The following is a 144179-nucleotide window of genomic DNA, read 5'->3' as shown; positions in this document are numbered from 1 at the left end:
ACTATATATTTTCCTTCTCTCCTAAATCAGGGTTAGTAGGTGAACCTTCTACAGTTAAAATTTGACATGCATACCTTCTGCGGGCGGAGCTAGTCTCCCCGCCCTTGGTGAACCCTCTTTCTTTGGTGTTAAGGGTGTGATGCATATCCATTCTTCACCTCATATGCTTGGTTCCTTAACCTTAAGAGTTATAGTTTTGATGATAACAATGAGTATGTTTGTATGAACAATTTTGGTACTCTAATGTTTGTTATTTTGAGTATTTAACAAACAGGTTTTGAACATGATGAAAGGCGCTGCCAAAACATCAAAAGAAACCAAGTTCCGCTTCTGCGCTACATAAGTTCTACTAAACAGTAGCAAACCACTTCAAAAGGCTTTGAAGCTGTCACTCTGATACACTATCAAAGAAACCAAGTTATGAAGATATGAAGACAAAGGTTCAGAGGAATAGTCCAGATGCTAAAGACTTATGTTTCTGAAGATAAAGGGTACTAAAGACCAAGTGTTGAAGATGCTGAAGACGCAGTTTTGAAGACTCTAAAGAATTGAAGCTCTGAAGAACCTGAGCTTATTTTATTTCTTCTAACTCATGCTCATCAGAAGCCTCTGAAGTCCAAGAAGAATAGAAGATAATGTTAACATGTTACATGGTACACAGTATAAGCAAATGTTTCGCTCCACTACCATGAAAGGACAGACGCATTGTACTATCTTGTCTCCCACGTTATTTCAAGCTGCCAACTTTCTGTAACTTCCAGAAACACCCTCCAACAAATATATTATTTTATTTGGCTATAAATAGGCTTGAAGACTCAAAGAAAAGGCTGCTACTTTACACGCCCATACACTCTTGAAAGACTGTTATTCTTTTTGTCAAAACACTCAAATTACTGTTTAATATCAGCTTGTGGAAGCATTATATTGTAAACAAACTTTCTTTTCAAACTGTAGTTTGATTGTTCCTTAAGGGACCAGTTGGTCAGAATCCTTAAGAAGTCTAAGATTAGTGTATCTTAGAGTTGTAAGTGAGTCACTCGCGGTTAGCTTGTGCAAGTGTAATAATAATAAGAGTATTGGATTAAGACCTTGTTGATAAGGTGAAATCATCTTGACGAGTGTATAGATTAGCTTGATATTTTTCAAGTGAACTAGTATAAGCATAACTTGTTATTTTTCTTCGTGCATTTCTAGTCTTATTATCAATAGTGAAGTTTAAAGAGGATTTAGCTTTGAGAAAGTTTTGTGTTTTAAAAACCCTTTTCAAACCCCCCCTTTCTAGTGTTTTTCACACTTTCAGTTGGCATCAGAGCTCCGGTTCTGAGGTGATAAAAAGTTTGAATTTTTATCAGGCACTTAACAGTGTTCAATACTGATCCAGATTGTGTGAAAACTAATGGCTAGTCCCACTGTTAACATTGTTGTTATTTGTTAGAACAAGATTTGTTCTGATCAATATTCTTGTTTTGATGATAACAATGTATATGAATTTTGTATAAGACAATGTGGTACTCTAATCCTTTGCACTTTCCATTTCAGGAAATATATAAAGAGTATGCACAATTCAGCGCTCAGAAGCACTGACTCAGAAGGTTCAAGATTGCAACATCAGAACATGGTCTGGCAAGACATCAGAAGATGGTCAAGCAGAATCAGAACATGGTCTATAGAAGCATCAGAAGGACTTGAGATCAGAAGCAGAAGCACTAAAGTTCTCATGGTATCACGCTAAGAAGCACTTCAAGGTCAGAAGACAAGAAGATGCTTTGCACCAAGCTGTTTGACTCTGATGATATTCAAACGTTGTTTACACAAACATCAGATCAGAAGCAAGTACAAGATGGCAGGCTACGCTGACTGACAAAAGGAACGTTAGAAGCTACAAAAGGCAAAGTCAGTAAAAGCAGCAAAAGCAAGGCTCGAGGTAGTTGACAAAAGTGTGAAACATTAAATGCAGAGCTGTACGGAACACACAATGAATTAAATGCTCCCAACGGTCATCTTCTCAAAACGCCTATAAATATGAAGTTCTGATCAGAAGCAACTAGAATAACTCTTGCAAAATACTGAAACGCTGCTGAATCCATTACTCACGAACTTCATCTTCAACCTCACAACTATTGTAATATATTAGTGAGAGTTAAGCTTAGAACTTAAGAGAAATATCATAGTTGTGATTATAGCTTTCTAAGAAGCATTTGAATACTCTTGTAAACATTTATTTTACATTGATTTGTAAAAGGTTCCTAGAGTGATCAGTGAGATCAGTAGACTCTAGAAGACTTAGAAGTTTCTAAGTGGTGTATTCCTAGAGTGATCAAGTTGTGATCAGTATACTCTAGAAGACTTAGAGGGTATCTAAGTGGAAAACCATTGTAATCAAGATTGATTAGTGGATTAAATCCTCAGTTGAGGTAAATCACTCTAAGGGGGTGGACTGGAGTAGTTTCGTTAACAACGAACCAGGATAAAAATAATTGTGTTGATTGTTTTTATCTTAAGAGTTTTTAAAGTCACACTTATTCAAACCCCCCCCCCCTTTCTAAGTGTTTTTCTATCCTTCATTATTGATAATAAGGATAGAGATCAGTTTAGATCAAAACCTCATATTTTTGATGGAGAAAAGTTTGACTATTGGAAGGAAAGAATCGAAACGTACTTCATGGCTTTTGATTTTGATCTATGGGATCTAGTAGTTGATGGCTACAGTTATCCAGTAGATGACAAAGGTATCAAAATTGCAAGAAGTGAAATGTCTGATGATTAGAAGAAAGCTTACAAGAATCATTTCAAATCTAGGTCTATTCTTCTATCTACTATTTCCTACAATGAGTATGAGAAGATCATAAATAAAGAGACTGCAAAGTCTATCTATGATTCTCTTAAGATGTCTCATGAAGGCAATGCTCAAGTTAAAGAGACAAAGGCTCTTGCCCTAATCCAAAAATATGAAGCCTTCTGAATGGAAGATGATGAATATGTGGAAGCTATGTTTTCAAGATTTCAAATGCTTATTGCAGGACTCAAGGTTCTGAACAAAGGATATTCTACTGGAAAGATAGATTGGAAAGTTACTTCCTTGGTCTAGATGGTGACTTATGGGATCTACTTGTGGATGGTTACAGACATCCTGTAAATACTGGAGGAGTAAAGATGTCAAGACAAGAAATGAGTGATGATCAAAAGAAACAATTCAAAAATCATCACAAGTCTAGGACTATTCTGTTGAATGCTATTTCTCATGTTGAATATGAGAAGATATCAAACAGAGAAACTGCCCATGACATCTTTGAATCCTTAAAGATGACTCACGAAGGAAATGCCCAAGTCAAGGAGACTAAATCTCTTGCATTAATCCAGAAGTATGAAGCCTTCAAGATGGAGGATGATGAAAACATTGAAACAATGTTCTCAAGATTTCAAACTCTAACTGCTGGATTAAGAGTACTTGACAACGGATACACAAAGGCTGATCACGTCAAGAAGATCATCAGAAGCCTTCCGAAAAGATGGGGCCCAATGGTGACTGCATTCAAGATTGCTAAGAATTTGAATGAAGTCTCTCTTGAAGAGTTGATCAGTGCTCTGAGGAGTAATGAAATAGAGCTGGATGCTAATGAACCTCAGAAGAAAGGTAAGTCTATTGCATTAAAGTCTAATAATAAAAAATGCACTAACGCTTTTCAGGTTGAAGAAGAAGATTCTGAAGAATCAGAATCAGAAGAAGAAGAAAAAGATGAACTGTCCATGATCTCCAGAAGGGTAAACCAACTCTGGAAGAGCAAACCAAGGAAGTTCAAGAACTTCAGAAGTTCCAAAAAGCCTGAAAGAGGAGAATCTTCTGGTCTCAGAAGACCTGACAAAAAGAAGGTCATGTGCTTTGAATGTAAGGAGCCAGGTCACTACAAGAGTGAGTGTCCAAAGCTTCAGAGGGACAAGCCCAGGAAGAAGTTTCAAAAGAAGAAAGGCCTTATGGCTACTTGGGACGATTCAGATTCATCAAAATCAGAACCATACTCTGAAGATGAGCGGGCAAACATTGCGCTCATGGCCACTGTTGACGATGGATCAGAATCTACATCAGACTCAGATTCTGAAGAGGTATTTTCTGAACTATCTAGAGAAGAGTTAGTTTCTAGTCTAACTGAAATTCTGGAACTCAAGGCTCAACTTAGTATCAAATACAAAAAGCTGAAGAAGCTATTTGAATTTGAAACTAAGAAGCTTGAAGTAGAAAATTCTGAACTGAAGGAAAAAGTTTTAAAATTATCCAAAGATGTTGAATCATCTTCTGGTTCAGAAAAGTCTATTCCAAGTATGAACAATATTCTTAAAGAATATGACTTGAGTTTTAGAAAGTTTTTATCTAGAGGTATTGGAAGAAGTCAACTTGCCTTTATGATATATGCAGTTAGTGGAAATAAGAGAGTTGGCATAGGCTATGAGGGTGAAACCCCATACAAACTTGAATCTGTGAATGATATGAAAATCACATACAAGCCATTGTATGATCAATTTAAGTATGGCCACTCCCATGATATTAGGCTCACATTACACACACTAAGAAGCATGTGACACATAATAGAAAATATCATGTAACTCAAACTAAGGAATATCATGATGTACCTCCTGTTATTTATCATGCTAAACCCAAGTTCAATCAGAACTTGACGAGAACTAACAAGAAAGGACCCAAGAAATTGTGGGTACCTAAGGAAAAGATTATCCCTGTTGCAGATATCCTTGGCTGCAAAGAAGACAAAGAAAAACTGAAGGATAGAAAAACACTTAGAAAGGGGGGTTTGAATAAGTGTAGCTTTAAAACTTCTAAGATAAAAACTATTTGCACAATGATTTTTATCCTGGTTCGTTGTTAACTAAACTACTCCAGTCCACCCCCTTGGAGTGATTTACCTCACCTGAGGATTTAATCCACTAATCACACAAGATTACAATGGTTTTCCACTTAGACAACTTCTAAGTCTTCTAGAGTATACTGATCACAACCTGATCACTCTAGGAACAAACTACTTAGATACCCTCTAAGACTTTCTAAAGTATACTGATCAACAACCTGATCACTCTAGTTCTTACAAATTAATGTAAACAAATTCTTATAAGAGTTACAATGCTTCTTATAAAGCTATTATCACAACTGTGATTTTCTCTTAAGTTTAAGCTTAATCTCACTAATATATTACAACAGCAATGTAGTGAGGTTGAAGATGAAGTTTTAGAGCTTTTTGAATTTGACAGCGTTTCTGTATATTTGCGCAAGTGTTCTATTCAGAATTCGTAACATTGCTTCTCATCAGAACTTCATATTTATAGGCGTTTGAGAAGATGACCGTTGGGAGCATTTATTGCTTTGCGTGATTCGTACAGCATTGCATTTAATGTTTCACTCTTTTGTCAACTACCTCGAGCCTTGCTTTCGCTGTGTCTACTGACGTTGCCTTTAATAGCTACTAACGTTCCTTTTGTCAGTCAGCGTAGCCTGCCATCTTGTACTTGCTTATGATCTGATGTTTGTGTAAACAACGTTTGAATATCATCAGAGTCAAACAGCTTGGTGCAAAGCATCTTCTTGTCTTCTGACCTTGAAGTGCTTCTTAGCGTGATACCATGAGAACTTCAGTGCTTCTGCTTCTGATCTCAAGTCCTTCTGATGCTTCTATAGACCATGTTCTGATTCTGCTTGACCATCTTCTGATGTCTTGCCAGACCATGTTCTGATGTTATATGCTGAACCTTCTGAGTTAGTGCTTCTTGCGCTGATTTTGTGCATACTCTTTATATAATTCCTGAAATGGAAATTGCATAGTATTATAGTACCACATTATCTCATACAAAATTCATATACATTGTTATCATCAAAACTAAGAATATTGATCAGAACAAATCTTGTTCTAACAAAAACATGTCATGGTACCTGGCAAGAGAAAGAACAACATTTACAAGATTGATCTTCAAGATCTTAAGAATCAGAAGGTAACTTGTCTTATGTCTGTTAGTGAAGAGCAATGGGTCTGGCACAGAAGATTAGGCCATGCTAGTTTGAGAAATATTTCTCAGATTAACAAACTAAATCTGGTTAGAGGACTCCCTAATCTGAAATATAAATCAGATGCTCTTTGCGAAGCTTGTCAGAAAGGGAAGTTTTCTAAACCTGCATTCAAGTCTAAGAATGTTGTCTCTTCCTCTAGGAAGTTAGAACTTCTGCACATTGATCTGTTTGGCGCAGTCAAAACAACATCTGTCAGAGGGAAGAAATATGTATTAGTCATCGTAGATGATTATAGCCAATGGACATGGGTAAAGTTCTTGAAACACAAGGATGAGTCTCATACAGTGTTCTTTGACTTTTGCACTCAGATTTAATCTGAGAAAGAATGTAAAATCATAAAGGTCAGAAGTGATCATGGTGGAGAATTTGAGAACAGATTCTTTGAGATTTATTTCAAAGAAAATGGTATTTCCCATGATTTCTCTTGCCCTAGAACTCCACAGCAAAATGGAGTTGTAGAGCGAAAGAATAGGACTCTACAAGAAATGGCCAGAACCATGATCAATGAAACCAATATGGCTAAGCATTTCTGGGCAGAAGCTATAAACACTGCATGTTATATTCAGAATAGAATCTCTATAAGACCTATTCTTAATAAGACTCCGTATGAATTGTGGAAGAACAGAAAGCCCAACATTTCTTATTTCCATCCATTTGGGTGTGTTTGTTATATTCTAAATACTAAAGATCATCTGCATAAGTTTGATTCTAAGGCTCAGAAGTGTTTCCTTCTTGGATATTCTGAACGCTCAAAAGGCTACAGAATATATAATACTGAAACATTGGTTGTTGAAGAATCAATCAATATCAGATTTGATGATAAGCTTGGTCTTGAAAAGCCAAAGCAGTTTGAGAATTTTGCAGATATAGAAATATCTAATTCAGACGCTGAAGAACCCAGAAGCAAAGTGTTAGAAGATCAAGTTGTTGTTTCATTAGAGAATCTCAGAATTTCTGAAGAGCCAACTATCAGAAGATCTTCTAGACTCAACTCTGCTCACTCAGAAGATCTTATCATTGAGAAGAAAGAAAATCCTATCAGAACAAGATCATTCCTTAAGAACAATGCAGAATGTCAATTTGGTCTAGTATCTCTTATTGAGCCAACTTCTGTTGATCAAGCTCTAGAGGATGCTGACTGGATAATTGCCATGCAAGAAGAACTAAATCAGTTTACAAGGAATGATGTTTGGGATCTTGTTCCAAGGCCAAAAGGATTTAACATCATTGGAACTAAGTGGGTCTTCAGAAATAAGCTAAGCAAAAAATGAGAAGTTTTAAGAAACAAAGCCAGGCTGGTTGCTCAGGGCTATAGTCAGCAAGAAGGTATTGACTATACTGAAACCTTTGCACCAGTGGTCAGGTTAGAATCTATTCGCTTATTAATTTCTTTTGCCACTCAACATAACATCACTCTGTATCAGATGGATGTTAAGAGTGCCTTCTTAAATGGTTATATAGATGAGGAAGTTTATGTCCACCAACCTCCTGGTTTTGAAGACTCTAAGTCTCCCGAACATGTTTTTAAACTAAAGAAGTCATTATATGGATTGAAGCAAGCTCCTAGAGCTTGGTATGAAAGATTAAGTTCTTTCCTTCTAGATAATGGTTTCACTAGAGGAAAAATGGATACTACTCTCTTTTGTAAAACCTTTAAAAAGGATATTTTAATTTGCCAAATTTATGTTGATGATATTATCTTTGGAACCTCTAATGCTACACTTGGAAAGGAGTTTGCTAAGTCTATGCAGGCTGAGTTTGAAATGAGCATGATGGGAGAACTGAAGTATTTCCTTGGGATCCAAATCAATCAAACTTCTGAAGGAACTTATGTTCATCAGACCAAGTATGTGAAAGAACTTCTGAAGAAGTTTAATCTTTCAGAAAGCAAAGAAGCAAAAACTCCTATGCATCCAACGTGTGTCCTAGGTAAGGATGAGGTAAGTAAGAAGGTAGATCAGAAGCTTTACAGAGGTATGATTGGATCTCTTCTATATCTTACTGCTTCTAGACCTGATATTTTATTCAGTGTTTGTCTGTGTGCAAGATTCCAATCAGATCCTAGAGAATCTCATTTAACAGCAGTTAAGAGAATTCTGAGGTATCTGAAAGATACTACTAATGTTGGTTTAGTCTACAGAAGATCTGAAGAGTACAACTTAGTAGGATTTTGTGATGTTGATTACGCTGGAGATATAGTTGAAAGGAAAAGTACTTCATGAAGTTGTCAATTTCTTGGAAGTCACCTGATCTCCTGATACAGCAAGAAGCAAGCTACAATTTCCCTCTCTACAACAGAAGCAGAATATGTTGCTGCTGCTGGATGTAGTACACAGATGCTCTGGATGAAGAGTCAGCTAGAAGATTATCAGATATATGCGAGTAACATTCATATCTCCTGTGATAATACTTCTGCTATTTGTTTATCTAAGAATCCAATCTTACACTCCAAAGCTAAACATATTGAGATTAAACATTATTTCATTAGGGACTATGTTCAGAACGGTGTTATTTCTTTAAACTTAGTTGATACAGACCATCAATGGGTGATATCTTTACAAAACCCCTTGCTGAAGATAGGTTTAAGTTCATTCTGAAGAATATCAGTACGGGTTTATGCCCAGAATGAAAGGATGAGAAGTTCTGATATATGGATTAGATTTGAAATGATCAGTTTTATTTTTCTTATAAGAAGTTCTGATGTTGATCAGTTAGATATTCTGATTATGTTATTGCTAACGTTTCATATGTCTAAGTTGATTCAGAATCTCTTTTAAAGCAAAACAGCTGTCACTAGCTACTACAGAAGATAAATACGTGTTCACTCTATTTGGACAAGCATTCGTGCAGTTGATGAGACGCCGCCCTAGGTAACTGTGCAAATCATTTCAAATATCACGTTTTACCCTAACGTCACTCAACATTAAATGCGTTTGATTTTCTGCATTTCTGTAATCCTGTTCATTCAGAAACATATTGCATTTCATTTCAAATCCGTGCCTATATAAACTCATCTCCATAACATTTCATCTCTTTACTTTCTCTCTCTTTGTTCGTTGTCTCTTTTTGTTCATCTCTCTCTCATTTTGCATAAACCCTAGTTACTAAACCTGAATCTCAGTGTGAATCCATGGCTTCATTTCGAATGTTCAACGCAAGGTATCATCGCAACATCAAGTTCAACAAAAGAGATTTGCATTTACTCCTTTGAAGTCTAGTTCGATTCCTTTTAATGAACTGGAAGTTCTCTGCGAAACAATGGTGGATTTTGAAAATCTTATGGCACATGATTTCAAAACCAAAGCTGCAATGGTAGTACAAGGATGGACAAATTACTTTGAAAGATTGGTTGGCCCAGTTTACCCTTTATTGGTTAAGCAATTCTGGACACATGCAACGGTTACGTCAACTGCCATCATCTCCTTCGTGCTAGGGCATGAAGTTGTTGTGACTGAGAAGCTGATAAGGAAACTGTATGGTCTTGATGGTTTAGATGGAATCACTGGTGCTCTTCATAGAAGAACTGATTGGGATAAAGTTGATCGAGAGTTGTTTTCTTCTGGTATTGCCTCTCCTTTCACTATTGCCTTGAAGCCTTCCTATAGAGTATGGGCTGAGATCATTCTGGGATCTCTCTATCATAGGAAACCATCAAACTCTACCTATGTCAATCAGGATCAGAAGTATATATTATTCTACATTGAAAAAGGAATGAGAGTTAATCTACCACACATTCTTTTTCAACATCTGAAGACTAATATTGAAGAATCAAGCGATGAAGAAAATCAGAAGAATCCCAAACTCAAGAAGAATACTATCCCTCTTGGAAGAATGATTTTAGATATTCTGATTGAGAGTGGTTTGATAGAAGTTCTGAGAGCAACTGGCTCATCTAAGAACTTGACTGTTATCCAAGGAGTCATTCTGAATGCTCATTCTCTAAAAAGGATGCAGCTGATTGAAGAAGTGACTACTCCTTCAAAGATGTTTCTACATATTCTGACTAGAAGAACTCCTGTTGTGAGTTTCTCTCACATGTTCAAAGAGGAGCTAGACAAATCTGTCAAACGCCATCTGAAGTCATGTGTTAAAGCACAAACTTCTGTTGATCCTGCTTGGATTCGAGAAAGAACTCTTCCATCTCTGGATGAGTTAAGAAAGAAGGAAAAGAAGAAGAAAGAAAAGAAATTGAAGAGAAAGGCCACAGAAGAAGGACCTGATGCTAAGCAAGCAAAGAAGCAGAAGAAACCTCAAGAATCTCTCAAAGTTAAAAGAACTGATGAACAGCTTGAGAAGCTCATTCATAAAATTTACCATTCTTCTGACCGCCCCCCTCAGAAAAAGTCTCATCCTTCTGTTATTCCATCCTCTTCCACCACCACAAACAGAAACCAACCACTTCTTTCTACACCTGTTCTAAACCCTCAACAACAAAATGCTACCTCTCCCCATTTTCCTTCTGAAAATATTCTCTCAACCACCTCCACCACATATTCTTCATTCTCTTTAACCTCTTCTACCACTCCTGCTTTGTTCTCAAGAGAATCAAAACCCTATAGTCTTCTTTACCCTGACTATTGTTTCACTTTCAATCATCCTGAACCCTCTATTAATGCTTGCTATGACTTGTTGATGTATAAGGTCAGAACTGGATTGGAGACTCTGAAAGCTGCTCATGTGTCCAAGATGGATCATGTTGTTCTTCGCAAGTTGTGGAAAGTCTTTAAGAAGAATATTCATACTGATTTTCTGAACATCCAAAAGAGATGCTTGGCTGAAAGTACTGGATCTTCTGGCTACTTTTTGGATTTAGATGATGGTAAGTACTATCATTCCATCAGGAGCTGGAAATCCCTTGAAGAGAAGGAATTCGTTGATGAGCTCGAGGAAGTGCATCCACTTGCTATGGTTGTGTGGAAGTCTCATTACAACGTTCTGACTGGAGACTTTCAGTCTATATTCAACTGGCTTAGGGAGAATCCCTCTGAGAAAGTGTCAAATATGGTATATCCAGAAGTTGAATACCCATCAAAACCTTATGCTCCTACACCTCCAAAGAATTTGGCTGAAATTCTCCTGGCTTTAGAGACTTCAGAAGCTGAAATCCCTTCTCCTGTGTTTGCTGAAGATATTTCTGAATCAGAAGCTGATGTTGGAAATCAAGGTGCTGAAACTCAAGATGTTGAGAATCATCCTGCTATACAACCTCCTCTTAAGGAAAATCAAGCTGATGTTCTCATGGTCGATGCTGCTGTTGAGAATCCTCTTATGGACAATAGCTTTGATGCTTCTTCTGTTGGACCTTCTGTTCTGATGAACACCATGAAGGCTCTTCAACAGAATCAAGCTGATCTTGCTTCTCGTCTTGACAAGCATGAGGATACTCACAAAGAGCTCAGAACTTTTATGAAGACGCAGACAGAAAGCACTGCTGAGATTCAAAACCTTCTGGCCAAGATAGCTTCTAAGCTAGGCTAGTCGTAGTGTGTCTTGGTCTTAGATGTTTTCTTATTTATTGCATCTGTTTCTTGCATCTGCTTCTATCCCTCTCGTACTTCTGATATATTTTGTTAATCAATGAAATATTATCTTCTTCACTTTATGTTGTTTTATCATCTGAATCTTTTTAATGCTTTTTGATGTTATGACAAAAAGGGGGAGAAACATGATAATTGATTTGGTTTATTATATCAGTTACTTGGATTAAGTCTCAACATTCCTAACATTATTTGCAAGTTCTACGTCTTTGAGATTTTTTGCAGGATTGAAGATATTCTGAAAAAGCTCAACATGAGAAGCAAATACATGGGAAAAGCAATTCTATAAAGAAGCATGTTCTTGGAAAATTGAAGCAAGCTTAGTGCTGTGAAGCTTCAAGATCAAAAGCAAGAAGAATGTTCTGATATTCTCGTGGCAGAATACGCTCTGATACATTTTCTTCTCTCATATGCTCTGACACATGCTACTTATTAAGAATCTATCAAGAATGCTCTGATACATGCTACTTATTAAGAATCTATCAAGAATGCTCTGATACATGCTATTCATTAAGAATGCTCTGATACATTCTTGATTCTGATATTTTTGTCTAGTATGTTCTGAAACATTTCAGGATGTAAAGATGCTCTGATGATGCTCTGATACATTCAAGAATGTTCTAATTCAATCAAGCATGCTATGACAACAAAGAAGAAATTCAAAGCTCTGAAGCTGTCATATGGAAGCAAGAAGCAGAAGCTTTGAATGTTCTGAAGTTCTAGGCAAAGTGAACGTCTCTGCTGAAATGAAAAATACTCAAGGAAGTCTTTTATTTAGAAATTCCTCTAGTATTTATTTCAGGGGGAGATTGTTAATCTCAGGGGGAGACATATTCACACACTCTAGTTATATGCTTATGCTATATCTGTGTAATTGTCTTTTGTCATCTGATATTCTGATTGCAAATTCATATCAATTATATATGTTTTTGTCATCATCAAAAAGGGGGAGATTGTTAGAATAAGATTTGTTCTGATCAATATTCTTGTTTTGATGATAACAATGTATATGAATTTTGTATAAGACAATGTGGTACTCTAATCCTTTGCACTTTCCATTTTAGGAAATATATAAAGAGTATGCACAATTCAGCGCTTAGAAGCACTGACTCAGAAGGTTCAAGATTGCAACATCAAAACATGCTCTCGCAAGACATCAGAAGATGGTCAAGCAGAATCAGAACATGGTCTATGAAGCATCAGAAGAACATGATATCAGAAGCAGAAGCACTGAAGTTCTTATGGTATCACGTTTAAGCACTTCAAAGTCAGAAGACAAGAAGATGCTCTGCACCAAGCTGTTTGACTCTGATAATTCAAACGTTGTATCTACAAACATCAGATCAGAAGCAAGTACAAGATGACAGGCTACGCTGACTGACAAAAGGAACATTAGAAGCTACAAAAGGCAAAGTCAGTAAAAGCAGCAAAAGCAAGGCTCGAGGTAGTTGACAAAAGTGTGAAACATTAAACGCAGAGTTGTACAGAACACGCAATGCATTAAATGCTCCCAACAGTCATCTTCTCAAAACGCCTATAAATATGAAGTTCTGATCAGAAGCAACTAGAATAACTCTTGCAAAATACTGAAACACTGCTGAATTCATTACTCACGAACTTCATCTTCAACCTCAAACTATTGTAATATCTTAGTGAGAGTTAAGCTTAGAACTTAAGAGAAATATCACAGTTGTGATTATAGCTTTCTAAGAAGCATTTGAATACTCTTGTAAACATTTATTTTACTTTGATTTGTAAAAGGTTCCTAGAGTGATCAGTGAGATCAGTAGACTTTAGAAGACTTAGAAGTTTCTAAGTGGTGTATTCCTAGAGTGATCAAGTTGTGATCAGTATACTCTAGAAGACTTAGAGGGTATCTAAGTGGAAAACCATTGTAATCAAGATTGATTAGTGGATTGAATCCTCAGTTGAGGTAAATCACTCTAAGGGGGTGGACTGGAGTAGTTTCGTTAACAACGAACCAGGATAAAAATAATTGTGTTAATTGTTTTTATCTTAAGAGTTTTTAAAGTCACACTTATTCAAACCCCCCCTTTCTAAGTGTTTTTCTATCCTTCATTATTGATAATAAGGATAGAGATCAGTTTAGATCAAAACCTCATATTTTTGATGGAGAAAAGTTTGACTATTGGAAGGAAAGAATCGAAACGTACTTCATGGCTTTTGATTTTGATCTATAGGATCTAGTAGTTGATGGCTACAGTTATCCAGTAGATGAAAAAGGTATCAAAATTGCAAGAAGTGAAATGTCTGATGATTAGAAGAAAGCTTACAAGAATCATTTCAAAGCTAGGTCTATTCTTCTATCTACTATTTCCTACAATGAGTATGAGAAGATCACAGATAAAGAGACTGCAAAGTCTATCAATGATTCTCTTAAGATGACTCGTGAAGGCAATGCTCAAGTTAAAGAGACAAAGGCTCTTGCCCTAATCCAGAAATATGAAGCCTTCTGAATGGAAGATAATGAATATGTGGAAGCTATGTTTTCAAGATTTCAAATGCTTATTGCAGGACTCAAGGTTCTGAAAAAAGGATATTCTACTGCAGATCATGTCAAGAAAATTATCAGAAGTCTGCCTTAGAAATGGAGACCAATGGTAACTGCCTTGAAGTTGTCCAAGGATCTGAACAATACTAGTCTTCAGGTATTGATAAGTTCTTTAAGAAGTCATGAGATTGAACTTCAAGAAGATGAACCTAATAGAAAAGGTAAATTTGTGGCTCTGAAGTCTAGGTCTAAAAAGACAAAAACTTTTCAAGATGAAGAAGAAGAATTAGAAAGATCTAAAGAAGACTCAAGTGAAGATGAACTATCTCTCGTATCTAAAAGGATAAGTCAGATATGGAAGCACAGACCGAGCAAGTTCATAGGACCAAGAAAAACAAAAGGTAGATCTAAATCTACATCTGGTTAGAAGAAAGCTTTTGGAGAAGAAGTTACTTGTTACGAGTGCAAAGAACCTGGACACTACAAGAACGAATGTCCTGAGCTCAAAAAGGACAAGAAACCTAAGAAAGTGTTTAAAGCTAAAAAGGGTCTCATGGCAACATGGGATAATTCAGAGTCCAAAGAAGAAGATTCTGATGAAGAACATGCAAATGTGGAACTCATGGTTAAAAATTTCACAAATGAAGTCATCTCAGAATGTGAACCAACAAGAGATGATGAGTCAGACTCTGACGATGAAAAAGAGGTATTGTCTTCTATCTCACACACTAAACTTGAATCTTGTTTATCTTAAATGATGAAAAGACATCATCTTCTTCTTGGTAAATACAAAACTCTGAAAAAGAAGTTTGTAGTTACCTCTGATAACTATACTAAGAATGGGCAAGAGAGTCGTGATTTAAACCAAAAGTTATTTGCCTTAGAAAAATTAAATCTTGCTCTTAAAAGTAAAGTCTCAAAGTTAGAAGAAGAGATTACTTCTATATCATCTGTTACTGGTGAGGTAATCAGATACAATAGAGATTTTCAGCATTTCTTAGCTAAAAGTATAAATAAAAGCAAGATGGCTTCAATGATCTATGGTGTTAGCAGAAATGGAAGTAGAGGCTTGGGATATTCAGGACCATCAAATAAAATTTATGAGACACTATTTGTCATACCAAAACCTCTCTCTGAATATTTCATGCTTGCAGGCACTGAACTGAAATGTTATGAACAAGAAGGTTTTGATTCTATTACATCACAACCACAGACACAGAAGGAAACTTCTAAACCTAAATATTATGTGTCATACCCCAAAATTTACCCGATGCGATTCCCGTTTCAATTTATTAAGGGCGTTAAAAATTAGGAGCCATATGGTTTAATATACCTATTATTAAACTCGCTCTCCTATAAAATTCCCGTATAAATTGGTTTAAAATAAAATAAGGGCATGAATAGCAAATCTTTCTTAATAACACTAGGCCCATTCACATTTAACCTTTTATAAATATTGATTTTTTCTCTCTTCTAAAAAAAAGAAAATTAATATTTATTTAAAGTTTTTTAAAAAATTAATACGCTAATATTAATCGTTTTTAAGGTTATCATGTTGATTTTAACATTTTACTATCCTTTTTAATATTATTACTATTAATCTTGTTGTTATTAGTGTTAGTATTATTAATTGTTATTATTAATATTAGATAAGTATTAGCAATTATTATTATTATTATTATTATTATTATTATTATTATTATTATTATTATTATTATTATTATTATTATTATTATTATCTTTAATATAAGTGTATTAGGTGATTAATCAATTAAGGGGATAATGGAGTAATTTGCGTTTGGGCCAAAAATGAGTCAACAGCAAAGTGGGCCGGATTTGGATCACACAGGTGCCAGGTTGGATCAGGTTTGGACCGGGTCATAACCGACCTGGATCCTGTTCACCTTCTCCCTCCCTCACGCGTAAACTCCATCTCCCACCTCCAGCGGCGCCGCCCCACACAAACCCTAATCTAATCAAGATCCAGGCCCAAGATCAATCAAATTTTCAGTAAAACATAATCAAATCTTCATAATGAATCAAAGACGAAATCAAATCCAAATTAAACATAAACGAAATGGGAAAGATTTTATTGAATCAATTACAATTACAAATTGAATCAATTATAATCTGAATCAATACAAATCAAACTAATTGAATCTTAATCTATAATTTCCAAAAACGAATCTAACCTAGCCTATAAGAACTAAACGAAGAAACAGAAGAAATGGTCGAAGAATTTTTGGGAAGCCGCCGCGAACGAACTCTGAGATAGATCTTCACCAAGTTCTTCTTCATACCTGCAAAGACACAAAGAAGGAGGGATTAGGGCGCGGAGCTTACACGTTCCTACCTTCAAGACAAAAAAGGTAAACACCAGTTCACTTAGCTTTCACGTCTATGCCTTGAATCGCGTCTGTATATGAATTTCGGGGCTGATTTGAGTAAGTTAGGATTAGGGTTCATCTACCTAAGGGTTAGGGTTCGTAGGGTTAGGGTTCGTATTGTTGGATTTCTGGGTTTTATATGAACGAGGGGGTTGGAGGGGATGAAGATCGTAAAGATCTTCATCGATTTGGGGAATTCTGGGTTGGGGTGTATGAATGTTTGAGTTTGCCGGTTGAATATTCAACCGGAAACTGGGTTTTGGTGGTGGTTGAGGGGTGTTTTGTGGCGGCTCACGGTGGGCTTCTAGGGTTTGGTTTAAGAAAGGTGAGAGAGCGAGAGAGCGAGAGAAGGAAGAGAGAGAAAAAGAAACGAAAAAAGGGAAGGGAACTAGAGGGGCGTCGTTTTGTATTACGTGAGGTGTCATCAGATGATGACAAGTGGCCCTCCCATGGCCACTTGTCTGCAACACTGGACATGATCCAGTATGCCATCTATGCCATGCGCCCTCAATACCAACGCATGCAGACCGTCCGATCAATCTAAGCTCAGATCCAACGTTCCACATTCTATAGCCTATCTTAACACCATGCGCCTGCGCGATACCGGATCTAACGGGTCCCTTGCCATATTGGGCCTAAGCCTTTGCTGTTAACACACTCCAAGTTACTACCCCTTAGAAAATCTACACACCCCCTTGCGTAAATAAAAAAACCTCATGGGCCTAAAGCCTTTACTATTCGCACACCCCAGTTTTACTATCCTTCAATAAACCACACCCCCCCTGCGCCTAATAAAAATAATTAATAAAAACTAAATAATTTCTACATGATAATTTTAATAATTGATTAATTAATTTTTTTGGATGATTCAATATAATTTTCTCCCCGAACCAACCCTACCTATTGGTCGCATTAGGCGAGAAATAATCTGGATCAAATTTAATTTAATTTACTTATTAATAATGATTTAATTAATATGTTTGTTAATAATTCTATTAATTCTAAATCAATTCTCTCCTCGACACGACTGAAGCTATCAGTCGCTTTAGACGAGAGATAAAAATATACAAATTAAAATACATTTTAATTTGCTGCCCGCGATGATCAATCTATCGATCTGAGCAATAAGCAAAGCCCGTAATCCGTTAGCTATACTGACCAAACCTATTGGTCGCCGCATCTGTGCCAAATCAAATCAGGGTTGTACGCCAACTTCAAAACATTTTCCCACATTCAAATCAATTTCAAAACTACGATAGGTCATTCAAAAAGCCTTTAAAACAACTTCCAACCATATCAAATCAAACTCAAAGGCGTACAACCCTGTGCCCGAACTACGTTGACTCTGATTCTCCATAAGGAGGTACGTAGGCACTTGGTAACAAGGCGAGTCTCCCCCCTTAAAATTTCAATTCATTCTTAAATTGTATTTTTTTACCCTTTTCAATTCATTAGCTATAAACCTCATACTGCCATAAACCTTATCTTTACAATGTTAGCCTTTAGGAAAGGGTTGAGGGTGCCTAACACCTTCCCTCAACCTGATTATAATAACTTACCCTGAATCTCATATCTGCGTAGGGTTTCCTATTCGCCCTTCAGAATAGGTGGCGACTCTAAACCTTCAATTTTAAGGCAGGTTGCTACAGCTGGCGACTCTGCTGGGAACTAACACTATAGGTTAATTATTATGCTCCTAGGGTTTGAGAGGGTTTAGGTTTGTGGTTTATGGTTTAGGTTTTGGGCGCATTTTAGGGTTTGGCAAACTTGCCATTTTTAGGGTTTGGGGGAAGGTTTATCTTTTAATAATAAATTTTTAATTATTTATTTATTATTTTTTTATTAATTATTTATTTGCCATATTTGCATTAAATGTTTAATTGTTATATAATTTGCACTGTTGGGTTATATATTACTGTTGTTAAGCCTAAGTGTGGGAATTATAATAATGACCAGAGGGGAATTATATCGCCTACGAGTCTTATTATAATTCCACTCAGAGTGGGTTAAATATTCGGAAAGGTCTGATACGAGGCTCAACCTTGTTGAGGGCTGGACTGGGTATTCAGCTGATCTCTCTGAGAACCAACCCCTAAAATTCGAACCTCATGGACCAATGAGTTGTTCTAAAATCCAAAGAGACAAAAAGTCTCGGCGACTACGAATGATCCCATGAGACCTTCTAGAACATTCCCATGGGAAGGGTAGGCTCCCGAGCCGTTACGTCAAACCTATGAACTTAGGGCCTATGTGATTATATGCTGAATATGTGCTTATTACTATTATAATATTGTGTTTTTTGTATAATTATTTGCATGCATCATACATCATATGCATATCTTTATCATGTCTTATCCACAGGTGAAAAAAAAAGGGAGAAAAAAAGAAGAATAAAAAATAATAATAATTCTTTTTGGTGAAAATTCAGGAAAAATGAATGCTAAGAAGCCTATTGTCCACCTCACCGTCTCAGTGCCTGACATCAAGAAATTGAGAAATATTAGAGATAAAATGTCATCAACTGCTTTGAACAGGTTTGAAGGCCGTTATGGTGGTATTTTGGATTTGCTCAAGGTCAAGGTTCAAGAAGAAGCAATCACCGCTTTGACCCAGTTTTATGATCCGCCGCTTAGATGTTTCACTTTTCAGGATTTTCAGTTGGCTCCTACTTTGGAGGAGATGGATGTTATGCTTGGGTTTTCAAGGATAAAAAAGGTATTCTATACAGGTGCTGGAAAAAGGGTTGAGATGTCTGATTTGGCCAAAGCTTTGGAAGTGCCCGTTGCGGATTTAGAAGCTAATCACAAAACTGATGGAGGAATACAAGGAATTAAAAGAACTTATTTAGAAGCTCAAGCTATGTCTTATGCTCAAGAGAATGATAAACAAAGGAATAAAAGAAAGCGAGCAACCGAAGGAGTGCTAAGTGCCAACTTTGATTTAATTGCACATAATGAAAGTTTGGAACAAGCAAATATAGAAATTGCAAGGTGGAGGAGGCGTTATGAAAAGGCTTCCCATGACAAATCAGAATCCGAGAAAAATCTAGAAGCTGTGGTCTTTGAATTAACGGATAGGACTAAATATCAAGAGGTAGAAATAAGGGATCTCAAATTTGATCTTCAAGAGGCCCGCAATTCTGGACAAGAAGAACGCACAAGGAGGTTGACCGCGGAAGAAGCCCTTTTACAGCGCACTGATGAGCGTCATAGAGCACTTCAGGCTATGGCTTTGCTTAGGCAATTACTTATAAGGCAAAAGGAGATGTGTGAGGCTGCAAGGGATGAAGGGGATTATTGGAAGAGGCAATACACAATTGTTTCTACGGCATATGAGCATGTGAGCATGGTTCCCAAGATGCTTGAAGAATATGAGAAATGTCGTGACAATTATGACAAGTTGGTCTATTTGTGCAATGATTTAATCCTAGACATTCCAAAGAGCTTGGCAAAGGCGGAATCATCTCCTATTATCCTTCCTGAAGAAGTCAAAGAATTCATGGAGCTTTGTAGGGACATGGTGGACAAATTCAAGGAGGACATTCATAGGCGTTCTTAGATATTTATTAGTTTTTTACTTTAAATTTAAAAGTCTTATTTCTATTGGTGTTTTTTTTCTTTTCACAAAGTTGAACAATTTTAATTTGTACTTTCTTTAAAGTATTTTAAATTAATAAAGTGTGTTTATTTCCGCATTATTCAATTTCTTTGCAATTTTTCACCAAAAAGGATTATTAAAAAAAAACAAAAAAAGGAATAATATATATATATATATATATATATATATATATATATATACATATATATATATATATATATGTAGACATATATGCTTATATAAATATATATATATATATATATATATATATAAATATATTATAATAACAATGTGGATAAGACATGAGCATAGCATTTGCATACCATTCATAGCACGCATATCATTGCATTTTTTTTAAACATTAAAAGGAAAACTATCTTCATCTCCAGTCACGCCATTGCAACCCGATCGCTCATCCAAACAAAAGCTCAGAAGAAGAAGTTAATGGAACAATTGGAACAAAATCAAGCCGCCCTCCGTGAGGAAGTGACTCAACTGAAAGGGACTGTGGGTGAGATTAAGGGAGGGATGACACAAGTGATAAGCCTCATGAAGGATCTCTTGGAAAAACAAGAAAGAACCATTGAGATCTTGGCCAAAGAACTTCAGGCTCGAATTAACGATTGGCCAAATGATGACAACCCTCTACAAGGATATCTCCTTGGTTTTGGCCCACCTAAAAACACGCCTTTTTGTTTAGGGGCATATGTACCACCTCCTGATAAAGCCACACAATCCTCCAATGAAGGGGAAGCTCCACAGAAGGATGGGGCACCCAGTACAATACCTATCCCAGGCATTAATCCTCCTAAAAAGGAAGTGCAACCTCCACTAAAAGGACTTATGGATATGTTCGTGGATGCTTTACACGAGCAACACCGCAACCAAAGGACGGATGACACTGTTCTAGGATTCTCCGACTCAAGGATCATAGGAGAAGGGGCTGAGGTCAGTATCGAAAATGCCAAGGTCCAAGGAGCACATGATAACTCCTTTAATTCAAGGGAATCTACTCCTAATTTCCCAAGTAGGAAAAAAGGAGAAATCAATACTGGGGTGCACCGAAGGGTTAGGCAACCGGTGGCGAAACTGCAAGGGTTAAATAGAGGATCTACAAGGAAATTTGACCCACTTCCCACGACACGCCATCAGCTATTGCAATATCTAGTTAGCATGTCGCTTGTGGAAATTAAGCCACTCCTTCCTCCTCCCAAAGGAAAAGTGCTATCCAAATACAACGCCAATGAAAGGTGCGAGTACCATGCTAATTCCCCTGGACACACGTTGGAAAAATGTTGGGCCTTTGGACAAAAGGTCCAGGATTTGATAGAGTCAGGGGCAATCGCCTTTGACAAACCCAATGTGAAAACAAATCCTATACCACACCATGATGGTGCAGTCAATGCAATAGAAGTCGTCAATGAGCAAGAGTTGGTTCGACAAAGGAACTCCCCTATAGATGCACTTAAGAGGTATCTTCTTATAAAGGGGTTTACCCTAGAACATAACGAGGCTTTTAAAGACACTTTGAAGAGACTCATGAACCAAGGGTTAATCCAGTTAAGGGAACACCTCGCGGAGGAAATAAAGAGGGCGATAACATCCTGGAGAGATCTACAAGACCTGAATGTAGAAGGCTGGGGCAAAGTACCGGAGATTTTAGAGAAAAGGGATCGCCTAGGGCTGGGATACCAACCATCAAAGGTCACAAGCACTGTGAAAGAGGAGCGACAATTCCCCTCGATTACACAGACTTTCGTAACAGGAGGATATGAACATGTGGCTATGGTATCCAACAAGGATTCTAAGGAAGGAACGTCCAACTTCATCCGAGAGGTCAGACCAGGAGAACAGCTTCAGAATTGGACAAGCCTGGAGATACCGGAGATAGTTTTATTTCAAAGTAATTTGCTTTTGTGTGTTTTATTTCCCTTTCCAATAAAGAAAAACAATAACGCTCATGCCTCGCCCGAAGCATAGAGTTGGTTTGTAAGGGCCCCATTTATTTCCAAGTTAAAAGTTTATTAATAAAATTGTCTTTGCATTTGGTATTGAAAACATTGTCTTTTCCCGCATTTATTTCTTCTCCTTTTCAAAATGACAAATAAATTTCTTGCATAAAAAGCACGTTCATATCTGCATACTAGAAACAAAACATAAAACGTGTGCATATCACCTTCTAACACTATCGATAATAATACTGCTGAAACTCTATACAAACTCGAGGCTCTCGCTAATCAGTCCGAAGAAGGGGATGAGGAAGACGACGAACTTCCGAAGGAGTTGTCAAGGTTAATGGATAAGGAATCCAAAAGCATGCTCCCTCCTCAAGAGGTCATTGAAACTATAAATTTGGGTACAGACGAAGAACCCAAGAACATCAAGATTGGGGCAACACTAAACGAGGAAGTGAAAGCGACGCTAATCAAGCTCCTCCGCGAATATGCAGAGATATTTGCTTGGTCATACCGTGACATGCCGGGGTTAGACACTGATATTGTCGTACATAGGTTACCGCTCAAAGAAGGGTGTGCACCCGTCAGGCAAAAGCGCAGAAGAGTTCGGCCGGATATGGATAGTAAAATCAGGGAAGAAGTGCTCAAACAGTTCGACGCCGGGTTTCTTACTGTAGTTGACTATCCACCATGGATTGCCAATATAGTGCTAGTTCCTAAGAAAGATGGGAAGGTACGCATGTGTGTGGATTACAGGGACCTGAACAAAGCAAGTCCAAAAGACGATTTTCCACTACCACACATAGATGTCTTCGTGGACAATACAGCACAAGCTTCGGTGTTTTCCTTTATGGATGGGTTCTCCGGGTATAATCAGATCAAAATGGATCCCGAGGATATGGAGAAGACAACCTTCATGACATCCTGGGGTACCTTCTGCTACAAGGTAATGCCTTTCGGATTGCAAAATGCAGGGGCAACATACCAAAGAGCCATGGTCACACTGTTCCATGACATGATTCACAAGGAGGTCGAAGTATATGTAGACGATATGATTGCCAAATCTTGCACAGAAGAAGAGCATATCACACATCTACATAAGTTGTTCGAGCGTTTAAAGAAGTTCAAGCTGAGGTTGAACCCGAACAAGTGTACATTTGGCGTGAGGTCGGGAAAGCTAGTGGGATTCATTGTGAGCCAACGAGGCATAGAGGTTGATCCCGACAAAGTAAAATCAATACAAGCAATGCCTGTTCCAAAGACAGAAAAAGAGGTTCGTGGGTTCTTGGGTCGATTGAATTACATCTCAAGGTTTATTTCACATCTAACGGCTACATGTGAGCCTATATTCAAACTGCTCAGGAAAGATCAACCTATCAAGTGGAATGACGATTGTCAAGTAGCATTCGAAACTATAAAGAACTACTTGCAAGAACCACCGATACTCTTGCCTCTTGTACCAGGGAGACCACTAATCATGTACCTCACGGTTCTCGAAAGATCTATGGGGTGTTACTGGGGCAACAGGATGAAACAGGCAGAAAAGAACACGCTATTTATTACCTTAGTAAGAAATTCACGAATTGAGAATCTCGATATTCACCATTGGAAAAGACATGTTGTGCCCTAGCATGGGCCTCCAAACGTCTAAGGCAATATATGCTGAACCATTCCACATGGCTGATATCGAGAATGGATCCTTTGAAATACGTGTTCGAAAAGCAGGCTCTCACGGGTAGAATTGCAAGATGGCAAATGTTGCTGTCAGAATACGACATACAATACGTTACCCAAAAGGCGATAAAAGGGAGTGTACTAGCCAAACCACGAACCACGGATAACGGTTAGACACTTTGATGAGCCTGCTTACTGCCTCACAATCGAGGAGCAGTCTGACAACAAACCATGGTACCACGATATCAAAAGGTACTTGGAGAAACAAGAATACCCGGAGAACGCCTCTAAGATTGATAAAAAGACACTAAGGAGGTTGGCAGCTAAGTTCTTCCTGAGCGGAAATGTCCTATACAAAAGAAATTACGACTCGGTGTTACTAAGGTGTGTGGATAGAAATGAGGCTAAGGAGATTATCAGAGAAGTACACGTAGGAACCTTCGGAACTCATGCAAATGGACACTCAATGGCTAGAAAAATACTACGAGCAGGGTATTACTGGTTAACAAAGGAAGCTGACTGTTTCCAATATGCAAGAACATGTCACAAATGCCAGATTTACGCTGACAAAGTACATGTACCGCCAAATCCATTGAGCGTTCTGAGTTCACCGTGGCCGTTTGCAATGTGGGGAATTGACATGATAGGGATGATCAAACCGAAAGCTTCAAATGGACACCGATTCATATTGGTTGCCATAAACTATTTCACCAAATGGGTTGAAGCTGCTTCTTACACCAACGTGACAAGACAAGTAGTCACTCGGTTCATCAAGCATAACATCATATGTCAGCATGGGGTTCCAAACAGGATTATCACCGACAATGGGTCGAATCTAAACAACAACATGATGAGGGAGTTGTGCGAGGAGTTCAAGATTGAACACCACAATTCTTCACCATACAGGCCTAAAATGAATGGCGCTGTCGAAGCTGCAAATAAAAATATCAAAAAGATAATACAAAAGATGGTGAAAACATACAAGGATTGACACGAAATGCTTCACTTCGCCCTACACGGTTACAGAACCTCGGTGCGTACATCCACAAGAGCAACACCATTCTCCCTGGTTTATGGTATGGAAGCAGTCCTCCCTATCGAAGTGGAGATTCCTTCATTAAGAGTTCTGGCTGACACAAAGTTAGAAGAATCGTAATGGGTAAAAACTCGTTTCGATCAGCTTAATCTCGTTGAAGAAAAGCGACTGATGGCTTTGTGTCACGGGCAACTCTATCAGAAAAGGATGAAAAAGGCGTTCGATAAGAAGGTTCGTCCTCGAACTTACAAAGAAGGTGATATTGTTCTCAAGAAAATACTATTACCTCGACTTGACGCCCGTGGAAAATGGACACCTAACTACGAAGGTCCATATGTGGTAAAAACGGTGTTCTCAGGAGGAGCGTTGGTCCTCACTACAATGGATGGGGATGAGCTACCGCACCCAATCAACTCTGATGCGGTAAAAAAGTATTACGCCTAGCAAAGGCAGGATTACCGGCTATAAGCCAAAGGCAAACTACGAAGGATAAGGATTCGTGCAATCATCTACTTCTAAGGTCGAAGGATTACTGGGACCCTCGATAACAAAAGAGCAACGACAGTATTAATATCATTCCTATTTGTCATTTTCTTTTCTTGCATTTTTGTACACTCGCCAATTCAAGGCAATATCAATAAAAGTTTCTTTTCTTGCATACTACGCTTTTTCTCTTATTTCAATACCATGTGCAAATGATAAACTATTTTCATAAGCTTTAACTTGGATTTACTATGAGAAACTTACAAACTTTCAATACAAAAGCAATAGGATAAAACTACGAAAATCTCCGGAAGGCTACGCACGCCCTACGCTGCGATCATTCTGATCTAATATAACTTTTTCACAAAGGATAATATCAATGGATCATTCAAATACAATCCGAACTAGGGTTCATGAACGTTTCAAAAGGAGTTAAACAAAAGGAATAGGTGATGAGGAGATAAGGCGTTGGGGATTATCATACATACTCAATTGCATACATGCAACATTTGCATGTGTAAACATTCATACACATATATTATACAAACAACAGGGGCATATGCATGCACATGATGCATACACATAGTGCATACACATTCGCTAAACAAATTTCTATGCAAGCGAAACTTGTTCGAACAAGGACAAAACAATACTATTGGTGCAGGTGAACTCGTCAGAACTATGGCGAGCTATCCTAAATGGTGCAGGTGAAGTTGCTATAAGCATAGCAAATTAGCCTAATGGTGCAGGTGAATTTGCTATAAGCATAGCAAATGACCCTAATGGTGCAGGTGAATTTGCTATAAGCATAGCAAATTACCCTAAATGGTGCAGGTGAATTTGCTATAAGCATAGCAAATTATCCTAAATGGTGCAGGTGAGTTTGCTATAAGCATAGCAAATTATCCTAAATGGTGCAGGTGAGTTTGCTATAAGCATAGCAAATTACCCTAAATGGTGCAGGTGAATTTGCTATAAGCATAGCAAATGACCCTAATGGTGTAGGTGAATTTGCTATAAGCATAGCAAATTATCCTAAATGGTGCAGGTGAGTTTGCTATAAGCATAGCAAATTATCCTAAATGGTGCAGGTGAGTTTGCTATAAGCATAGCAAATTATCCTAAATGGTGCAAGTGAGTTTGCTATAAGCATAGCAAATAATCCTATTGGTGCGGGTGAATTTGCCATACCCATAGCAAATGACTCCCATCTCGGTACAGGTAAGCTTGCTAGAACTATAACAAGTGATCCCTCCTACAAGTCCTCGCTATGTAAGACTCAGGCTTTAGCAGGATGGTTCTTTCCCTCACACTCAAGCACAAGGTAAATTTAGGGGTCTTCCATTATTTAATAACTCTTCGATCTGAAAAGCGTGAGACCTGCGTATTCTCACGCCATTCAATTCAAGGTAATTAAATAGGGGCAGCTGTCATACCCCAAAATTTACCCGATGCGATTCCCGTTTCAATTTATTAAGGGCGTTAAAAATTAGGAGCCATAGGGTTTAATATACCTATTATTAAACTCGCTCTCCTATAAAATTCCCGTATAAATTGGTTTAAAATAAAATAAGGGCATGAATAGCAAATCTTTCTTAATAACACTAGGCCCATTCACATTTAACCTTTTATAAATATTGATTTTTTCTCTCTTCTAAAAAAAAGAAAATTAATATTTATTTAAAGTTTTTTTTTTAAAATTAATATGTTAATATTAATCGTTTTTAAGGTTATCATGTTGATTTTAACATTTTACTATCCTTTTTAATATTATTACTATTAATCTTGTTGTTATTAGTGTTAGTATTATTAATTGTTATTATTAATATTAGATAAGTATTAGCAATTATTATTATTATTATTATCTTTAATATAAGTGTATTAGGTGATTAATCAATTAAGGGGATAATGGAGTAATTTGCGTTTGGGCCAAAAATGAGTCAACAGCAAAGTGGGCCGGATTTGGATCACACAGGTGCCAGGTTGGATCAGGTTTGGACCGGGTCATAACCGACCTGGATCCTGTTCACCTTCTCCCTCCCTCACGCGTAAACTCCAGCTCCCACCTCCAGCGGCGCCGCCCCACACAAACCCTAATCTAATCAAGATCCAGGCCCAAGATCAATCAAATTTTCAGTAAAACATAATCAAATCTTCAGAATGAATCAAAGACGAAATCAAATCCAAATTAAACATAAACGAAATGGGAAAGATTTTATTGAATCAATTACAATTACAAATTGAATCAATTATAATCTGAATCAATACAAATCAAACTAATTGAATCTTAATCTATAATTTCCTAAAACGAATCTAACCTAGCCTATAAGAACTAAACGAAGAAACAGAAGAAATGGTCGAAGAATTTTTGGGAAGCCGCCGCGAACGAACTCTGAGATAGATATTCACCAAGTTCTTCTTCATACCTGCAAAGACACAAAGAAGGAGGGATTAGGGCGCGGAGCTTACACGTTCCTACCTTCAAGACAAAAAAGGTAAACACCAGTTCACTTAGCTTTCACGTCTATGCCTTGAATCGCGTCTGTATATGAATTTCGGGGCTGATTTGAGTAAGTTAGGGTTAGGGTTCATCTACCTAAGGGTTAGGGTTCGTAGGGTTAGGGTTCGTATTGTTGGATTTCTGGGTTTTATATGAACGAGGGGGTTGGAGGGGATGAAGATCGTAAAGATCTTCATCGATTTGGGGAATTCTGGGTTGGGGTGTATGAATGTTTGAGTTTGCCGGTTGAATATTCAACCGGAAACTGGGTTTTGGTGATGGTTGAGGGGTGTTTTGTGGCGGCTCACGGTGGGCTTCTGGGGTTTGGTTTAAGAAAGGTGAGAGAGCGAGAGAGCGAGAGAAGGAAGAGAGAGAAAAAGAAACGAAAAAGGGAAGGGAACTAGAGGGGCGTCGTTTTGTATTACGTGAGGTGTCATCAGATGATGACAAGTGGCCCTCCCATGGCCACTTGTCTGCAACACTGGACATGATCCAGTATGCCATCTATGCCATGCGCCCTCAATACCAACGCATGCAGACCGTCCGATCAATCTAAGCTCAGATCCAATGTTCCACATTCTATAGCCTATCTTAACACCATGCGCCTGCGCGATACCGGATCTAACGGGTCCCTTGCCATATTGGGCCTAAGCCTTTGCTGTTAACACACTCCAAGTTACTACCCCTTAGAATATCTACACACCCCCTTGCGTAAATAAAAAAAACCTCATGGGCCTAAAGCCTTTACTATTCGCACACCCCGGTTTTACTATCCTTCAATAAACCACACCCCCCTGCGCCTAATAAAAATAATTAATAAAAACTAAATAATTTCTACATGATAATTTTAATAATTGATTAATTATTTTTTTTGGATGATTCAATATAATTTTCTCTCCGATTCAACCCTACCTATTAGTCGCATTAGGCGAGAAATAATTTGGATCAAATTTAATTTAATTTACTTATTAATAATGATTTAATTAATATGTTTGTTAATAATTCTATTAATTCTAAATCAATTCTCTCCTCGACCCGACTGAAGCTATCAGTCGCTTTAGACGAGAGATAAAAATATACAAATTAAAATACATTTTAATTTGCTGCCCGCGATGATCAATCTATCGATCTGAGCAATCAGCAATGCCCGTAATCCGTTAGCTATACTGACCAAACCTATTGGTCGCCGCATCTAACGGTGCCAAATCAAATCAGGGTTGTACGCCAACTTCAAAACATTTTCCCACATTCAAATCATTTTCAAAACTACGATAGGCCATTCAAAAAGCCTTTAAAACAACTTCCAACCATATCAAATCAAACTCAAAGGCGTACAACCCTGTGCCCGAACTACGTTGACTCTGATCCTCCATAAGGAGGTACGTAGGCACTTGGTAACAAGGCGAGTCTCCCCCCTTAAAATTTCAATTCATTCTTAAATTGTATTTTTTTTACCCTTTTCAATTCATTAGCTATAAACCTCATACTGCCATAAACCTTATCTTTACAATGTTAGCCTTTAGGAAAGGGTTGAGGGTGCCTAACACCTTCCCTCAACCTGATTATAATAACTTACCCTGAATCTCATATCTGCGTAGGGTTTCCTATTCGCCCTTCAAAATAGGTGGCGACTCTAAACCTTCAATTTTAAGGCAGGTTGCTACATTATGCATAAATTCCACTTGATTATCCTGTTGCACAAGAGTCCAAAGGTGTCAGAACCTTTGGAACTACTAACAAGAAAGGACCCAGAAAGTGGGTACCTAAGGATGAGATAATATATGTTACAGATATTCGTGATGGCTCCACTGAAACACCAGTCATGGTACCTGGACAGTGGCTGCTCACGACACATGACAGGCGAAAGACGTATGTTCCAAAATTTGGAACTTAAGTCTAGAGGCGTCGTTGGTTTCAGAGGAAATTAGAAAGGAAAAATTATTGGCTCTGAAACCGTAGGTAATGGTAAGCTCCCTTCTATTAATAATGTTCTTTTAGTTTAGGGTTTGATGCATAACTTATTGTCAATCAGTCAACTTAGTGACAATGTTTATGACGTTATTTTCAATCAAACGTCCTGTAAAATTGTTAGTCAAAAGGATGACTCAGTCCTGTTCAATGGTAAGAGAAAGAACAACATTTACAAAATAAAGTTATTTGATTTGAAAAATCATGATGTAAAACGTCTTCTGTTTGTTAATGAAGAGCAATGAGTCTGGCATAGACGTCTGGGTCATATTTGTATAAGAAAGATATCTCAACTAAATAAACTTGGATTAGTCAGAAGCTTGCCCAACTTGAAGTATTCTTCAGATGCTCTTTGTGAAGCATGTCAAAAAGGAAAGTTTACATAAACCTCCTTTAAAGTTAAAAAGGTTGTTTCTACCTCTAGGCCATTAGAACTTATTCACATTGATTTGTTTGGACCAGTGAAAATTGCTTCTATCAATGGAAAGAAATATGAACTACTCATCGCTGATGACTACATCAGTTGGACACGGGTAAAATTTATTAAGACACGAGGACGAGTCACATTCTGTATCTGCCACCTTATATTCTCAAGTGCAAAACTAAAAGAGCTGCAAAATAGTCAAACTCAAAAGTGGTCATGGTGGAGAATTTGAGAATAAGGATTTTGAGAGTCTTTTTTATGCGAATGTGATATCACATGATTTCTCTTGTCCCAGAACTCCACAACAGAATGGTGTTGTAGAGAGGAAGAATAGAACCTTGCAAGAGATGGCTCACACCATGATCCAAGAGACTGATATGGCTAAGCACTTTTGCGAAAAAGAAGTGATACAACTTTTTATGTTCATAATAGGACTTCTATAAGACCTATTTTAGGCAAGACTCCATATGAATTGTGGAAGAATAGAAAACCCAACATTTCTTATTTCCATCCATTTGGATGTGTATGTTTTATGTTGAATACTAAAGAGAATCTGAGTAAATTCGATTCTAAAGCACATAAGTGTCTGTTTTTAGGATATTCTGAATACTCAAAAGGCTACATAATCTATAACACAGAATCACATATTATGGAAGAATCAATTCACATCAGATTCGATGATAAGCTTGGCTTTGAAAAGTCAAAGCTGGTTGAAAAGTTTGCAAATTTGGAGATAGCCTTTTCAGAATCTAAAGATAATGAACTAGAAGTCAAAGAATCAGAAGCTCTAATTATCGATGTTGTTGTTGTTCCTTCTGATCCCCCACAACAGAAGAAAAGCAAAATTACAACTTCTCATCCTAAAGAATTGATTCTGGGAAACAAAAATACTTCAGTTAGAACCAGATCAACTTTCAAACCTACTGAAGAAACTCTTCTGGGTTTATTGTATCTGATTGAGCCAAAATATATTGAAGAAGCTCTTCTAGACAAGGACTGGATTCTAGCAATGGAAGAAGAACTGGACCAATTCTCAAAGAACGATGTATGGGATCTTGTTCAAAAACCTAAAGGTGTCCACATCATTGGAACTAGATAGGTGTTTAGAAACAAGCTCAACGAGAAAGGTGAAGTTGTCACAAACAAGGCACGACTAATTACACAAGGTTATAGTCAACAAAAAGGAATAAACTATACAAAAACCTTTTCCCCAGTCGCCAGGTTAGAAGCAATTTGTTTATTAATTTCTTTTTATGTTAATCATAACATCATCCTTTATCAGATGGATGTTAATAGTGAATTTCTTAATGGTTATATCTCTGAAGAAGTATATGTCAAACAACCTCCTGGATTTGAATGCTCTGAGAAATCAGATGTTGTTTACAAACTCAAGAAATATCTCTATGATCTAAAGCAAGCTCCTAGAGCTTGGTATGACATATTGAGTAGTTTTCTTTTAGAAAACAAATTCACTTGAGGAAAGGTTGATACTACACTTTTTTTGTAAAAAATTCAAAAATGATATTTTAATAGTTCAAATTTATGTTTATGATATTATTTTTTATCATGCTAATTCCTCTCTTTGCGAGGAATTTTCTACGATGATGCAAGCTGAGTTTGAAATGAGTATGATGGGAGAATTAAAGTTCTTTTTGGGAATTCAGATTGATCAGAAACTAGAAGCTACTTAAATTCATCAGAGTGAGTATACAAAAGAACTTCTAAAGAAATTCAACATGATGGATAGAAAAACAACAAAGACTCTGATGCGTCCAACATGTATTCTAGAGAAAGATGAGGTACGTGGTAAGGTATGTCAAAAGATGTATCGTGTTATGACAGGCTCTCTTCTGTATCTAACTGCTTCTATACCTGATATTTTATTCAATGTTCATTTGTGTGCTAGATTCCAATATGATCTTAGAGAATCTCACTTAACTGTTGTTAAGAGAATGCTAAGGTATTTGAAAGGAACGACTAACCTTGGCTTGATGTATGAGAAAATATCATAGTACACTCTTTCTGGTTTTTGTGATGCAAATTACGCTGGAGACAGACTAGAGAGAAAAAGTACTTCTAGAAATTGTCAGTTTCTTGACAAGAATCTAATTTCATGGTCAAGCAAGAGGCAATCTACAATTGCTCTTTCAACATCAAAGGCTGAATACATCTCAGCATCTCTATTCAGTATTCAGATGCTCTGGATGAAGAATCAACTGGAAGATTATCAGATTTATGAGAGTAACATTCCTATCCTCTATGATAATACTGCTGCTATTTGTTTAAGTAAAAATCTCATTCTACATTATAGGGCTAAACATATTGAAATAAAACATTATTTCATTAGAGACTATGCTGAGAAAGGGATCTTATCTTTAAAATTAATAGATACATACTATCAATGGGCTGATATCTTTACAAAACCCTTAACTAAAGATAGATTTCTATTCATTCTAAGGCATCTGAAAATGGACTATTGTAAAGAGTAAGATTTCATCAGATTTGGATGTGTTTAGTTATAAGTTTGAAGAAATGAGATTCTGATTTAAACAAAAAGTGTTTTCTTTTTCAGAACCTCAGTCATCAGAATATGTTTCGGTCATAAATGTCTCTGATCAGATGGAATTCGTTTGATTTTCCAGATTCTAAGGATATCAAAATGTGTCACTTAATTAGAGGCATGATTAATGCGTGTAACTCTTGGTTATACTTAATCATTACACTCTATTTAGGTTTCACTCGAGTAGTGTGTTTTAGTTTATTGGAATTGACGAAATCAAAATTGTGGCTAACATTTATTACTCCTAATAATTATGTTTTGTTTCTCTCTCTTCTAAAAACGTATATACACAAACACACACACACCATTTCTCATTACCACACTTTTGCGTTATAAACCCTAAACCTCTCCTCTCTCAAGTGTTCTTGGTGTTCTTCGAGCTGCTCAACAATCTTCATCAAGATCTTCATCATCTTCAACAACATCTTCATTATGAATACTCGACAACAAGAAGTTGTCAAGTTTTCTCAAGAGTATGAACAAGGATTGAATCCTTCTGGGTATGCAACCTCAACTGTTCTATCTTCATCAACTTTTCAACCCAGTTCTTCAACTGCTCCGATTATCAACAAAAATCATATCACAATGAGATCTTCCCAGGTTCATTTCATCACTCCTCCTCAAGAACTGAAATTTTTGTGTGAGCACTTGGTTGATTTCGACAACCTTGCTGCAAATGAGTATAATATGAGTGAAAAGTTAAATGCTCAAGGATGGAAACATTATTTTGAAAGGCTTCATGCTCTTGTGTATGAAGCTCTTGTGAAGGATTTCTAGAAACATATGAAATGTGAAAATCTTCATATTGTATCTCATGTCCTAGGGCACAAGATCATCATTACAGATAAGTCTATCTCAAATCTTCTGGGAATGAAGTTTCTGGAAGGGAAACATGTTTATGAAAAGGATAATAAATTGAAGTTTATGAAGGAGACCATCAACAGAGCAATTTTCAAGAATTACTCTCCTGACAAGACTAAATATAAAGGAGTTGATCTTTATGCCAATCTGAGGATCTAGCATAAGATCATTTTGAGCTGCATAAATCCAAGGCCTTCTTCAAGTTCATTTGACTACTTCAACACCAATCAAAAGTACCTGTTGTACTTTATGAAGACTCACAAGAAGATGTGTCTTCCCTCCATATTGTTCTACTATGTGAGGGACACTATCAGGAAGACGATAATAACAAACATTAAGAGCAAGAAGATTCCACCTTATGTTCCCTTTGGAAGGCTTGTGACAAACATCTTCGTGGAGAGTGGACTGGTCAGATACCTGGTTGAGGAAGCCAAATGCATAGAGTATTTGACTCCATGCATTGGAGAGTTCATCAATGCCAAAAACTGAGGTATATGGGTATGCTAAAGAAGATAACTGTTAACCCTCTGACGGTTTCCTCCACCAGCATCACTAGCAGAAGACTTCCGGATGGCATCTACCCTCTGTTTACTCAAGGAGAAAATCTAGAAGGAGTTGCTCATTATGTGATAATGATGATGGAAGAAGGACATGATATGTCTAGTTTCAGATATGACGATCTGGATCCTTCGCTAACTCCTGTTGATCCTACCAGAGGCAAGAGGAAGAAAGATTCAGAAGTTGTTGAACCAAAGAAGAAGAAGAAGAAGAAAGATAAAGCTCATGCTTCTAGGAACATCTCATTAGCTTCCTATCCAGAACCTTCAGCTGGTGGTTTTAAGTCTGCTGCTTCTACAGGTAAGTTTACTGCTCCATCTTTTTCTAAGTCTTTAACTAATATTATCAATTTTATTTCATCCTCCACCATCTCTCTCCCTAAAACCCCTTCTTTCGCATATTTTTCCGTCCCACCATTTGACATCATAGTATCTGAACCAACAAAAACAATTCAAATAACAACAACAATCCCCACATTTGTCTCTGATCCTAAAAAAATAATAATCTCAATTGTTCCCACAACAAATAATCCAGTTTCTAATCCTTTTCCCTCTCTAACTATTCCAATTCTATCAGCACCGTTTCAAACATTCACTTCACCCACAAACACTCCATCTATTGAAAACATTCCCCCACTTGAATCTGAAACATTTCACTCTGCCACCTCACAATCTCTTTTTGATTTTGCTTTCACCAACTCAGAAGCAATCAATCTTGATTCACCATAATCTCATCACTATAATCCACACTCACCAGACTCTGAAGGAACCTTTGAGATCCTTACCACTGAACCCTTTAAAACAATCCTTTTTCAACCAGTTAATTCAACTACTTCTACACTGTTTGAGATTTCCACATTTGAATCCTTCACCATTTCTGATCTTTTTTATCTGACCGAGCAATCTGCTGAAACCCAAATCCCTGAAAGAAACCTACCCTTAGTCATCTATCAAGAGTTTGTTCCCATTATTCCTAAAACCTTGGATGAATTCATTTATATTTTTAGGGACAAGGCTAAGAATCAAGTTGCAAAGATTAGAGCAAAAGCTAGTACGAGTTATGATCCTCAGGCTCTAGATGATTCCTGGAAGAATCTTCAGAAGTGGATGTACTCTGAATTTGAAAGGCTTATGAGCTTTTCAGATGCATCCAGGATTGCTAATGTTCAAATGGTAATTGAACGTGAAGAAGCTAGAAAGTAAAGAATCAGACTTTTCAATCTCATTGTTGTTAAGCAAAGAGAAGTTGAAGCTAAGGCACTTCAAGAAGCTGAAGAAGCAAAGCTCAAAGCTGCTGAAGAAGCTAAAACTACTAAAGAGGCTAAAGAGAATGAAAGTCAAGCTGCTTTGGTTGCCTCATCCTCTGATCCAATCATCTTGCATCTGCAGCAAGCTATTGGAGAAATCAGAGAAGAGCAACAAGTCTTCAAAGAGAGTATCAATCACCAGAAGAATGTCAACAAGAATGTTCAGAATATGCTTTAACTGATCCTGGCCAAGCGGTCAGCACATTCTTCATTTGCACCTTAGGCCTTTAGGATTTGTTTTTACCCTTTGCTTCTGAACCTTAGGATTTTTGTGTGTTGTTTTCGTTGTTTTTTATTTCAATGTTAATTGCTTTTGTTCTTCAATAATGTTATTATTTCTTTTTGTTATTCTCTTCCTTCCTCTATTCTCTATGTTTTTATATTTTTCACACATAATTATCTTTTTTACTATGACAAAAGGGGAGAGTAATAAATGAAGTTAATATATTTTGATTCTAATAGTCATATTCCTGAAATAAATTGCTTACATTCTATCCCATATAAACTTTTGTTCCTATTAGATCTGTTTTCTTTCTCAGGTATCATGAACTGAATCAGGATTTGAAAGTAATGAACAAAGTTTGTGTCTAACTTTTGGAATCAGACTTTGAGAAGTTTTTATCCATAATCTGGCTTTGAGTATTCAAGATTTGATTTGGAAAATCAGGCTCTAAAAATTCATTCATGCTCTAAGTATTCAAGATCTTTTTTGGCAATCAGATTATGAGTAAATCAAGTCACAAATCAGGCTCTGAGAAGACTGAAATCAGATTTCTATCAGGCTCTGAGATTTCAAGATCTCGTTTGGCGGTATTGGTATCAAGAATCAAGACTCTCAAAATCTCAAAATCAGATATACTGCAACCAGGGGGAATTACCCAAATGGTTCATAATTAGGATATCTGATCATCACCAAGTCTTTGATTCAAGGGGAGTTTCTCATTTAAAGGATAAGTATTCCTTAACCTTCTTTTCTGAAACTTTTTTCTGATTATGTGCAAAATTGTGTCATCAAAATACATAGTTTTGTCATCATCAAAAAGGGGAGATTGTTAGGACAAGATTTGGTTCTACAATAACACCTCTAAGTTTTGATGATAACAATGAGTGTGTTTGAATGAACAATTTTGGTACTCTAATGTTTGTTATTTTGAGTATTTAACAAACAGGTTCTGAATCTGATGAAAGGCACTGCAAAAACATCAAAAGAAACCAAGTTGCGCTACACAAGTTCAGCTGAACAGTAGCAAACCACTTCAGAAGGCTCTAAAGTTATCACTCTGATATGCTATTAAAGAAACCAAGTTCTGAAGATCTGAAGACAAAGGTTCTGAGGAACAATCCAGATGCTGAAGACTCGTGTTTCTTAAGATAAAGGGTACTGAAGACCAAGTGTTGAAGATTCTTAAGACGCAATTCTGAAGACTATGAAGACTTAAAGCTCTGAATAACCCATGCTTATTTTCTTTCTTCTAACTCATTCTCATCAAAAACCTTTGAAATCCAAGAAGAATAGAAGATAACGTTAACATGGTACATGGTACACAGTACAAGCGAATGTTTCGCTCCACCACCATGAATGGACGGGCGCGTTGTACTATCTTGTATCCCACGTTATTTCAAGCTGCCAATTTTCTGGAAATTCCAAAAACACCCTCCAACAGATGTATGATTTTATTTAGCTATAAATAGGCTTGAAGACTCAAAGAAAAGGCTGTTACTTTACATGCTCATACACTCTTGAAAGACTGTTCATAAGCTCCTTATTCTTTTTGTCAAAACACTCATATTATTGTTTACTATCAGCTTGTGTCGAAGCTTTATATTGTAAGCAAACTTTATTTTCAAATTGTAGTTTGATTGTTCCTTAAGGGACCAGTTGGTTAGAATGCTTAAGAAGTCAAAGATTAGTGTGTCTAAGAGTTGTAAGTGAGTCACTCATGGTTAGCTTGTGCAAGTGTAATAATATTGAGATTATATGATTAAGACCTTGTTGATAAGGCAAAATCATCTTGGCGGGTGGACTAGATTAGCTTGATATTTTTCAAGTAAATTAGTATAAATATACCCTGCTATTTCCTTCCTACATTTCTAGTCTTATTATCAATAGTGAAGTTTAAAGAGGATTTAGCTTCGAGAAATTTTGTGTTTTAAAAACCCTATTCAACCCCCCCCCCCCCCTTTCTAGTGTTTTTCACACCTTCAACCCATACCTCAAATCTATCTTACTAAATACACATGCACCAACCAAATGATCCATCTAATCATCAATCATTGGAAGTGGATACTTGTTCTTGATAGTCACCTTGTTCAGTTGTCTATAATCCACACAAAGTCTCATAGTACCTTATTTCTTCTTAACCAACAAAACGGGTGCACCCCAAGGTGACACACTCGGACGAATAAACCTCTTCTCAAGCAAATCTTCAAGTTGACTCTTCAACTCTTTCAACTCAGATGTTGACATCCGATACAGAGCCATCGATACTGGACTAGTTCTAGGAACTAAGTCGGTCGTAAACTCCACCTCACACTATGGCGGTAAATCACTTACATCTTCAGAAAATACCTCTGAAAATCACGAACGATTGGTAAATCACCAATTGCTTTCTTCTCATGGATATCCAATGTTGCCAACAAAGCAAACAACACAACACCATTCTGCAAAAACTTATTCACTTGTTTGGCAGATATAAACAAATCTCTCTCAACACCAGTTTCAGGAAAGATAACATTTCATCAAAATAGTTGATATAAACATGATTGTACTCCAACCGGTTCCTAAGAATAACATCAAGTTGATCCAATGGAAAATATAACGCCTATTTATTTTATTTGATTATTTAATTATTTGTTTGTGAATTGTTTGGTGAAATTATGATTTAATTGTGAATTTGTGAAAGTGTCTTAGTTGGAGGCAGTGTTTTAAAAACCGGACCGAACTGGCTGGTCGGATTGGGAAACCGAAAGGGTTACTGGTTTGGTCTGATTGTTGGACCGGATATGCTGTTGAACCGGTAAGAACCGCCAAAAACCGATCAAAACCGGTAAAAACCAATGAACCAGCGGTTTTAGAAAACCGGCGGTTCAAATGCATGCTACTTTTTTTCAACACAAAACGACGCCGTTTTCATAATTTTTCTTAAAAAAATAAAAAAAAATATTATTAGACTTTATTCAAATTGTATTTGGAACAACTTTTTCCCTATTTGCAATTAGACCTAGTTCAAAATTTTGTTAAATTTATATTTTGTATTATTTTATGGTGAGTGATGATTATATTTAGAATTTGAATGTAAAGAATAAACATGTGAAATCATGATATTTTTAAATTTTAAAATTTTGTAGGTGTAATGATATTTTTTAGAGACTGGGTCATCCGGTTCGACCGATTTAATAAATATATAGTTTTACAATAGAGACCGATTTATTCAATCGGGTTATCCAATTTATTCCAACTTAGTCATGTGATTTGACCAATGACCTAGTGGTTCGACCAATGAACCGTTGATCCAGTATACTCACCGGTTTGATGACATTAGAGGTTATGATATTTTAGTTGGAGGGATGTATGTCTAAAAGTGTAGGAACATGTGGGTGTGGCTAGACATTAGAGGTTATGATATTTTATTAGAAATTAAATAATAATAATAACAGAATAAATAATTATATAAATAGTTGGGCATGTGTTGTGTTAGCATAAGAAATAGTGGGGGTGTTGTTGTTAAGCCCATTAGTGATTAAAAGTTAGTAAGGGGTTAACTAAAAATAAGAGCAAAAAGGAATTGGGAGAAAAAGTTAGAGAACGTGAAATAGAGATGTTGTACCCCAATTTTTACCCTAAGATTCCGTCTTATTTTTATCATTGGATTTCATTAGATTATGCTTTATATTTACTAACCCTTAAATCAAAATTGCAAAAACATGTCTTGTTTCTCTTTTTATTATGTAAGACAGGGGCTGAATCCAGAAATATCAAGATTTGCGAGATGATTTGAAGCAGTTTGACCTAAAAGCACTCTGGTTCTTAGGGGAATTGGGCCATAGTAATCCAGAGTTCGTGCTGAGAGATCATGACACTGGCCAAGTATTATTCCCAATAGAAATCGAACTCGGTATTCCTCGAACTTCGTCCTTAATAGGATCTCGTTTACCACTCGAGTTCAATTTCTTAGTTTGCTTCAAGGATCGATTTTAGATTATGCTTAGATAACCATGAAATAAAGTGAAACATTATAAGTCATTTATATGGCTTAGAAGTTTCGCAATTTGTCCGATTCAAGTACAAAGTTTCAAGGTTAAAAGTTCCTTTTAGAGATGTCAACTTGCCTCCGTTAGCGGGGATCCCTGTGGGGATTTCTCGTTTGAAGCCCCAAAGACGGGGAAATTTCCCCTTGCGGGGACGGGGATGGGGAACAAAGTCTCCCCGAAGGCACTTCGGGGACGGGGGTGGCGTAAATATCTCCCGCCCCCGAGGAGTCCTCGCCCTGCCTAAAATAGCATAATGTCCTTAATTTATATATAATTTTAAATTATTATGTAAGTTTATTTGTCATTTCATATAATGAATCATATACACAAATTTAAAATATATATGTATTGTTAGTAAAAGAGTGAGATCTAAATGATTATTTCAATTTTTTCTTAGTTTGAAGTTTTGGTGGTCATGACACTCAATATTATAGATTAAATATTGTTAAAACAATATGTTTATCATAAATGGATAATTTCTAAATTTATTGTGGTTAGTTTTTGAAGCTTTTACTATTAATTTGGTTTAAAATAAAAAATAAAAAATCATGTTTAGGGATGACCGCATGAACCTTGGGGATCCGTGGGGATCCGCGGGGACGGGGATGAGGGACAAAATCTCTCCGTAGCGAGGACCCGAAGCAGGCATAAGAATAGATTCGAGAGCGGGGATTGTGATGAGAATGCATTCGCCTCCCCCGCCCCGCCCCATTGACATCCCTAGTTCCTTTCTTCTTTATTTTGAATCAAGTTCTTAGTCTATTTGTTTTCATTTCTTTTAAATATTAATTTTGATTTTTGATTTTTAATTCAAATTCAAGTTGAAATAACCTTTTAAGTTGAATTATCATTAAAAATTGAAAACTTCTTTTTATATTACTTTTTATTTTTATTTTGATTATTAGTAGTATTATTATTTACCTTATTAAGTCAATTTCTCTTTTATTATTATTATTATTATTATTATTATTATTATTATTATTATTATTATTATTATTATTATTATTATTATTATTATTATTATTATTATTATTATTATTATTATTATTATTATTATTATTATTATTATTATTATTATTATTATTATTATTATTATTATTATTATTATTATTATTATTATTATTATTATTATTATTATTATTATTATTATTATTATTATTATTATTATTATTATTATTATTATTATTATTATTATTATTATTATTATTATTATTATTATTATTATTATTATTATTATTATTATTATTATTATTATTATTATTATTATTATTATTATTATTATTATTATTATTATTATTATTATTATTATTATTATTATTATTATTATTATTATTATTATTATTATTATTATTATTATTATTATTATTATTATTATTATTATTATTATTATTATTATTATTATTATTATTATTATTATTATTATTATTATTATTATTATTATTATTATTATTATTATTATTATTATTATTATTATTATTATTATTATTATTATTATTATTATTATTATTATTATTATTATTATTATTATTATTATTATTATTATTATTATTATTATTATTATTATTATTATTATTATTATTATTATTATTATTATTATTATTATTATTATTATTATTATTATTATTATTATTATTATTATTATTATTATTATTATTATTATTATTATTATTATTATTATTATTATTATTATTATTATTATTATTATTATTATTATTATTATTATTATTATTATTATTATTATTATTATTATTATTATTATTATTATTATTATTATTATTATTATTATTATTATTATTACTAGTTTTATGTCCAATGATAGTCAAAAGAAAGATGGAATTGCAAGGACCCCACTAAAGTATTACACGATTTTTCTTTCTTTCACAAGGCAGTCACGTTTTCCTCCAAAATTACACCAAAGTTCCCACTTCCAAATTCAAACAAAGTTTCTGCAGAAATCACACTTCTCATGCTTGCTCCAACAAACACAAATCAGTATTGATCTCACCATTCAATCCCACTGCTATCTAAGGCTAAAAATTGATCTCACTCATTCACAAGAAATCATCTTTCAAGCTTCACACTATAAACACACACGCTTGAATGAGGGGAAGGAATATGCGATTTATAGACACAGAGATCGATGGCAAGAGAAAACTTGTTGTACCATTTTGAGAATAAGAACATGAACATACGCTTGAATGAGAAACCGATTGAGGTGAGATTGATGTTGATGTTCATTGGAGAAACAGATGGAAGATTTTCGATTTCGTTGAGTATTGTTACAAAAATGCAGAGGAAAGGTAGAGAGATTTTACGACGAAGAAGGAATCAGTGTGAAAGAAAATTGAAAGTAGAATTTTAACGGTTTGTTTCTTAGAAGCGGCTGCACTTTAGAGTCTTTTAGGGTCTGTTTGAATTGATGGAGAGGGATAGAATGAAATGGAATGGAGCAGAATGGAGGAGTGTTCCATTGTTTGGATTTAAAAAAAAAATGAAAGGTATGGAATGAAGTGTGATGGAACCCATTCCATCCAATACCACTATTTTAGCTCAATTTTCATTCCCCAAATTGGGGTGTATCCAATGGAATGAAATCAATTCCAAATATAATTACAATTTTATCCTCCAAATTTTTCAATTTAACCGTTTCTATTCCTTATTTTAGTTAACATGATATTCTTCTTTTCTTCCATTGTTACTCTTCTCTCTCACAAGCATTCTTCTTGCAAAGAGTCTATTTTTCTTCTACCCTAACAAGGTATGTCATTTTTCCTCTAATTTTTCTACATATATTTATATATGTGTTCTATTAAATCAAAAATCTTGATTTATTTTCATGTTCATATCACACTTTATTTTTTAATTTTCAGAAATTAGGTATACTTTTGTTTTATCTTTATTTATATATTTTCTTGATTGTGTGCTGCAAGATAGTTTTTTTTATTATTTTATGTTACATGATGAATTATATATTTTAAGATTCTTTGTTGTACGATATGTTTTCGAAAATTTTCATATACTGAAAGGAAGCAATGCAACGTACTGTGACAAGAGTCTTCTATTGTTTTGTATCTCGTTTTCAAATATTTTGTTACCTTTACAAAAATATGTATATGTAGTAAGATTGTTTATTCTATTAAATATGATTTTTTTTAACTGAAGTAAATACTGATAGCAGTATCAAATTTTTCAATTTCTAGATCTTATATTTTAATATAGATAACAGTAGTCCAATAATTATATATTTTTATGTTATAATAATCATGTAGTTTTCTAATAATTTATATTTGATAGTTAAAATTTGAGGATTCCTCTTATTTGTATAGAAATTAAATATATAATTAATAATATTTTTAAAATAAAGGGTAAAAATGGAATAAAAAAGTTATAATGCATTCCGCTCCGTCCAATATCCAAACAGTGGAATGAGATATTAGTTCCGCTCCATTGTAAAATATCCAAACAATGGAATGAAACTTATGTTCCCTTCCGTTCCATTCCGCTCATTATATTCCATTCCGCTCCGTACCATTCCGTTTGTTTTAAACTATCCAAACATAGCCTTAGGGTTTCTCAGCTTCTTTGTTTCTATTTGGGCTTAATGTGATTTTATTTTCCTACAACCCAGCTATTTCTAACATCTAATTGGCAACCCCATGTGTTAGTGTTTTATCAAGCCTATTTAGTTTTTTTTTTTTTGTGTTTTTTTCTTTATTCATAAAAATACAATATTTTCTTTATTAAAATTACAAAAAAAAAAGGAATTAGATTTTTTTTTCTTATTAAAAACTCAAAAACATTAGTTAGGATTTTATTCCTTTTATTTGATTTTTGTTTGTATATACTTTTAAGTTTTTAATCAATTAATTAAACAATGCTTTAATTAGTTGATTTTTGTTAATTAAAATTGATTAGTCTTACTAATCGATTTTTCTTAACTTGATTAATTAATTTAATCAATTTTTAATTAATTGATTAAATGTTTATTTTCACTTGTTACTTATCGTAGTTCAGTCTTCCCCTTTTACATTCTTCTTTTTTCTTTCCAACCCTTTCAAAACACTTAAATAACAATTAGAACCATACTACCACGAGCCTTAAGAAATGAAAAAGAATGAGAGGGTGCATTCCCTAAACTTGTTCTTCTTTCGTTCATAGTCTTTTGTGTGGTTCTAATCACAAATTCTTCCCTTAAAAAACACACAACATAAATCTTCTTAAAATACTTAATAAATATTGATGAGAATCATACTAACACGAGCCTTAAGAAACGGAAAAGAATGAGCGGGTGCATTCTCTAAACTTGTTCTTCTTTTGTTCATAGACTTTTGTGTGATTCAAATCTCAAACTTTAAAAAGTAGAGAAAGGTGACATCCCTGCTTTGGGATCAATTCATTATTATCTACACCAAAAACACCAATCAATTCCATTTTCTTTTCTCTTTTAAGAACATGTTAATTTCTTTCTATGATAATTGCGTGAGTCTCCAAAGGTCGAGCGATAGTAAAATGCAACGTTTAACATTGTTCATTTAAAAAATACAAACCAACCCGAACTTTTGAGTCAAACTACGTCGCTCTGATTCCTAAAAAAGGATACGTAGGCATTAGGTCGCGGGGCCTAAGCGAGCACCACTTTGTAAATATTTCTTTCTTTTCCCTTTTTTTTCTTTTGCTTTCCCTTTTAGCATTTAGATTTAGACTTTTAGATAACACCCTTAGATTAGACGAACAAGAGTGAATCCCGTCAAGTACGACAGACGTTTGATGCATAATTGTGATGTTTGGAAATCTTGTTAGTTCACCAGGATTAACTATGATTTCTATTGTTAATAGTTGCTAAAAATAAGACTTCATGCTTGTATTGTTGGTTAGATGTGAAACTACGCGGAAATTAGGATTTCTGAAACTACCCATAGATTTCTGGTGTTAGCCACGAACTAGCCGTGGGTAACTCCCCAAATTTGCAAAAACCTCATTTTTGCTAGGCAAAACATGACCCGTGTTGCTAGACACAGATTTTCTGTGTTGTTCTCTAAATTTTCTTTGGGGGACTTGCCATGGGCTCAACACGTCCGTGTTGATGAAAACGGGTGGCCCGTGTTGGACCCATGATATTTCTAGAACACCATATTCGCTAAAAATTGAAATTTGCGTATCTTGAGTTTTGTAAACCTGAATGAGATGAATTCGAATGAGTTGGAAAGCTAATGCATAGAAATATCTTATGGTAATATCTCATGATGTTTTAAATGTGAACGATGTCATGAAATGATAATGCCTCGTGATGTTTATAGGGGCGGATGATTTGTGAATATGGAAATTGTTCTTATGATGTTTCTATGCGTGAATGATATTAAAAAAGATTAATTGTGTAAGTGAAGTAATTTTATAGGATGAAAGTCCAATGCTTCGATAAATACTTGTGTGAACTAAGTTGTAAATGTTTTAGGATATGCGTTCAATGTCTTGATGAAATGTTTATGTGAATCAAGTTGTCAATGTTTTAGGATATTAGTCCAATATTTTGATAAGATGTTTATGTGAATTAAGTTATTAATGTTTTAGGTCACAAGTCCAATGTTGATGAGATACAATTTGTGAACTATGAATGACTGTGTGAATACCCTTAGGTTTGATAAGAACCAGTGTTGATTATGTTGAAGGTTCGATAAGAACTAGTGTTTGATTATGATGAAGGTTCGATAAGAATCAGTGTTTTCTTATGTTTAGGTTCGAAAAAACCAACGTTTTAGCCTAATCAGTAATGTTATTAGGTTCGAAAGAACCAATGTTAGCCTTAATTGGAAGTTTTTAATTATGATTTAGAAGTTCAGATGGAAGATTTGATTTGTTTGAATCATCATGCATCATATATTTTAAAGTTAGGTTAGGACTTTGGTCCAGTATTTTAGGAATTTAGCAAAATAACTTTGAGTCCAGTGATGGTACCATATGCGTCAGAGTAGCGGAGATTATTAGAACAAGATTTGTTTATGCAATAAGTCTCTATGTTTTGACGATGGAAATACATATATTTTGTGTGAATAATTTAGTTTCTAATAGTTTCTTGAGTGTGCAGATATTGTGTTCTAAGAGATTATGGATTGTTGCCCAAGAAGAATCATTAGAAACAAGCAAGGCGCCTCAAAAATACTATTTGCATCTGATTCTGAAGAAACAAGAAAGTGGAGTTACGGTGTGCTTCTCAAATAAGTTGTTGCATCATAAGTCACAAATGATCAGAAGAAATGATTTTGTTAGAGCTTTTGCTCCAAGATCAAAAATCAACGTACAAGAGTGAGCCTTCAAATTAAGTTAAGAAGCCGAGATTTGTTCATCATAAAAGTTGTTACTTCTAATTCTGAAGACAAAGTCAAAGATTCTGAATACATTTAAGGTCAAGCCTGGAATACAAGATTAGACTCAAGGATGTACTTAAGATCAGAATTAATCAAGCAAAGGATCAATATCAAGATCCAAGAATCAGAAGTGCTTTCAACAATGAAAGAACTTGTTTTCAGATTGGTTGTTACCTATATATCTAGAAAACAATGTTCCAATTCTTAAAGGATTATAAAACTAAATCTGGAAAAATACAACATTACAAGACTAATTCAGATCAAAATTCGATTATCGCACTTCAGATGAGTGGTTGTTGCCTGACGAGATTCTGACTCATATGAGTTAATGATTGCATACTAAGTAGTCTCTGAACTACACATCATAATCATTATTAGAAATATGAAGACAAGTTGATCTCTTCCAGGCTTACTACTTCAGAACCAGAAGTATATTAATTAAAGATAACATCAAGAAACTTAGTCAAGAAGAAAATATTACAACAGCATATTACAAATTCCACTATAATCAAATGGGTGTACTATTCTACACAAGCTATTTCCCACCAATTCATAACCATGTATCAAGCTACAAGATAAAGACGTACTGCACCATTCACATCTATGCTTGATTCTGTCCATTGGGAACTAGCCGTTGGAAATCAAAAGGACCTAATTATCCTCCAATGTCTCTTTTGAGGAACTATAAAAAAGAAAACCAAATCATCCAACAATGTTGATGACAACTAGTAACATTGTTGTTGCAATCACCACAATGCTAATATTCATATTGCCATAATGGCAGTTATCGATGCAGTTATTAATTGTCGTTCGGCTTAAATGTAATTCAACCAACACAGATTGACAAGAATCAACACATGAAGAAAGAAGGCAAATGCTTAGAAGCTGATGTTGTAATCAGTTTGGGTATAGTGGATTAAGACCTTGGACAAGGCGAAATCACCTTGAAGGGTGAACTGAGTTAGCTTGAGGGTTTCTCAAGTGAACCAGGATACATCGTGTATTATTTACTTCTGCTTATTTTCAAATTATATGAAGCTACAAGAAGACTCAAGTTTCAAAGAAGGCTAAATGCTTTTGAGAAACGTTAAGCTTCTGATAAATAATTATTGAAAGCTTCTAATAAACTCAAGCTTCCTAAGATTTCGCATAAGAACCTAAGAGACAAAAAATAAGTCAAGATTGAAAACCCAATTCATATCCCCCTTTCTTGTGTTTTTCCCCACCTTTAATTGGTATTAGAGATCCGACTCTATATTGATTTTTTAATCAAACAGTTAACTATGTAGAAAGATTCAGGAAGAGAAAAACTATGGTTGTTACAAACTCTATTGAAGACAATGCTTTCTAGTCCAAGCTGTTAGATGCTATCTTATGGAGATAGATTCTATGAAGATCACAGACTCTAACTCAACTATCAGAAGATATGAAGTTCATAATCACTCAAATGGCATCATCATCATCATCATCATCAAAAGCTTACAAAGAAATTGTCAGACTTTGAAAGAATATCTGTGATAAAGAGTCAACAAGTGAGAGAAAGACTTGATCAGCTTCTGAAGATGAAACTGCATTTATGTTTATGAATCGAAAATGCAGAAATTCGAAACTCTCTGAAAAAAAGATAAAAAGAATCAAAGGCAAGCTTTGACATGTTAGAATCTCTAACCCTATCTCTCATAATGCATTCATTATATGATTCCTTGATAATTTTACGAATTAGGATATATCTTGATCATAAATATCTTAAGTCTAAAACCCTACGGTCCTCCTGACAATAAGAACAGTTAAACACCATCATTATCATATGGTCAAAACCCTTGCTAAAACTCATGCATAACATACATTCATTTTGGTAGATTATTTTGTTCTCGAAATGAAAAGTTTTAGCACGCTTTATCCAATTTTGGGTCGTATCTCTTTAACATTCATCTTGGAACTATTCAATTACTTTGTATCATAAAATTTTCAGTTATTACGATGTCAGTTTCAAAATTTCTTAGCAAGTCACTTATGTCTTCATTCCTCTACTTAAGTTCCTGTCTGATTTTTATTCATTCCACTATATTATACTCTTTAAACATTTTCTTTCCTTCTCTCTGTCATGTCTCCGAAAACCTTCCTTTGAAATGAAGAACTTCTTGAAGTTCTTTATGAACAAAGGCCTATTTTTTCTAGGCTAACTCTTGGTGATCTTATCTTCAAACAAAGTATCATCTGTCAAGGATGGTCGAAATATATGGAGATACTGCATGGACCAATTTACCTTATTTTGGTCAAATATTTTTGGAAGTACGCCACTGTTAACACAAAAGGTGCTTCTATCTCCTTAACTATTTTTTAGAATTCCATTCATCATCAATCCAAAAATCATTTATGCAGCCCCTTATTGTAGCTCAACTGGTGCTATTGTTAAAGACTTCCGTGTCAAATACTCTCGAGATGAAAAGCTCAATACCATTCATGACACTTCTAGTGGTTATGCACCAACCAATCCTGAAACACTTCTTCCCACTACTGCTGTCTGGTTTCAGTCTGTGCTGAACAACATCAGACGTAGAAGGTTCAACATGAACATTCTATAATTTGATGATGGAATCCTCATCTACTTTCTTGTGCATCATGTCAAAGTTAATCTACCTCAAACTATCTTCAATTATCTCAAGGGCTCGATTGTTGTCTCTAGAAATCATCACCAGTCTTGTATACCTTTTGGAAGAGTCATTTCCTCTCTCTTCTCCGAAGTTGGGATTGTTGGAGCAATTCACTACGCTGGGCTCAATAATGCTCTTGAAGATGAAAAGTATGAAGTTCTGTCTGTGTAGCTCAGTCTAGTTTTGTCATAGAGTGTCTGTGGTTATGAGTTATTATGTGGTTTACTTGTGATTGTACTTTATGCCCTTCAATGAATGAATTATAAATTCAAAATTAATGTTTATGTTCAGAAATAATTCAAGCTCTTTATTTATGTTTAGATATAAAATGTTCTTATTTCTAACATATCTAAGCATTAGAATTTTTAGAAGAAATAATGTTTATCCTTCGTGTCCTCTGTACTCTCTTCTGACACTAGCATTAACTGCATGTGCTATGTTCTGCCATTGCTTTCTGAGCATATATCTTGAGTGATACGCTCCTTATGTTACGCCACTTCTTCAGTTTGTTTCATCTCTTACTTTGTATATGTATCAATTTTGTTATCCTTTTATTGTGCCTATACTTACTCTTAGCTTGTTCATTCTTTTCTCCATCATGTCTTTAATCACATTCAATAGGAGATAAAAGCCTTCTTAAAGTCACTTCTGAGTCCGTTGTGAGTTTGTTGTTTCTCTTTTGTATTTATTCGTGTCATGTATGTCTCTCGTATCTAAAACAAATGAATATTTGTGTGCTAATATCCATCATTTGCATTTCCAGAAGTAGTTTATTTTTAAATATACAACCTCTTTGCTACTAAATCATCATAAACAGACGTAGGTATAAGAAAGCAACTAAAAACTCTGAAAGATTAATAAATATCATGATTATGAAAATAACTATTATTTGAAAGATCTTCTGAAAGAATGGTAAATCTGGATACTAATTTCAACACTGTTTCAGAAGCTGTGAACTGTCTGAAGGGGTATTCTCTTGTGTCAGAAGCATGTTAGTTTTCCTATCCATAGCAACATTAATTCTAACATTAACTCTAAGCAATAAAAGTTTATTGAGAATAGATAAAATTATACTCTACTCCTATCCCTTGTTATCAAAAGAAGATACATTCAATTGATTTCTTTCATAAATCAATCTCTGATTCCTGTGAAAATATTTTCTTGATTTCTATGCATAACAGTTACATCTCTAATCACTATCGTGGCCTAATCCATTTATCACACATGTCTAAAATGATCACAAAATCTTTTCATCAGACTTATTTGATGAGACATTAAAAATGGTGATAATCTCGAGTCATATTTTCTAGTCTCTTACTGTTCTTAATAGTTACTCTTTTTCTTTAAATACCTGTTTGTTCACAATTGGGTCTTTTCTTCATGGCAAATACATAGAATTCTGCATCCATGGATATCACGAACTCTGATTGCTAATCAAGTTCTGAAAGTTATGAGCAACATTTGTGTCTAACCTTTGGAATCAAACTTTGAGAAAATGTTTTGACAATGAGAATCTAAAAAGATGTTATCCATAATCAGACGCTGAGTCCTTCAAAGATCTCATTTAAATAACCAGGCTCTTAATTTGAAAATTAGGCTCTGAATTCAATATCCAGGTTTTGAAAGACCTCATTCAGGCTCTGAGTTTTCAAGAATGGAAGTCATGTTTATGTCCTGAGTTTGTGTTTTTTTAGAACATCATGTTTCTGATTCTTCTTTAACTATCAATGTTTATATTCTTTTTTATTATGACAAAAAGGGGGGAGAAGAAGATAATAATTTTGATATACGTATACCTAATTCTCAAATAAACCATTGCTTACATTCTAACATACTTGAAAAGGTTTAGAATATGTTTTTTTTAGAATTACTGCAGGTACCCTCTGACAAAGCACCTCTGATAAGTATATTCCAAATGCTTTGTTCAGTTTCTGAGGATACTATTTTCCTTCGAAGGACATCACGAGTCTTAGACTCAGGGGGAGTCTCCATCCCATGAGGAGTATTGTTTATAACATAAATATTTATATGATATTACCCTGTGAAATTGTTCCACTAAAATACATGGTTTTGTTATCATCAAAAAGGGGGAGATTGTCAGAACAAGATTTGTTTCTACAATAACTCTCTATGTTTTGACGATAACAATACATATATTTTGTGTGAAAAATTTAGTTTCCAATAGTTTCTTGAGTGTGCAGATATTCTGTTTTAAGAGATTCTGGATTGTCGCCCAAGAAGAATTAACAGAAACAAGCAAGGCGCCTTAAAAATACTATTTGCATCTGATTCTGTAGAAACAAGAAAGTGGAGTTACGGTGTGCTTCTCAAATAAGTTGTTGCTTCAGTAGTCACATGTTTTCAGAAGAAATCATTTTGTTAGAGCTTCTGCTCCAAGATCAGAAATCAACGTACAAGAGTGATCCTTCAAGTTAAGTTCAGAAGCCGAGATTTATTCATCAGAAAAGCTGTTGCTTCTAATTTTGAAGAAAAAGTCAAAGATTTTGAATACATCAAAGGTCAAGCCTTGAATACAAGATCAAACTCAAGGATGTACTGAAGATCATAATTAATCAAGCAAAAGATCAGATACCAAGATCCAAGAATCAGAAGTGCTTTCAACAATGAAAGAACTTATTTTCAGATTGGTTGTTGCCTATATATTTGGAAAGCAATGTTGCAATTCTTAAAGGATTCTTAAACGAAATCTAGAAAAAAATACAACATTACAAGACTAGTTCAGATTAGAATTCGAGTATCGCACTTCACATGAGTGGTTGCTGACAAACGAGATTCTGACTCCTACGAGTTAATGATTCCATACTGAGTAGTCTATGAACTACACATCAGAATCATTATTAGAAATATGAAGACAAGTTGATCCCTTCCAAGGTTACTACTTCAGAACCAGAAGTACATTAATCAAAGATAAGATCAAGAAACTTAGTCAAGAAGAAAATAGTACAACATCATATTACAAATTCCATTATAATCAAATGGGTGTACTATTCTACAGAAGCTATTCTCCATAAATTCATAACAACGTATCAAACTACAAGACAAAGACGTACTGCACAATTCACATCTATGCTTGATTCTATCCATTGGGAACTAGCCGTTGGAAATCAAAAGGATCTAATTACCCTCCAACGTCTCTTTTAAGAAACTATAAAAATAAGATCGAATCATCCAACAACATTGACGACAACTAGTAACTCTGTTGTTGCAATCATCACAATGCTAATATTCATATTGCCATAACGACTGTTGCCGATGTATTTGTTAATTGTTGTTCGGCTTGAATGTAATTCAACCAACATAGATTGACAAGAATCAACACATGAAGAAAGAAGACAAACGCTTAGAAGCTGATGTTGAGAAGCATATGTCAAAAGGAGGGCTAAAGCTCATGCTAATTCATAATGCTACTAGGATAATTAGTTGATACTAAATGCCTAAGTTGATATGCAGAAGCCAATCATATTGAAGAAGAGAAGAAAGAAAGATTCTACAAGATGCTACTCAACTACAATCATATACATCTTGTTAGAGATTAGAAGAAGCAAGAAGTTGTTGCTCGTGACTTGCTCAACAAAGAAGATGAAGAAGAAGAACACTATAATATGCTACCCAACATACAATCATATACATCTCTGTAGAACAATATAATGAACACAAGAGTTGTTGCTCGTATTGTGTTATAGTTCTAAGATTCTTCATGTAAATTGTTTTAACACAAGATATGTTTTTTAGAATTTTGTTAAACAATACTTGCTTAATCATGTGTGTAATCTGCTTAGAAGAAGCAATCATGTAAACACAAATATTATCAACTGTATATTGATGGTACCTTGAGAGACCGAGTGAAGGTCAGAAGCTCAAGAAGACAATGGGAGTGAGTCATTGTGGAAATCCTCTTAGAAGACCGAGTGAAGGTCAGAACTCTGATTGGATAAATGAACGTTATACCCGTTGAGATCACTGAACGTATCATTTCTTGGTGGTTAGTCACTTGCGGTTGCTTGTGCATTGTATTGTTAGTCACCGGTGGTTGCCTGTGAAATTGTAATCAGTTTGGTTATAATGGATTAAGACCTTGGAAAATCACCTTGAAGGGTGGACTGGATTAGCTTGAGGGTTTCTCAAGTGAACCAGAATATATCGTGTGTTATTTACTTTTGTTTATTTTCAAATTATCAGAAGCTATAAGAAGACTCAAGTTTCGAAGAAGGATGAATGCTTCTGATAAACGTTAAGCTTCTGATAAATAAGCATTGAAAGCTTCTAATGAACTCAAGCTTCCTAAGCTTCCACGTAAGAACTTAAGAGACGAAAAATAAGTCAAGATTGAAAACCCAATTCAAGCCCCCCTTTCTTGTGTTTTTCTCCACCTTCAGACATGAGCATTGCATATTATTCTTGCATATGTTTAAAATATTGTGTGATTGATGTACTTGTAGCGATAAATGTCATCCTTGTTGTTATTATACCATGTAATTTTATGGAATGTATTCTCACCTTCATTTTCCCTTCTTTTGCAAATGTGACCTTATATGCAGAGAATGCTCATGATAAGAATGAGGAGTAGTTGCTTCGTAGTTCCTTATAAGAGATAGTGTAGAAGACCTCTTATTTTGTTTTCATTGTATTTCGCTGAACGCTTAAATCAACTTGTTGGATGATTATTATTAAGGCTCTAATATTGTAACATTAGGGTTGAGATTATTTCCTAGATACTTCTTGTGTTTCTAGTATGTTAGAACAAAAAAATCTTACAACATTGTTAGGTTTGTAATTCAAGTACTTTTCATAATAAATTTTAAGTAATTATGTGTGATGTGACACCCTTGTTCTATATTTTTACATTCTACAATGTTATGTATCTTAAACACAACGAAATTTTTTTATTGGGGTTTAAGGTGTTACACCCGTATCATTTCCTGATACATCTTTGTTGACCCCACAATATCTACTTTTAAATTTCCTTTTCTGGCCAAGAACATTATTGTTGGCTCTACTCCTATAGCCTTTTCCAAATCCCCACACCTTTTTTATGTCACGTCTCCATCATATTTTCCTTGGTCTCATCCAAGAAAAACCAAGGTTTTATTTGAATTTTCTAACATCCTTGCTCCACCTTTTCTGTTGTCGTTTCCAAAACAACCATCATTATCTTTGTCATCGATTTCTTGCATATCATATTCACCATTCTAGTCATCGGAGTAGTCCTCTGGATCCGATGAGTTCTCCAATTTCTCAATATTCAAAGAGGTGCTAATTCTCAACGCGCCATATGATTTTTCCATAAATTATCTTGAACATTTCTCTGTTAATTTGAACGTTGAAAGCTTTGCTCATTATCCATGTAGAACTTATTTTGATCATTATGCATGTGTCATCCATATTGATTTGCTTACTGGTGTTACCATCTGAGCATATATACACGCTAAGGAGAGATGAAACAAAGAAATCTAGGATTCCATGCATGACACAACATCCCATAGTAGCGTAACCATGTTACCCTTTTCCCGTCTACATTGGAAGGTTCTCATTTTCTTATCAACTTGAACCGGTTTTTCAGTCATTCACATCCATCATTAATTAAAGCTTTAAGTTCTCCTTCTTCCCATTCTTCTAACAGACAAAAGTTTGCTTCAGAGGAGTAACAAGAATAGCAAAATAACCCTCATAGTTGAAAATAACTTGGATATTATACATCATGTCCGCATTCTTCGATTTTCACTACAGTGATGGTTTTGTTTCCTACCTCTAGAGTCTTCTTTGGTTAGGTTTCTAGATCTTCTAAAGCCTTCCTCTGTTGGTATTCACACTTGAATCTTGGAATGTTCATAAATATTTTCTGATTTCCAAAAAAGATGTTATTTAGTTTCATTGCCAACTGGTTCTCTTGATAATGGTTAAAAAAGGTTGGATACAATTAGGTTTAGGGTTCAAAAGCTTATAGAGAAGTTGAAGATTCTCTCTCATCGTGATGAATGAAAAGAACATGTGACATTTTCTTTTTTATCTTGTTGATTTTTATTTATATCCTAGTAATTTTAGGCACTTCTTATACTTTAAGATTAAGATTATTTGTATGTTGATGTTTTTTATTTGTACTATTTTTATATATTATTATGCCATTAAAAAATTTAATTTCAATCTGACACTACTATATAAAGAACATTTTATCATGGTTGGGAGAAAGATATTACTGCAGTTGGAGGTCTATGGTCACAAATGATGTGGTAGTGTGTGCCCTCTTTACCTCAACAGGCTGGTAGTCGTGGTAAAAACACAATAATGCATAACATATCGCTACATTCGAAGAAACCAACCGTAGTAACAGGTGGATTAGTTATGACTTTAATACCCAGCTCCAATATTTTGGGAGACTTTAACATGTTACCACGATTGTCTATTTCAACCGTAGTGAAAGAGTTGGTGCACAACATTTCACCACAGTTATAGCTTACAACCGTGTTGATATTTTGTTCATTTGAGTTTAGGATAACTTATGTGGGATACTTATTTCACCTATTGATCACTAAACATATAACTTTTCAATCTTATTTAGAAATTATTACTATGACAAATTAAATTATATTAGAAGAACAAGTTACACTAATAAATACTTTTTGAGCTTTCGGCAATCCATTATCTGTATATCACTCTTTAATAGTTAAAATTTGTTTCAATGCTTCTAATTCTTCGACCAACACTTCCTTCTCTACTAGTTCATTCTGTAAAGTATTAACTTTATAGACAAAAATAGTAAAGAATGAAGTGATGGCTGAAGAACTAGAAGTATTGAACCAAATTCTAACCGCCAAGGAGCGAGATAGTGATAATGGGTTGCAAAATGCTTGAAAAACATTGATCAATGTAAGTTATTTTCTAATATACCTTAAGTTTTCATATTATTATTTTTTAACTCAATTTAAAAGGTTATATATTTACTGAGGGGTTGGTAAAACACTCAAACCAAATATGATATAATAAACTCATCTTCCATGACATGTTGTCTGAACGAAATGAAAGTTTCATTGTACAAGGAATAACATAAACAATAACATAAATAATGACATACATATACAAACACATCATAAATAACACAAACATGTATCAACAAAAACAACAACTTACCTCAACAAAAACATCAACATACCTCAACAAAAACATCTACAATAACTTAAACAACAACATTTATCAACAAAAACAATAACTTACATTAACAAAACAACAACATACCTCAACAAAAACGTTAACATACCTAGACAATAACATCCGCAATAACACAAGCAACAACATACGACATATACCAAAACATACCTTAACAAAAACATTAACATAACCCAACAAAAACATAAAAAATAACACAAACACCAACATATAGCCTTAACAAAAACTACGAAATAACTAAACAAAAAATGAACAACATACAACCTATTATGGTTTATCGTCTCAACAACAAGAAAAAAAACCATAAAGAACGAATATTTTGAACAACGACAACAACATCACTCAGAACATGAATCGTGAAAATGTCTCATGTACCTGAAATGTGAAGAGGAAGTCAAAAAAATGAGTTTGGTGTTTCCGTCATGCATGTTTTGTGACACCTTTCCTTGGCCCATATGAGTTGGATAAGATATGTTGGAATTTTGTGAAGAAATGGTGTGCAAACTTTAATGTAGATTGGGATAAGGCGTGAGAGAGATGTTAGGGTTATGCATTAGGAGAGCTACAGTCATTCTGTACAAAAATATATTTTTTTGCTTATATATTGTTCTAGGCCGGTCATACCTCTCTCTATCTGATCACTATGGGACGAAACACTCTGGGCCAAAAATGTATTAATTGTCTGCTCAATCGCACTTCTAGAATCTTCTCTTGGCCACTCGATAATCATGCACCTCACTGCAGGAGATTCATGCCTCAGACACATCCAACGACCTTCTGCATTCCACGCTTGAAAGATAGCTAGGCCATTATTCCTCTTCCCTTTATATAGGGAATGACGCCATTCCGGATAACAAATTTCAAACACAATTTGAATACTCAATACCTTTTCACATACTAACTTCAATGTCAAAGTGCTAACTTTGTAGGTACACCCTGCTCCACCACATCAAAAGCTCTACTCCGCCGCATCTCACTCAATTTTTGGTTCTAGAACGGAACATATATAGGTAATACTTTTCATCACGGTTGAAGTATCAACCGTGATAAAATGTCTATAATTAACACGTTTTAAGCGTATTATTGAAGTACATTTCATAACGGTTGCTTTTATAGACCGTAGTGAAAAGTAATTTAATTTTAATATAAATATAAAAAATAGTGGACACGTTTTTTTTTTAAAGAAAAAAAATGAAAAATGGCTGGTGCTTGAATTTGAAACTTGTCATTCTTTAACCTATCACTACAATTGTTTGATTGGACCATGATAAAAAATATTTCAATAAATAACAAAAAATAAAGACGTCTAAAGATAAATTATTACTTCGACTGAATAAATTGCCATAATAAAAAAGATTTTGAAAAATATATATTTCATAATATTGTGAATTTGTGATACCTTTCGAAATAAAATAATCTCAAACTGGTATTTATTAGCTCCCGTTAAAACATTATAGACTAAACAACCAAAATAAGCAGCTAGATTGTCAAATTTCTTACCTTAATAAGATAGGAAAACTTAGTGGAATTTAATGTAGACTATGATGCCATTGGGTTCCTTCTAGATCCACTATGGAATAGTATAATAAGTGCATGCACATGCATTATACTCTTAGCTGATGTTTTGTGTTTTGGTTTAAAAAGACACGATTTATGATAAAGAATAAGTTCAGTAGAACATCCAAAAGTAATCTAAATTTTGAACTGTTTCTACCATAAAAACCACTAGGTTGCCATATCCGGCCGAATTAAAATTGATATGATTGATGGAGATGACTCAGACCGGATATGGCCGAATTAAAATTGATATGATTGATGGAGATGACTCAGACCGAATTAGAGGAGCATATAACCTAACTTATTTAAAGTCAGGTCAGGTCAATTTAATAAAAAAATTAAATTTAAATTTTTCAAAAAATTTATTTAATTAAATAAAATATATTTAAATTATTAAAATAGATTATAAAACTTTATAGATCAACTTATATTTTTATATATATTAAAATAATCTAAATATGTTAGCCTATATACGTGTGTATATATATATATATATATATATATATATATATATATATATATATATATATATATATATATATATATATATATATATATATGCCGATCTATAAGACTTTTTAATTAAATAATATGAATTAATGTGTGTGTGAGTTTAATGGTGAAACGCTTGGTAATATGAGTTATGCGTGCCTGATAATCTTAACTCTCCATCATTTAATTGTGATTGTAATAATTTCACACTATTTAAAAATTATAATTAAATTCAAATTATGAGTTGTTTTATAAAAGTATAATTTATTAATAATATGAAAAAAATTAGAGAAAATAAATAAAAAATGACATGATATAAAAAAATTCAAATTTCATTGTTTTTATTATTATATTATAATTATTATAATTATTATTAAATAATAAATAATTTATAACAAATATATTATACTATACTATAATATATAATTTAGAACGAACAAAGTATTAAACTCTTTTCAAAGGTGTATATTTATTACAACTTTCTTTACGAAAAATTCTATTTAATTTACAATTGAATGGTGCAAATTTATTTATAATTTTCTTGCTTTCAAATCTTCTCATTTTTGAATGATTTATAATTTTTAAATTAATTTAAGTGAATCAATCTCACTATTTTTAACTGTTTATTTCTGAAAATTTCGTTGAAAACCAGAACAAAATTTATATAAATTTTAATGTTTAAAAAGACTCGAATATGAGATTTAAATAAAAAAAATCATATTCTTTGCATCCAAACCTTTATTATTAGGCTAATCTTTGAAGGTTAGATATAACAAATGTTTAAGTGTGACAAATTTCCAACTAATGTGTTTTATTTCACCGATTGCTCAATTTGAATTAAACCAGACAACTCAAATTGTTTGGTCCAAAAAACACGAGAAAATAAATAGTTTGGCACTATCTTAAAGACAGCCATGTTGTTTATTTCTCCCTTGCTTCAATGATTATGGTTGGGAGTTAAATGGTTACTATATTTAGTCGGTGATATTGCAGGGAGGTGTGAGTAGTAGTTATCAGCCGCTACTCCTCCATTGAATGAGTGGAAAGTTACCACAGGTGAATGCAGTTGGTTATGATGTTTGCGGTTCAAAAATAAAAGAGAGAATAAATGTTGAATAGAGGTTGAAAATTAAGGGAATTGAAACCTCTCAACAAAATATCTGACATATGTTATGAATCTCTCTTTAGAAACTTTTTAAATATTTTTATACTATTTTTTTAAATATTAAAATTCTATCTCTAGTTTTTCTATTCAATGATAAAATTAAAGGTTAAATATGTTCTTGGTCCCTATAAATATTGCAGTTTTATTTTTAATCTTTTCGCTGGCTTTAGGCAACAGTTTTAGGTGGTTTTGGCAATACTTTTTTTTTGTAAAAACCACTAAAGGCAGGGAGGGACTAAAAATGAAAACTGCAATATTTATAGGGACAAAAACTTATTTAACCCTAAAATTGATAACACTATCATAGACTGAATATGAGAGAACTCATTCTTGAAAGTGTGATAATTTAAAGGCTAAATTACCTTCAGAGTACTTTAAGTTATTTAATTGTAACAAGTCAGTCCTTTATATATTTTTTTGTTACATGTGGGTACGTTATGTTAATTAATGCATTCAACGTTCACTTATTTCTACTTTATTTTGTTCTATTAATTTTATTTTAACTTCTAAAATTCATATTAAATTCGTTTTTGGTCCAAAATTTATGAAAAAATTCTTAAAAATATTTCTTCTCATTTTACACTCCGTGTAATTTTATGAGAATTTTATTTTCTGTTTTATTATTTTTCTTTAATTTCTTCTTTTACGTGCATTTTAATTAGTTTAAAAATACTTTTATGCACTAAAAAATTCTGAAAATTTTGTTATATTGATCCAATGATACTCTTTGACCTATGTTATGTGACATATCAGTACCATTAATGTTACTTCAGCTTTTTTGAAAGGATTTTGAGAAAAATGTCAATGGTGCAGGCGTTAGTTAATATAAAGGGCCAACATGTAGCGAAAAAGGACCAACTTATTACAATTAAAACATAAAGGACTAACTTGTTAAAATTAAATAACATAATGGACCCATAAAGTAATTTAGCCTAATTTATATATAGCTGTTCTTAAAAATTATAACTTATAAAATATTAATGAATAAATCAAAAGGTGAAATTTATAAATAAAAAGTCAATTTGTTTTTTTTTCCATTATTTCTTTTTCTTCTGGTTGGAATTTAACTGGTTAGAACAATAACTAACTGTTAGTTATGAATCGGTTAGTTAATTGGGTATAGTAGTTACTTGCTATACAAGTAACTCATGAATTGTATATAAACTTTAGTAGCAGTAATGCAGATCAAGGTCTTTTTATTTACAACAAGTGGTATCTAGAGCATTGGTTGCTGATCCTTGTGTGTATTCAATCTCAATCAAGAAGTACATTTCTTGTCCCGTGGTGAGAAAAGCACTAAAGTTGATCATCGTCTTCACTTATTATCTTCTTCCTCTTTGAGTCATGTCCAACTCTATCTCTTTCTAGCTTTTTCCATGGCAGATTCATCAAAGATCTTGACCCATACAATTCCAAAATTCGATGGCTTTTATGATCATTGGGTCATGCTCATGGAGAATCTCCTTCGTTCCAAAGAGTATTGGGAGCTAATCGAGCATGGTGTGACAGTTGCATCACCTGATGCAACGCATGAGCAGAAAAAACTCGCAGATGGAAGTACACTTAAGGATCTTAAAGTCAAGAATTATTTGTTTTAAGCAATTGATCAAACAATTCTTGAAAATATCAAGGCTCTACGAAGGTGAAGAGGGCTCAGTTGCAGGCTCTACGTTGCGAATTTGAGGTCTTATGCACGAAGGACAATGAAACAATTGATGATTACTTTGTAATAACCCTAGCTATTGCTAACAAGATGACTGCTCAAGGTGAAAAACTTGCGCAAACCATAATTGTTGAGAAAGTTTTGAGATCTATGACCACAAAATTCAATTATGTGGTGTGCTCTATTAAGGAATCAAATGATGTTACATCCCTCTCCGTTGATGAGCTTCAGAGTAGCCTTCTTGTTCATGAATAAAGGATGAAGATCAATAAAGATATCGATTTAGACAATCACATGTGGGAATGAAAGAATGGTTGTTCAACTTTGATGAAGGATTTAGATAATTTGTTAAGCTGGGAGATTACTCTAAGATGTGGGTGATGAGGAAAGGTAACTTGAAACTTCAATTAAAGGGCATCATCACTCAAGTTATCACTGAAGTATACTAATTTCTAGGATTTAAAAACAACCTCTTCAGTGTTGGACAATTTATGCAAAAGAACCTGATAATAGTGTTCAAGAATGGAGGTTGCAAAGTGTATCATGATGACAAAAGAGTAATCATGACCACAAGAATTTCATCCAACTGAATGTTTGTAGTTTCTGCACTAGTGATCCTTCCACTGTGCACGAATGTCATTACATACAATGTCACACAACTATGGAATTGCAGATTTGGCCATTTGAGCTTCAAAGGTCTTGACACACTTATAAAAAAGCGTATGGTTAAAGGGATGCCCAATTTGAAGAATCAAGATGAAATCTACTCAGATTAATTGATGGCGAAGCAACACAGATAAGCCATTCCTAAACAGGCCACATGGAGAGCTAAGGAGAAACTTGAGCTAGTTCACTCAAATGTGTGTGGTCCTATCAATCCTACATCAAATAGTGGAAGCATGTACTTTTAACTTTCATACATGACTTTAGAAGGAAAACTTGAATTTATTTTCTTCATAAGAAAGCTCGTGTATTTGATATCTTCAAACAGTTCAAAGCAATAATTGAAAAGGAGTCATGTCAATACATCAAGTGCCTTAGAACAGATAGAGGGGTGAGTTTACATCCAATACTTTTTCTAATTTTTGCAGTCTCCATGGCATTAAAAGACAGTTAACTACTGCATATACTCCCCAACAAAATTGAGTATCTGAAAGAAAGAATATAACCTTGATGAATGTGATCAGAAGCATGATGTTAAGCATAAACATACCTAAGAGATTTTGGCCTGAAGCAGCTAAATGGGCAGCATACATAATCAATAGAAGCCATACCCTATTTGCGAAGAACATCACTCTAGAAGAAGCATGGAGTGATGTGAAACCCTCGGTCCATCATTTTAAGGTATTTGGGTGGGTTGCTTTTGTGCACATCTCTAATGTGCATAAAAAAACTAGATGTATAGAGTATAAAGTATGTTCGCCTAGGATTAAGTGAACAATCCAAAACCTACAAGTTCTATGAACCCATCAACAATAAGATCTTGATAAGTAGGGTTGTTTTCTTTGAGGAGACTAAAGGCTGGGAATGGAAGCATGCCATGTAAGTTCAAGAGTGCGCCTAAGAGGGGAGTGAATTAGGTTCTTTAAAATTTTCTAGTTTTATGTAATGAAGGTGATTATTTTTCTGGTTTATGGTGAGGTTATGAAAGCAATAACGTGCAGAAAAATAAATGACACAAGGATATATCCTGGTTCCCCTCACGATTCGAGAGTACTCCAGTCCCCTTATACAGTAAGAGATTTCACTAATTGCTAGATATTTGTACAAGCCTAATCCCAAGACTTATCCTACAATCTTCTAACACCCAAACCACCAAGAAAAATCCTCTTGGATTTATCAAGTTGAAATGAGAATAATCCTCTCATTTTCAACTTCTTGTTTCCAACAATCCTGAAAATAAGGAATACACTTCACACAATCTTAATTCCAACAATCCTGAAAAAATAAGATGTGATACAAACAAGAATTTTTTAATAAATAAATTTGTAGTATATAAATCCTATGAAAGACTTCTTCTCTTTCAATATGAAATTTAATAACAAAATACTCTCTTAAGTGCTCATGATGCTTTTGGAATGATATGAAATTTTTCTAAAAAAACATCAAAATATGAAAGTTCGGTTGAAAATAATGCAGAGAGAATTTATGAGAATTTTGAAATAGGTTATTGTACAATATATTTTTGAAATTAATTTATAGAGTGGAAGCAACCATTCAAAAATCATGGCAATGGTTGGAAATTATTACGTGAAAATAATTTAGTTTAAAATGAAATGGTGCTATGAAATGATTTGGTGAACAGGTATTTACGTTACAATATTTTTCAAAATAACTCAGGTGCAATGGATTACATGGAATAAATAACACGTGAAAAACAGCCTGATGCAATCAATTGCACATATATTGCAATTGATTACACTGCTTTGAAAAAAGATTATTGCAATCGATTAAGCCACTACTTTAATTCCTTAACACATGTCTTTCAACCAATTGTACTAATTCACAATTCATTGAAAGTATGCATAAGATATGTATAATGGCAAAACAATATTTTCCAATATTTATAAAAATATTTGAAAATAATTTTACCAAGGTTTAAATAAAATTTATAAATACATGATAAATTTATAAATGCATGATTTTAAAAGATTGAACACTAAGATTATATTTGTTAAAGATTTCATATACCTTGAAACTTGATCACAAAGCTTGAATAAAGTTGTGCATCTTTTTCCTTCTTCTTTGATATATGTACATGGTCTTGAGATTTTTAAAATTGTCTTCATCAAAACATAATATTGGAGAAGTTTGACTTCACAATCTCCCCCTTTTTAATGATGACAACCATTGAAAGTTGAAATGCTTGAATCTCTTAGAATAAATGAGAAGTTCGATCTTATGTGAATGCTCCCCTTAACTTTGATAACTTCCCCTTGATTCATAGAGAATTTAATTTCTTTATGGCTGCAAAATAAAAAGACAAGCATACACATACACATATATCTTCTCCCTCTTTGTCATTAGCAAAAAGGATAGGAAAAAGATAAATTATCTAAATTGAAGGATAGAAAAACACTTAGAAAGGGGGGGTTTGAATAAGTGTAGCTTTAAAAACTTGACAGATAAAAATAAATTGCACAGTTATTTTTATCCTGGTTCGTTGTTAACTAAACTACTCCAGTCCACCCCCGCAGAGATGATTTACCTCAACTGAGGATTTAATTCACTAATCGCACGGATTACAATGGTTCTCCACTTAGTCAGCAACTAAGTCTTCCAGAGTCTTCTGATCACACACTGATCACTCCAGGAACAACTGCTTAGATACCCTCTAAGACTTTCTAGAGTATTCTGATCCACACGATCACTCTAGTTACAACCTGCTTAGATGACCTCTAAGACTTCCTAGAGTATTCTGATCCACACGATCACTCTAGTTCCTTACAACTTAATGTAATCAATTCTAAGAGTATTACAATTGCTTCTTAAAAGCTATAATCACAAACTGTGATATTTCTCTTAATGTTTAAGCTTAATCTCACTAATATATTACAACAGCAATGTAGTGAGCTTTGATGAAGATGAAGATTCTGAGCTTTGAGTAGAACAGAGTTTCAGCAAGTTAATATGAGTTGTTTTGTTCAGAATCGTTTTTATTGCTTCTCATCAGAACTTCATATTTATAGGCGTTGGAGAAGATGACCGTTGAGTGCATTTAATGCTTTGCGTGTTCCGTACAGCATCGCATTTAATGTTATACGCTTTTGTCAACTACCTCGAGCCTTGTTCACGCTGTGTCTACTGACGTTGCCTTTAATAGCTTTTAACGTTCCTTTTGTCAGTCAGCGTAGCTTGCCACTTGTACTTCCTTCTGATCTGATGTTTGTGAATACAACGTTTGAATATCATCAGAGTCAAACAGCTTGGTGCAAAGCATCTTCTGATCTTCTGACCTTGAAGTGCTTCTGTGCGTGATACCATCAGAACTTCAGTGCTTCTGATCTCATGTTCTTCTGATGCTTCCATAGACCCATGTTCTGATTCTGCTTCGACCATCTTCTGATGTCTTGCCAGACCATGTTCTGATGTTGCATGTTGAACCCTTTGAGACAAAGCTTCTGAGCGCTGAATTATGCGTACTCTTTATATATTTCCTGAAAAGGAAATTGCATTGGATTAGAGTACCATATTATCTTAAGCAAAATTCATATTATTGTTATCATCAAAACTAAGATAATTGATCAGAACAAATCTTGTTCTAACAATCTCCCCCTTTTTGATGATGACAAAAACATATATAAATGATATGAATTTGCGATCAGAAAGAGCAGACGGCAAAAGACAAATTTCACAGCTATAGCATAAGCATATGAATATGTCTCCCCCTGAGATTAACAATCTCCCCCTGAAATAAATACTCGAAGAACTTTAATAAAAGACTTCCCTGATTATTTCGGTAGAGACGATCACATAGGCTTCTGTCTTCAGAGAATTCATAGCTTCTGACTTCTGCTTCCATTGGACAGCTTCAGAACTAGAATTTCTTTAGATCCCTAGAACACTCACAGCTTCTGATTCCTGCTTCCATCTAGGACAGCTTCAGAACTTGAATTTCTTTGATCTTCAGAACATTCACAGCTTCTGATTTCTGCTTCCATTTAGGACAGCTTCAGAACTTGAATTTCTTTGATCTTCAGAACATTCACAGCTTCTGATTTCTGCTTCCATTTAGGACAGCTTCAGAACTTGAGTTTTCTGGATCTTTAGAACATTCACAGCTTCTGATTTCTGCTTCCCTCGGATAGCTTCAGAGCTTTGAATTTCTATCACTTCATGCTAGATTTGTATCAGAACATTGTTGAATGTACCAGAGCATCATCAGAGCATCTCTACATCCTGAAATGTTATAGAACAAAAACTAAACGACAAAAGTCAGCATGAACGAGTCAGAACATAAAATGTATATTAGAACACATGATATGTATCAGAGCCATATAGGCTAAAATAATGTATCAGAGCAAATAGAATTTTGTCAGCGCAAATAGACAAATATGGATCAAATTCTATTATCAGTGCTTCTGATTATTCTACTTTCTTGCTTCTGATTCTGAAGCTTGACAGCACTTAGCTTGCTTCAGTTTCCATGAGCTTATTCTTTTTACAGAATAACACTTCTTATGGTTTTGCTTCTTGTGTTTGCTTTGAAGATTCTCTTCACTTCTTTATACCTGCAAAACACTTAAACCATATAGAACTTGCAGTTCTTGTTAGTAAATGTGTGGGAGCTTTACCCAGCAACTGATAGATTAATCAATTCATTTATCATTTATCTTCTCCCCCTTTTTGTCAAATCATCAAAAAACAGAAAAGATTCAGAGAAAAACGAAACACACGGAGGAAGAAGATGATTTCATTGAAGTTAAAACAGCAGGTACAGAAGTTCATGAAGATAAGTAAGATCAGATGCACAAAAACAGATGCAACGAAAAAGAAACAACACAGACTCAATCTAAGATGGCCCTAGCCTTGACAAGATCTTGGCCAGCATCTCTTGAACCTCATTGTTGTGTCCATCTTGCCTAACCATGAAAGCTCTATACTCAGCATTGAGTAAGCTTTGCTCATCCTGTCTCTTCTGAATTTCTTCCAGAGTCCTTGCAAGACGAGAAGATTCATCAGAAGAAGCTTCACCGCTTTCAACCACAGGAATAACAACTTGATCTGTAGCTTCCATGGATAGATCATTTGCAGGGATTTCCTCAACAGGATCTGATTCAGCAACATGATCTTCAGCATCTGCTTCTTGCATAGAAGCATCTCCATATTCTGCAGCAGGAATTTCCGAGTCTCCATTCTCAAGTGCTTGAAGAATGGCAGCTAGATTCCTGGGAGCAGAAGGACCTTCAACTTCTGGTGGGTCAACAACTTCTGGAATGACCAAGCTTGGGTCTTTCTCAGAAGGGTTTTCCCTCAGATAGTTAAAGAGAGTCTTGAAGTCTCCGAGCAGAACAGGATAATCAGGAATAAAGATAACAATATCCCTGCATGGATTTGCTTCCATTTCAGCAGCCAGTCTTAATTGTTCCAATTCATCCACAAAGGGCTTCTCTTCCAAAAGATGTCTTCCTCTGAGACGAACAAACCAGAAGTCTTCATAGCTTCTCAGAATTCCACGAGGCCGTGGGGAAGCTTCTATACAGGCTTCCTGAAGTTCTAAAAACAGAGCATCTGATTCTCTGCGTAGGATCCTCCAGAAGTTCCGCATAGCAACATCATTCAAACCAGAACTTTCAGCAATTCTGAGAGTATCAAAGATACTTCTGAGATTCCTCTTTATGTTTTCAAAAACTACACCAATAGGGTATACAGGGCGGAATTTTATTTGGGTTTTTGAAAAGGCAGGGTTGGAAGTGAAGTACGGATGAGGTTCTCTATCTAACCTATAAGAAGATTCTGCTTCAGTATCAGAATCTAACACTACCACTTCAGCTTCAGGACGAGGCTTGGGAGTGTAGTTGCAATCACGGAGCAGCTGCTCATGTGATGCAGAGGTTGGAAGAGGAGAATTACAAAGATTGTTTTGAGAGGTGGAGGGAGTATGTTCAAAGGTGGCATTGGGAGAAGGTTGAGATGGAAAGAGAGTTTGAAGGGGTGGTATATCCAGAACAGGATTTATGGTAGGTGGAGAGGAAGGAATGGTTATAGGAGAAGATGGAGGTGTAAGAACATGGACAAAGACAGGTGATTCTGATGTGGCTTTTTCTGGTTCAGGTGTAGGGACAACCTCTATTGGTGCAACTTTTGAACGAACAGCAGGAACAGAATCAGGTTCAGAAATGCATATACCTTTGGAACTTCTCAGAAAAGCTTTGGCCACATCCTCAGTCTTCTTCTGCTTCTTACTCTTCGGCTCTTCAATAATCTTTGCTTTGCCGCTAGAGATTTCTTTCCTTCTGACATATGCCAGAACTTCTGGTTGATTCTCAGCCTCTTGAACAACATTTTCTTCATCAGATTCTTGAAGAATCATCTTTCTTATTCTGGTTTTCTTCTTCTCAACAACTTCAACAATCTCAGCATTGTTATTTGACTTCTTCTTCTTTTTCTCAGCTTCCTTCTTTTTCTTCTCAAAATCAGCAGAGACAGCCTTAACAACCTTTGCAATGACTTCTTCTGGGACCACTTCTTTCTTGGTGGTAGCAGCAGGATGATCAAACTTTCTTTTGGTCCTTTCTTCCTTCTTGCGATTCACTATAATTGGAGCACCTTTCTCTTGATCTTTAAGACTTTTATCCTCTTTTTGTGACTTCAGATACCTAGTTCTGACTTCTGGTACCTCACTATTGAAGAAGGTTTTGAATTCAGCTAGAACTGGTTCTCTTCTGATTCTTGTTCCAGCAAGAGGTTGAGGAGTCTTAATGATAGCCTTAATCACGTTCATCCTCTTTAAAGTGAAGGCATTCAGACAGGCCCCAGTTGTGACAGCAAGGTCTTTGATAACACCTTCAGATTCCAGGTTCTCAACAATCTTGGAATGAACCAGAAGATTTGAGATAATTCTACCAAACGGAATGATGGTACAACTTTTTTCTCGGAAGGCATTTATGGACTCCTTTACAGCCTTCCACATATGGTTGAAGATAATGTAGATAGCATCAACCTTCTTCTTAGTGGCAATGCAGTACAGAATGTATTTTTGCTCATTGTTGATGAAGTCAGAAGCATGTGTCCCTTTCCTGTGATAGAAACACCCAAGAAGAATTTTGGTCCAGATTTTGTAGAGATCTCTCAAATCCTTGACATTCTTTGTTTCATTTATGTCTGGGTAGAGAGTAGATAAAACATCTTCCCAATTTTCCCTTTTATCGATTTCAAAAACTCCTTCAGCGTTTCTCAGATCAAACATCACCCTTAAGATGTTCTCAGTCACTACCACAAACTTTCCATGGACGAAAGACAGTATTGATTTTGGAGCAACCACAGCATGTGCCCAGAATTCCTTGACAAGATCCGGATAAACTGGGCCAACGAACTCAGCAAACAACGAGGTCCATCCTTGAAAGATGATGTCTTCTTTAAGATGAAATCCATGTTCTTCAAGGTTGTCAAAATCAACAATAAGTTCACATAGAACTTCTAATTTGTCCTTGGGAATAGAGCATGCAACAACAGGAGTAAGTTGCAAAATTTCTTCTTGGAGATGGTGAGGAACAGATGTATCAACATTTTGAGATGAAGAAGCAGCCATTGAAACAGAATGAACAGCTAGGAAGAACAAAATTCTGGGTTTTCGGTTAGGGTTTTAGAAGCGACTAAGAAGATTTCGAAAGAAAGTATGCAAGAAGAAAGAGAGACTTGGAGCGAAAAAGATATATGAGATGATTTGAAAAGAATATATAGAGATGGATTAAAAAAAATTCAATAAGATTAGAAAATGAACAGTTACAGAATCAAAAGAAATCAATTTTCATTTATTGATGAGTGACGTTAAGTGAGAGAACGTGGTAAATGAAATGATTTAACACAGTTACCTAGGTCGGCGTCTTTTCAACTGCACGCTTTGTACTAACCGCACAGACACGTGTTCACCATCAGATAATGGATGACAGCTGTAAAATATGAATAGGCTTTACGCCTTTTGATTCTGATCACTGCTTCTGATAGTCATTCTTAAGAAATGATCTGGTTCTGATAGGATCATCTTTCTTCCCAAGAATCACATCTTCTGGATAAGCTGAAGCAAGTCTAAGTGATCTTCTGTTAGTTGATTCTTCAGAAATTCTCAGATTCTCTAAAGATGCAGCAACTTGATCTTCTGATCCATTGCTTCTGAGACTGCCAACTTCTGGAGATTCACTTCTTTGTTCTGCAGCTTCTGATAAGACAAAACTGTATCTGCAGAAATTCTTAAGCTGCTTTGTTTCATCAGAAACAAGTTTATCATCAAACCAGATATTTATTGATTCGTCCACAATCAATGTTTCAATATTGTATATTCTGTAGCATTTAGAGCATTCAGAATAATCAAGAACGAAACACCATTGCTATAGACACAAACAAAACAGATGGTTCCAAGACTAATAAACTTTCTTTTCTGATCTCCTACGAACATAGTTTCTTCAACAGATTTAAGTACCAGAACTTGGAAGACAGACCTTCTTCCCTTCAAGTGTTGAGACCAACTTGAGTCCAGGTGACATGACATGTTGACTTTTATCTTCTTTGTCGCCAAGAGAATCTGCAAAAGAAATAGTCTTTTTCTTTGGTACCCACATCTTCTTGGGTCCTTTCTTGTTAGATTTTCTCAAGTTCTGATTGAGCTTGGGTTTAACATTGTAAGCAATAGGAGGAACAGCATGATAATTTTTAACGTGAGTTTCATGATATTTCCTAGGTTGTGTCACATGCTTTTTGGTGTGTGTTATGTGAAAACTTTGAGCATGTGAAGTGTGCCTAATATCATGGGAGTGGCCATACTTGAACTGATCATACAATGGCGTGTATGTGAATTTCATTTCATCAACTGGTTCAAGTTTGTATGGGGTTTCACCTTCAAAACCAATGCCGACTCTTTTGTTTCCAGACACAGCATATATCATAGAAGCTAGCTGACTTCTGCCAATACTTCTAGATAAGAACTTCCTGAAACTTAAATCATATTCTTTCAGAATATGGTTTAGACTAGGAGTGGATTTTTCTGAATCAGAAGGAGATCCAACATTATTGGATAATTTTAAAAGTTTTTCTTTTAATTCAGAATTTTCCAACTCAAGCTTCTTTGTTTCAAATTCAAATAGCTTTTTCAGCTTTTTGTATTTGAGACTAATCTGAGACTTGAATTCCAGAAGTTCAGTTAGACCGGAAACTAACTCATCTCTAGTAAGTTCAGAAAATACCTCTTCAGAATCTGATTCTGATGTAGATTCTGATCCGTCATCTCCTGTCGCCATCAGCGCACAGTTAGCCTGCTCATCTTCAGAGTCTGAATCATCTTCTGACTCATCCCAGGTTGCCATAAGACCTTTCTTCTTATGAAACTTCTTCTTGGGATTTTCCTTCTGAAGTTTTGGACATTCATTCTTGAAGTGTCCAGGCTCATTGCATTCATAGCACATGACCTTCTTCTTGTCAAATCTTCTGTCATCAGAAGATTCTCCACGTTCAAATTTCTTTGAACTTCTGACGCCTCTGAACTTCCTTTGCTTGTTCTTCCAGAGTTGATTTAGCCTTCTGGAGATCAAGGACAGTTCATCTTCTTCTTCAGATTCTGATTCTTCAGGATCTTCTTCTCTAGCCTGAAAAGCGTTAGTGCATTTCTTGATATTGGATTTTAATGCAATAGACTTACCTTTCTTTTGAGGCTCATTTGCGTCCAGCTCTATTTCATGGCTTCTCAAGGCACTGATAAGCTCTTCCAGAGAAACTTCATTCAGATTCTTTGCAATCTTGAATGCAGTCACCATAGGACCCCATCTTCTGGGTAAGCTTCTGATGATCTTCTTTACGTGATCAGCCTTGGTGTATCCCTTGTCAAGAACTCTCAATCCAGCAGTAAGAGTTTGAAATCTTGAAAATATCTTTTCAATGTCTTCATCATCCTCCATCTTGAAGGCTTCATACTTCTGGATTAAAGCGAGAGCTTTAGTCTCCTTGACTTGAGCATTTCCTTCATGAGTCATTTTCAAGGACTCATATATGTCATAGGCCGTTTCCCTGTTAGATATCTTCTCATACTCAGCATGAGAGATAGCATTCAGCAAAACAGTTCTGCATTTATGATGATTCCTGAAAAGCTTCTTCTGATCATCGTTCATTTCTTGCCTTGTCAGCTTTACGCCACTGGCATTTACTGGATGTTTGTAACCATCCATCAGAAGATCCCATAGATCACCATCTAGACCAAGAAAATAACTTTACAGTTTATCTTTCCAGTATTCAAAGTTTTCACCATCAAATACCGGCGGTCTAGTATAACCATTGTTACCGTTGTGTTGCTCAGTAGAGCCAGATGTAGATGTAGACTTTGCAGTTTCATCAGCCATCTTTTACTGAAGCGTTTTTCTCTTCCTGAATCTTTTCTAAACACGGTTAAGTGCTTGCACCTTAGAACCGGCGCTCTGATGCCAATTGAAGGATAGAAAAACACTTAGAAAGGGGGGGTTTGAATAAGTGTAGCTTTAAAAACTTGACAGATAAAAATAAATTGCACAGTTATTTTTATCCTGGTTCGTTGTTAACTAAACTACTCCAGTCCACCCCCGCAGAGATGATTTACCTCAACTGAGGATTTAATCCACTAATCGCACGGATTACAATGGTTCTCCACTTAGTCAGCAACTAAGTCTTCCAGAGTCTTCTGATCACACACTGATCACTCCAGGAACAACTGCTTAGATACCCTCTAAGACTTTCTAGAGTATTCTGATCCACACGATCACTCTAGTTACAACCTGCTTAGATGACCTCTAAGACTTCCTAGAGTATTCTGATCCACACGATCACTCTAGTTCCTTACAACTTAATGTAATCAATTCTAAGAGTATTACAATTGCTTCTTAAAAGCTATAATCACAAACTGTGATATTTCTCTTAATGTTTAAGCTTAATCTCACTAATATATTACAACAGCAATGTAGTGAGCTTTGATGAAGATGAAGATTCTGAGCTTTGAGTAGAACAGAGTTTCAGCAAGTTAATATGAGTTGTTTTGTTCAGAATCGTTTTTATTGCTTCTCATCAGAACTTCATATTTATAGGCGTTGGAGAAGATGACCGTTGAGTGCATTTAATGCTTTGCGTGTTCCGTACAGCATCGCATTTAATGTTATACGCTTTTGTCAACTACCTCGAGCCTTGTTCACGCTGTGTCTACTGACGTTGCCTTTAATAGCTTTTAACGTTCCTTTTGTCAGTCAGCGTAGCTTGCCACTTGTACTTCCTTCTGATCTGATGTTTGTGAATACAACGTTTGAATATCATCAGAGTCAAACAGCTTGGTGCAAAGCATCTTCTGATCTTCTGACCTTGAAGTGCTTCTGTGCGTGATACCATCAGAACTTCAGTGCTTCTGATCTCATGTTCTTCTGATGCTTCCATAGACCCATGTTCTGATTCTGCTTCGACCATCTTCTGATGTCTTGCCAGACCATGTTCTGATGTTGCATGCTGAACCCTTTGAGACAAAGCTTCTGAGCGCTGAATTATGCGTACTCTTTATATATTTCCTGAAAAGGAAATTGCATTGGATTAGAGTACCATATTATCTTAAGCAAAATTCATATTATTGTTATCATCAAAACTAAGATAATTGATCAGAACAAATCTTGTTCTAACATAAATAAATCATGAAAAATATTACTTCTTTACCTATGAGTTTTACCTCATGAATGACTTCATCAAATATTCATCTTTGGTGAATATGATTTTGAAGCCTTTGTCACAAAGTTGAATTTTGCTTAGAAGATTTTGCTTTAGTATTTCAACATAAAGTACATCTTCAATTGGTTGTGAAATTTAATGCTTCAACTTTGCCAATTCCAAGAATTATTCCTTTAAGGTATTCCCCATATGTGAAATCACTCTTGGACTTTAGAACTAGATTTGAAAATTAGTTTATGTCTCCCATCAAATGCTTAGAACCACCATTTATCAAAATATCATAGATTTAAAGTGGTCCTTAAGCAAACCTACAAAATAAATTAATTTTGATTTGGTACCCAATGTGCTTTGGGTCCATCATAGTTAGTTCCCTTCTTAACCCACACATAATTTCCACTTGCTACAATAAAGTTTCTAACATAGCAAGCATTAGGTGTGTGGCCAATAATACCACAATAAAAGCAAGTAAGTACAAAATTGCTTATATATCTAGGAGTATAGGATTTCTTCTCAAAAAAACTTTTTCTTTTATGATAATAATGAACCTTTTGTGCTTTATTCACTTTTTCCTTGTTGGATGGGTCACTTACCTTAATAAAGATAGTTTTACTAGTACTTGGTTTGTTAAAATTTGAATAACCAAGACCACTTTTATCATTAGAAAATCTTTGTTGGCTAAGGACCCCTTCCAACCCAATTTGTCCTTTTCCATACCTTTCAAGAACTCTTTTTAATTGAATAATTTGGAATGAAAGTGATTCACAATTATTACATGCAATATTCTGTTTTTCATCACTAATTATCTTTTGTTTTTCATCTCTAAATTCTTTTTCCATTGTCTCGACTTTTTCTTCTAGAGAAGAAATTTGCTTCTTTTGAGATGCTATTGTTTTGTATAGAATTTTGCATTCATTCAAGAGTTCATTTATGCCCCCTTGTGCATCATTATGAAGAGAAAATTCATTACTAACCTCGTCGTCTTCATCATAGGAATGGTGTGTTGCTACCAATGCAAGATTCACATGTTCTTTATCTGAAGATGAACTTATTTCATTGCCCTCCCATGCTACATATGCTTTATTAGGCCTTTTGTCCTTATTTCTCTTGAAATTTTTATTCTTCTTTTCAAGTGTAGGGCATTCACTTTTGACATGTCCTTTTTCTCCATATTCAAAGCATTTAACCTTCCTTATTAGTGCTTCCCTTTTAATGACCTCCTTTTTCCTTTCTTTTCTTAGAAATTTTTTAAACTTATTGATAAACTCATTATCTTCTTCACTAGTGGATTCATCCTATTGATTTCCATCATGATATTTTACTCTTGTCTTTAAGGCAATGTCTTTTGAATCTTTTACTTGAATTTCATGCGTTTCAAGTCTTCCGAGTTTTGTTTCATATTGTTGAAGTTTACCGAACAAAATTGCGGAAGTCATTCTAGATAGATTCTTCTTCTCGGATATCGTCGTTACTTTCGGTTGCCATTCTCTTGTTAAGTATCTAAGCACTTTTACTAAGTGAACGAATCTTTTTTGTAAGTCGAGAATGGATTCTCTAGGTTGCATTCTAAATAACTTGTATTCTTGACTCAATGTATTTAATCGAGATCTCTTAACTTCAACGGTTCCTTCATGAGTTTCTACTAATGGATCTCATATTTCTTTTGCCATTGTGCATGCCGAAACACGAAAAAATTCATCCATGCTAAGTGCAACTTGAATAAGATTGATTGCATTTTTTTTAGTAAGAACTTTTCTCTTATCGTTGCCATCCCATGAAATTTTAGGTTTTGTCAATTCAACACCGTCGACGATGGTTGTAGGAGCAAAGGGACCATCTTGAACAGCCTCCCATACTTCTTCTCCTTGTGCTTCTAAGTGAGCTTTCATCTGAATTTTCCAAAATTCGAAATATTCTATACAAAATAATGGAGGTTTGTTGTTGCTACCACTGTCTCTAAAAACTGGATTTTGATTTGCGGAACATGTTACCTATAACTTGCTCTGAAATTTATTGCTTTCATAACCTCACCATAAACCAGAAAAATAATCACCTTCATTACATAAAACCAAAAAATTTTAAAGAAACTAATTCACCCCCTCTTAGGCGCACTCTTGAACTTACATGGCAAAGAGGAAAATGACCAATCAACTAGAAATGTTGATGTTTAGGTGATATTGATGATGATAAAGCCATAGCACTTGGAGATGACGTACGTGTTGAGAACAACAGTGACTTTCAAGGGGAATAAAACAATGTAGAAAGCACCAGTGAAGACAGTGAAACTGAAGGAGAAGAAGACATTACTCAGACACATGAGCATGGAGAGTCTGCATTAAGAACAAAAAAAGACCAAGTTATCTAGATGACTATGTAACAAACACAGAAACTGAATAGGAAGAGCAGCTTCACAACCTCGCAGTCTTCTGCAACAACAATGATCCACTTGACTATGAAGAAGAAATTAGGCATCGAATGTGGAGAAAGACCATGGATGTTGAAATACAAGGTATTGAGAAGAATGTAACATGGAGTCTTGTCAATCTTCCAATAGGTGCCAAGAAGATTGGAACCAAGTGGATCTACAAAACCAAATGCAATAAAATGGAGAGGTAGAGAAGTATGAGGAAAAGCTTATGGATAAAGGGTACTCTCTATAATATGACATAGATTACATTGAAGCCTTTGATCCTATGTGTGGTTTCGTTTTCTTTACCTCCCCGTTTCACTTGGGAGGACTGCACACTAGACCCTTCACGCGAAATTTGGAAGGAGAATGCGCCCGTGGCGGGATGAATTTTGTTTCAGTTCTTCCTACGATATCACACGATCTTTTTAATTATCCTACGAGTAGGAGAGGGGAAAAAGATCTCAAATAAACCCTAGGAGTTTGCTAAGTGTGGGGATTCACCTAGACTAGAAATTCTGGAGTCCGGGAAGTCGGTTATACATAGGGAAGAGTTTAAGCACCCTACATATCCGTAGTACTCTACGGGAACCTTCTCTGTGTCTATGTGTTTGTGTTTGTTGCTGAATGATTGGGAAAGTTTCTCCTTTGTATTAGGAGAAGGAATTAAATTGAATTAAAAGGAAGATAGACAGACTATTTTTGGTATTTTATTAGCTCGCTGAGATTCCTTGTGAACCTCGTGCCTACATATCCCTAATGGAACTCAGAGCTTAATGTAGTTCGGAGAACTAACTAGAGAAATTAATTGTTTTTTGTGCCTTGCTTGAAGCTCAAGGTTGAAGCTTGAATTAAATCGCTGTTTACAGTAAAGAGACATGAAATCATCTTTACAGAGAGGTATTTCTACTATTCCACCACAAACATTAAAAGAGTGACAGAATAACTGAATTCATTTCATTCAAGAGGGGGACCTTACTTGTGTATATGCAAGTATACCAATCAACTGCGTCTTGAATGAAAGAAATATGCTCATCCAAATTAGGGAAAGTTACCACATGCCTGGGTTTTACTGCCAGAGCATGCCTTTCAAAATCCTAAATGGGAGACTTGATAAAAATGAAAATGTAATGTAATGTTTGTTTGTTTGAATATGGTGAGATAGGAGAAAGATCTCTCTATAGAGATAAGCTATATCCATCTACTGTATAAAAGATTTGATTTTTTAGCTGGCTTGTATGAGGCCCAAGCGTGGCTTTTGATTGATTTATTATTTTATTGACTCTGGGAGATAACTCTACTAGGGATTGACTTAAACTAAGAAATTTTTGTGTTCTGTACAAAGCCCAGAATTGAGGATGACTCTAGCTGGAGAGCAATTATTTGATGGATTTTTATTTGGTGTTCTGTACAAAGCCCAGAATTGTGGCTGACTCTTAACTGGGGAAGACACTGACCAAGGATAAACAAATATGGATCCTAGACTCCGCTAAGGAAGATTAATGAAGATAAGGGTGACAGAGACTGTCCATGTCTCTCATTCCAAAAGGTGTACTCAATGTGAGATTGAGACAAATCTTAGCTTGTTTAAAGTTTGGTTTAAAGAATGTAAGAAACTCACCAGGATAGGCTAAAAGGTAACTAAAGACCTGTTCCTATGTTTATAAGAAACCTGATGGGTCCTTGTATACAAGATCAAGAGGAAGCTGGGAATGCTTTTAAGAAGCATGTGGGTCCTTGTACAAAGCCCAAGAGGAGGCTAATCGAGGGTCATCGAGGGTCCTTGTTATAGCACAAGAGAAAGCTATGTGGTTTTGAACTTATTTTGGCTCTAAGCAAATGGGTAAGAGGTTTCACCGGGAATAATTCCTCTTTGGGTGGATGTATCCTATTTTGGGTTCTAAGGCTTTTTCAAGATGTTTCATCGGGAATAATTCATCTTGAGGGTTTGAACTAAAGATCTCTAATTAGGAAAGAGCCTTCACCGGGAAGACATTCTCAATCCTAGGCCATAGTCCTATAATATATATATATATATATATATATATATATATATATATATATATAATTTAACTGTCCTAAAGTTTACACTCAAACATAGTTCTAAACAATATATAAACAGTTCTATATTTGACAGTAATTTAAATAAAGACTGTAAATTGAAAAGCTTGTAAAGCCTAACCTGGGTGGAGTGGAGGCCTTTGAAGGAGTATGTACAAAGCCTTACCAGCAATTTTATTGATAACAGTGGGATATTTATAATAAACAGTTAAAGATTTTTGAAAACAGAAGAAGTGAAGATGGATAAAGGTCACATAGGTATATGAAGAGTTTCACCGGGAATAATGCCCTTCAAATACCAGAAGAATATTTTGAAAACAGAAAGAAGATTTTGTAAAATACAGTTTTTGAAAACAAACTAAGAAAAGAAAAAGGTGCTGGGAAACAGTTGAAATTCTTTGACAATAGTCAACTTAATTAGGGTAATGACAAAGTTTATACCTTACTAAGACCTAAATGAATAGGGTTTTAACTCAAAAATATTTACAAGAGGTTAGGTTTTGAAAATCAAGTGAAATTTAAATTTTTTTAAAGTATTAAAACATACCTAAAATACATGATTTAAACCTAATTAAAACATATTAAAATAATATATTTTTTTTTTGGTATATCCTAAAAAATAGATATATTAATTGAGAAGTGTGTAAAAAATGAAGCAAAAATAATTTAATTTGATAGGTGAAATGATTATATGAAGTTGTAAATAAAAATGGAAGAAAAATAGTGGTAAAAATATGGTTTGGTCTTGCCAAGGGTTGAACTCACGCCCTCTTGGTTACCAAACAAAATAAATACCAACTGGGCCACGCGTGTGGCCTGTTTAGCAAAGGTGCCCATGTGATTATATGTGAAGGCAAAGCATTAAAATGAATTGGAAAATAAAATGAACAAAAGGTCTGAGGGGGGATCGAACCCCATACCTAAGGCATGGCAAGAGTTTGGACGCGCGCTGTAACCATTGGGACACTACGACGAATTCGTAGGTTAAACACAAACCATTCAAAATATAATAAACTAAAACCTGGGAAATTTGAAAAATGGCGCCACCATCTTCATCTTCAACCTCAAGCTTCCTAATTTCTGGAAATCCTATCTCTCTCAATTCTCAACCAAATCCAAAGATGTAAAGATGGATTTCGCTCATTTTTGGACGAGGATTATGATAGTACCCTTTAATTTCATTTATTCTGAGTGTAACTTAAAATTCGCAAGCATGAACACTAAGAACCCTAAAACTGAAATTTAAAATGAAATACTCTATATGCAAGATATGATGCAATTGACTGAGGGTTAATGATCCTCTTAGGTGCAGAAACTTGTTGGTATAACAAGTTTTGATTTATGAGATAGGAATTATAGAGTTTGAAGTTGATGAAACTTACCTCTGAAATGAAGATCGAGCTCTGATCAAAGGGTGCTACAGAGTTGTTGTAACGATCCCAAAAGCTTCAATGATCCCCAGGGAGGTGTTGAAATGCTTAGTTTGGGTTAGAACTCCCCAGAACTTCTTGCTCGACCTCAACTGATATGGCTCCAAGTGAGAGGTGAAGATGATGATCCTCCACGTACAGAGCTGTTCCAGATGCTTGGATCACCTCTAAACACCTCCTTTGATATGTATGAATACTTACTTTCAAAGGAAGAGCTTTGGTTTGAAGAATCCGAGTCTTCTTGCCAAAGAACCTTTGAAAAACCTAAGTATGAAAGGAGAAGAGAGAAAGCAAGAATTCTGTTGCTTTGGTGTGTCTAATTACTGAGGTATGCTCTCTTATTTATAGGCAAAGAGTTCAGTGTGTTTGCAGAGAGTGAGCTTTGCTTAATGAGGTTAACTTGGTTTCTTGGCTATGAAGAAATGTGAGAAAGATCCATATGCAATGATGAGTTCTTTGATACCACTCCCTAGCCATCAGTTTTGCTTGATCTTAGGGGACAAATTTGATGCAGAAATGAGCTCTAATTGGTTGGGAGAAGATTCCTTTGATGAATCACCACTTGGCCATAAATTCTCAAAATGTAATCATTATATAATCACATGTTTTTGTTTTGGAATATTCCCTTCAAATATTTGTGCAATGATGCAAACGAATCTCTCCTATCCTTGCAATGTTTCTGAAGTTTAGAGGCATCATTTAGTGTAAGCACTTGCATAAAATTGCAAATTTCACACTTAGGCATGACCTATAATTTCACTTCAAATGCCTAACTTTGATCAATCATATCTCTTAGCTCAAAATGAATTTGGAGAAGGTTGAACACAATTTGTAAAGCCCTTAATATGTACTTCAATTAATTAGTTTGGAGTTTCTTCAAAATCAATTGGGAAATTTGTGAAAAATGAGTTTGAAGTTTGAAGAAAACTAGGGTTTTTTGCTTGTTTTCATGAAGGCAGCAACTTTGGAGCTCCATATCTCTTCAATGGTTGATTTCTAGCCAAAAAATCATATGTGACAAAGTTGTTTATTGGATCAAAATTTACAACTTTGATGTTGGAAGATTTTTTCAGTTTGTACTTGAAATTTTGAGATATTCCCTTCCAAAGTTTTGAAAAAAAGACTCTTAAACACTTAGAAAAATTTCTAAGTATGAAAAGTCAATCTTTGACTTTTTGATTCTTGATTGATTTTCTTGATTTTCTTCGGTCAAATGACTTCATTAATCATATATTGATGAGATTGATCCTTAAAAGTCATGTTTTGACTCAAAACCCTAAAAGTCTAAGGTGACCTTGTATAGTTGACTTTTCCAAATGAAGTGAAATCTTGGACTTTTGTGATGAACCAAACTCTCCTCAAATGAATGATATGAATGGATTATATTGAGGTAATAGAAGTTCTTGAGCCATGTTTTGAGTTTTGGATCCATGTCCTGATTAAAAGTCAACTGTCCAGGTGAATTAGGTCAAAAACCCTAATAGTCGACCAGATGAAATTGATGACTGTAGATCTTGAATTGAAGTGAAATGCCTTATGGATATTGTCATATGGATCATTTGAAGATATTTGAACCATTTGATAGATGTCCTGGAGCTTTTTAGGGTTTCCCAAATGTGATCCCTGATTATAGTCCTTGATGGGCTCAAAACCCTAGATTGGTGAATTAAGCAAACCTGAGCCCAGATGATTGGTGTCTAATCAATCATAGGTGAATAGAATGAAGCTTTTTGAGTCCTATGATTGCATTGGAGACTAATCCTTTCATTGATTGATCCTTTGCCTGAGCTCTTTTGTCTTTGAACATCCTCGATTAAGTACCAGGTGAATAAGTGACTGTTCTGAGTGTCTGCTTTGAACTTGATGCAAAGTATGGAGATGTGACATCTCAGGGGGGTTCAAAATTAGGGTATGACACTATGGTAAGATGGGACACTATGAGAACTGTTCTAGCACTTGCAGCATGTAGAAACTGGCAGGTATACCAACTTGATGTTAAAAACTGTTTCTTGCATGATGAACTAATGGAAGATGTCTATGTTGAGAAAGCTTTAGGTTATGAGAAAGAAGGCAAAGAAAAGGTGTACAAAATGAAGAAGGCCCTCTATGGCCTAAGGCAGACACCAAAGGCCTGATACAACAAGATTAAGACTTGCTTCAATTAAGACAAAATTGATAAATGTCCCCATGAACATACATTATTCATGAAGCATAGTGAGGGTAAGATTCTAATAATTAGTCTATATGTAGATGATCACATCTACATGGGTAACAATGAGCAAATGTTTGAACAGTTCAAAGAGTTTACGAGAAAGAAGTTTTCCATGACAGGCATGGGAAAATTGAGGTACTCCCTTGGAGTAGAAGAAAAGCAAGACAATACAAGAATATTCATATGTCCACAGAAGTATGCTAATGAAAATCTCACAGGATTTGGGATGGATCAGTGTAACAAAGTGTTTAATCCCATTGTTCCAGGCTGCAGATTGACAAGGGATGAAAATGGGAAACCAGTCGATGCCATAAAATTCAAGCAGTTGGTGGGAAGTTTGATGTATACGCTAGCCACTAGACCTGACCTTTCTTATTCAATGTGTTTGGTAGAAAGATACACATTAAGATCAACTGAAATTCATCTAGCTGCATCCAAGTAGTAGTAACTTATAGACTACGTTACTACTTACTTCTTAAATAGTTAATAAACTATTTAAGAAGTATGTGTGTGTGTGTGTGTGTGCATGTGTGTGTTGCGCGTGTGTGTTGTGTGTGTGTGTGTGTGTGTTGTGTGTGTGTGTGTGTGTGTGTGGTAGAGGACATATCATAAGATAATGACATTTTCATGTGAGAACATGAGAATGAATTCGAACCATTAAATTTTAAAATAAATGGTGGAGATTATGTGTCATTCTTTTTTACTCTCTCTTCCATTATTAAAAAAAATGATGGAGGAGAAAGAAAAAACAGGAATGACACATAATCTCAACCATTTATTTTAAAATCTAATGGTTCAGATTCATTCTCATGTTCTCACATAAAAATGACATTCTCATTGTGTATATATATATATATATATATATATATATATATATATATATATATATATATATATATATATATATAAACAAAAATTATCATATTTTATTTTTGGGTTAAATGGCTTTCACCCCCTGCAATAGTAGCGAGATTTGATTTTCCCCCCTATTAAATTTTTTTTTATCTTGACCCCTTAACAAAAAAGATTCTGTCTTGACCCCTTACTACTTGACAATTAAAATCAACAAAACAAGCATGGTTTAGTGGTAAGCTTGCAGCAATGTATCATTAGTGACCTGGGTTCGAATCCCAGGTTTTGCAACTTATTAATTTGCAATTTTTCCAAGCTTTTCAAAGGCAGCCACGTCATACGCCCAGTCAGCCAAACAAGGATTATGGCGCCCAGTCAGCAAGATTCTTCCAGCCCAGTCAGCCAAACATGGAATAGGGGGTGTCTGAAAATAGAATCTTTTTTTCTAAGGGGCGAAGACTATTTTTTTTTAATCGGGGGAAAATCAACTCTCGCTACTATTGCAGAGGGGTGAAAGCCATTTAACCCTTTATTTTTTGTTTCTTGGTCAATAAGTTACTACTGACTTTTTAAATAGTTTATTAACTATTTTTGTTTAGAAGTAAAAACATGATTTTTTTTACTAAAGAGTCTAGAAAAAATGTAAATCAGACATATTAAGACGTTGTGAGTAAGATATATTTTTTTAACTTATAATTTATAATTTATATCTTATAAACTTATATGACAATTTAGACCTATTTGATAATGGTCTTTTCATCCCAAGTTTATTCCTTATTTTATTAGTTTATAGCTTATCTTTCAGATGCTATTTCAAATAATATTTTAAGTTATAGCTTATAACTTATCATTTTTTCTTTCACTTTTATCCTTATTATTTTATTTAAAACTCACTTTTATCTTTATGATTTATTTTAAGTTAAAATAAAATAATTAAGTATTAAATAACTTTTTATTCTTTTACAGTTATAAGTTAGTTGAACCGTTAATTTTACACTTCAATTAATTTATCAGCTATCAATCATCAACTATCAGTTATAAATTAGAAAGTTATTAGTCATCAGCCAGCAACCATAATCTATATGTTATTAACTAGCTTAAGTATTTATTTAAGTATTTAGGAATGAGAATAGGTCTGACCGATCTACAGGGGCATATAATCTAACATATTTAAGGTCAGATTAGGTCATACTTATTTAATAAAAAAGTTAGACTTAAGATTTTTTAAAAGCCTATTTAATTAAATAGGTCAGACTTAGGCTATTAAAAAAAACTTACGAAACCTTATAGACCGATCTATATTTTCATATATATTAAAAAAGTCTAAATAGGTTGGCGTATATATGCATTTATATTAGAAAAAAAAGGCTATATAGGTTGACCTATATATACATAAATATTAGAAAAAACGCTAAATAGGTTGGCATATATATGCATATATAGACCGACCTATAAGGCTTCTTGCGTAATAATAAGGACTAATTGAAAACCTTAATGATAAACAGGCTTTTTAATAGGCTTTCAGGTCAGACCAGACTTTTAAAAAGGTCAGGCTAAAAAATAGAGCCTATAGTAGGCCATAGGCCAAGCTCAGGCCTTATAAGTTTATCTTAGGCCAAACTCTTGTCTTTTAAAGCCTTGCCTAGCCTATATCCACACCTAATCCTAATTTATTATTTTCTACTTTATATTTATGATGAATTCATCAATAATCAATAATGCTAAGAGTTTATTAATCAAAATACTATTTGAACTTATATAAATCCAAAAATCAGGAGTCCACCTCACACATCAAATCAAATCATGAATCTAGTATTGATAATTCACTTCATTAATCGATATTAAGCTCAATACAAAGTCATACCAACAGGGGAATGTGAAATTATTCAGAGAAATCAACCTCATACCTCTATAACTATATCTGACACTTCTACAATTTGTATAAAAAATATTATTATGACCTTTAATCCTTTAACGGTAAATGCATTGAGTGACTCACCAAACTCTTAAATGAAATTATGAGGTAAAAAATTATCGAATGAATGGAGAAGAAACACTTTAGTTCCAATTTATAAGAATAAGGAGGTATACAAATTTATGAAAATATTAGGGGGTTAAACTTATGAGTCGTACCATGAAGTTATGGAAATGATTGATTGAACGAAGACTAAGAAAAGACTCAAGTCAGTGAAAATCAAATTGATTTTATGCTTAAGAGGTTAACCATGGAAACAATCAATCTACCACGACGTGTGATAGATAAGTATCAAAAGGACTAATAAGACTTGCACATAATTTTTATTGACTTGGAGAAGGCGTATGATAAAGTTCTTTGAAAGATTTTATGGAAAGTCCTAGGGAAGAAAAAGTTTAGAATTGCATATATTCGAGTTATCCAAAATATGCATGAAGGGGTATCAATTAGTGTGCACACATTGGACGGGGAGACAGACGATTTCCCCTATTACATTAGGTTTGTAATAAGGTTCAACCCTAAGTCCTCACATTTTTATTTTTATTTTAGATGTACTCACAGAAAATATATGTAGATATATTTGTAAGGGCCCACAAATAAGAGGCACATGTCTTGCCTTCACAAAGCCCCCACCCCAAAATGTGTCTCCTGAAGCATAACCCTCACGTAGCAGGGGTTTTTCCTAAGGGGAAACATGGACAAGGAAGTTTACTTAGTCCATAACTGCATGTGCGAGAAGTCATGCCATGACTCCTTAAGAAGTAAGCAATCAACATCTCCTATAGTCAAGGTGGAGTGATTACCACTTCTTCGGAGTTCTTAGAATCTATGCTCTTAAGCCTTTATAAATACCTCATCCCTAACACGAGAAAGGGATAACTCAGAAAACACATGAAATACCCAAAAGATACAGAGCTTCTCACTTCACGTGTGCTTTCTCTCTCCATAGTTAAAAACACCACCGAACAAGGTTTCTCACCACTGTGAGCATGCCATAAATCACAAAAAAATCCTAAAATCGCTGGCCACTCCTACCACCACAGGGGTGCCACACATTTGTACTTTTTGACAAGTACAGTGGTGCCCACCGTGGGGCCTCGATAAAACTATCTTCAATCAATGGTGCACACCTTCCATTATCATCACCGTTCATGCATTCACTCAAGCTTCCACCTCTAGCCTTAATTATCTTCAATCATGGTTGCCAATAGGGAACAATCTGCCATACATGAGGATACCGGGGATAGTAGTGATCCTAATGTCAAAGCAGAAATGCGCATCACCATGGACAAATTGCACCACAAAAATTGAAGTCAAGGGGACAGTGTCCTTAAGGCTGCGTAGAGGATATGGATGAAATATGGGAAGCACGTGTTCCTGAAGGCTTTAAGCCTCCCTCCTTGGTAACGTTCGATGGCGATTGGAACCCCTACAAGCATGTCGCCTTCATCAATATGCAAATGGCCATCATCAGAGAACCTAACTCTCCAAACTGCAAGCTATTGTCTTGAAATTTTAAAAATACAGCCTTGTGTAGGTACATGGGCATATCTCAAGCTTCTATCACTAACTATAAGGAGTCGGTGAAAAATCCCGTTCACTAGTTTGTAGCCAGTCGACATAAGAGGATTTCCATCACTAACCTATTTAACATTTGACAAGGCCCTTCAAAGTTGCTGAGGAATACCTCACCCATTTTAATGAAGCCACTATAACGGTCGTCCACTTGAACCAAGAAATGGTCGTTGGATCATTTTAGAATGGTCTCAAAGCAAGGCACTTCAACGAGTATCTCGCCCAAAGGTCATCATCTTCGTTGACAGAGGTGGTCACAAGGGTGGAATGCTACATAAAGGGTGAAGAGAGTAACACCGAGAAGAAGGACATAGACATAAAAGAGCGGGTTCTTAGAGCCAAAGGCTCAGAACACTCGCAGAAGAACAACTACACCTTGCACATCAGAGACAAAACTACATTCAAGCGAGGTGGAAAGGCTATGGAGAGCTTTACGCCCCAAAACACTCTCTGTGAAGAGATATGGCAGGAGGTTCTCCACATGCATGATATTCTCACGCCTCCATCTCCAAAAGTCAATGTTATGGGACCTGAGATTGAAAGATGGTGTATGTTTCATAAATTTAAAGGACATTGTAAACAACTCCGATGTTACAAAGAAGAGAAATGCCCTCTTTATTGAAATAAGGAAACTAAAAAACTCTATAAAGCTATCCATCGAGCTTCTATGTCTATTCCAACAGAAAAGGTGAGAAATCACAATCATTATAAAAGATGCAAGGAATAAGTATAGTAAGTACAACGATATTCTCATGTGATTCACATAGCATCACATATCGCATATCATACCAATATCAACTCAATTACCTCGTCATTATATTATTAGATTATTTACCTAAATTTAAAACAACATTCAATTCAGAACGCAAACGCCAACGTCACTTGAAACCACAACTTCATCAATCCATCACTTATATCATCAAATATGCAATATCACATAGGATTAAATGTATCAACATAGACTCATGCATGTGGTACCAAAACTTCGATGATGACTTAGTCATCTTCCTCTAAAGATCCCCACCAATAGGATTGATTTCCGCTTGAAACCAGAGCACTTCACAAAATACACTCAATCCACACTATAGGATTGAGCCATCACTAGACCAACGTCCTATAAACATCACTGAACAAATGTCCTATCAACACATGCTATGAATGCATGATGCTCAACTACACAAGAAAACATGACCCCGATTAGTCAAAATGCATCATCATTCATATACACACCATAACATCATCACATACTTCACAATACCTCATATTCTATTTTAACAAAATCGAACACTTCCTACAACATCAAACATAGCATAATACAACATAATATCATCATAGTAACATCAAACACTTCATAGCACAATGCAATACAAACGTACAACACTAATTACATACAAAAGACATAATCCTCCACAAAACAATCATAAATCTGTTAAAAATTATTTTATATTATAGAAAATGTTTTTAGCTTTGTGTAGGTTCAAACGGCGCGTCAAACAAACACCCGAGTCAAAAGTTATGAATTTTCAAAGTTTACAAAAAATGTTGTCAAACAGCAAGCAATCGATTGCACTCAGACAACAATTGATTACACCCTATACCAGAGGCCAAATTTTACAATTTTCACACAGTGCAATCGATTTCACCCTCAATCGATTGCTTACTAAAATAGAAGCAAATATTCACCAAAATTTGACTGTGCAATCGATTGCACCCTATGAAAAACAGTTTTACGAATTTTGAAAACTAGCAGTACGAAAACCTCTTTGTCCCAATTTCAAAAACCCAAACTTCATGAAATATTGTAAAATCAAACCTCAAACTATTATTGCTATTAAAATACATCAATATCATCATGTTCATAACATCAAATTCACCATATTCATCATATTATCATCAACAATCACAAACCTCAAACGCTAAACCCACAATTTCCTAAACCTCATACCAATTAGAATAACCATCATAACCTCCTTACCTTAGATTTTCAACAACTGCTTCTTCTTCATAGCGTTCTATCGGGTTCTCTTATTACTCCGTGCCCTATCCTCTTCTCTCTTCTTCAAATTTCTACGACCATACATAATGAAACCCTCAACCTCAACTTTTCCTTTTGTCAATCTTACCCCTTAGACCCCTAATATGGGCTTTCCACCCTCACCCTCACTTAACCTCTTACAATTTACCATTATGCCTTTGGCATCTCTACCACTAATATTACTCTATTTTACTAATAAAATTAATTCTAACTAATTATTTTAATTATCTAAAAATTATTAAAAATACTCAATATCTCTTCAATTCTCGCTCTACCACATATAGCCCCACATCACACATCATATTCATCAAAACATCACGTAATTTCACAAATAAATCACAATATTCACACTCAAATAATTAAATAAATAATCTAATTATTTTGTGGCGTTAACATACACTACATGGAAGACTGGTATTAGCTCAATAAGGAGTTCGAGCGCCTGATCTAGGAGGAGCACCTTAAGAGGTATGTCAAAGGAAATTCCTATCAAGGGTCTAGCAGGTACAAATCCCGTGGGCGGGATGAATCAGAAAACCCCATACCCAAAAAGGGAAAGGAACCATCCAAAAAAGAAGGTGACAAGGTCATACGCCATACGCACAATACTATTGTAGTAGGATTTGTTAGGGGCAGAGAGACTAGCTCCGCCCGGAAAAAATATGCCCGTGAAATATTAAACATAGAGCATCTCCACAAGGATCCCAAGGACATGAGACCAATACGCCAGAGGTTGAGATCGCTTCTTTTATAAAAAAATGCAATAAGTATCCACCCCTATAACGACGACCTCATGGTCATCACCGAAAGGTTTGATGATTGGGAAATCATAAAATTTTGGTAGACCAAGGGAGATCTATAGATATCCTTTACTGGTATGCATTTGAAAGGCTCCACCTCAACCCATACGACCTAAAATATTTTAAGGAATCACTAGTGAGGTTCTCCGTGAAGGGAAATTGCGATATAATATGCAGCGGAAAACAACAATTTCCCTTAATTTGATCCTTATGAATAAGCATGACTAGTAATACAAACAATTACTTCTCATGACAACTAAAACATTTAATGTAGAATCAGATGAATGATTACAAGCGATAAAAAATGATCAACGCCTATACTCAATTCACACGAATAAAGTGTCTTCAATATCAGTATTAGATGCTAAGAATGAAGACTTATATATATATATATATATATATATATATATATATATATATATATATATATATATATATATATATATATATATATATATATATATATATATATATATATATATATATATATATATATATATATATATATATATATATATATATATCTGTGTGTGTGTGTGTGTGAGGATTCACAATAACAGTGTCCTTATGCTTAATGGAATCTCATGATTAAGTCACACTTAACATTTCATTAAGCGAACTACCTATTCTAGAGACTTTATTATTTTTGAAAAACAAACATAATAAAGAAATGTATTTTAATTATTAATAAATAATTTGATACAAGTTGTCATACCCCAATTTTTGACCCTAAGATCCTATATCATTCATATCCCAATCACTAATCAAGAGCTTCACTTGGAAGTTTGTTTATGGTGTTGCACTTACCTCATCAATGAGAGGGACCATCAAGCACCAATGATTGTTTATCTTGTATGCATATTATACTAACCCAAATACCAAAAATATTGCTTTGTTTCTTTGTAGGCTTTTGTTTTGTAGGTACCAAGCCAAGACATGCAATAAACAAGGCATTTTTCACTTTTCTGACTGATGAAATCGATTTCCCTACTGGGTAAATCGATTTCCCTGCAGCAATCTTCACCAAAATCACATTCTGGACAGCATGAAATCGATTTCCCTCCTGGGTAAATCGATTTCCCTAGTGTATTTTGCGCCAAATTCTCTTCTGGAACAGAGTGAAATCGATTTCACTCCTGGGGAAATCGATTTCCTTCAGGCGAAATTCAAAAAAAAATAGAGAGGGAAGCTTGACATCATTTTGGCACCTTTTTCTTTGATCATTTTACCAATTTTCCACCTCATCAAAATTAACCCCTTCATTAAACCCACTTAAACCTCATTTTACCATTTCTTACCATTTAATTGCCACTTTAATCACCAATTAAACACAAGCTAATTACCAAATGCAAAAAGACCAAATTACCACTACTCTTGCTCTCATCCTATAAATAGAGCCCACTACTCTCTCATTTCTCAAGCTTTGAGAGCCAAAAAACCTCTTGCAATTTCTCTCCTCATTCCTACCAAACTCACCAAAGCTCTTCATTCTTTCATAAAGTTTGTGAGTTACATCTTGAACCTCACAAACTTTGAGCTAAACCACCATCCATTTCATTTTTTTCTTCAATTGTTGAGAGATCAAGATTTGTGTTGGTGATTCTTGAAGTAGATCCAAGTTTTGTTCAAGATTTGGTAAATTTTCTTCATCCTTTTTGTATATCATGATGTAGATCTTTGTTGCTTGTGTGTGATGCATCTTTGATGCTATATTGGTGCTATTTGATGGTGATTTGATGGAAAATTCGTGCTCCAATTGATGTTTGATCATAAGGTGTTTGCACATTTGTTCAAGTCAAGTTTTATGCCTCTAAATGCTGTTTTTGCTGGATTTTACACTGAGGAAATCGATTTCCTTAAGGCTGAAATCGATTTCCTGCTGAGCGTGACTTATTTTTTTTGAAAACTGCACTATGGAAATCGATTTCCCTCTGCATGAAATCGATTTCCTGCTGGCAGAATGTGGATTTTGGCCTTTTTTATGCTTGTTTTGGTTTCCTACTTCCTCCACTTCATTAATATCATTGGATCTAGGATGTTGATAGGTTTGAAATGACCTAATCCATAATATTAGATGAATGATATTAATGATAGTGTGAGTTGATTATCTTTTGTGAATTTTATTCTTCTTCCTCCATTTCATTAATATCATTGGATCTAGGATGTTGATAGGTTTGAAAGAACCAAATCCATAATATTAGATGAATGATATTAATGATAGTGTGAGTTGATTTTACTTTATGCATTTTATCTTCTTCTTCTCCTTTATTTTCTTTTGATCGATGAAAGTCTTAATATCATGAGAATTCTATGGATTCTTGATAAAGACTAGATCAATTTGTTTTCATTCTTATCTTTTTTCATCTTATTTTTCTCTTGATCGATGAAAGTCTTAATATCTTGAGAATTCTATGGATTCTTGATGAAGACTAGATCAATTTGTTTTCATTCTTATCTTTTCATCTTACTTTCTTTTGATCGATGAAAGTCTTAATATCATGAGAATTCTATGGATTTTTGATAAAGACTAGATCAATTTGTTTTCATTCTTATCTTTTTTCATCTTATTTTCATTTGATCGATGAAAGTCTTGATATCTTGAGAATTCTATGGATTCTTGATAAAGGCTAGATCATTTCTTCTTCTCCTTCTTATTTCTTTTGATTGATGATCTTGATACATGGAGAGTTCTCCTACATTTGTCCCGACTCGATAAAAAGATCAAATATGGAAGAGAATTGTATGCGGTGATTTAAGACTTGTGGAGGTTTTTATCGTGTAGTCGCTATGATTTTATCAAGCTTCTGATAAGCCCCATTGACTTTAAATCCGAGTACATCATTCACTCACCATAGATCTTCCTACTAACTTTGATAACATACTTGACAAGTTTCAAGATGGTTATCTTTAACACTTAACAACTAACTTTAATTTCCGCACCTTTATTATACCGCTCTTTATATTTCTCGCTTTATCGCTTTATTTTATCATTACATCATATTTACATTCCGCCATTTTCTTTTTGTCCATTTGGACGTTTATAATTCCGCTATTTTCCCTTTGTCCACTTGGACATATGTTTATGCTTCCGTTATTTTTCTTTTGTCCACTTGGACCATACTTTACTTTTCTTGCTAAAACACTAATAAACAACCAAAATCTAAAAAAACACATAAGGATCTCTTTGGACTATCGGTTACTATCCCTAGCACTTTGGAGATTCGGACTTATGGACCTAGTACCTCTGGACTCATTCTATTACTATCCTGTGATCGTTCTGTGTGTCTGGCATTGTTCTGTTGTATGTTTATGTGTGCAGGTATTTCCTTGAAAGCCCTTGATGGTTAATTCCAAGGCATTGACATAAGGATTTTACCCGAATACAGCCGTTACTCTGCCCGATTTTTGTCAGAATTTCAATGTGCTTAATGCAAAGTGGTGCTAAGACAATAAGTTCATCTGGATCCCCAAGTGATAATGTTGGTTTAGTATTGATATTCCAAAGGATGGGAAATCTACCTTGACTCATAATGTCAAGTTTTGGCTTCTTATTTCGGTTAGACCGTTTCTTTCCTTAGCTTTTATTTTATGCATTAGGTTAGCCTCTTCATCTCCTCCCATTCTTAAATTTTCAAAATCTTCTCCCTTTTTCCAAAATCTTCTTATGTTTGCAACCTTTTCAAAACCTTTTCTCAAAAAATATCTTTTGCCCTTAGTGGCCCTTTTCTTCAAAAGTTTAGACACCGTTAATTGTCGAAACGAGTGGTTATACCCCACGATTTTGAAATTGATTGATAATAACGAGATCTTTTCCGCGTGAGAGAGCTAGTGGCATACTCGTTGATTTTATCCGAGTTGGCGCCCTTCTTTCATTTGCGATGCAAAGAACTTGTTTGTTCTCATGCTCAAGATCAATGGCTGAGTATTTCTCTCTAACGACAACAAAGTGTTTATTCGTTTTTTAAAAATGTTTTTTCCCAAAAGCGGAACTACATTAGCTCTGACTTCTCCATTGCACCGAGGAGGTATGTAGGCCCAAGGCTTAACGTCTTGCCGAGCTTATTTTATAAATAAAACAAACTCTTTTTTAGCACACACACACAGATTTTCAAAAAGGTTCCTGTGGAGTACCACAGATATGAGGGGTGCTTAAAACCTTCCCCTTGTATAAACAACACCCGTACCTAAGATCTCTTCTTTTTGTTTTTAAAACAAACTTTGGGTTTTCTTCGTTCTTTTCCCTTTTCCTTTGGAAATAATAAAGCGCGGTGGCGACTTTCACTGAAATATTGAGTCGAGTCAATTCCATGGCTTCGATATCAGATTTTCCCCGCTACAGAAAAATGGCGACTTCACTGGGGATCCAGTTTTAAGTGTGTTAAGCCTATTTTTGTTTATCTGTGTGTTTTTATCTGTATATATTGTTGTGTGCTTTGTTTGTTTATCTTCTTTTTTTTCTTTTTGGTGCTCGATGGTTCCTCTGTGATGAGATAAAGTTCTAACCCGAACTTTGGTGAGTAACTTGAGATAGGAGGTGGTAAGACCAATAGTCGCATGTCAGGAGCAATCCTTACCATGAGCGTCATATGGTGGAACCCCAATCAGTGGAGGCCTCATGGAAGGTAGTAGAGGTTGTTACGAACCATCGTGATAACGCTATTACTTTCAATAGTGAGTGTCCGTAGAAGCTGAATGACCTAGAACCCTTTTAACCAATCTAAGCCTTTTTAGGATGTAGTGCAGAAACAAGATCAAGTACCAATTTGAGCTTGTTGTCATGCGATACTACGCTCAGACGAGGTCTTTTTAGGCATATTATTGGCGCCCATGAGCAATTGTGCGTGCCGGTAATATCCGATAGAAGATTGAAAACTCTGGGAACCTTTGTAGAACCCGACTGGAAGGTACAAAACTCCTTAGATCACGCCTTGTGGGATGGGTAGACCCATGGCTCCATGCTCGTGACGTCGAACCTTTGAACCTGGACTGTTTGATCTTTGTGTGATTTGGTGTGATCTTGTGTGCTCTTGATTGTGATTGATGCATAAACCATGCATTCATGCATTCATAAAAATGACATTCACAAATGGTTTTCAAGGAACTTAGAGACATTTTCTGTAAACATAACAGGTACCATGGATCAAAAGAGAAGCATCAAGAAGTACACTTTCAGAAATTCAAGTGCAAAAGAATTGAAAGAGCTAGCAACTTTGGTTCCTAATCTTGACAACTTCAAAAGCCGTTATGGGAAATTGATCTCTATCTTGAAGACTAAAGTGGAGAAAGGAATTCTTGAGACTCTTGTGCAGTTTTACGACCCGGTTTATCATTGTTTCACCTTTCCTGATTATCAGCTTATGCCTACTTTGGAGGAGTATTCTTATTGGATTGGCTTGCCAGTTACGAATGACATACCGTTTAGTGGTTTGGAGAAAGAGCCTCAGGTTGATGAGATAGCAGAGCTCCTTCATTTGAAAATATCAGATGTGAAAGCAAATATGACCAAAAAAGGAGGAATTTGGGGGTTGACTTCTAAGTTCTTGATTGGAAAGGCTTCTATGTTGGCTAGTAAAGGGAGTATGATTGCTTTTGAGACATTTTTGGCCTTGCTCATCTATGGTTTGATACTCTTTCCCAACATTGACAACTTTGTCGATGTTAATGCTATTCGGATTTTCATGATTGGGAATCCCGTGCCTACTTTGCTTGGGGATACTTATCATTCCATTCACCATAGGAATGATAAGAAAGGTGGACTTATCAATTGTTGCACTCCGTTGCTCTATAAGTGGTTTATTTCGCACTTACCTCAAGCTAAGAGTTTCTTGAACAATCCTGATGGTCTCTCATGGTCTCAGAAGATCATGCCTCTTACTAATGGGAATATCCATTGGTACAATCCTGCTTATGACATTGGTGAGATTATTGATAGTTGTGGAGAATTCCCTAATGTACCTCTTCTTGGTATACAAGGAGGAATTACCTACAACCCCATTCTTGCAAGGCGTCAATTTTGCTATCCCATGAAGGAGCGACCCGCTAATATTCTTGTGTCAGGAATCTTTTATCTTAATCAAGATGGAAATTCGGATATGAGAAATCGGTTTGTGCGTGCTTGGCACCATGTTGATAGGAAGAGACATTTGGGAACGAAACAATGTGTTGCTCTCAAAGACTACACTGATTGGGTTCAAGCTAGAGCTCATACTTTTCAGATGCCTTATTTACTCGAGGAGCCTTCTCTACTCGTTACTCCGCCATTGTCTTCCACTACTCCTGTTGAAAGTAGTGAAGAACATCTAGAGCTCGTGACTAAGTTGAGAGCGGAAAGAGATGCTTTGGAGTTTGAGAACAAAGAGTTGAAGATACATTTGAAAGAAAAGGATGAAATGCTTGATATCCAAGATGGTTGGTTGATGGAAAAGGAAGATCAGATTCGTCATCAAGAAGAGTTGCTTCGACAACATGGTGAAAAGCGAAAGAGACAACAAGAAGATTCAGTTGCATGGAAAGAAGTTGCTGATAAGCTGATGGTCGAGAATTCTCATTTGAAGGCCTTTTATGAAGATGAATTGGAGAAGCTCCGTAGGAAGCTGCAGAGAGGAGTTGGATCTTCATCAGAAGTGTTCCCTTCTAGTTTTTAGCTTTTTCCTTTGTTTTGTAATTTTGGATCTTTGAATCCTTTTGTATGCTTTTCCATGACTAATGAAAGAATATTGTTATGTTTTATGATGTTTTTGCTAATGTTTACAATTAATGTCTTAAAAGTTCCTTGAAAACCAAAATAAAATCATTTGCATTGCATTTCATGCATCATTCTGCATTTTGGTCTTGCTTCCGAGAGTATTCCCGAGGTCTTATTCAGTGCTCTTCATACAGAATCAAGCTGTCTCACCGGTATAACACTCGAGCTAACTGCAAGAAGAAGATGGAAGGTCTTGAACAAGAGAATCGTGAGCTACGTGAAGAGGTTGTTACTTTGAGATCTGGTGTGGATCGTCTCACTGCTCTGGTTGAGACATTGATGGCTGCTCGGAATCAGAATCAGAATCAAGTTCCTCCTCCTAATGCCCAAGCTCAGGGTCAAACCACTGTGATTTCTGAAATTGCTGCTACAACCATTCCTGCTATTCCTGTTGGTGCTACTCAGCAACGGATGCCTAATGGATGTCCCTGGGGCATGCCTGAAGGTTATTTGTCTGTTCCTGAGATGACTCGCCCGTTGACTCCTGTTATGATCAACACATCTCCTATTGTTCATACTGGTCCTTTTGTCTCAGAGCCCATTTATGATGCTGCTCCAAGTGAAATTCATGACAGAATGGATGGTTTCCAAGATCAGTTTGAAGAACTGCAGAAAGAAATGAAAGCCTTGCGTGGGAAAGAACTGTTTGGAAAGAATGTGCATGATCTTTGCCTTGTTCCCAATGTGAAAGTACCTGCTAAGTTCAAGCTGCCTGAATTTGAGAAGTACAAAGGAAATTCCTGTCCTCAGGCACATTTGGTGATGTATGTGAGAAAGATGTCCACTCACACTGATGATCAACGTCTGTTGATTCACTATTTCCAAGATAGTTTGACTGGAGCTGCTTCTAAGTGGTATATGGGCCTTGATAGCACCCATATTCGCACTTTCAATGACTTAGCTGAGGCGTTTGTGAAGCAATACAAGTATAATGTGGACATGGCTCCTGATAGAGATCAATTGCGAGCTATGATGCAGAAAGAGAAAGAATCCTTCAAGGAATATGCTCAGAGATGGCGTGAGGTTGCCGCCCAAGTGATTCCTCCGATGGAAGAAAAGGAGATGACTAAGATTTTTCTGAAGACTCTTGGTCCGTTTTACTATGAAAAGATGATTGCTAGTGCTCCTGTAGACTTCACTGAAATGGTGGGTATGGGTGTCAGATTGGAAGAAGCTGTGCGAGAAGGTCGTTTGGTTCGAAATGACAATTCATCTGGTGGTGCGAAGAAGTATGGTTCTTCATTCCAGAAGAAGAAAGAATCAGATGCCAATGCTGTTTCTCATGGGAGGAATAGTCGATTCAGAAATCAATCTCAACAAGTAGCGTCAGTAACTCCTGTCGTGAATTCAGTGCCTGTATCTCCTGTTAATCAACAACCAGCAAGGCGGAATCCGTATCCTCGAGTTAATGTTGATCCTATCCCTATGACATACACTGAACTGTATCCTGCTCTAATTCATAAGAAGTTGGTTCAACCGAGGTCACCACCCCCTGTTCCAGAGAAACTCCCTTGGTGGTACAAGGCTGATGCCACTTGTGCTTTTCATCAGAATGCTCCTGGGCATGATTTGGAAAATTGTTGGCCCCTGAAGAATGAAGTCCAGAGATTGGTTCGTTCTGGAGTGCTCTCTTTCCGTGATATTGGCCCAAATGTGAAGAACAATCCGTTGCCCACTCATGAAGCGTCTGCTGTGAATATGGTATATGGATGCCCTGGGAAGTATAAGATTTATCGTGTGGAACACATCAGAGGATCATTGGTAGAGATGCATGCCACTCTGTGTGAGTACAGTCATTATGAACATAATCATGCTGCTTGTAGGATTTGTTCAGTTAATCCTCGAGGATGTTACATTGTGAGAAGAGATTTGCAAGAGATGATAGATCAAAGGCTTATTGAGATTCTGAGGGATAGAGATGAAGATGATGTCAATGTGATTGAACCATACTTTGAAATCCCAGAATGTGTAGAGATTGGTTATTATGGCAAAGCTGCTGTGGAACCTCTTGTGATATGTTTGCCTGGATCTGTACCTTATAGTTCTGATAAAGCTGTACCTTACAGATACAATGCCACCATGCTGGAAGCTGGAAAAGAAGTTGAGATTAAGCCTCTGTCTTCTGTTGAGAATATAGCAGATGTTAGTAGAGTGACTAGAAGCGGACGAGTTTTTACTCAGCCCCAAACAGTTGTGGATGTCCAGAGGAATTCTACTCAAGTGCCTGTGAACAACAATGACGCGACAAAAGTAAATGCTGGGTCATCTTCAGGAAAGGAGATGGATGAGATTTTGAAGCTTATCAAGATGAGTGATTATAAGATTGTGGATCAGTTGCATCGCACTCCGTACAAGATCTCTATAATGGAGTTGCTGGCGAATTCTCCTGCTCATAGGGATTCTTTGATGAAGATACTTGATCAAGCCTTTGTGGATCATGATGTGACGCTGGATCAGTTTAATGGGGTTGTGAGTAATATCACTGCATGTAACAATCTGAGCTTCAGTGATGAAGATTTGCCTGAGGAAGGAAGAAATCATAATTTGGCTTTGCACATCTCTGTCAGTTGCAAAGATGACTCAATGTCTAATGTGTTGATTGACACTGGATCATCTCTGAATGTCATGCCAAAATCCACTCTTGCCAAGCTGTCTTATGGTGGCACACCAATGAGATTTAGCAACGTGATCGTCAAGGCTTTTGATGGATCGAAGAAATCAGTGGTTGGAGAAGTTGATTTACCCATTGGTATTGGACCATTTGTCTTCAAGATTACTTTTCAAGTGATGGATATTTTCCCTGCATACAGTTGCTTATTAGGACACCCGTGGATCCATGAGGCTGGAGCAGTTACTTCAACTCTTCACCAAAAGTTGAAATTTGTGAAAGATGGAAAGATGGTTGTTGTGAATGGAGAACAAGCTTTGCTGATTAGTCATCTGTCTTCGTTCCGTACCATAGAAGCTGAAGAAGTGGTCATTGGAACTGCATTCCAAGCCCTGTCTGTTAATGATGAAATCAAAAAGGATGAAGCTTCCATTGCCTCCTTCAAAGACGCTCAGCTGGTGGTTCAGAATGGATATTCAGGAGTCTGGGGATAAGTGGTGAGTCTTCAAGAGAACAGGAATAGAGCTGGTCTGGGATTTTCTGCCTCAGACAAGTCTGTGATGAAGTCTGAATCTGCTTTTCGTCCTTATCAAGAGATGTTTCATAGTGCTGGGTTTCTACATCCGACTCTTCCAGAGGTGAACGCTATTGTTGAAGATGAACCAGAGCCAGAAGTGCCAAGCTTTGTGACCCATGGAAAGATGATTAAGAACTGGATCACCATTGACATTCCTGAGTGTACTCATGTCTCAAAGTAATTTGCTTTTATGTTTTTCAAAATCCTTTCATTCTGCCCAAGATGAAAGTGAAGTTGTTGGGGCTGTTTTCTGTTTGTTTTAAACATTAAAATCATCAATAAAAGTCATTTTGTTTCTGCATATACATGCTTTTTATCTTTTTGCTTTTTTTGGAAAGTGGTAACACAAAAAACCTTAAAAAATGTTTTGATTCCTTTCCATAATCTGCACGATTACATGTTTGCATATATCTTTCCTTTTCCTGAAATAATAATCATTTGTGCAGATTAATCAATAAAACCGTTGAAAGTAATGACCCTGCGCCCTCTCCTAACTTCGAGTGTCCTGTGTATGAGGCGGAAGAAGAGAGTGATGAATGTATTCCCGATGAGATTTCCCGACTGCTTGAGCACGAGGAAGACACTATTCAGCCATATAAAGAGTCATTGGAAGTCATCAACTTGGGTTCTGAAGAGGATAAAAAGGAAGTCAAGATTGGGGCACTGCTTGGTCAAGATTTTAAGAAGAGGATGGTAGAGCTTCTTAAAGAGTATGTTGACATTTTTGCGTGGTCCTATCAAGATATGCCTGGGTTAGACACAGATATTGTGGAGCATCGCTTGCCGTTGAAACCAGAATGTCCTCCTGTCAAGCAAAAGTTAAGAAGGAGTCATCCTGATATGGCAGAAAAGATTAAGAATGAGGTCTTGAAACAGATAGATGCAGGTTTCCTTGTCACTTCTGTATATCCTCAATGGATTGCCAATATCGTGCCCGTTCCGAAGAAAGACGGAAAAGTTCGCATGTGTGTGGATTATAGAGATTTGAACAAAGCCAGTCCGAAAGATGATTTTCCTTTACCTCACATTGATATGTTGGTAGATAGCACTGCAAAGTTTGAAGTTTTCTCCTTTATGGATGGTTTTTCAGGATATAACCAGATTAAGATGGCACCTGAAGACATGGAAAAGACAACCTTTATTACACCATGGGGGACATTCTGTTACAAAGTGATGCCTTTTGGGTTGAAGAATGCTGGTGCGACATATCAGAGGGCCATGACTACTCTTTTCCATGATATGATGCACAAAGAAATTGAGGTTTATGCGGATGACATGATTGCCAAGTCCCAATCAGAAGAGGGGCACATGGAAGATCTGTTAAAGTTGTTTCAGCGTTTGAGAAAGTATCGTCTCCGCTTAAATCCGAACAAATGTACTTTTGGTGTCCGTTCCGGAAAATTATTGGGTTTCGTTGTCAGTCAGAAAGGAATTGAAGTAGATCCTGATAAAGTCAAAGCAATTCAGGAAATGCCAGCACCAAAGACTGAGAAACAAGTGAGAGGTTTCCTCGGACGTCTGAATTATATCTCCAGGTTCATTTCCAATATGACTGCTACCTGTGAGCCAATCTTCAAGTTGTTAAAGAAAAATCAGGGATGTGTGTGGAATGAAGATTGTCAGAAAGCTTTTGACAACATCAAAGAATATCTGCTTGAACCTCCCATTCTGCTCCCTCCAGTTGAGGGAAGACCTTTGATTATGTACCTCAAAGTGCTTGAAAATTCAATGGGATGTGTGTTGGGTCAGCATGACGAGTCTGGTCGAAAAGAGTATGCAATATACTACCTTAGCAAAAAGTTTACCGAGTGCGAAACAAGATACTCGCTGCTTGAGAAAACTTGCTGTGCTTTGGTGTGGGCTGCTCGCCGACTGGGACAGTATATGTTGAACCACACCACCCTATTGATCTCCAAAATGGATCCAATTAAGTATGTATTTGAGAAACCTGCATTAACTGGAAGGATTGCTCGCTGGCAAATGTTGCTATCAGAATATGATATTGAATACCGAGCTCAAAAAGCTGTGAAAGGAAGTGTGTTGGCAGAGTACCTCGCTCACCAACCAATTGATGATCATCAGTCTATCAGAATAGACTTCCCAGATGAAGATATAATGTATTTGAGATCTCAAGATTGGGATGAACCATTGCCAGAAGAAGGGCCAGATCCTGAATCCAAATGGGGTTTGATTTTTGATGGAGCTTCTAATGTTCATGGCCATGGAATTGGCGCCATTATCATCACTCCACATGGATCACATGTTCCTTTTACTGCAAGGATATGTTTTGATTGTACAAATAATATTGCTGAGTATGAAGCTTGCATCATGGGACTTGAAGAGGCCATTAATCTGAGAATTAAGATTCTTGATGTTTATGGAGATTCTGCGCTTGTGATTAATCAGATTAAAGGAGAATGGGAAACTCGTCATCCTGGCTTGATCCCTTACAAAGATTACGCCAGAAGGTTATTGACATTCTTCAACAAAGTTGAATTCCACCACATCCCTCGAGATGAGAATCAGATGGCCGATGCTTTAGCCACATTGTCTTCCATGTACAAAGTGAATTTCCATAATGAGGAACCTCGGATTACAATCAGGCGTCTTGATAGACCTGCTCATGTATTTGCAGTTGAGGAAGCAACAGATGAGAAGCCTTGGTATTTCGATATTAAGCACTTCCTTCAGACTCAAGAGTACCCACTTGGGGCATCAAATAAAGACAAGAAAACTTTGAGGAGATTGGCTGGCAGTTTCTTCATCAATACTGATGTTTTGTATAAAAGGAATTATGACATGGTCTTGCTCAGATGCGTGGATAGACACGAAGCAGACATGTTGATGCATGAAATTCATGAAGGTTCTTTTGGTACCCATGCCAATGGACATTCGATGGCTAAAAAGATGCTTAGAGCATGTTACTATTGGTTGACAATGGAATTTGATTGCTACAAGTTTGTAAAGAAGTGTCACAAGTGTCAAGTGTATGCTGACAAGATTCATGTGCCTATGACACTTCTCAATGTTATTTCCTCTCCATGGCCTTTCTCTATGTGGGGTATTGATATGATTGGCATGATTGAACCCAAGGCTTCGAATGGACATCGATTCATCCTGGTAGCAATCGATTACTTCACCAAGTGGGTAGAAGCTGCTTCATATGCTAAAGTGACAAAGCAAGTTGTGGTCAGATTTATCAAGAACAACATCATCTGCAGATATGGTGTACCGAGCAAGATCATCACTGACAATGGCTCGAATCTGAACAATAGCATGATGAGAGAATTGTGTGAAAGCTTCAAGATTGAACATCACAACTCTTCGCCTTATAGGCCAAAGATGAATGGAGCTGTTGAAGCAGCAAATAAGAATATTAAGAAGATTGTGCAAAAGATGGTTGTTACGTACAAGGACTGGCATGAGATGCTCCCATTTGCTTTGCATGGGTACCGTACATCTGTTCGTACTTCAACAGGGGCAACCCCCTTTTCTTTGGTTTATGGTATGGATGCAGTGCTCCCTATTGAGGTTGAGATTCCATCATTGAGAATTTTAATGGAAACCAAGTTGTCTGAGGCTGAATGGTGTCAGAGCAGGTTTGATCAATTGAATTTGATAGAAGAGAAAGGAATGACGGCTTTATGCCATGGTCAGTTATACCAGAAAAGAATTAAGAAAGCATTTGATAAGAAGGTTCGACCTCGTGTATTCAGAGAAGGCGACCTCGTGCTCAAAAGGATCTTGTCTTTCACCTCCGATTCAAGGGGCAAGTGGACTCCTAATTTTGAAGGACCATATGTTGTTAAGAAAGCCTTCTCTGGCGGTGCATTAATTCTTGCAACTATGGATGGAGAAGAGCTCCCACGTCCCGTGAATGCTGATGTAGTCAAGAAATACTTCGCCTAAATAATAAAAGAACAGCTCGCTAAGTCGAAAACCCGAAAGGGCGGCTTAGGCAAAAAAGAGCGTCTCGGTGGATTGAAAACCCGAAAGGGCGGTCCAGGCAAAAATTAGAGACATAAACAGAATAAAATACCCGGTGGACTGAAAACCCGAAAGGGCGGTCCAGGCAAAAGTTAGGGATTCATGGCAAGTAACTACATCAGACAAGACTTGATCATCAGCAGTCATCTGTTATCATGAAGAAGTTCAACACTTTTCAACGGAAGCCTTTGCTCAGGAATTCCCAGTTGAGAGAGAGGATGGGGTCATTACATTTCAATGTACCTTTTCCACAAAATTACCACTTTCCAAACTTTGTAATAATCCATGGGGTCTTGCCTTTTGCAGGCTACCATTCCATTAAAAAAGTTTGAGCCTTTATCTTTTTATTGGCAATCTTATTTCTTTCATATCTCTCAAAATGTCATTTATTGTTGATAGTAATTTTTAAAACAAAAAGAAAATTGATTTCAACAAAATCCTTTTGAAAATTATAAAAGAATTTTTTTACTTTGATTTATGAGTGCATTACAAGGAATGAATATGTTGATATGCAGAAGAACTTATTCCACTCAATGCACCTTTGGCCTGGTTTGAATATGGTTTAGAACTCAACTACTGTGTTCTCTCAACTTCAATGTTCCCTAGCCATCAAGAGATTGTTATAGCAGTTTCTGCTCTGGTGTTCAGCTTGAGACATGCTTGATTATGTCATCTTCGTGCACCATATCTTCATCGTCAGTGGTACGTCGATGTATTTCTCCTTCTACCTCCAGTGGGACGTTGGTAGTTCACCTTCAGTGGAACGTTGGTGTATTTTGTTATCTTCATCGTCAGTGGTACGTCGATGTATTTCTCCTTCTACCTCCAGTGGGACGTTGGTAGTTCACCTTCAGTGGAACGTTGGTGTATTTTGTTATCTTCATCGTCAGTGGTACGTCGATGTATTTCTCTTTCTACCTCCAGTGGGACGTTGGTAGTTCACCTTCAGTGGAACGTTGGTGTATTTTGTTATCTTCATCGTCGGTGGTACGTCGATGTATTTCTCTTCATGCCTTCAGTGGAACGTGGGTATGTGTTATCGTTAGTGGTACGGCGATACATCTCTTTCTACCTCCAGTGGGACGTTGGTAGTTCACCTTCAGTGGAACGTTGGTGTATTTTGTTATCTTCATCGTCAGTGGTACGTCGATGTATTTCTCTTCATGCCTTCAGTGGAACGTGGGTATGTGTTATCGTTAGTGGTACGGCGATACATCTCTTTCTACCTCCAGTGGGACGTTGGTAGTTCACCTTCAGTGGAACGTTGGTGTATTTTGTCATCTTCATCATCAGTGGTACGTCGATGTATTTCTCTTCAATACCTTCAGTGGAACGTGGGTATGTGTTATCGTTAGTGGTACGGCGATACATCTCTTTCTACCTCCAGTGGGACGTTGGTAGTTCACCTTCAGTGGAACGTTGGTGCATTTTGTTATCTTCATCGTCAGTGGTACGTCGATGAATCATCTCTTTCTATGTCATCAGTGGTACGGTGGTATATTTCTCCTTCATGCCTTCAGTGGAACGTTGGTATGTGTTATCGTCAGTGGTACGTCGATGGATTATCTCTTCTATGTCATCAGTGGTACGGTGGTATATCTCTCTTCATGCCTTCAGTGGGACGTTGGTATGTGCTATCATCAGTGGTACGGCGGTACATCTCTTCAATCATCAGTGGTACGATGGTGTGATTTCTGTTAACGGAAGATTGGCGTTCTGATTCAGGATGCATACTCCCTCATCCCCAGTGAAAGAGGATGATCCCCTTTTCTCATCCCCAGTGAAAGAGGATACTATAATCTCTCTGACGCGAAGTGTTTTTCCAGAGAAGTTTCTTTTCCCACCAAAGTTATGTCTCTCCAACAAAGTCCTGCTTTCCCCAGTGGAGTTTCTACTTGCAAGACATTTGTTTCCCCAGCGGAGTTATGGCAAGACATTTGTTTTCCCCAGTGGATCACCCGTTACTCCCCAGTATTGTCATGCTTTATTATCACCACATGCATTCATTAACATTGCATTGCATCTTAGGATCAAAAATTGTGTTTTATATATTTAAGTCTCTTCGATTTTGTCAAAACGAAGATTTCCAATCATCGTATTTCCAAATCGAAGAAACTTAAATAGGGGCATCTGTCATACCCCAATTTTTGACCCTAAGATCCTATATCATTCATATCCCAATCACTAATCAAGAGCTTCACTTGGAAGTTTGTTTATGGTGTTGCACTTACCTCATCAATGAGAGGGACCATCAAGCACCAATGATTGTTTATCTTGTATGCATATTATACTAACCCAAATACCAAAAATATTGCTTTGTTTCTTTGTAGGCTTTTGTTTTGTAGGTACCAAGCCAAGACATGCAATAAACAAGGCATTTTTCACTTTTCTGACTGATGAAATCGATTTCCCTACTGGGTAAATCGATTTCCCTGCAGCAATCTTCACCAAAATCACATTCTGGACAGCATGAAATCGATTTCCCTCCTGGGTAAATCGATTTCCCTAGTGTATTTTGCGCCAAATTCTCTTCTGGAACAGAGTGAAATCGATTTCACTCCTGGGGAAATCGATTTCCTTCAGGCGAAATTCAAAAAAAAATAGAGAGGGAAGCTTGACATCATTTTGGCACCTTTTTCTTTGATCATTTTACCAATTTTCCACCTCATCAAAATTAACCCCTTCATTAAACCCACTTAAACCTCATTTTACCATTTCTTACCATTTAATTGCCACTTTAATCACCAATTAAACACAAGCTAATTACCAAATGCAAAAAGACCAAATTACCACTACTCTTGCTCTCATCCTATAAATAGAGCCCACTACTCTCTCATTTCTCAAGCTTTGAGAGCCAAAAAACCTCTTGCAATTTCTCTCCTCATTCCTACCAAACTCACCAAAGCTCTTCATTCTTTCATAAAGTTTGTGAGTTACATCTTGAACCTCACAAACTTTGAGCTAAACCACCATCCATTTCATTTTTTTCTTCAATTGTTGAGAGATCAAGATTTGTGTTGGTGATTCTTGAAGTAGATCCAAGTTTTGTTCAAGATTTGGTAAATTTTCTTCATCCTTTTTGTATATCATGATGTAGATCTTTGTTGCTTGTGTGTGATGCATCTTTGATGCTATATTGGTGCTATTTGATGGTGATTTGATGGAAAATTCGTGCTCCAATTGATGTTTGATCATAAGGTGTTTGCACATTTGTTCAAGTCAAGTTTTATGCCTCTAAATGCTGTTTTTGCTGGATTTTACACTGAGGAAATCGATTTCCTTAAGGCTGAAATCGATTTCCTGCTGAGCGTGACTTATTTTTTTTGAAAACTGCACTATGGAAATCGATTTCCCTCTGCATGAAATCGATTTCCTGCTGGCAGAATGTGGTTTTTGGCCTTTTTTATGCTTGTTTTGGTTTCCTACTTCCTCCACTTCATTAATATCATTGGATCTAGGATGTTGATAGGTTTGAAATGACCTAATCCATAATATTAGATGAATGATATTAATGATAGTGTGAGTTGATTATCTTTTGTGAATTTTATTCTTCTTCCTCCATTTCATTAATATCATTGGATCTAGGATGTTGATAGGTTTGAAAGAACCAAATCCATAATATTAGATGAATGATATTAATGATAGTGTGAGTTGATTTTACTTTATGCATTTTATCTTCTTCTTCTCCTTTATTTTCTTTTGATCGATGAAAGTCTTAATATCATGAGAATTCTATGGATTCTTGATAAAGACTAGATCAATTTGTTTTCATTCTTATCTTTTTTCATCTTATTTTTCTCTTGATCGATGAAAGTCTTAATATCTTGAGAATTCTATGGATTCTTGATGAAGACTAGATCAATTTGTTTTCATTCTTATCTTTTCATCTTACTTTCTTTTGATCGATGAAAGTCTTAATATCATGAGAATTCTATGGATTTTTGATAAAGACTAGATCAATTTGTTTTCATTCTTATCTTTTTTCATCTTATTTTCTCTTGATCGATGAAAGTCTTGATATCTTGAGAATTATATGGATTCTTGATAAAGGCTAGATCATTTCTTCTTCTCCTTCTTATTTCTTTTGATTGATGATCTTGATACATGGAGAGTTCTCCTACATTTGTCCCGACTCGATAAAAAGATCAAATATGGAAGAGAATTGTATGCGGTGATTTAAGACTTGTGGAGGTTTTTATCGTGTAGTCGCTATGATTTTATCAAGCTTCTGATAAGCCCCATTGACTTTAAATCCGAGTACATCATTCACTCACCATAGATCTTCCTACTAACTTTGATAACATACTTGACAAGTTTCAAGATGGTTATCTTTAACACTTAACAACTAACTTTAATTTCCGCACCTTTATTATACCGCTCTTTATATTTCTCGCTTTATCGCTTTATTTTATCATTACATCATATTTACATTCTGCCATTTTCTTTTTGTCCATTTGGACGTTTATAATTCCGCTATTTTCCCTTTGTCCACTTGGACATATGTTTATGCTTCCGTTATTTTTCTTTTGTCCACTTGGACCATACTTTACTTTTCTTGCTAAAACACTAATAAACAACCAAAATCTAAAAAAACACATAAGGCTCTCTTTGGACTATCGGTTACTATCCCTAGCACTTTGGAGATTCGGACTTATGGACCTAGTACCTCTGGACTCATTCTATTACTATCCTGTGATCGTTCTGTTTGTCTGGCATTGTTCTGTTGTATGTTTATGTGTGCAGGTATTTCCTTGAAAGCCCTTGATGGTTAATTCCAAGGCATTGACATAAGGATTTTACCCGAATACAGCCGTTACTCTGCCCGATTTTTGTCAGAATTTCAATGTGCTTAATGCAAAGTGGTGCTAAGACAATAAGTTCATCTGGATCCCCAAGTGATAATGTTGGTTTAGTATTGATATTCCAAAGGATGGGAAATCTACCTTGACTCATAATGTCAAGTTTTGGCTTCTTATTTCGGTTAGACCGTTTCTTTCCTTAGCTTTTATTTTATGCATTAGGTTAGCCTCTTCATCTCCTCCCATTCTTAAATTTTCAAAATCTTCTCCCTTTTTCCAAAATCTTCTTATGTTTGCAACCTTTTCAAAACCTTTTCTCAAAAAATATCTTTTGCCCTTAGTGGCCCTTTTCTTCAAAAGTTTAGACACCGTTAATTGTCGAAACGAGTGGTTATACCCCACGATTTTGAAATTGATTGATAATAACGAGATCTTTTCCGCGTGAGAGAGCTAGTGGCATACTCGTTGATTTTATCCGAGTTGGCGCCCTTCTTTCATTTGCGATGCAAAGAACTTGTTTGTTCTCATGCTCAAGATCAATGGCTGAGTATTTCTCTCTAACGACAACAAAGTGTTTATTCGTTTTTTAAAAATGTTTTTTCCCAAAAGCGGAACTACATTAGCTCTGACTTCTTCATTGCACCGAGGAGGTATGTAGGCCCAAGGCTTAACGTCTTGCCGAGCTTATTTTATAAATAAAACAAACTCTTTTTTAGCACACACACACAGATTTTCAAAAAGGTTCCTGTGGAGTACCACAGATATGAGGGGTGCTTAAAACCTTCCCCTTGTATAAACAACACCCGTACCTAAGATCTCTTCTTTTTGTTTTTAAAACAAACTTTGGGTTTTCTTCGTTCTTTTCCCTTTTCCTTTGGAAATAATAAAGCGCGGTGGCGACTTTCACTGAAATATTGAGTCGAGTCAATTCCATGGCTTCGATATCAGATTTTCCCCGCTACACAAGTACCAAGTTCTAATAAACATATTGGCCTTTATGGCTTATACCAACAATCTCCCACTAGCATTAAAGTTTAGGAACACTTCTTATACCCATAGATATACCATGCCCATCATGTTTCTGCTACGTAAGAAGCTTTGTTAGTGGGTCAGCAACATTGTCAAGTGTTGGCACTGTATATATCTTCACATTGAAGGTTGAGAAAACACTTAAAAGGGGGGTTGAATAAGTGGGTTTTAAAAGAAAACTTTATGAATGAAAGATAATCAGAACACAGTTATTTTTATCCTGGTTCATCTTCTCAATAAGGATACCTCCAGTCCACCCTCAACAAGGTGATTTGCCTCTCTCAACAGAGGTCTTAATCCACTATAATCAGAACCTGATTACACTTGCACAACCAACTGCCGTGACTCACAATACAGTACACAAGCCAAACTACTGGTGACTAACGATCCCGCACAAGCCAACTTCTTGTGACTAACCAATCTTCTATGACTCAACTAGTCCTAGACTTCTTGAGATTTCTGACCTAACTGGTCTCTCAAGGACTTAGTTACCACGTAACTTCTGTTGATAGTGTATAGTTTTGCTTCTAGAAAGCTGTAATCACCACTGTGATATTTCACTAAGATTAAGTACAGAATAATGAACTCAGAATATGAATAAGAGAATTTAGCTTCCGAGATTTTTTCTTCACACTTGATGATTTCTTAGAGTTGTAGCGTTCTTGTGTGTTCTTTCTTGTTTCTTTCTTTTTAGCTCGTTGTCTTATTGTTCTTCAAACGATCATGAGTATATATAGCTTCAGAATTTTTTGACCGTTATCTCCAAAGCTTGCATTCGGCATTAAATGGTTTGCGTGTTGTCTTTGCTTTTGCTTTCTTCAAGAATTTGCATGTTGATAGCTTCTTCAATCAACCTTGGAAATTACGCTTTTGGAGTGTTGCATCCGTTTTGCTAATGATTATGTCTTCAACGGTTTAATTTGAATCAATTTGCTTAAACTTTTGTTCTGTCTTTGTTCTTCAACTTCTGTTGTGAATATGTTTTTAGCGTGCGGTATCAGAAGTTTCTCTAGCTTTAAGTTCTGATTCTTCAAGTTCTGATTGCTGGTATTGGTACATCTTCTGAAATTAAAACCATATGATTAGAGTACCATGTTTGCTTTATACAAAATTTGTTTGCTTGTTATCATCAAAACACTAAAATATAATTAGAACCAAGCTATGTTCTAACAATCTCCCCTTTTTTATGATGACAAAACATTTACGTTCTAAAGCAAAATTTTGTATAAGAAAATTGATCTCCCCCTGAAATAAATATTTAGAGAGAAATATGATTGATAACTTCCCTGAATATTTTTCTTCTGGACTTGATCTTTCAGAAGACTGATGGATGTGGCTGTGTGTACGTGGATCTTCATAGAAGTTCTAAAAATATTCTTGCATTCCTTTTAATAACAGAAACTTCTTAGAGCACAAGTTAAAAGATTTTTTCTTTGATTTGTAGACCTTAACTTGTTCTGTTCGAGTTACTTAAAATTTGTAGGAGATGTCTATAATTTTCTTTTTACACATATGATTTTCCCCCTTTTTTTCATAATAAAAAATAAATGAGGCTAAATGAAAATGTATGAGTTTAGTCAGGTAGGACTATTATAGGCATTAGATTTTCATGTTATCCCAGGCAATAAGCAAATGATAAAGAGAAAATATTCATTGATTAGAAAAACTTGACAGAATACAGACTCAAGATACATAGACTCCTAGTAGATGGGTTTATAATATCCTCCATGAAAGAAGAAACGGTCACAGCGCTCAGCATGCAGTGCTTCCCTCTTGTTCGGAATTTCTGACGTATGGAGAGTGTTCATGATTTCTGCAGATTTAAAACATGCTGACAGGACTCTTCCATAGGGAATGAAGAATTCTTGTCCATATTTGAAGGCTATTAGAGACTCTCTAATGTGTCCAAAGATAATCGCAGCAAGATTTATCAATTTACCCAATTCCAGGCGATTGATCAAGAACCTGTCTCTGGCACACAGGAGTTTATGGAATTTTCCTCTAGGAATGAGATTTGAAAGAATCATCCTGAACCAGACTTGTTTGGATGATGAGAGGTAGTAGGGATTGTTTTTGATACGACGAGCGATTCTGCTCAAATCGTTTGGAATGACAAATGCATTGGCATAGTCGAAGACTGAGATACATGCAGCATCATGCGTGACTGGACAACTAATAACTACAGCAATGGATGCTTCAGATATTGCAAAGTGAATTTCATAAATAGAGGAAGTGATACTGAGGTTATCTTCACTAACAGATGCATTGACCCAGAAGTTTTTGGCAAGGTTTGAAAGGACAAAACCGTTTAGAATAGAAATGTAGGATTCCCATCCTTGCTTATGGCAGAGGTTTATGTAGTAGTTGTCTCTTTTAGCTAGCCATAGATTTTGTTCTTTTATGACAGTGAGGGCTGTTTGGGACGACATGCTGGAAGGAAGTATTAATGAGAGAACAGAAAACTGATACTAATTGAATGAATGGATGTTAGAAAAGGAAGGCTTTTTATAGAGGTTGATGAGAAGAGAAAACGTTTGAACTAGGTAATCAATGTATGAACTCGCATGCATTATGGAATGAAGAGAAGGAGAGAAATATTGCAATGACCAAGGAAATAGTAGCATTATGATTAAAAACATGTTAGGGATAACGTAGAGAATTAATGCAACAGTTACCAAGACTTATTACTTATTTTTCTTTACACGCGCGACCTTTCAGATTTTGAACATGTGCTCAACAATCTCAGGTTTACGTGAATTTGTAGTTTTATATGCTGAACTTCTGATTCATCTTAGAAAATAAACTTCTGATCCAAGGGGTCAGATATTTCTATATGATAACCTTGTAGATAGTTCAACTTTCACTTCAGAATTTAACCATGATTTCATTCAGGACACAAATCCATACTAATGTTCTTTAGAATGAACTTGAATCTATCTTTAGAAAGAGGTTTTGTGAAAATATCAGCCCATTGATGGTCTGTATCAGTAAATTTTAAACTTAATATCCCTTTCTGAATATAGTCTCTGATGAAATGATGCTTAATTTCTATGTGTTTAGCTTTTGAGTGAAGAATAAGATTTTTGGAAAGGCATATTGCAGAAGTGTTATCACAAAAAATGTGGATCTTACGCTCATAGATGTGATAATCTTCTAACTGACTCTTTATCCAAAGCATTTGAGTGCTACATCTTGCAGCATCAACATATTCTGCTTCTGTAGTTGATAGTGCAATGGTGGCTTGCTTTTTGCTATACCAGGAGATCAAATTATTTCCAAGAAACTGACAACTTCCAGATGTAATTTTACGTTCAATTCTATCTCCAGCAAAATCAGCATCACAATAACCTACCAAGTTAAACTCTCTGGATTTTATGTAACATAATCCAACATTAGTAGTACCTTTCAGATACCTTAGAATTCTCTTGATAGCTATCAAGTGTGATTCTCTAGGATCTGATTGGAATCTTGCACATAAACACACACTAAACAGAATATCAGGTCTAGATGCAGTTAGGTAGAGTAATGATCCAATCATACCTCTATAGAGCTTCTGATCTACCTTCTTACTTACTTCTTCTTTGCCTAAAATGCAATTAGGATGCATTGGGGTTTTTGCTTCTTTACTTTCTGATAGTTTGAATTTCTTCAGAAGTTCTTTGACATGTTTTGCTTGATGAATGTAAGTGCCTTCAGAAGTTTGGTTTATTTGAATTCCCAGAAAGAATTTTAGTTCACCCATCATGCTCATTTCAAATTCTTCCTGCATAGACTTAGCAAATTCTTTTCCAAAAGAGATATTAGAAGTTCCAAAGATAATATCATCCATATATATTTGACAGATTAAGATATCATTTTTGAATGATTTTCGAAAGAGTGTTGTATCAACTTTCCCTCTTGTGAAACCTTTCTCTAGAAGAAATAAACTAAGTCGTTCATACCAAGCTCTAGGAGCCTGTTTTAAACCATATAGAGATTTCTTTAATTTAAAAACATGTTCAGGATAGATAGAATCTTCAAAACAAAGAAGGTTGATGAACATACACCTCTTCTTCGATGTAACCATTTAAAAATGCACTTTTAACATTTATTTGATATAGAGTTATGTTAAATTGAGCAACATAAGCAATTAATAGTCTCATTGACTCTAACCTGGCGACTGGAGCAAAGGTTTCATTATAGTCAATACCTTCTTGCTGACTATACCCTTGAGCAACCAGTCGTGCCTTGTTTCTGATGACTTCTCCTTGCTTATTCATTTTGTTTCTGAACACCCACTTTGTTCCGATAATGTTGAATCCTTCAAGTCTTGGAACTAGATCCCATACATCGTTCCTGGTGAATTGATTTAGCTCTTCTTGCATAGCAATGATCCAATCTGTGTCTTGAAGTGCTTCATCTACTGAAGTTGGCTCTATCATTGATACTAATCCAAATAATGAATTTTCATTATTTCTTAGGTATGCTCTACTTCTGATAGGATCATCTTTCTTGCTCGGGATAACATCTTCTGAACGATGTGTAGTTAGTCTTGGAAATCTTATCTGAGAGTTTTCTTCAGAAGTTCTCATGTTCTCCATGGTTGATGTGATTTTTTATGTATCTTTGTCTTCTGAGTCATCAGGATTTAAAGGTTGTTCTTCAGTATCTGCAAAATTTTCAGTCTGCTTTGGCTTTTGATGGCAAAGCTTTTCATCAAATCTGATATTGATTGATTCTTCAACTATTAATGTCTCTGTGTTATATACTCTGTAACCTTTCGAGCGTTCAGAATATCCTAGCAGAAAACACTTTTGAGCCTTAGAATAAAACTTAGAAAAAAAGGAGAGACAACCACGAATAGAAAAGATGTAATCATTAGGGTTTGTTAAAGTGAACCTCCCGGGTTGTGGGAAGGTCACAGTAGTCCTCGAAACCTGTAGGTAAGAGGAGTATGTATTGCAACCTAGAAAAAAAGAGACAACCACGAATAGAAAAGATGTAATCATTAGGGTTTGTTAAAGTGAACCTCCCGGGTTGTGGGAAGGTCACTATAGTCCTTGAAACCTGTAGGTAAGAGGAGTATGTATTGTTCTTGGGGGAAGCTTTAAAGTAACTCCAAGGTAGTGTTCATAGTCGAGAGTCTTGGATAGGGATTGTCATGAAAGTGTGTCTTCCAAACTGTTTGTCTGTGTGATTAAAATGCGTTGGGTATTAGGTCATTGCTACAGCTCCTGGGACTGGAGAACTGTACAACATCACTGCGGTGATTGGAAGTGGGATGGGGATATTCTATATCTAGAGAGGATCTAGGTAGAAGGGTCATTGGGTAGGGATGAAGTAAGGTGTTGTAAACGGGATGTTTAGCTCTGAATTAATACTACTGATTGTGGACTTCATTCCTGGCTTGGTATTCCCCTAGAATAGGTGTGTTTGTCACCGAACTGGGTCAACATTTTCTGGTGTCATTTATCTTTCCGTTTGGCATAAATCTGTGTATATACCTTGCTAATGTTTCTTGATAGATTACATGTCTCGACATCTCTCAAGACATCTGGATCTGTTACACCAGAATTTCAATTGGTATCAGAGCAGGCATCCTGTTCTGTCTCTGGATGAGATCATGGGAGGATACTTTCTGGTTTGGCAAGGAAGGGTTGTAGTGAAAAGATGTTTGAATGTTGATGTATACATGGTCCCTTGAAGTGGAGGATGGACTATGTTGAGCATCGAAAGCTGTGGTATGTTTTGGTGTTGGTTTGATTTATTTTTAAACCTAAGGCCGTGTTGCCGGTTCGTGGGATGTGGTGATTAGGTATAATTCATTGTGCATAAAGTATAATGAGAAGCTGTTAAAGTAATTCCGCTGCATGGTAACTCTTTCAAACCTGGTTCTCGTATCATTAGGGTTTGATCTCCTCAGAAACTGCACTCATGGTGGGGTATGAACAAAGCTGGTTCAGTCAACTGATAAAAGTAGCCAACGATACTTGAGTTATGGGTCTCAAGTCCACTCATAAAGGCACTTTAGCATGGCTGACCGGTTGCTTCTTCAAGTAACATGAAGAAAGATTGAAATGATTCAGTCTAGTTTCAATTAAAAGTCTTCATATCTCTTGACTCTTTTTAGGAAGTAACTCTGAATCTGGATATTCAAGATATAGCTGGACCGTCTAAGGATGATGTCATATCCTCAACACCAAGTTCAGTTGTATAGAAGGAACGGATGTTCTATGGTATGTTAGAACATCACTTCAGCAATTATGCAGCTACCGGTTGAAGAACAAATGTTTTGGGTGCTAAAAAAATGTTGTGAATATTTTTGTTTGGAACCTACTCCTGACCTGGAAGAGGAGACATCTGATGTGTGCAAGTTGATGGGACTCTTGATCTATTGGTAAAGTCTAACAAATAATTCTAAGCATTAGAGACACATTAACCAATTATATGTGTGTTTGAACTTCTGAATGTCATTCGAATCTTCTAGGATAGACTTTTCAGGTGAAACAATGAGAATATTCACCTCTGGAATCAAAATATTGGGAAGGTTATCTCTATTGCTTGGATTCAGTTATGTGGTGTCCTCACATAATAAATCAGTAGTAGTACAAGGAATATAGTTGATCCTTGTGCTGAGAAGAAGTAGACTAAGCCTAAACATCCTACTATTATTCAGAGAAGATGGCTTGGGGTTGTGAGCGTCTTGGCTCAGTCTACTGAAGGTCTCTGAAGAGGTGTGAGTCATAGTGTCCTAACATTATGGCTTTGAGGATTCATTTTCCTCAAAGGTCTGTTGCGGATGATGGTTTGTTAACATAATAGAGGTTGCCTACTCAAACTTGATTCCTTGGTCAAGTCTATGAGAGCATTGAACTCTTGTTATGTTGACGAATGTTGATCGTCCCAAAGAATCATATGTTGTATCTTAGTGTCAATCTGAGATAAGTATATGAAGGGTGTCTGCAAATCTGAAGTGTTATCTAGGATGAGTATTTTAGTCCTTCTCGAAGGAGGAGTGTACAACTATCTTGTAGAAGGAATATCTTCTATAGGTACAGAAGACAGGTAGGTAATAAAGATCACAAAGTGAGACTTGATATTTGAAGATCCTTGAGATATTATGGAACTCCTGAAGGATATGCTTGATGGCGGTCTCTATGTTGCAACATCATCTGAATATGATCTGTTTCGCAGTCAAGGAAGTTAAATATCTCTGATGAATTATGAGAGCCTTGCTCTGATTCAGCCTGAGTAGTATGTGATATAGTTAGCAATCATGTTTGTTCAGCAAAGTTGTTGCACACAGATGAACAAGGTCAGACGAGAGGTTCTACTTTGTGAAAGAACCAATTTGAATCTGATGAGGTGTAAGGATAAAAGTTGATCAAGATGTATGGAAATTCTTGAGGGAGCTCTGTGTTAAATGGTACATTGAAAGAGTTGTGGCAAGCTTTTATGTGAGGTTGCTCATGTCCTAAAGGATGTTATGACATCCTGTTGGGATGGTGTGTTTGAAGATTCAAGTTAATAGTATAATGATCCGACAATTCATGATTACTATGTTAAAAACGTACCTTATCTTAACTTTGACTAAGGGATATACAAGCAGAGGGAAGAAGGTCTAAGTTGACTTACCATGGAAGGTGGGTGTTATCAAGTGCTTACTCATTCTGGATAAATCTGATGTCACTCTTCATATGGTGATCATTTACAGGGGGAGTGAAGCTCAAATCCATTGACTCTACCTGTGCAGTGCAGTTTTATGAAGCATGTGTTCAGGTCATGAATTGGGTATCTTGTGGGACCAAAGTTTTTAAATTTTTACTAGTGTATCTTGCTACTATTGTCTTGTGTCTTTTGCTGCAATCTTAGACTTACGCTTAGATTCTTTGGGTTCCTTTCTTTGGGAAGAAACTTGGACTTACTCTTTGTTTCTTAGGGTTGACTTTGGATTTTGTTCAAAGCACATGCTTTCTAAGAACCGCACGATGAATAGGCTTGGTCCTCTTGGAGAATTCTCTTACACAAGTTGTTGGTTGTTAGAAAGAGAAGGCAATGACTTACACAATGTCAGGACATCATATTAGACATGTTTTCTGAGTAACAAAAGAGTGTATTTGATAGTGTGCTCTCACACGTGTCAAACAAGTACAGAGAAGTACGTTAATTGGCCATATGCACACATCAAGACTTATTTCTTCTCAGCAGAAACATTCAAGGTTCAGAAAAGGTATTCAAAGTATACATTGTTTGGATGAGAGTTTTCCTTGAATAGCGTTTTTTTACCAAGAACGTTGAAACTCTCAAAGATCGTTATCTTCGAGGCGCATGTTCAACTATTTATAGAAGTCTCTTCTTACCTCTATTTTCATGTGAGTTTCGGGTTCATATCAAACATGGGGTTTGTTTGAGTATGGGTAAGTTGCTCTCATCTTTGGGTCTGTGAGGGCTTTCTTTGTAAATTTTTGGCCAAAAAGGGGGAGAAGGGTCTGGGCTTAATTCGATTAAGTCTGAAGCTTAATATTCATTTGCATAATCATGTCAAAGAGAAAGTCGTGTCACATGTCTAGTATGCACTTGTGACCTGTGATCTGAGTTATGAACACAATTGTGACCCGTGTTCTGAGTTACAAAGGGTGAAGGGTGATATTCCTCTTAAGAGGTCTGTCATTGTCCATGGTCCTAGTTCTCCACCACCACGAGGGTATATCATCTCTTTGTAACATAAAACGGTTCTAACGTTAAGGGGGGGTATTCATCAAATAAACACAAAACCTTCTTAGCGTGGAGAACTAGGTTGTAGGTTTTAAGGCCTGTACTGCATTGAAACACTGGTAGAAGGCTGAAGGAAGAGATCAATCTGAAGATGGTGTTATTGATCTGAAGCTGGATCGAAGGTGAAGATGCTGAACGAGATGTCTTGACATAGTAACTGAAGACTAATTTCATCCACAGTTGCTGCAGCCCACTGCCCAGCTGGTGAGGTCTACTAACCATCAAAAGTTCTGTTCTACCTGTTTAGATGTAATCTGTAGTTTACTTGTTTTAGCCAAAAATTTGCCAAAGGGGTAGATTGTTAGTTATGTGATTTGTGGGTTGGCTTAATTTTTATAAAACAAATAAGTGTATTAGTTATGAACTGTATAAGAACAACAGGTCCAACAGAGAAGTCCCACTGAAATGATAAAGCATGTTATGTTGAAGTATTTCAACATCTGGAATAACATGTCACATGGGATGTTACGACATCAAGCTTGAGCTGAAGTGAAGAGTTTTAATTAAATTTGTGTGATTTAATTATTACAGAAGAATGCAGAATATTCAGGGATATTATGCAAATCAAGTAAACGCATATATACGTAACAGGTCTGAAGAATCAATAAGAAGATTTCAGGAATCAACCAAAAGAATCAAATTAGAATATTTGAAGATTATATAGTTTCTAAATATGGAGATATTCTCGGAAACTAAAAGATTGAAGACCTTGTTTGTAGCAGAAGTTATTGCTTGATTTGTAACAACCAATATGCTGCGATTAGAAGCCGAAATCTAGTTAGGTATAGGTTATAAACAGAAGTGTTTGTAACCTAGAAAAAAGGGAGACAACCAAAAATAGAAAATATGTAATCATTAGGGTTTGTCAAAGTGAACCTCCCAGATTGTGGGAAGGTCACTGTAGTCCTCAAAACTTGTAGGTAAGAGGAGTATGCATTGTTCTTGGGGGAAGCTTTGGAGTAACTCTAAGGTAGTGTTCATAGTCAAGAGTCTTGGATAGGGATTGTCATGGAAGTGTGTCTTCCAAATTGTTTGTCTGTGTGATCATAATGTGTTGGGTATCAGGTCGTTGCTATAGCCCTTGGGATTGGAGAACTATACAACATCACCGCGGTGATTGGAAGTGGGATGGGGATATTCCATATCTAGAGAGGATCTAGGTAGAAGGGTCATTGGTTAAGGATTAAGTGAGGGGTTGTAAACGGGGATGTTTAGCTCTTAATTAATTCTGTTGATGGTGGACTTCATTATTTGCTTGGTATGCCCCCATAGTAGGTGTGTTTGTCACCGAACTGGGTCAACAATTTCTGGTGTCATTTATCTTTCAGTTTGGTATAAATCTGTGTATATACCTGGCTAATGTTTCATGATAGATCACATGTCTCCATATCTCTCAAGACATCTGGATCTGTTACACCAGAATTTCAGTTATAAATTTGCATTTCAAGATTTAGGACATACAATCCATTATTCATTTGTACAGTAACATATAATACATCATTCAAATAAATAGAGCAACAATTATTCTTTATTATGAATGAAAAGTCAAACTTGTGCAAACAAGAAACAGAAATGATATTCCTGTTAATTACTGGTACATAATAATAGTTCTCTAACTAAATTATTAAACCACGAGGTAAAGTCAATACATAAGTTCCTATGACTAAAGTAGCAACATTTGCTCCATTCCCAACTCGTAGATCAGCTTCATCTTTTTCCAATTCTCTACTCTTTTTTAGTCCTTGCACATTAGTACAAATGTAAGAAAGAGATCCAGTATCCAATACCCATGATGAAGAAATAGATAAATTAATTTCTATAACAAAATACCTAAAGTTGAAGTCTCCTTTCGATTCTTCTTATCTTCCAGGTACTTTGGGCAGTTTCTATTCCATTGTCTAGTCTTACCACAATGGAAGCAAGTGCCTTCCTATGTTATACCTCTACTAGGTTTTAAAGCATGAGCAGTAGGTTTAGGTCTGGAAACTTCCTTACCTTTCCCTTTACCACCCTGCTTGGTGGGCTTTATATTATGTTTAAGGACAATCCTTAAGTTACGGTGTCGATCCAAAAAATGTATCCCAAATAATTTTTATTTGTCAAGGATTGATTGTAAAATGTTATCAAATATGTTTATTGACATGGTAATCTACATAAAAGGATTGTGAAGATATCAATATCATTAAAACATATTTAATTAGGCCCTTAAATAAATATGGTCTCACTATTTTACTCAAACCAAATGAACCTTACCATTTAATTCAGAAAATCCCGTTGGAAAATTTTCTAAGGGATCGAGATCCATATTTCACTTTATTTTAAGTCAGCGTTAGACTAATTACACCAAACTCGATTATTTAGGTAGGAACTCCTTCCAATTGTATCTAATACAATTCTCGAATATTACCAGTTGGATGAATAACTCCTTATTCTAAACCATCGTATGGAGTGTTCCCAAGTCTTGCTTCTAAATATATATAATCTTATTATAATAATGTTTTAGAAATTGGATATAACATTTATCCCATCACACCTTACTAATATAGAACGTGTGACTCGCATTAGGCAAAACCTCCATTATTTTATACTAGTCATAATGAGTGTTAAAGTTTAGAAATCATAAATTTAATATTCATTTTGAGAGAATTTATAATTAGTTTGATCTCGCCAACTTATTTATCATATAAATCGTCCCTCGCATGTATCAACATACACGCACAGGCATCAACAAACATAAACAAAATGAAACAGTTATGGACCCTAGCGCAATTGTTCTCTTAAGCCAATGAGAGAATCAAAGCTAAACTTATAACGATCTTCGTTTCTCCAAGCTAGATCTCCAAGGTTGTCATCATTTGATCTTGTCTGCTTATTTTCTTCATTACATTAAATTACATCAAAGAATACTCGTTTTATATACGAGGGAGTGAGATGAGAAAAGAAATTACATAAAGATATAGAGAAAGACACTGCACGTAGGTCTTATTTAAAATTCCCAAAACAAAATAAAAGAAAACTAAGGTTATAACTGCTCACCACAAGGAAACAATTATAAACATAATTTATTATTATTATTATTAATTTAAATTATGTTAATTAAATAAATTAAATTAAATTTTAGCCATTAATCATATTATGTAGAGTTAGTCAGGGTTTCCGCTGCCGATTATAGACGTATATAAATTATTTAAATAAATAAAATAATAAATTATTAATAAGATAATTAAATAATAACATGAAAAATAATTAGGGTTAAATATTTAAAAAAAACCTGTAATATAGGCGAAATTCGTTTTTTTTCTCTGTAATTTTTTTTCAAACACGCACCTCCCTGAAACATAAAAATACTATGTCTTTTGCCGCTAAGTGTAAAGTTTACCCCCTTGTAATATTTGTTTGTTTGATTTTTCCCCAGATTTGGTGTTAAATTTGCACGCTTAAGGGAGTAATCCAAACAAAAAAATATTACAAGGGGAAACTAAAAAATATATATTACCAAAAAATAAAATAAATTTCGCATATATTACAGGGGTAAAGAGTAATATTAACCCAAATAATTATCATACAAAGTAACAATAACTTTCATTCCGCACAATAGCTACCACGTTACTAATTTTTATCAATTTGCATTGCGGTCAGCCGGTAACAGTAACGTATCACTGACAATAATTGAATTTAATGTTACAGTAACATATCACTAACAATAAATAATTTGGCATTACTAGCATTGAGGTAACAATGTATACTTACGAAAATAAGTTATTTTCTTTTAAATTAATAATTATTGTTATTATTATTATTATTATTATTATTATTATTTTATAAAAAAAATTAATCCTAAAAGTACTACTCTTGTGCCGTTATAAACTCTTGACAACACAATTTTTGTGCCGTTATAAACTCTTGACAACACAATTTTTGTGCCGTTATTAACTCTAATACTACACATTCACCTTACAAAAACGTAATGATCGATTATTCAATTCGAATGATCGAAATATCATTGCATCACTATACAAACGTTGAATTCTAAAGTAGAATAAACATTGATCATTCATATGAAACACAATCATCACACTAACTGAATTGATGAAATAAAAGGCATATTAAATATACCACCGTTGCATCCATATTATTCATATCTTATATGAAGTTGATCGATCACTTTTGTGTAACTTATGGATGATCAATGTAAACCTGCTTCATCATACAGAAGCTGGATTCCAAAGCATAACCAACATCGATTCATCCAGATGCGGAGCTAGAAAAATTATGAAGCCTGAGCAAAAAATTTAAAGAACGCAAATTCAATATTGTATATAATATAAAGATTGCAAAATTTATATTGTCAACAAAATTTAAAGGACACAAATTCACATTGTCAACAAAATTATTGTTTAAAAGAAAAGAGATAAAACATAACCTTACAATAGCGTGTTAAATAAAATAAGGAGTTAAATATTCTTTACAAGACTTCTTTGCGGTGAATGTTCGAATAATATCGACATCATCAAATAACTTGAATATCTCCCGCTCGGTGTAACATATCATTAAGTCATTGAACTACACATCCTTGATCTTATTGCACAATTTAGACTTAATAATCTTCATTGCTGAAAATGTTCTTTCAACGGATATTGTCGACACCAGCAATATCAAAGCTAACTCAATAAATTTATAAACCAATGGAAACACCAAATATTTCTTAGTTTGAACCATCTTCATATAAAAAAAAATTTAAGTCAATTGGAAATTAATGGTAAAGTCCAACACAAACTCAATTAAATTTAAATACAAACAAAAAAATTAAGTATAATAACATAACATAATAAAAAAATAGTAGTAAAAAAAACAAGACAAGAAAACTTGCAGCGGTGTGTAGAAACCGTGGAGTACCATAATTCTTTTCATTCTACAGTAAAAACGCTTGTGTTTTATGAGAGAGTAATTTTCAAATAATAAGAACAACAAAATAATTAATAAATAAAGAGAAGAGCACACTGACTTTTCAACATAATATAAACACGTGACTCAAACATTAGAACAACAAAACTCTTCTTTCTCAATATCACCACAAAACACACAACAAAGGTTTCACAAATAGGAAAATGATAAGTCAAAAGGCCATGAGATTCAAACCTGACCGAAAAAAGCAAAGAAGAAGGAAGTGGCACTGTATTTTATTGTTCTGTTATTTTTTCCCTTTTATCTTGTTTTCTCCCTTTCAACTTTTTATCTTTTTTTACTTAAAAAAATATTGGGCCTGATAAAGAGCTCGGGCAGTTGCCCAGGGTGGCCATATGGTGAAACCACCCATGGATTCATGCAAATCATACACAATATGATGCCAGAATTTAATTACTCAGTTATCACATAATACATTCTGTGTTTTAATCGTATTAAATCAGAAAGTACATACAATAAACACCTATCTGATTCTTGGTTTCATAAGTGGCTCTGATACCGTTGGAGGGAAATTGTGATATAACGTGCAGTAGAAAACAAAAATTTCTCTTAAGTCGATCATTACAAATGAGCATGATCATTGATTGAAACAGTTACCTCTCATGGCGGTTAAAACCTTTGATGTAGAATCAGATGAATGATCACAAGCAATGAACGATGATCAAGGCCTCTACTCAGTCCACACGAATAGAGTGCCTTTAATCTCACTGCTAGTTGTTACGAATGAAGACTTAGAGAGAGAGAGATAGAGAGAGAGAGAGAGAGAGAGAGAGAGAGAGAGAGATATTTCACATACAAAATTTCATTAAATATCAAAGCTTCTACACAATGGTCTTATTCATAGAACCACATGTGTAGGCCTGTGGGCAATAAACTGAAAAATCCCAACTTAAGTGCACCTTAGGTATAAACACTTTTATTATTATTATTATTATTATTATTATTATTACTATTGTTTTAATAATAATTATTATTAATATTATGTAATAATTATTATTATTATTATTATATTATACGGTGTTCCATATTCCACTTAAGTACATCGTACCTTACGATGTTTCATAATTCTCACAAGTACATTGTACCTTACACTGTTCCTTATTTATTCTATCTCATCAATTTGTCCTTATGTGTGTGACCCTATAGGTTCTCGTGACGTTGGAAATTATATTAAATCAGACATTTAATATAATAAATAGTGAACAGTATCTAGCAACACATCACAGCTACAGAAGTAACGAAAATGTCATGTGATCTGACAAGACCTTTTAGTAATAATGTTTGTGAATACAATTACCTTTTTGTCCTGATGTTTATATTGAACACAAGGCATAGACTGTGTCACACTTATCCAGTTTAATATTTGGCCCTTAGTGTAGCGGGGAAAATCTGAGATCGAAGCCATAGGATTGACTCGACTCAATATTTCAGTGAAAGTCGCCACCGCGCTTTATTGTTTCCAAAGGAAAAGGGAAAAGAACGAAAAAACCCAAAGTTTGTTTTTAAAACAAAAAGAAGAGATCTTAGGTACGGGTGTTGTTTATATAAGGGGAAGGTTTTAAGCACCCCTCATATCTGTGGTACTCCACAGGAACCTTTTTGAAAATCTGTGTCGTGTGTGCTAAAAAAAGAGTTTGTTTTATTATTTAAAATAAGCTCGGCAAAGCGTTAAGCCTTGTGCCTACATACCTCCTCGGTGCAATGGAGAAGTCAGAGCTAATGTAGTTCCGCTTAAAAGGGAAAACATTTTTTAAAAAAACGAATAAACACTTTATCGTCGTCGGAGAGAAATACTCAGCCATTGATCTTGAGCATGAGAACAAATGAGTTCTTTGCATCACAAATGAAAGAAGGGCTCCAACTCGGATAAAATCAACGAGTATGCCACTAGCTCTCTCACGCGGAAAAGATCTCATTATATCAATCAATTTCAAAATCGTGGGGTATAACCACTCGTTTCGACAATTAACAGTGTCTAAACTTTTGGAGAAAAAGGCCACTAAGGGCAAAAGATTTTTTTTAAAAAAAGGTTTTGAAAAGGTTTGCAAACATAAGAATGTTTTGGAAAAAGAGAGAAGATTTTGAAAATTAAAGAAGGGGAGGAGATGAAGAGGCTATCCTATTGCGTAAAATAAAAGCTAAGGAAAAGAACGGTCTAACCAATCTAAGAAGCCAACACTTGACATTGTGAGTCAAGGTAGATTTCCCATCCTTTGGACTTATCAATACCAAACCAATCACATTACCACTTGGGGATCCAGATGAAACTCATTATCTTAGCACCACTTTGCATTAAGCACATTAAAATTCTGACGGAAATCGGGCAAAGTAACGGCTGTTTCCGGGTAAAATCCTTATATCAATGCCTTGGAATTAACCATCAAGGGCTTTCAAGGAAATACCTGCACATACAAACAGACAACAATCCAATGCCAGACAGACAGAATAACAGCAGAGTAACAATATCATAAGAGTCCAGAGGTACTAAGTCCATAAGTCCGAATCTCCAAAGTGCTAGGGATAGTAACCAATAGTCCAAAAGAGAGCCTTATGTGTTTTTTAGATTTTTCGTTATTTATTAGTGTTTTAGCATAAAAGTAAAGTATGGTCCAAGTGGATAAAGAGAAAATGGCGGAAACATAAACATATGTCCAAATGGACAAAGAGAAAATAGCGGAATATAAACGTCCAAATGGACAAAGGAAAAATAGCGGAATGTAAATATGATGAAATGATAAGATAAACCGATAAAGCGAGAAATATAAAGAGCGGTATAATAAAGTACGGAAATTAAAGTTAGTTGTTAGATGTTAAAGATAACCATCTTGAAACTTGTCAAGTATGTTACCAAAGTTAGTAAGAAAGATCGATGGTGAGTGAAGGATGTTCTCGGATTTAAATTCAATGGAACTTTATCAGAAGCTTGATAAAATCATAGCTACTACACAATAAATTTCCATAAGTCATAAATCAACCGCCTACAATTCTCTTCCATATTTGATCTTTTTGATTCGGGACACGAAATATTGCGCTATGTTAAGCATCGCCAAGTGATTTATGTAGAAATCACCCTACAAAGAGGCCGGTCAAAACTTTATGTGCTAATGCATGCGAGAGAAATGATATGTAGATCATTCTCCGAAAGCAATACTGCACGAAAAGAAAATAGGTAACGATCTAGTCTTTACCAAGAATCCATAAGAATTCTCAAGGTGTTAAGACTTTCATCGATCAAAAGAAAAAAGGAGAAGAAGAATAAAATCATAAAAGATAATCAACTCACACTATCATTAATATCATTCATCTAATATTATGGATTTGGTCATTTCAAACCTATCAACATCCTAGATCCAATGATATTAATGAAGTAGAGGAAGAAGGAGTAAAATGCATAAAAGATGATCAACTCACACTATCATTAATATCATTCATCTAATATTATGGATTTGGTCCTTTCAAACCTATCAACATCCTAGATCCAATGATATTAATGAAGTGGAGGAAGTAGGAAGCCAAAACAAGCATAAAAAAGGCAAAAAACCACATTCTGCCAGCAGGAAATCGATTTACCTCTATAGGAAATCGATTTCCTGAGTGCAGAGTTCAAATTTTGAAAAAAAAAAAAAGATGGAAATCGATTTCCTACAGAGGGAAATCGATTTCCTGCACGCAGCATTCAAAAAATCAGCATTAGGAGGCATAAAACTTGACTTAAGCAAACATACAAACACCTTATGATCACACATCAATTGGAGCACGAATTTTCCATCAATTCACCATCAAATAGGACCAATATAGCATCAAATATGCATCATACACAAGCACAAAAGAATCACATTATGATAGATGAAAAAGGATGAAGAAAATTACCAAATCTTGAACAAAACTTAGATCTACTTCAAGAATCACCAACACAAATCTTGATCTCTCAACAATTGAAGAAAAAGAGTGAAATGGATGGTGGCTTAGCTCAAAGTTTGTGAGGTTCAAGATGTGACTCACAAACTTTATGAAAGAAAAAGAGCTTTGGTGAATTTGGTAAGGATGAGGAGAGAAATTGCAAGGGGTTTTTTGGCTCTCAAAGCTTGAGAAATGAGAGAGTGGAGGTATCTATTTATAGAATTGGAGCAAGAGTAGTGGCAATTTGGTATTTTTGCATTTGGTAATTAGCTTATGTTTAAATGGTGTTTAAATGGTATTTAAATGGTAAAAATGGTAAAATGAGGTTTAAGTGGGTTTAATGAAGGGGTTAATTTTGATGAGGTGGAAAATTGGTAAAATGACAAAAAATGATCAAATAAAATGTGATTGGTGCCAAAATGGTGTCATGCTTCCCTCTTTTTTTTCAAATTTCGTCCAGGGAAATCGATTTCCTATATGGGTAAATCGATTTCCATAGTGAAATTTTCAAAAATTCCTTTTCTTGCACTGTTTTGATTTTGCCCGATCTTTTTCCTGCAAAACACAAACAAAGGAAACAAAATGCATATTTTTGGATTTTGGTTAGTATAAAACAAATTAAAGAATATTAGGTGCTTGATAGTTCCCCTCAAAGACGAAGCGAAGATAACACCGAAAAATGAAATCTCAAGATTGTGATCTTGATTAATGATTGAGATGCAAATGATGTATGATCTTAGGGTCAAAAATTGGGGTATGACAGATGCCCCTATTTAAGTTTCTTCTATTCGGAGATGTGAGGGTTAAAATCCTCAGCTCGACGTAATTGAAGAGACTTAAATATAAAACACACAATTTTTGAACCTAAGGTATGATGTGATGCTAATGGATGCATCAAATATGATTATAGAATAGAGAGGAGTATAACACCACTGGGGAGATAAGAAAGGATTCCACTGGGGGAAAAGGTATACGTCATCTAGGAATAGAATCGGACTTCACAAAAGAAAGAAACAGTCGACAGAAGCTTTCAAGGTAAAACATGATTGATCTTCGAGAAGAGAATATCTGAGGCCTACATGAATGTGGCTACATCAAGTGAATATCAAGGTAAAACATGATTGGACAACATCAAATGACAATCAAGGTAAAACGTGATTGGGCATCGTCAAAGGATGATCAAGGTAAAACATGATTGGATAATCATCAACGGATAATCAAGGTAAAACATGATTAGATAATCATCACAGGTCCATCAAGGTAAAACATGATTGGATGTCATTAAGGGATAATCAAGGTAAAACATGATCGGATAACATCAAATGACAATCAAGGTAAAACATGATTGAAAAATACCAAATGACAATCAAGGTAAAACATGATTAGGTAACCAAGATAAAACATGGTCGAAAGCGATCAGGATAAAGCATGATTAGAGACAATCAAGATAAAACATGATTGAAGGGAAACAAGATAAAGCATGGTGTAAGCGATCAGGATAAAGCATGATCAGAGACAATCAAGATAGAACATGATTGAAGGGAACCAAGATAAAACATGGTGGCGATCAGGATAAAGCATGATCAGAGACAATCAAGATAAAACATGATTGAAGGGAACCAAGATAAAACATGGTAGCGATCGGGATAAAGCATGATCAGAGACAATCAAGATAAAACATGATTGAAGGGAAACAAGATAAAACATGGTGTAAGTGATCAGGATAAAGCATGATCAGAGACAATCAAGATAAAACATGATTGAAGGGAAACCAAGATAAAACATGGTTAAAATCTTTCAGGAATGACACTGAAAGAAGAGAGAGAGAAATCATAACATCCAGGAATGGCACTGAATGAAGAAAGGATACATCAAGGAACAACAATAGACGGACAAGACGAACAAGTATCTGTTTTGGATAGGTGCCAAGTAAGTTGGACTTTGATCTCAAGGTGAAGATGTTGATAGCAACAGGACCTCGGAAAATGCAAATGAGTATGAAATTTGTTTCAATGCATGATGTTGAATTTTTCTATGCATGATATATGATCAATGCAATGCAATTGTTTGTGACAACTGAGGGAGACTCTTTTGTGAGGCAAGATTAAAACCCTGATTCCTCAACACGAGAACTCTGCCAACTCTGCTTGGGAAGAAGATGCTTAAACACACTTCTATTACACCGGTAACTGTATCAAAATGACGATCCTTTGAGAAGGACTGATAAAGTTGCTTGGGGATTACTGAAGAAGATTGCTCCTTATTGACTAATTGTTGCAAGTTAACTGATCATGGCTTCAGCTGAACTGTATTTGGGATGAACTGATCATGGCTTCAATTCTTGAAATGCATGTTGGGATGGCTTGCCTCAGTATAAGTCTTGAAAGGATATTCTGATCAACAAATCTTGAATGAGCATCTGAACAACAGGATCTTGAAGTAACGTGCCCCTGATAGGATCACTGATCAAGTTTCTCAACTGTTTGAACTTCCTAAAATATGAGTGCTTACTTGCAAATAAAATGTTCATTCAAGAATGGTAATTTTAATGCAATGCTCAAAGCATATTTTTGAAATCAAAATCATTTTTAGAATGATGTTATTGATGTAAAGCAAGTGGAATCACTGGTCAAAACATAAAGGTTGAGACATTCAAAGTGAAAGATAAAGCAAAGGCATGATATCAAAACAAATGATTGGAAAATCTCATGGGAGTCAGCTTACGCAACCTTGTTGTAGTATGCTTTCAAACAAACCTTGCTTCAATTAGGTCTTTTAAAGGTTGTAACGTGTCTAAGTTCACGGTTTAAGAAACAAAGGATATAAGGCTCAAAATTTGATTGTACCCACCCCCTTCGTGATGATCTTCAGTCCTAAGCTCAGTTAATTCAACTTATGCATTCAGGTTCCAAGAGGCTTCTGGAATTGCACCTTTGTAATGATGATAGCTCACAAGCAAAGAGAATTTTTGAGATGGCAGTCACTTCTTCCTTTTTGTAGTCACAACATTTTGTTGCTTGAGGAATTTATTGACTTCTCTTTTTTTCATCTTTTTCTTTTGATATCCCTAACTTTTGCCTGAACTGTTTATTTTTGTACTTACAGTCAGCGGGATGCCTTTATTTTTGCCCAAGTCATTTTTGGTTTTGACTTAGCAGGCTTTTCTTTGTATATATGTTTTTTCATTTTTTTTTGAAAGATAGTGACTGCCTTGCTTAATGATTGATGAACTATCATTGGATTTTGATTGGCATCTCCAACATTTCTTTGATGTATGCGGAGGAAAGCTTGTGATTGAAACCTTTGTTGAAAGGTGTACTGAATGATTCTCTTAAAATAGAATGCACAACCAAATTAATTGAGAACTACCCTGCCCCAGGTTAAATGCGGGTTTTTTTTTGTACAGAAAGAAACACCAACTTCGAAGGCTCAGAGGGGTTGACAAGGGATTAACTTCCTTATTTCTCCAGTGTTTGGGAATTGAAACAATGCCTGTACATCATCAGCAAAGTTTTATTTGAAAGCATACAGTTCAACAACTTGGGTATTTCGTTGTCATCATCCTCCCTCCAATCTTTGCATAAAACACAAGTTTGATAGAGAAAGAAAATGGAAGAAAAAGTTTTTGTAAAAGAAGGTATAAACATAAACACAGTGGATGTGAATGAATTCAAAATATGCAATGCTCATTTCATTAAAATCACCATTCAGAAACAAATAAAGTCTAGAAGTAAACAACACAATAAAGGAAATACGAACAGTACAGAAACAAGGCCTAGTGACTAATCAGCAACAAAGATGAGCTATCTCGTCTGAAACACTTGGCTTTAGAAAAATTGGGCTTTGACTTGTTTTCAGCCATTCTGATCTGGCAAAGGATTAGTGACAACATTAGGACTCATATCTCTGAAAGAGAGCATCTTTGATCTTACCAACTCTTGAACTCTATTCTTCAAAGCATAACAACCTTCTAAATCATGGCCAGCTGCACCCTGATGGAATTCACAATGAAGATCAGGTCGGAATCCTTTTGAGGGAGGATTTCGAGGAGGAGGCATAGCTCTTGTTGTGATCAACTCTTTATGGACCAATGTAGGATACAATTCAGTGTATGACATAGGAATATGATCAAAATGAGTCCTATCGCGATTCTGATCCTGTTTCTGCTTTTTGTTACCTTGAGAAGGAACAGACAATGGATGTTGATGCAGAGTCCTATGAAGCACTGATTGAGAAAAGCAAACAGGTGTTTCCTTCTCTACTTCAAAATATGAATCACATGACATAACATATGGTTTCCCCTGAGTTGGAGTAGCAACGGAAAAGGCTAAAGGAGTATTCACTTTCTTTGTGATAATCGGAGGAATGTTGCATTCTTTCTTCAACAAGACTTGCAGGATTTCCATAATTTGATTCATCTGAATTTTCAACTCGCTGACCTCTGCTCTTAGAAACTATTGGTCTTGTTGAAGTTCTTCCATACTTTTCAGATACATGCTTCTAGTTCAATGTGTCGAGGAATCAGCTTGACAGTAGACAGGCAAACTCTGAAGATGAAGACAGACAAGGATAAGTTTTCTGGACAACCTGGATGTATGTATGCAAATGATGCAATTGCTGTTTTTTGTTTTTTATTTATTTATTTGATTTTCAAGGAATTCAAGTTATTAATTTGTAAACATCAAAACATGAAGGAGGTAAATCCTATATTGGACCAAAGCTTTGATCAAGTTATCATCAAGATCAATCATCCATTTTGGTGGATTAGAGTTTTCACCCCATCAACACCCAAGATCCATTGAGTTTGATGAAACTTAAGATGTTTACAAAGAAAGACCTATGATTTCCTTGGAAATCAAATGAATGCATGGATGAATGGTTTATGCATCAATCACAATCAAGATCACACATGGCCACACGGACAAAGTTCAAAGGTTCGACATCACGAGCATGGAGTCAAGGTTAAGAACCACCCACAAAGGTATGTACTAGGGAATTTTGTACCTGCCGAACGGGTTCTACAAAGGTTCCCAGAGTTTTCAATCTTCTATCGGATACTACCGGCATGCACAATTGCTCGTGGGCGCCAATAATATGCCTAAAATGACCTCGTCTGAGCGTAGCATCGCATGACAACAAGCTCGAATTGGTACTCGAACTTGTTTCTGCGCTACATCCTAAAAAGCTTAGATGGATTAAAAGGGTTCTAGGTCATTCAGCTTCTACGGACACTCACTATTGAAAGTAATAGCGTTCTTACGATAGTTCGTAACAACATCTACTACCTTCCACGAGGCCTCCACTGATTGGGGTTCCACCATATGATGCTCATGTTAAGGATTGCTCCTGACATGCAACTATTGGTCTTACCACCTCCTATCTCAAGTTACTCACCAAAGTCCGGGTTAGAACTTTATCTCATCACAGAGGAACCATCGAGCACCAAAAAGAAAAAAGAAAATAAACAAACAAAGCACACAATAATATATACAAACAAAACACACAGATAAACAAAAATAGGCTTAACACACTTAAAACTGGATCCCCAGTGAAGTCGCCATTTTTTCTGTAGCGGGGAAAATCTGAGATCGAAGCCATAGGATTGACTCGACTCAATATTTCAGTGAAAGTCGCCACCGCGCTTTATTGTTTCCAAAGGAAAAGGGAAAAGAACGAAAAAACCCAAAGTTTGTTTTTAAAACAAAAAGAAGAGATCTTAGGTACGAATGTTGTTTATATAAGGGGAAGGTTTTAAGCACCCCTCATATCTGTGGTACTCCACAGGAACCTTTTTGAAAATCTGTGTCGTGTGTGCTAAAAAAAGAGTTTGTTTTATTATTTAAAATAAGCTCGGCAAAGCGTTAAGCCTTGTGCCTACATACCTCCTCGGTGCAATGGAGAAGTCAGAGCTAATGTAGTTCCGCTTAAAAGGGAAAACATTTTTTAAAAAAACGAATAAACACTTTATCGTCGTCGGAGAGAAATACTCAGCCATTGATCTTGAGCATGAGAACAAATGAGTTCTTTGCATCACAAATGAAAGAAGGGCTCCAACTCGGATAAAATCAACGAGTATGCCACTAGCTCTCTCACGCGGAAAAGATCTCATTATATCAATCAATTTCAAAATCGTGGGGTATAACCACTCGTTTCGACAATTAACAGTGTCTAAACTTTTGGAGAAAAAGGCCACTAAGGGCAAAAGATTTTTTTAAAAAAAAGGTTTTGAAAAGGTTTGCAAACATAAGAATGTTTTGGAAAAAGAGAGAAGATTTTGAAAATTAAAGAAGGGGAGGAGATGAAGAGGCTATCCTATTGCGTAAAATAAAAGCTAAGAAAAAGAACGGTCTAACCGAAATAAGAAGCCAACACTTGACATTGTGAGTCAAGGTAGATTTCCCATCCTTTGGACTTATCAATACCAAATCAATCACATTACCACTTGGGGATCCAGATGAAACTCATTATCTTAGCACCACTTTGCATTAAGCACATTAAAATTCTGACGGAAATCGGGCAAAGTAACGGCTGTTTTCGGGTAAAATCCTTATATCAATGCCTTGGAATTAACCATCAAGGGCTTTCAAGGAAATACCTGCACATACAAACAGACAACAATCCAATGCCAGACAGACAGATTAACAGCAGAGTAACAATATCATAAGAGTCCAGAGGTACTAAGTCCATAAGTCCGAATCTCCAAAATGCTAGGGATAGTAACCAATAGTCCAAAAGAGAGCCTTATGTGTTTTTTAGATTTTTCGTTATTTATTAGTGTTTTAGCATAAAAGTAAAGTATGGTCCAAGTGGATAAAGAGAAAATGGCGGAAACATAAACATATGTCCAAATGGACAAAGAGAAAATAGCGGAATATAAACGTCCAAATGGACAAATAAAAATAGCGGAATTTAAATATGATGAAATGATAAGATAAAGCGATAAAGCGAGAAATATAAAGAGCGGTATAATAAAGTGCGGAAATTAAAGTTAGTTGTTAGATGTTAAAGATAACCATCTTGAAACTTGTCAAGTATGTTATCAAAGTTAGTAAGAAAGATCGATGGTGAGTGAAGGATGTTCTCGGATTTAAATTCAATGGAACTTTATCAGAAGCTTGATAAAATCATAGCTACTACACAATAAATTTCCATAAGTCATAAATCAACCGCCTACAATTCTCTTCCATATTTGATCTTTTTGATTCGGGACACGAAATATTGCGCTATGTTAAGCAGATCGCCAAGTGATTTATGTAGAAATCACCCTACAACGAGGTCGGTCAAAACTTTATGTGCTAATGCATGCGAGAGAAATGATATGTAGATCATTCTCCGAAAGCAATACTGCACGAAAAGAAAATAGGTAACGATCTAGTCTTTACCAAGAATCCATAAGAATTCTCAAGGTGTTAAGACTTTCATCGATCAAAAGAAAAAAGGAGAAGAAGAATAAAATCATAAAAGATAATCAACTCACACTATCATTAATATCATTCATCTAATATTATGGATTTGGTCATTTCAAACCTATCAACATCCTAGATCCAATGATATTAATGAAGTAGAGGAAGAAGGAGTAAAATGCATAAAAGATGATCAACTCACACTATCATTAATATCATTCATCTAATATTATGGATTTGGTCCTTTCAAACCTATCAACATCCTAGATCCAATGATATTAATGAAGTGGAGGAAGTAGGAAGCCAAAACAAGCATAAAAAAGGCAAAAAACCACATTCTGCCAGCAGGAAATCGATTTACCTCTATAGGAAATCGATTTCCTGAGTGCAGAGTTCAAATTTTGAAAAAAAATAAGATGGAAATCGATTTCCTACAGAGGGAAATCGATTTCCTGCACGCAGCATTCAAAAAATCAGCATTAGGAGGCATAAAACTTGACTTAAGCAAACATACAAACACCTTATGATCACACATCAATTGGAGCACGAATTTTCCATCAATTCACCATCAAATAGGACCAATATAGCATCAAAGATGCATCACACACAAGCACAAAAGAATCACATTATGATAGATGAAAAAGGATGAAGAAAATTACCAAATCTTGAACAAAACTTAGATCTACTTCAATAATCACCAACACAAATCTTGATCTCTCAACAATTGAAGAAAAAGAGTGAAATGGATGGTGGCTTAGCTCAAAGTTTGTGAGGTTCAAGATGTGACTCACAAACTTTATGAAAGAAAAAGAGCTTTGGTGAATTTGGTAAGGATGAGGAGAGAAATTGCAAGGGGTTTTTTGGCTCTCAAAGCTTGAGAAATGAGAGAGTGGATGTCTCTATAGAATTGGAGCAAGAGTAGTGGCAATTTGGTCTTTTTGCATTTGGTAATTAGCTTATGTTTAAATGGTGTTTAAATGGTATTTAAATGGTAAAAATGGTAAAATGAGGTTTAAGTGGGTTTAATGAAGGGGTTAACTTTGATGAGGTGGAAAATTGGTAAAATGACAAAAAATGATCAAATAAAATGTGATTGGTGCCAAAATGGTGTCATGCTTCCCTCTTTTTTTTCAAATTTCGTCCAGGGAAATCGATTTCCTATATGGGTAAATCGATTTCCATAGTGAAATTTTCAAAAATTCCTTTTCTTGCACTGTTTTGATTTTGCCCGATCTTTTTCCTACAAAACACAAACAAAGGAAACAAAATGCATATTTTTGGATTTTGGTTAGTATAAAACAAATTAAAGAATATTAGGTGCTTGATAGTTCCCCTCAAAGACGAAGCGAACATAACACCGAAAAATGAAATCTCAAGATTGTGATCTTGATTAATGATTGAGATGCAAATGATGTATGATCTTAGGGTCAAAAATTGGGGTATGACACTTAGACATATATCTTGTTACGCATGATGGACAAGTTCCATCTAGGTCACTCATGTCCCTTAACATGCTTTGTGGAGTACCCATCAACTGTCTTTATAGTCATCTAGTTGCAATAATTATTTATCAGCAATAAAGTATTTGACTCCATATCTAAGTTCCATAGTGGTTATAGGTCAAAGGATGGTATACACCACTATCACTATGAGAATAACTTATAAAGTTTTGCATAACATTTTATGTAGTATTCTTATAGCAGGTCAATCGTGTATAAAAATTACTCTTGATATTCACACACACACACACACACACACACACACACACACACACACACACACACACACACACACACATATATATATATATATATATATATATATATATATATATATGTGTGTGTGTGTGTGTGTGTGCGTGTGTGTGTGTGTGTTAAGACTTAATAAGTCTTTATCCATTATCCATGAGATTTGATCATCAGTATATCCATATAATAGTTTTAATGCTTTAATGTTATCCCACTTCACAGTAAAGCTCGACTATGAATACTTCAAGAATAATGTCCTTATGTTTAATGAGATTTCATGATTAAGTCACACTTAACATTTCACTAAACAGACTACCTATTCAAGGAACTTTATTATTTTGGAAAAACAAACAATAATAAAGAAATTCCTTTTAATTATTAATAAATAATTGGATACAAGTACCAAGTTCTAGTAAAACAATTGGTCTCTAGGGTTTACACCAAGACTCTAGGGAGTAAGCACAAGTGAAAGGCTTCACAATACTGAAGACCACATTTGGAGTGTGGGAAAACCCAAGGAGATCAATATTAGGTATATGGTTACAGACGCAACTCTTCTTATAATATGATTATAGGACGACCAACTTTTAATCTGTTGGGTGCCGCCTTATATACTTTATATTTGTGCATGAAATCCTCACTCTCTAAAGGGCGTGTCATAGTCGTCCAAGAAGACCAAAAAATAACTAGGAAATGTGATGTGGAGAGTCTTAAGTTGAAAAGAGTTCAAACTCTAGGCGTTAATACAAGGAAAGGTGATGAGAGAATAAAGCCGCTAGAAGTAGCCCTATAAAGTGGAGCATCCCCCCTCCAAATAGTGGGAAGATAGGAGACTGAAGCCTCAACGAGAGAATGCATTTTTTCTTTATCCTTGTTTGTTTACTTCGTTTTTAATGAGAATCCTAAGAGGCGAAGGTTTTTAATGAGGCTCTTCGCACTTTTCAATTTGTCTCGTAAACGGCAAAGATTTTTAAAGAGGCTCATTGCTTTATTATCTCTCAAATATTTTTATTTCTCTATCCCTTTTTTTATTTACAATAAACCTAAGGTCACTAAAGGAAATCACCCTTAGAGGTAATTGAAAGCTTTGAATCCCTACGAGGGATCCTTGCCGTCCTTTGAGGCAATTAAAATGCAAGATCCCTACAAGGGATCCTTGTTGCCCTTTAAGGAGATTAAAATTATAGATCCCTATGAGGGATTCTCGACGTCCCTTGAGGTGATTAAAACGGTAGATCCCATCGAGGGATCCTTGCCATCGTTTGAGGCAATAAAAAATGTTGGATCCCTAAAAAAATAATCTTTGTCACCCATCAGGGATATCTAAAATACTCGATCCTCTTAGACGGGTCCTCACTATCCTTTAAGGTGATCAAAAGCACTATAACATCAATGAAAGGGCTCAATAGGGATCCAACGCAATCATACAAAGATGTATAAAAGAACAGACAAAAAAATTAAAGTAAAGGTGCCTAAAAGGCACAATAGTTCGAGTTTTTACAAAAAGCCCCATAGGGGAAAATGTACAGGAAAACCACAAAGTCCAAAGAAGCAAAGAACAAGAAACTCACTCATTGGCCCTCCTCCACGGGTACTTCGTCCATGTGGGAAGTCGAAGAATCACCTCCCCTTGTCATCACATCACTAGGTCCATCTTAAGCGCCTGCGAATAAGGGATATCATTCATGCTCTAGCAAGGACACCTCCTCATCATCCACAAACTCGCCATCACAAATAACTTTAAAAACATCCAACATGCCCAGGTCCAATAAAGGATAAAAGAAGGACACATGTTTATTTGCACGACTGAAATAAGTACCAGAGGTTGTCACCAAGTTGTACCTAAGATATGACACCACGTACTCTAATTACTTCTTAGAGTGGAGGGCATCCTCCAAAGATAACCTAATAGACTCTTCTTTTGCAAATATTTCCTTGGGTTTGGTCTCCGTAATGGCCAGCTTGTTCGCCCAGGATTCTTTATCCTTTCTCAAGGTCTCTAATAACTTTTAGCTTTTGGATATTTCTTAATATTCTCCGTAAACTCTTTTTCAACCTGGTCTTGCCTCTCTCGGTCGTTACATTCTAGCATCACCCTCCCATCAAGTGAATCTCTTTCACGTTAATAGGCCTGGAGGACGTTTTAGTGCTGAGGGTTTAGTAGTCGCCTACAAACTTCTCAAGAAAATATGGTGAGAGACAATAAAATGGATGACGTCAAAACTAGAGTCAATCAACAAAGAAGGTTGGGACGGGGGAGCCTCGCCACCAGGGAACTTCTGAGCATTCGCCTCCTCTAAGGTAGGCATAATAAATTTTCCCGTGCAAGCAAGGAAGGACCTCTCTCATTCTTCTGGGCTTTAGCATTGGGCATGTCAGTAAGTTGTTTTTTAGCCTGCCTTTTCTTTCCCTTGACAATAAAACCCTCACGATGGCTCTAGGGGTTATCGGTTTCCCTATACGCGACCTAGATTTTATCCCATCTTTTCCTCCGCTTCTCTAAGGAAATATTCCCCATATGACCTGTAAAATAAAACATAAGGATCACATACCAACTGAGGATACTTATAAAAGCACCAGAGTATTCAAGCTTACTCAAGTATTTATCAAGGGAGTCACCGCCGTCCTACCACCATTAAATCATTGTACGATAATCCATGACCTCAAAATTCTCTAGGAGATCAACTATCTTAGCCTTGCTGGAAGTAAGTTACTTATAATCGACACCCATCAATGGTTGTGTGTTTTTTCGTCCAAGACAAAGGAAAGAAAGGAGCGCCATCTGCCCCCATAACAATGTGAGATTGCTTAAGTGCTTAGTGAAATGCATGCAGATGAATTAAGTGCTTTTGAGAAAATTTATCTCCAAATAAAAATTATTTCAAAAATTGAAAAGGAGATTAATGATCTTAATAATGCTTTATACTCCTTAAAGGAAGAGTGGGCATATCTCTATGATGAACATTTTAACGTTTATGATACTTTACATGAAAAGGTAGTAAAAATGGATTGTATTACTTGTGCAATTTTGAAACTTGAAAATTAAAAACTTAAAAGACAATTAGCACAAGCTATTTCTCTATCTACTAATGGTTATACTTCTTAAAGTGAAAGAGGGGCTAGTTTTAACAAAAACCCTCGCTTTGCTAGGAGAAATAGAAAGAGCACTTCATCTACAGTAACATGTTACTATTACAGTGACAAAGGTCACATTTAGCCTCTTTGCAACATAAAGAATGTCAAAGTTCCTAATGGTATCATGGCTTGGATACCCAATTGTTCTTTAACTAACCCTTCAGGACCCATTAGTTGGGTACCCAAATTACTTGTTTGATTTTTTATAGGAACGTCTTGCCTTCACAAAAAGGTTGTGGTTCCTAGATATCGGATGCTCAAGACACATGACGAGAGACGCTTCTATGTTTATCAAGTTAGATCACAAAGAAAGCGGTCACGTCACTTGTGGACACAACACAAGAGGTAAAATATATAGGAAAAGGTGTAATACAGTGAACTGACTTTATTCGAAATGTGCGGTAAGCAAGAGTCGCCACCGACTTTTATTTTATCCAAATTCAACAGAAAGGCTAAAAGAACAGTGTTATACCCCAAAATTTGCCCGCATCTTTTTCCAAAAAGAAGGCAACAGACTTCTGTCTAAAAATTGGGAGTTTCATATAAATCTTGGATTTTATTTCATAAATATCCTGATTTTATGAATACTCGGTTTTTAGAATATTTCTTATACGATATTTTGGTTCGCTGTTGAATTTATTCTTACACAAACGCCAAGTACTGTTTATCACTTCACACACGCTGTTTATTTGAGATTTATTTGCAGATAAATAGTACTGACGCAATTGGTACAAAATTAAATTTCTGCAGGCGCAAAATCCGGGGATTCAGACTGTACTGGTAACAATTAAATTATTATTAGTTTTTTTGTTTCCCACTAATTTTTTTGTACTATACTATTGTTTTCAAATCTTTTCCTTTCTTTTCAAATCTCTTTCTTTCAAATCAAATCCTAACTTTATTCCATACATCTTTCTTTTCAGACCCTACCATACACTTTCTTTCAAATCCTACTACCACTCAAATTTTCCTTTTTTGTACGGTATCACGTCATTCCCCAACGTCTCTATCCTTCTTTTCACTCTATAAATACCTCTCATTTTTTCCATAAATTCTCACATCAAATTTCACTCATTTCTCAAACTTCTACCTCATAATTATTTTCTCTTCTTCCCCGGCAAAAATGGCAAAGTGGATGGATACGTTTTTTCTTATAGTCATCACTGTTTTGGTGGTGATCATGTCCTTTTTCTATCTGCATAGTCCTGAAAAATGCGGACCTGGGTTGCTTACACTCCCGTTCATCTATATGTTGTTATTTATAGCATGGGTTTTTAATCGTCATTTTTAAAGTTTGCCGTATCTTTCGCTTTCAAATAATGTACCGTTTATTTTATTTGTCGTATTGTTCATTATATTATGTAATATTTGTACTGTCAGTATTAAATGTCGTACTGTCGTTTAATTATTAAGATAATATTATGTGTGTTTTCTGCTAGTTAAATATTTATTTTTCTGTGCATTAAATATTTTTCAAGGTTATTATCGGTAATTTCGTTCGCGTATAGTATATTCTATTTATTTATTATGTTTGTGTTTTTCTAACAACTCATGTAAATAAATTTTCACCATTAACACAACAAAAAATAAAAAGAAAAAATTAACTTTAACTGTTGAATTTTCACTTTAACTGTTACGTTAATGCCCGGACAGCCAGTTAACAGTCAAACCCGCTGACAGCACGATTCTCCGTGTTTCGTATCACCATCCAAATCAATCTTTTGCATTTCAAAATTCCAAGAGTTTTGTTCTAGAAGTCTTCTGATAATCACATGATCAGCAGAGACTCAACACTGCATAAAAATCAGGTACGCTTAGCTGTCTCCTACACAAACAGTCCCTAACTAGGGTTTTTGTTTTTTTCAGAAGAACAAGTTTTTTTGAGACCTCAAATGGATTTCATGGACCTCCATATGTCTCAAAGTACCACCCGACAAATTTTCAAACTTCAATTCGCTCAGACGCACAGTCAGCAGCTCAAATAGTCAACAGACGACCAGTTTGACCGAAAAGTCAACAGGCAGTCAAAAATGAATTTTTTTGTCAACATCCATATTTTGTCAAAACATTCATCATTTGATCAATGGTTGATCATAATTCATCAAGAAAAGATCATAAATCAACAAAATCCTAAGTTTCAAAATTAGGGTTTTCTCCTAAAAAGTCAACTGAACTTTGACCGGCCATAACTCTCTCCTCGTTCATTCAAAAAATTCCAACCAAAGCTTTTTTTGAAGGAAATTCAATTATCTTTCAAATGAAATTGATCCCATGGTCATTGGATTCACCATTTGAAAAATATGAGCTCAGACATTACAGGTCATTTTCAAAGTCAACAAAAAGTGGTTTTTTGTCAAAGGCCATAACATCAATACAACTTCTCCAAATGAAAAAAAGTTTCCAAAGTAGATTGTAGAGGACATCTTGAGGTTTCTAAAAAGTACAAGAACTCCTTCATATGATCAAAATTGAGGGAGATATGCCTATTTGAAGTTAGCTATTTTTTGGGAAAATGCATGAAACCAACATTGATCAAAAATGTTTTTTTTCCAAAAGAGGCCAAGTATTCATGATCCAAACATGTTTCTAATGATACTAAAGGGCTTCCACGACCAACATTGGGCCCATAACATTTTTATTTCTTTTTTAATTTAATTTTATTACCTTTATAATAAAATTAAAAAGAAATGGTGCAAGATCATTATCCAAAGCTTTTGTCTCTTGCTTGAGTCACCAAGGTAGCTTAACTTCTGCAACATAGAGATGGTACAGCAGGCCTAGAGCAAGAGGGTGAAGAAAATTCAAAGCCATGGCCAAAGAATTCAAAGATTTTTATATTAAAAAATTCAAAGGTTCAAAGATCATCAATGCAAGATAGCTTAGCTTTGGAGCACATTCATTGCTAATAAATGAAGTAGAACACTTCAGTAAGAGGACACACACGAATTCAGAATCAAATCCATGCTTGTAACACACTTGTATCATACTTGAAATTTTGCAAGAAATTTGAAATTCGAATTTTAAGTTTCAGCTCAATTCAATCCAAATTAAATACTTAAACACGGTCCCTGAACATCATTGAACCTTTCCAAATCAATTTCAAGCCTTGAAGCTCACTGAATCGAGCTCAAAAGCTCACGGTTTGTCCAAACTGAAATTTACTAAAATACTATTATTCATGCATATTCAATAAGATGTAATCCCATATTTGTGTTTAGTTTTGTGCCTTGATCGTTTCTGGAGCTTTAATTTAATTTTTATGAAGGTTTGAAGCATATACCATTTTAGGGTTCTTGGAGCTCGAAATGGGATCCTTCGATTTAGGCAAAATTAGAATAAACCAGAGGCATATTCAAGTTCAGTGGATCTGGACGAGTCAAATGGACATGTCGCGAAATATTTTTGTATAGGTTTGCCCCTATTCGTTATTTTGCAGGGATGAAGGAGGTGTATTACAGCGCTTTTGGTAAAAAACACTGTTAAAAGTAGAGGCGAGAGGAAGAAGACGGCGAGGTGTCATCTCCTGATTGGCTGATTCAAATTGGTTCGCGCGCGTTTTGATTTTCGTTTGCAGATGGATCACGTGTGACATGAAACACGCGTTAGCATGTACCCTCGCACCATCAGTCCTCAGATCTCATTAAAGTTTCATCCAACGCGCCAGAAGCTACAGCGCACCATGGACTCTCAAAGCTTTGCCACACATAATCATAATTTAATATATTTTCTATTTTATTTAATTCTCTTTGTGAAATTATTTAAAAATATTTTTAAAAATCAGAAAAATACACAAAAAATATTTTTAGGTTAATAAAATATTGTATTAATTTTTGACACAAAAATATTTTATTTTTCTTAATAAATAATATATTTTGTTTAATTAATCAATATATATTCATATATTTCATTTAAATTATTTCTAACCTATCAAAAAATCAGAAAAAAAAATTTATTTTATTAAATTGAGTTTATATATTATAAACTAATTTTGTACATATTTAGAATATTCTTCTCTTTAAGTTTAATTTATGTGTATAATTATTTGTATAATTATATGTTAATTAACTTAATAATTTCAAAAAAACAATTTCAAAAATCCCAAAAAAAATAATTTTATTTTAAAATTAATTAACAAGCAATATGAACATATTTTAGACTTAATTTTTAGGTTTAAATTTTATTTCTACCTTTTTCTCATTTAATTAAATTAATCATGCATTAATTCTAATTAAAATCAATCATCAAAAATCCAAAAACATTTTCCCTTTATCTTATTGCAATTTAAATTCATAGATAAGTGTATAGGTTGTCAAATTCATGTAAATAACGTAGTTTAGATTTCCCGCACAATCGATGTAATAGCGTAGATTTACTTTCCGCATTTTACATTCCCGCACTTTAATTTCTGTACATATAAAACTGCGTGTATGTCAAGAACAAAAACTGAAGCGCTAGATCACTAATCTCAAAGACAAATATATCTGAAACAAAACACAATCACACTTGCACCTCTTAGGGTAATCCCTTTTGTTGCTCTTTTCAAAATCAATTCCACCGTTTCAAATACAAATCCAAACTTTTGTTTACATCCTGTCAAAGGAGAATTTTCTAAAAGAAATGGGAAAAGACCTTATGAACTTAGGGTATACCTCCTAATTGCTTGCTCAATTAAAAGCTATCACATATCATTGTATTTTCCAAAACAAAACCTTCAAAAAGACGACACTTTGTATATATCCGAACAAGGATCATTACGAAGTTAAAAATCTTTTTTTCAAACCATCAAACATCTTTCAAAAGATAAAACACTTTGTATACATCCGCACAAGGATCATTACAAAGTTAATTCTTTACAAAAGTATTTAAAACCACATACAAGCATTTCAAAGCAAGACAAACGATTTAAACAAGTGAGCTAAGCAATTAAGAGCCCATGGATAACTATGGATACAAAGGGGTGCTAATACCTTCCCTTTGTATAACCTACCCCCGAACCCAAAATCTCTTAAAGGTCTTTTTCTATTTCTTTTATAAACCTTTCCTTAATTGGATAAAATAAAAGTCGGTGGCGACTCTCTGATTTTCACAAACTCAAAAAATAAAAGAAGAGTCAGTTCGTATCTCACGAGAAAAAACCGAGGACGACAAACAGGAAAAAACCTTTTAAAAGAAATTTTGAGTTCGGGGGGTAATTTATACAAAGGGAAGGTGCAAGGCACCCTTTGCATCCATGGTTTTCCATGGGCTTTTAATTGCTTTGCTCTTTAGTTTTGAAACCAAAAGTTTAGAAATGTAGAAGAAGAAGAAGAAGAAGAAATAAAGACTTTAGCTCGTAAATGAGCGTAGCCTTATGAGTTTTTAGAAAAAGGGTAGAAAAAGAATTTTAAACCAGAGCAAAGCAATTAGGGGCAAATTACCTGGTTAGATGAAAAATGTTCTTTTAGCCTTTCAGGGCTATCCATACCATAGAAGGGTAGGGAAGTCCTTTTATTTGGAGGTTGAAGGGTCGTCGAATCATCGTTCGCCACAAGACTATCCCTGGCATAGAGGGGCAGGTAGTCTAAGGGAAGGATCATAATAGCCGTTGTTAGGCAACCAGAGGACACCTCAGCATTTCGTAGGCAACTTCGAGGGACGAGATCATATTAGCGAATCGAAGGCAGCATCATTAGGGACTTATGATCTGAATGAACTGGGGCAACATTGCTGAGGCGTCCTCGTATTCGAGGGACTTGGCTATTCTGCACTGAAAAACAAAAGGCAACCAGGCAAAAGGCAACAAGAGAGGTTACCATAAAAGGTGTGTGGGTGCCACAATCACGTGACCAGATTCAATTATATTATCTTGTAATTAAGTGATTCTAGATTCAGTTCGAGGTTATCACTCCCTAGGATTACTAACCACGCAGTAATAATGTAATAGATCACAGTTTTAAGTGCCTTCAAGGCCACACAATACACCCAGGAAGCAGTTACATAATAAGTCATGGGGAAGGGGAGAAAAGCAATAAAGTAAGAAAAACCCAACGAGGCAAATGGTTTGACATAAGTAA

The sequence above is a fragment of the Vicia villosa genome, linkage group LG1, assembly GCF_029867415.1.
Source record: "Vicia villosa cultivar HV-30 ecotype Madison, WI linkage group LG1, Vvil1.0, whole genome shotgun sequence".
Lineage (NCBI taxonomy): Eukaryota > Viridiplantae > Streptophyta > Magnoliopsida > Fabales > Fabaceae > Vicia > Vicia villosa.
This window is presented reverse-complemented; position numbering follows the sequence as displayed.